This window comes from Strongylocentrotus purpuratus, unplaced genomic scaffold (assembly GCF_000002235.5).
Source record: "Strongylocentrotus purpuratus isolate Spur 01 unplaced genomic scaffold, Spur_5.0 spur5_scaffold_8, whole genome shotgun sequence".
NCBI lineage: Eukaryota > Metazoa > Echinodermata > Echinoidea > Camarodonta > Strongylocentrotidae > Strongylocentrotus > Strongylocentrotus purpuratus.
In genome coordinates this window covers 30,836,843-30,981,021 of record NW_022145614.1, presented here as the reverse complement: position 1 = coordinate 30,981,021, position 144,179 = coordinate 30,836,843, and the positions used below count along the sequence as shown (strand labels likewise).

At 37.2% G+C, this 144,179-nt stretch overlaps 7 protein-coding genes and 1 long non-coding RNA gene across 12 annotated transcripts; 3 read left to right on the top strand and 5 right to left on the bottom strand.

Annotated features, from left to right (window-relative positions):
- Positions 1-9,274: 9,274 nt before the first annotated feature.
- On the bottom strand, positions 9,275-12,728 carry LOC105447288. Its single transcript, XR_974029.2, has 3 exons — positions 12,642-12,728; positions 12,263-12,322; positions 9,275-9,856 (listed from the first exon to the last, which is right to left on the bottom strand). It is a non-coding gene; the product is annotated as an uncharacterized LOC105447288 (long non-coding RNA).
- A 10,778-nt stretch (positions 12,729-23,506) lies between these two features.
- On the bottom strand, positions 23,507-42,536 carry LOC100891930. Of its 2 annotated transcripts, XM_030975393.1 has the most exons (19): positions 42,459-42,536; positions 41,444-41,648; positions 40,806-40,849; positions 40,122-40,333; positions 39,466-39,578; positions 38,850-38,954; positions 38,200-38,239; positions 37,630-37,749; positions 36,577-36,681; positions 35,521-35,632; positions 34,867-34,982; positions 34,371-34,482; positions 33,544-33,675; positions 33,240-33,312; positions 32,680-32,812; positions 30,292-30,345; positions 29,622-29,705; positions 24,853-25,016; positions 23,507-24,124 (listed from the first exon to the last, which is right to left on the bottom strand). In XM_030975393.1, exons 2-19 carry the CDS (start codon positions 41,644-41,646, stop codon positions 23,941-23,943), a joined length of 2,106 nt encoding a protein of 701 aa, XP_030831253.1. In that variant the 5' UTR covers positions 41,647-41,648; positions 42,459-42,536; the 3' UTR covers positions 23,507-23,940. The 2 variants fall into 2 exon arrangements, with proteins under 2 accessions (XP_030831253.1, XP_030831252.1); XM_030975392.1 differs by lacking the exon at positions 30,292-30,345 and having other exon boundaries at positions 29,622-29,759.
- A 4,314-nt stretch (positions 42,537-46,850) lies between these two features.
- Positions 46,851-51,912, bottom strand: LOC100891721. Of its 2 annotated transcripts, XM_003728738.3 has the most exons (3): positions 51,843-51,912; positions 50,888-51,038; positions 46,851-49,881 (listed from the first exon to the last, which is right to left on the bottom strand). In XM_003728738.3, the coding sequence occupies exons 2-3, from the start codon at positions 50,896-50,898 to the stop codon at positions 47,736-47,738; spliced, it is 2,157 nt and encodes a 718-aa protein (XP_003728786.1). In that variant the 5' UTR covers positions 50,899-51,038; positions 51,843-51,912; the 3' UTR covers positions 46,851-47,735. The 2 variants fall into 2 exon arrangements, with proteins under 2 accessions (XP_003728786.1, XP_030831251.1); XM_030975391.1 differs by lacking the exon at positions 51,843-51,912 and having other exon boundaries at positions 50,888-51,446.
- A 2,099-nt stretch (positions 51,913-54,011) lies between these two features.
- Positions 54,012-67,347, top strand: LOC581524 (putative sodium-coupled neutral amino acid transporter 7). The gene is made up of 8 exons (XM_781517.5): positions 54,012-54,125; positions 54,663-55,198; positions 55,677-55,875; positions 57,055-57,193; positions 58,031-58,184; positions 58,812-59,074; positions 59,756-59,955; positions 63,710-67,347. The coding sequence occupies exons 2-8, from the start codon at positions 54,941-54,943 to the stop codon at positions 63,880-63,882; spliced, it is 1,386 nt and encodes a 461-aa protein (XP_786610.3). The 5' UTR covers positions 54,012-54,125; positions 54,663-54,940; the 3' UTR covers positions 63,883-67,347.
- Positions 67,348-68,861: 1,514 nt separating this feature from the next.
- On the bottom strand, positions 68,862-82,999 carry LOC100891867 (Bardet-Biedl syndrome 4 protein). Of its 2 annotated transcripts, none has more exons than XM_030975453.1 (13): positions 82,891-82,999; positions 81,167-81,308; positions 80,385-80,464; positions 79,707-79,882; positions 77,433-77,559; positions 76,487-76,614; positions 75,343-75,397; positions 74,781-74,849; positions 73,923-74,075; positions 72,772-72,943; positions 71,814-71,883; positions 70,965-71,106; positions 68,862-70,267 (listed from the first exon to the last, which is right to left on the bottom strand). In XM_030975453.1, exons 1-13 carry the CDS (start codon positions 82,918-82,920, stop codon positions 70,031-70,033), a joined length of 1,581 nt encoding a protein of 526 aa, XP_030831313.1. In that variant the 5' UTR covers positions 82,921-82,999; the 3' UTR covers positions 68,862-70,030. The 2 variants fall into 2 exon arrangements, with proteins under 2 accessions (XP_030831313.1, XP_030831314.1); XM_030975454.1 differs by lacking the exon at positions 82,891-82,999 and adding an exon at positions 81,655-81,683.
- A 7,893-nt stretch (positions 83,000-90,892) lies between these two features.
- On the top strand, positions 90,893-97,355 carry LOC100891791. Its single transcript, XM_030975891.1, has 3 exons — positions 90,893-91,053; positions 95,167-96,426; positions 96,953-97,355. The coding sequence occupies exons 1-3, from the start codon at positions 90,960-90,962 to the stop codon at positions 97,078-97,080; spliced, it is 1,482 nt and encodes a 493-aa protein (XP_030831751.1). The 5' UTR covers positions 90,893-90,959; the 3' UTR covers positions 97,081-97,355.
- Positions 97,356-103,940: 6,585 nt separating this feature from the next.
- On the top strand, positions 103,941-116,832 carry LOC583189. Its single transcript, XM_030975889.1, has 4 exons — positions 103,941-104,525; positions 111,004-111,147; positions 113,003-114,259; positions 116,127-116,832. The coding sequence occupies exons 1-4, from the start codon at positions 104,336-104,338 to the stop codon at positions 116,252-116,254; spliced, it is 1,719 nt and encodes a 572-aa protein (XP_030831749.1). The 5' UTR covers positions 103,941-104,335; the 3' UTR covers positions 116,255-116,832.
- A 7,079-nt stretch (positions 116,833-123,911) lies between these two features.
- LOC762827 lies at positions 123,912-143,622 on the bottom strand. Of its 2 annotated transcripts, XM_001198601.4 has the most exons (5): positions 132,929-133,149; positions 131,623-132,241; positions 129,179-129,322; positions 127,278-128,525; positions 123,912-126,666 (listed from the first exon to the last, which is right to left on the bottom strand). In XM_001198601.4, the coding sequence occupies exons 2-5, from the start codon at positions 131,810-131,812 to the stop codon at positions 126,539-126,541; spliced, it is 1,710 nt and encodes a 569-aa protein (XP_001198601.3). In that variant the 5' UTR covers positions 131,813-132,241; positions 132,929-133,149; the 3' UTR covers positions 123,912-126,538. The 2 variants fall into 2 exon arrangements, with proteins under 2 accessions (XP_001198601.3, XP_030831571.1); XM_030975711.1 differs by lacking the exons at positions 131,623-132,241; positions 132,929-133,149 and adding an exon at positions 143,499-143,622.
- Between the last annotated feature and the right edge of the window lie 557 nt (positions 143,623-144,179).

Here is a 144,179-nt window from a genome sequence, read left to right as displayed (position 1 = left end):
TATACACTTAGAGTTCAGCCAAGTCGTTTTTTTTAAACAAAACATAGGGATGTTGCGTCGTCAGGGCAAGGCACACATCGAACAATTTATGTACCATGGTGTGTTCAACTGAACTGTTCGAGCGATGTATGCTCTCAATCTCTGGTCACCCCGTTTCTAACACAATTTTTTGTTATTAAACCCTGAAGACCAAGTTGTGATTGATGGAATATTTATGATCGACATGTCGGCATTTTGGGGGCCAATACACCCCCCCCCCCTTCATTCATTATCACAGCAACGACTCTGGAAGTACTCCTGTCAGAGAGACTACCAGAGGGTGAGAGGGTGAGAGGGTGTGTGAGAGAGAGAGAGACAGAGAGACAGAGCCAGAGACACAGAGAGAGAGACAGAGAGAGAGAGAGAGAGAGAGAGAGAGGGGGGGAGAGAGGGGGTATGAAAGAGAAATAGTAAACATATTAAGAAACCAAATTATTAAGACAGTATATGCATATAGATACAATGTAGGTAAATATTTGATAAATAGGTACACGACCAGATTACCAAAAAGTAGTAGATATGCGAAAATTAAACGGCACAAAGATAAACAAAGCATACCGCTATGAACAGAATAATTATGTATCAATGATGTTTGATGAAATACACGATTCGCGTATGGTAGTTGAAGGGAGTTTGCGAGAGGGCGACATTTCATCTCTTTTCCAGTGGCTACCGCTTATACCATGTTATAAAATCATATACTGCTCAAGCGTTTTATATCACTTCCCAGTAAATATTTGTTTATTTTCTTGCAAAAATCGCAAAATGGTTTCTTGAAAGAAATTTTTTGAGCGTCAATTAACTAAAACGAATTTACCACCCCCCCCCCCCAAAAAAAGGGTAATAATTATGTGGACATTGGTATTTTACTGTGCTAATTATAGAGCGAATCCTATTGAAAATACATGTAAGAGCTTTTCCTTAGAATTCAATCATTTGAAATAAAATAATTATTTCATTGCATATTAATTACACTTTTCTTCACTCGATGCTAACAAACAACGTATTGCTATATAGAATCACTAAAATATTTTAATATTTCAATGGTTAATCAAGTGATAGTTATAAACACGATTAAGCATGGATGTAGTATATCTAATATAGGTTTTCCCGGCCAATTTCGTCAAAGCAGCGATCAATTTCACTAACGTGCATTCATGTTCGAGCAAATTTTCTCCACTCGTTGCTTCCCTGTTTCATTTTAAAACTTTTTGCATTCAATTTCGTTTCGAGTCACCGAATTTTCGAAACAAGCACATTCAAATTAACGTTTGGTTCAGTCAATTTGGAAATGCGTTAGCGTCATTCAATTTCGCCAAAGTTGAGTGGAAGGACAATTCTTTGTCGAATCTGGGTTTCATTATCGTCTATGGGCAACCTCTTTCGCAATCGGTTCATTCAAATTAAAACTAGACCTCATAATTATTGTATGAGGCTTGATGTTTATTCGGATATTCACTTTTTCATGTTCATTTGTTTATTATTTTTCTCTACGATCTTTTCTGACATGATTTCACATTATACAATCTTCTTATTTGTCTGATATATTTATATTGCATTCAATATTTTCTCTTTCTGTCGATCTTTATTTTTGATGAAACATTTCTTTATACAGTCATGTCTTCATATCTTTCATTATAAATGAGGTTATTTTTTAAATGTTTTTTTTTTATCAATCTGGATTGAGTGGGTAATCTTTCTTTCCTTTCATTTCACATATTTTTCTTTATTCACCATTGTACTTTGTTTCCATCATGGCCATGTCTAAAGCTCAACTCTACCGCTGTCCAGGATCTGTGTATAATTATATAGCTTGTTCTTAGAAGAAGAAGAGAAGTCACAAACTGTGCGCCTTCTCTGGGGACAGTTACCTGTGTAATGACAGATATCTGCTAACGAATACGCATAATCAGTCCTACAAGTAAACTTAGCATTAAATTATTCAAACAGAAGTATATTAAGTGACAAATTAACATCAAATGAAAAGCAATGCACAAATGTCACATATGGATGCCTAATCACGAAATTGAATGCTCGAATACATTCCACCGTCTGTCCGGCGCGAATTTGAATGCTCTTTGCACGCTTTTCTAAATTGAATGCTCGTTTTGCACTTCTCCGTGACAAGAGTATGAAATCGCATGCTACTAAATCAAATTGAACGACGCAATTAGCTTTTTGAATGTTGATCTACATAGTCATTCAATTTCGCACGAACTTGAATGAACGTTACGTTAATTCGGATGCTAAGTTTACGAAGTTGGGCAGGAAAACCTATAACATTTACGTAATATACATTTGATTAGCAATCACAAATACTTGAAAATCTAACACGAAATGGGATATCTGAGATTCTGACATTAACCTGACATTAATCATCATATTTTTTTTAAAGTGTAAAAACAACAGAAATGTATTGACAATGCACGGTGTTCATGGGGGGGGGGGGGGGGCATTTTGATTTTTTGTTTAAATCCTCAGATTTTCAAATTGAAATGGAAAACAAAAAACGTCAGATTAGACAAAGGCAAACAAACATAATTATCTTCTGTCAAGCTGGAGCCAGAAGGGCATTAACTCTTTTACTTTAACACGTTTCCGGCTGTGAACGGGCGATATAAAATAAACAAAAAAACAAAAACAAGCGCCATAAAGGGAATGTAACTGACTTCATAATGTCAATTCTTTAATCGAATGCAACATCACTGAGGGGTTTACCACTAGTATGTGACGTATAGTAGACATGCCCTAGCAAATTAAGGGTATACGCCCCATACATCCCAACACCAATCCTTCTGGCACATGATACAGATCATTTATCATGGATCATCTTAAACTATAGACATAAACGTGGGCTGGTCTCTAGCTCAATGCAGTGTCCCTGAGTATGATAGGGTTAACACATATTTCAAAGTGGGTATAGTCTAGTTTTTGATGCAGCAGTACGGTATAATGCATTTGGCTATATTTTACATGGTATTGATAAAAGTTGGCGGGTGCAACTTGAAAGTAATGACCTCTTGCTTTTAAAGTGTTTGAATAATCAATAATTTTGTAAGAAATCACATCAGTATAAACCCCAAAAATATTATATTAAAAACAATGATCATTAAAAGTCTCGTATGAATAATGCTTCTAAAAACCATTCACCATTTCCTTTAAAGTTTGGACTATACCCTATAGGGCGAGGAGGCACAGAGAGAGAGAGAGAGAGAGAGAGAGAGAGAGAGAGAGAGAGAGAGAGAGAGACATACAGACAGACGGACTGACAAAGAGATGAGGGGGTTACACTAGACACCAAACGCTGGGCAGTGACGATAACCGCAGGTGTAGCTTGTTATCTGTCACCATCATTCACTCCTACCATTCATAATCAAGATTTACTATTCCCCACGTGATTCTAAAAGCAAACTCTGTTCACCCCCATGTATGACCGTGAGGACTAGCTTCATGGTGAAGCTATTCGGTTCAGTTGATATACAGAGAGTCGTTTTTTTTTTAACGATAGTTCCTAGGATCGAATCCAGCTTGGCAAAGGACGAAAAGTAACATTGTGTTTAATGCGTATACGTATCCCCCTTTTCCAAAATACAGCTAGGAAGGGTGGAAAACACTTAAATAGGACGTGAAATAGAGGTACCATTGTGTAGCATAACATGAAGAAGAATACGTTGTTTCTAAATGACAGGGACAAAACACTGTATTGACCTTCACTACAGCCCTGATATAAAAGTTAATGGTAAAAGTCTTCATGTAAATGGTGAAAGTTTTCATGTTTGAGCCAGATTGACTGGGTCGAGTTACGTCAGTTTTGGTAATGTTAATGAGACTGTACCAGGAAATTGCATTACAAACAAATTGTGTCTCACAAAGTTATTAGCAATGTTTCTAGTGGATTTGATTGAATGACAACAACTGTACGTCTTGTGAGGGTGGTAATTTTCGACCACATTCGTAATGATCAACTGTTCATCTATAGTAGATGTCGAAACAGTCATCAATAAAATGACCGCAATTAATCAACCCCATCTCATCTTTTAATCTATTCAAAACAAAAACGAGAGCAAACAAACAAACAACCCCCTTCTCCGAGCAAATTCATAATCTTATCAGACCAAGTAAATGCAACATTTTACATGCTGCTAAAACTAGGTTGATATTATCATTGGAAGGGCCTATGGATCAGCCGAATAAGGTAAAACGTTGATTAAAACGAAAGCCCATAAAGAAACAAATCTTTCAACCAAGAACGATGTCAGAAGGCACCAATTTATTGGTCAGTAATTTTCCTCACAGAATGCAGTCCTAATGAGTCACACAAAACAACGTAAACCTCGATACCACTCACTCAGTGGGAGGCACAGTTTAGTACACCATGATGCCCAGCACTATTTGCTATAGCTTGGGTTTGCTGCTTTTATTTCAATGGTGAGTTAAAGGTAGAGTGGCGAATCAGCCAGTTACCAATAGGCATCCATGCCTCCGTGCCTATACACGCATGCACAATAAGTCTACGTTATTGTTATCTTGGGTAGATGTGGAAATATTAAAAGACGAATTTCTATTTGAGGAATTTACAAAATTAGAAATAGTAATTGCATTAAGAAAACTTTCATCTCTTCAACAACACCAACACATCACATACATCTTATTTCGTGCAAGATGCAACGTATTATGTGATTAAGTGACCTCTTGTGATGATAATTCCGTTATTAAGTACTAAATAAAGAGTCTTCCATAAAAACAAAAGACATATTTAAGTCGATATTTTGTAGAATCTTTAGCTATTTAAAGATGGATTTGTTTAACAAGGTAAAGATGTTGAATGTGCTTAGAGTGTGATTGATAGTAATTAAATTTCAAATCGATTTAATGTGAGTGGATTTACACAGATATATTGCAAATTTGAAAATATAGCAGTAATAAATTTATCGACAGTAAAGTGCCTTAGAAAGCAAAGTATTTTAGCAAAATCCAGGTTCTTTTAACTCATTGCTAATGTTGACACGCATTGTTGAATGCATCTCTCTCTCTCTCTCTTCTCTCTCTCTCTCTCTCTCTTTCTCTCTCTCCTTCTCACTCCCTCCCTCCTTCCCCCGCTCTCTCTCATTAATCTCTATATAATAATCTTCTTTATTTTCTCCCTCAGTCTCATTCCGTTTTTCTTTGCCATCACTGCCTGAAAATGCTGGATATTATTTAAACGGATTCTGTGCAAAGCGTGAAGGAAAACAACAATAACAACAACAACCACAAGATCATCAACTGATGAAAGCACAGGACAGCTATTACATATTTTTTGGTGATGTACCAGTGTTGTTTGTAATCGCTCCCACGTGTTTTCTCTTTATGCCCCTCAAATTATAATACTATATGCGTCATAACTCATTACTACATTGCATATAGACTAACATATGTAAATGGAATTAAATATTATAGAAAATTAAGTAAACAGGCATATATTATTTTAAATAGAATAAAAGAACTGGTGAATTTATTATTTAAGCGTTAACAATAAAACACGGATAATAAGTTGATTAAAAACAAGATTGGAAAATAAGTAACATTATGAATATACAGTAAGAAAAATGGGCGTAGATAAAACAATAGATACAAATGGATTCGAAACCAACATCAAATTTCACACTGAGCCAGTATTGCTTGATTTCATCAAGCAGATGATTATCTGAAAGATGTCTTATAAGATGATGGATTTGACCTGGATAATTCGACGTGTGTCTGGTATAGATTACATTATGATCCATTGCCCTCAAGCTTTTCAAAATATTTATTTTTTGTTTGGGGGTGGGTATGACAAAATTGGGATAAAAACATTGATACTCTATAGTTTGAAGCTTATTTCTTCCACTTCTACATTAAAAACTATCATACAAACTGTAGAGTAACAACACAACACCAGTAGATAAACTTTAATAAAGTATAACGCACGGTAAATTAGCTAAGTGCTTCATGGGAAATGTAGATACGACAGACAATATAAAAACAATGTAAGATATTAGGAACCTAAATAAAATGCACGATTATGCTCTTATAAAGAGTAGTATCATTAAGTCTGATTAATATTTTACAAACCTACCTCTCTTTCTTTCTGTCTCTCTGCTCTCCGCCTCCGTCTCTCTTCTATGTTATAAGACATATCCCAAATACAGATAACTCCTTATGTAACCATGAAGATGAGATAGATAGAACCCAACAAGTCAAGACCAAGCAAGCATGATGATAAACACAATCCTAGACACAACCCCAAGGAAAGTTGTGTTGGTAACTGAGTCAGACACATCAACGATTCAAACACAGCTGGATATAGGTAGTCCAGAAGTTTCGTCGTTGGGATGGAGTGTGCTCTTGTAAAAGGCGAGTCACCTCCAAAACGCATCACTGTAGCTCCATCTTTCTCTATCTTTGCGGGTCGATAGAAGAAACCAGTGCAAATTTTCACGGCTTGTTTTTTAAAAGCGAGGGCCTGAATGGCCCACGCTTAGTGACAAACCTACCCAATGTTTTTAGTTCGAGTTTGGCTTCTGTTTCAACGACAAAAAAATGACGACCGATAAATGACGACCGAGAGAAAATGGTGGTAGTCGAAGAAGGTCGAGAGAACTTTCATTCGTCTTGGTTTCTCGCCAGCTAAATCGGTCCTCCAGTGGCTTACGCACGAAACCTGATAATGTAAATGATTGGAGATTATGATGAAGACAGACATTCGAATGTGATTCGTTCGAGAGTTGGGATCTTAAAGGCCATCTAACTCTCGGTCAAGTTGAAGACGAGCCCTTTAAGTCCTGTCATGGATGCGGCGATGATGTCGGCAGTGTTCTAGACACAATAGTCAATTGAGAATGCAGTGAGGAACCGCAGGAATCCATTGACTACAACCTCTTCACAACAGCTTCCACGGCGTATCAGGATGCTCGATGGATTGCATGCAGGGGGGGGGGGGGGGGGGGAGGGGGGGGGGGGGCAGGAAGCGATCCCTCATCATCCCATCCCTCTCCCTCTCTCTAATTCTCTCTCTCCTACCCTACCCCTGTCTCTCTAATTCTCTCTCTCTCTCTCTCTCTCTATCTCATTCTTTCTTTTTTTCACTTTCTTGTTCTGCTCCCCTTTTCCTTCCTTCTTTGTCCATACGTCTTTATCCACTGTCCCCCCCTCTCTCTCTCTTCCCCCTCTCCCTTTCTCCCAATATCTCTGTCTCTTTCTTTCTCTCCACGTTCCTCCCTTTCCTCTGTCCAAATCATGTATCTTTTGATCTACAAATCGAAACACACACGTTAAGTCCTATGAGTATAAAACTGAGTTTTTATTCTTTTTTAATTAAACAAAAAATAAATTCATATTTTCTCTTGTTAGAGGAGGAGAAGCAGGAAGAAGGGAGAAAAAAAGAATGAGACAAAAAATATTTGCTGCTAAGGATGTACCATTTGGAATATAGAACAGATCAATTTTACGAATATCAAAAGATTCATGGTGGGGGTAACATAGCAGTGGGTAGATAAAATTCGAAAGAAAATCACATAATACATGCAGAATTAAAGAACAATCATAACATCAGAAATATACTTTGATGAAGAAACATATTCAGTTTCCAATTGGCTCATGAGAACATACACACACCATACAGCATATAGATGTTGAAATGAGCATAATTTTATGTGAAACATACCACCAGGGGGTTCCGTGGATGTGAGCTAATCAAGATATTCCAAATATGCCAAGAATGTGGGGGTTGCTGTATAAGTAGATGCGCATGCGCTTCACAACTATTATGGCTAATGTGCAGAAAGAGAGAGTGAGAGTGAGTGAGAGAGAGAGAGAGAGAGAGAGAGAGGGGGGAAAGAGAGAGAAAGAGAGAGCAAGAGAGAAAGAGAGAGACAGAGAGATGGAGAGAGGGAGGGAGAGAGGGAGGGAGAGAGAGGGAGAGGGGGAGAGGGAGAGAGAGAGGGAGAGGGGGTGGAAGGGGTTGGGAAGGGGTGGGAGGGAGAGAAAAGCCGAGAAAGAGGGAAAGAAGTGAGTAAAGGAAAATCGAGAAAGAAAAAAAAAGAGACACATTTTTTGGAGTGCTCGTGGAGGCACACAGAGTCACAGAAAGGAGGAAGATCGAGAGGGGGAAAAAAAAAAGTTTTTTTTTTTGGAGTGCTGATCGAGGCAAAATAGAGACACAATGACAATGACAATTTATTCTCATGTCACCCACATTGGGGTTTTGGAGAAGAGTTGAATCAGTTTTAATTTGTCAATTTAACACTGTAAAATATACAATACAAATCGAATTAATGTTAATCAATACAAAATAACACTATCGACAATAGTGAGAAAAATTATGATGATAATGATAATAATAATAATAATTACAATATTGATAATAATAATTATGATAATTAAAAACAAAACGATAATAATAACTACTACGATAATTAATGACGAAATTAATGGAAGCAATTGAAAAAGAAGAAAGTCTCTGGCATCAGTAAATTGATATTCGAATTAATGAATTACTGAAAATATTCTTGATATCAATTTAATAATTTGATATAAGACAAAAAAGAGAAACATAACGTTAATATTGAACTCATAACATGTTTTTTGCACATACTTAAATTAATGAAAATGAATCATTATTTACCGACAGAATATTTTTGGAATTAAAAAGCTGATCCATTTTGAGTGTATTTGGTCATTCAATAAATATTTATCGATGAACAATTTTCTGTCTGAACGAAGGCAGGGAATACAAACAAGTAATGAAACTCATCCCCAAGCGAAATACGTATTAGGTGCATTGCGTTAAAATGGCACGTTGTTTGGCAACGGAATTATCTTATTACGTATTGTTACAAATTAATGGTTAAAATCATCTCTATCTCCATTTGTAGGCTTCTTCATTATACATGTAATGTGTTTTTGTTAATGATAATAACAATAATCCGCTTTTATATAGCGCCCAATACATCGATACAACGATGTGCCTAAGCGCTTTACAAATAAAATTATTACCCCGGTCATCGGATCCGTACCCGCACACAATGTATGCACATTTGCCACTCCCTGGGGAGCATTCCAGCCAGTCGCCATTTTACAAGCGCACACTAACGTCTTGCTCATCCAATCCAACCACATGAACTTTCGCATCCTACCGATTTAACACCTGGGTGGAGAGTAGCAAGTGCAGGTAAATATCTTGCCAAAGGATATTAGCGCCGTGTCGGGATTCGAACCCTCGACCTTCACATCTCCAGTCAAGCGCCTTAAACCACTCGACCACGACATTCCTGATATATCAGCTAAAAGCACGTATCATAAAAAGACATTATTAATGTAAATTCATAAAACAGCTGCATCATTCTTTGAACTATAAGGCTTGTTCAGTTCTGGCTGAATTCATTGATAAAATATTTTTCTTTAATCTTACGTTTAGTTTCTTTTTCTGTCCTCATTTTATAAAAAGGTATGGCATCAAAATTCTGGATTCATTCCTTTTGCAAACCTTGATATATTATTACTCACATTTACGATTTGATATTTTTTTAATCTCTTATGTGTTGACAATGGATTGTCATTCTATTCCTCAAAATATCTCCAGTCTCTCCGATATACTGTTTATCACAACCATTACAATTTAGACAGGCGAGCTACACAGACGATCATCAATGGTCCCCATAATTGTCTTTAATGCATAACGGTTCATTTCACCATCATCCTTCCATTTAACGGGCTTCTTCTGTACTTTGGCGACGATGTAATCGAAAATCGCCTCGATCAGTCTCTCTACGAAACGGGATCCCAAGCGTTTAATTTTCTAGAGAAAACGGGAGGAAACGACATGAAATGGAATTATTTAAAAGGCTCGAATTAAGAGATATATATATGCTAAGTGCCAAGTGGTAAAATCACATGGTTTTGTAAGCCTCGCCTTTGTTGTGGTGCTCTACTCTTTAAACAGTTTTAAGATGAAGCTTACAATTCGCACGAAATAACATTACCCAAGAAATGTGTACAATTTATACAAGTGGGGGTCAATTTTATAATTATAGTCTCTTGTATGTTTTATCATTATATATGACCCCTGTAGGTACACAGTTAAAATTTTTGTGAACAAGTTGTTTAAAAGTTTAAACAACTCTTGATTAACGGGTGACCTGATCTAAGAGTTGTTTAAAATGTTAAGCAACTCGAGTTGTTTAAAGTTTAAACACTTAGTTGATCAACATTTTGAACAACTTGTTTAAAATCACAATTTAAACAACCGGTGTTGTTTAAAGACGGTTGTTTAAAACGGAGCTGTTGTTCAGTGGAGGTTGTTTACACCAACTGGGTTGTTTAAAGAAAGTTGTTTAAAAAGGAGCTGTTGTTCAGTGGGGGTTGTTTACACCAACTGGGTTGTTTAAAGAAAGTTGTTTAAAAAGGAGCTGTTGTTCAGTGGGGGTTGTTTACACCAACTGGGTTGCTTAAAGAAAGTTGTTTAAAATGGAGCTGTTGTTCAGTTGGGGTTGTTTAAACCAACTGGGTTGTTTAAAGAAAGTTGTTTAAAAAGGAGCTGTTGTTCAGTGGGGGTTGTTTACAACAAAAGGGTTGTATAATGGGGTATAATTTGGGTTTGATACTCTGAATAAGTGCACCACTACTTCTGGGTCTCTATATAGGTATATGAAGACTAGGGTAATTCTGCAATTCATGAATTAGCGCCAAAACAGTGCCCATTTTGCATGAGCGCGCATGCACGCACGTATAAACTGCATATATAGGGATGCATGCAATCCCTATGGCAAGGAATTTAGCACACGTTATAACCGAGTGCGCGATCAGTGCCGCACTGCATGACGCGACGATTTTAAGTCTACCTGTATTCTGACATTTGCGTACAGATACCGAAAATTTTAACTGTGAACTTACGCTATAAATTAAAAACTTCAAAGTGGTTAATAGAAAAGTGATTTCAATTAAGCCATTGAATCCCGGTGGTAACGGTCATACGTGTCACTCTTTGCAGGGGAGTGACCCCACCGGGTTGAATCCCCAGTCACTTAGAAGCGCGTCGGTAGCTTGGTCGGCCATGATGTTGTGTTGTGGGTTGGAAAGTAATAACTATTAAGCTAAATAAATGTAAGTATAGAGACAAACAAAATGAAGCCTGCAGAAACACGTGTGGTTGCTTTGGTAGTTTAATCCAGACTCAATGTCCATGTGCTTTTACATATGTATCAATCTGTGTAGTCAGCAAAAGACCCTTGCATACACTTGCATTGTGTGTATGCATCTAATATGAATAACAATGAGCTGTGCCTTAACAGCTGCACTGCATTTCTAAGTGGCATGTCAATTTCAATTGCATGTTAGTTTCAAGGAACCTGTTTCTAAACATAACAATGTGAAATAAAGCCTTTAGCCAACACGCACTTAACTGGCACGAGACACATGACGTCATATGTAAACAACACTGTCTAAAAGCTCTCGTATAGTAAATATAGCAGTCATTAAATTTTAAACAACGAATGTTTAACAAAATTACTTCTGTTTCGAGCAACATTGTTTACAATTTGATCAACTGTTGTTTAAGATAGTGTACAACTGTAAGTGAACATCACTTTTTTAAACAGCGTTTTTACTGTGTAGAACAGCTCAGTATGGCTATCCATTTGCACATTGCAATGTCATTCATGTTACCTATTCATTTTGTAAATTCTTAAATAAATATATTTTGGAAATGAATAAGCAAAAAAAAAAAAAATAAATAAATAAATAAATAAAAAAAATAAATAAATAAATAAATAAACAAATAAATAAATGAATGAATAAATAAATAAGTTATCATCACCACCATCATAATCAACATTATAAACATGTATAACGGTCTTACCAAAATCCTTACATGCCAGCGGGCGTTTTGATTCATAAATGAATGCTGTTTATTATTGGAAAAAAAAAACATCTTCTACCATTAAGGTAAATAAATAATATATACAAAGCAAATGAATTCTAAGTGAACCCTGACGCACAGAATATAAACGCTTTAGAAATATTTGAATTCATTAAGTGGCTAAATGTGAGACTGTCGCTAAAGCCTCGCGTGCTTTCTGACAACTTTCTACGGGTTACTAGACCGACACTGTCGGTCTAGTGGGCTGACTGTCTAACGGAGCACCCGCTACTGACTATATTCAAATGAAATAAATAATATTATTCGACTTAGAGATAATGAACTTACATCTCGCCAACCCATCTTTATGTGTTCACGAGCCTCGGTAAAAGTGTGTTGAAATAGATTCTGATTAGAGAAAAGAGAGGGGAAATATGTTATTTGCCAAATAGTGACTCCTGAACAAATAAATAGAGATTAAGAATTAAGGGCCCATATAAACTGCCCCCGTAACAACGAATGAGTGAACTGTCCATCCTAACAAATACACAGAATGTGGAAAGGGCCATTACTGTCCGACACACTCCATTGCTAGGTAATGCCAGGATTGCAAGCAGGCCTATAAGTATTTTATTTCTATTTCTGTATTATCTTGTATACTTTACATATTCTGAGTAGAGAAAAGAGGATAACATTTCTTATATCTATAATGGGAAACAAAGCTTACCTGCTGAATCTGTATATTTCGAAGATTTTTGCCGTTCAAGTACGATTGCCAGTTGACACTTTGTAGAAGAAAAAATGCTATAAATTCATAGACGCTATGTAACGTCAAAGCAAATTTCAGAGCTTCAGTTCTAACCGGGTGCAGTTTACTGTCTGCAACTAAGAAGTGACATGCAGCTTACGATGTACAAGCATTTAAGAGTGATGATTAACCTCTTAGTAACAAAATGAAATCGTTAATGATTCACTTTATAATTTCCTATAAATAATCGGGTAAAGAAAATATCTTAAGGACATCAATTTATTTAACTTGACAGTATTTGCATTTCTTAGAACGATAATATTGAGAACTTTTGAATTCTTTTAGTAAATATCCTGAGTATGAAGATAACAATTGTGATAAAGTTTCAAAAGAATGTTCAACTCTCAAGCACCGAAATAGAGTAAACAAAACAAACAGCATCATAACCGTTTTCTCTTCCATTAATACCCATGTTTGACAATAATGACTGAACACGTGATGTTAATTGAACCCTTTCTAGGCTACTGTTTTTTTTAATCACCAATATCAGCTGATCACACCCCCCCCCCGATAATCGATCACGTGGAACGAATAGAGAACGCCCCTATTTTAAACTGATTGTTTTAGTTATGATGAGAGAAAAGGAGAATGATTAAATAATTCATCTTATCTGATTTTATATGAGCTACGAATAAGATAGTATCGGTCATTTGCCTCTCGGCTACGTATTTGATAATAAGTTTTATCAGTATCTAATTGGCACAAGTTTAAGCAAACATAAATGACCGATATTAATTCAAACAGTTATCATATTATTCTGAGAAGTCATTATGATTAATTTGATTGGATTGCGATATGTCAGTTGATTAAAATCGTTAATTTTTTTAAATCTTCTTTGTTACTCTTTAATAACGAACACGCCAGGCCATATCTTTTAATCTTAGTTAATTTTTTGAAATGAATATAATGTAGCATAAACGTTATGGATATGTTACTGGTTGCCTGACTGATGCACCTTTAGGATTGCTACTCTTCTATTAAAAGTTTGAACACTGAGTTGGACTTGGTTTAGTCCAAATCAGTGGCGATGATTGGGGGGGGGGGGCAAGGGGGATCATAGTGCCCCAACCTTTTCATTTTTCCTAAATGTGCCCCTTTATACGTAGGACAAGTGCTCCTTTTCTTTTGTAATAATTACCCCTTTCCCTTTTGTATAAGTCCCCCTTATCACCTCTGATGATAGTCACTTTTCAGGTGTGAAAAGTGCCCCTTCCTTTTTTTTATGAGTGTCCCTTTTCTATCTAATAAGTGCCCTTTTCCGTTGTGATAGGTGCCCATTTTCCCTTTGTAATAAATGCCCCTCCCCCTTTCTTAAAAATGCCCCCTTTTCGCCTCTGATAAGTGCCCCTATCCAAGTCTGGTATTTGCCCCTTTTACTTTGAAAAGTGCGTTGAGTGCATCTATCCCCTTTTAGGAGTACTCCTTTTACCTCTGTTATGTGGCTCTTTTATATGACACGTACCCCTTATCTTTTCCCCCTTACACGTGTCCCTCTATTAAAGCAAAGAGTGAGAGCAATTGTTTCTGGATAGAAAAAAAAAATCTGCACTCGCTCGCATTTACAGTTTATCTCTCATTTAGTCACATATTAAAGGTCTTATTCACTCTTTCATTATGAGATTGTGATTAAAACCTCATCAGGATTAGTTAGTTAATAGGGGTAGTGAGCACTATTTTTTTTTTTTGCTCCCGAAAATTTGAAAAACGCGCCGGCCAAAAATTAAAAAATATGCACCCCCCCCTTGAGCGCCAGGGGGGGGGGGGGGGGGAGGGGGGCCCAACCCCTCAAAAAGGTAAAAATCACGTGTTTTTACATGATTTTTTTTCTCAAGGGGGGAGGGGGGGGGTGGGCCGGCCCCCCCTGGATCCGCCACTGAGTGTGCCTGCGTTCAAAACCGATCTTCGTGATAGGCTGCAAAGCAAGAAGAAAATAGAAAATGAAATGCAGTGAAAAGTAGGTTGGATGAACTATGCCATCAAAAATGTAACAAAGTTCCAAGCTCGGCAGAACTCCATAGTTATTTAGGACCTCTCTCTCTCTCTCTCTCTCTCTATCTTTCTCTCTCTCTCCATCTCTCTCTCTTTCTTCTTTCTCTCTCCCCCCTCTCTCTCTCTCTCTCTCTCTCTCTCACCTACTCTGACCTCCCTTCTCACACTCTTCCACCATTCCTTATATACCCTCTCTTTCTCTTATCATCTACGCAGACTACTGCAAGGAAAATCGCACAATAAAGAGGAATACACTTTTCATTTTTGTCCTTCCTGTGATTACCATATTGTGTAATTACATTAGACTTTCTGTAACTTGTCTTCTTGGAATTGTTTTCCATTCGCAATCTTGAATAAACTGGATACTTTGCCTTTCGTTCTATTTTCTTCATAATTATAGCGCGTTCCATTGTAATTTTCAGGATAGTTTTATAGATAACGATCCAAAGTTTTGTATGTTTATGATATTTGCATTGAGAATGGTATTTGCATGTCATCCGAAAGATGCTTGACATACATGTATTATCAGACATCTGTCAGTATTGTCAATATCTGGAAAACAAACAGATTAGATTGTGCTATACATAATTTCGCAGAAAATCAATTTTGGAAATTAAGTGGTTTTTTTTATCAAACCTAAAGGACACCTTGACGATAAAGAAATTTATATTATCATGAAGTTTAACAAAGCAAAATTAAATATTTAGTCGCTTGACACTTCTCCGTCCTATTTTCCGGCTCTCATCGTTCATTTCAATCACCTATAATTTCTTTCTATCCATTCGTTATCTTTTCTACTTCTTCCTTAGCTAGTAAACCGTTTTTCTTTTCATTTGTCCATGTTTTTAATTACAATCATTTATTTCTATTCATATTGATATGTGTCAATAAAATTCAAACGAGGGAGTGGAAATTAGAAAAGAACATGTAAAATAAAACAAAGGAAGGAAATATGAAAAATGTCATTAACATACATATCTTTTATTCCATCAGAGATGTATGTAAAATCGTAGAATCGATAAGACATTCTTGTCATTTTATTCCTTAAAATATCTCCTGTATCTCCGATATATCCGTTTCAGCAACCATTTCAAGTTAGACAATAAAGCAAGTTTATAGGTGTGCACGAAAAAAAGTATCTTTTGGTTTTAACGTTTTTGTAATTTTATTATTATTAGTTTCGTATTGTATTAATTCAGACATTCAGTCAAAACAAGACATGTCTAGGAATGCGGCAAGAAGGTGCTTTCCCGATAAAAAAAAATTCGATAACAGTAATCAAATATATCAAGATACGTGATCATGAAAAAAGAGATAAAAGACAAGGAAATGAATGGGTAAAATTATAGTTAAGGAAGTAAATATGAATAAAAACACACATGTATTATTTCAGACATCCAGTAAAACCAACACATGTCTAGGAATGCAGAAAAAGGTACTTTCCAGATTAAAAAAATGATAACAGTAATCAAATATAGCAAGATACGTGATCATGAAAAAAGAGATAAAAGACAAGGAAATGAATGGGTAAAATAGCTAAGGAAGTCATATGAATGAAAACACACAATCAAATGCTCGTGACAGCAAATCATTAAAAATAAATAATCAGAGAGTTGAGTATTAAATTGCACGAAGGTGTCGTTATAAGGTATTATTTCAGAAGAATATGAGTAGATGAATGGAAAACTGACTATATGAATACAATATGAGAGAAAAACTGATTGTATATTTAAAGAAGTGGAAATTATGTTATTACTTATATCTATATAATAAATATACTTATATTGGTATTGGTATTGGTATTTATTTTCCATCACAATATTAAAAACAATACAAAGAAAATGCATGTACATAGTAAAAATCAATAATATAGTGAATGGCTGGATAGCCCATTCAGCTTTGTTAATATAACAAAGCTGTTCTTCTTTGGGGTCCAGGAATTAAGATATCAACAGTTATTATACAACATACAATACAACATAAAATAATATAACTTAAATACATATTAAACCTAAAACATATCAGAGAAGCATAAACGCCCCCCCCCCCATCCCAATCATGTTCCATTACAGATCAGAGCAAAACTGATTTCTTAAATTTAGATATTTGCAAAAAGTTCTTAAATTGTTGAATAGCTTAATACTTAACGGTAGGGCATTGTACTCACGTGCTCCTTTATACACAAACATTTACGGCAGCATTCACTCTTTGGTTTGGGGAGTTTAATATTTTCCTTGTGATCGTAGCGAATATGGATAGTTACAGTATTTGAAAGACTCCTCTAAATAAGGAGGAGCCAAATTGTTCAGGGATTTATAGACCATTATATCTAAATGCAATTTACGTCTTGAATGGAGAGATTTCCACCCTAATTTAACATGAATATCGTTATTTGAAACATGGTTATAAGGATTAATTTTCAAAATGATACGACCGGCTCTGTTTTGTAATTTTTGGAGGCGGTCAGTGTGTTTCTTGCTCGCCGAATCATAAACAATATCTGCATAATCGAAAAGTGGAAGAATGATTGAATTATATACCATCTTCAGATAGGATTCCGAAATAAAATGTTGAAGACAAGCTAAAAAACTTACAACTTTACTTATTTTTCCACACATTTCGTCAATATGAATATCCCATTTTAACTTGGTATCAAGATGCATTCCAAGATATTTCACAGTATTACTTTGAACAATACGTTTACCACATATATTTACATTTAAGATATTACATTTCGATAGCATTGTACCAGTTTCAAATAACATACAAATGGTTTTGTCAACGTTAAGACTGAGTTTATTACAGCAAAGCCAGCTATGTATTTTACGTAAATCGAAATTAATTTTTTTTTTCAACAATATCAACATTTTTATTAGAAAAATATAGCACAGTATGATCTGCATATAGATGCAATTTACAATATTTTTTTTCAACAATGTCAAAATTTTTATTAGAAAAATATAGCACAGTATGATCTGCATATAGATGCAATTTACAATTGTGTACTTGTTTCACCAGATCATTTATATAAATAGTAAATAAAATAAGGCCAAGTATGGACCCTTGAGGAATTCCATAATCTATATCTAAAATATTTGATGTAGCAGAATCAATACAAGTACACATCTTACGGCTATACAAGTAACTTTCGAACCAAGGTAATATGTCCCTCGAAACACCAATGCTGGAAAGTTTTTTAACAAGTATTTGTACGTCCACAGTGTCAAACGCCTTTTTCAGATCGATAAACACAGCACCAGTATAATAAATATACTTATATCTATATAATAAATATACTTATATAATTATGAAGATAGATCTTTAGTGAGGTTTCAAAAGATGAGAGTTGTGCTATTCTTATAATAATCGGTTTCTGCAAAAGGTACAAACATCTTCTTGCACTGGTCACCTATTCAATTTACTGGTGTAATTCTTTTACTGACAAAATGTTTAAATGATTTATCAATGGTTGGCATACATGGGCAAGTTTGACGCCTCTTATCGAAACACTTTTTACTTCTCCCTTCAATGATGCTGAGATCAATAGTTTCTGCAAATTATAGGCGCATGTTTCCTACTTGAGACGTATTCTGCTTCCCCAAATATATTTTTCAGATGAGAACCTTTAGTTTATAGAAGGGTAACGGTTGTTTGATAGTATTTGAAAAATTCGCATTCTTGGGATTGTATGTAGATACATAAAATATTATATGTTCTTCTTGATTGGTCTTCTTTTTTGTTAGTCTTAAAACATTTTGTTCTGTATTACGTGCCTTTTGTATACCTATTCTTTTAAGATTTTCGGATATTCCCGAAGCATTAGCATGGATTTTAACTAGTTTAATGTGTCAGCCAATTTATAACGTACAGTTGTCCCCAATTTTTCATTTATGTTCATTACATTTATACTCAAGAACAATTCAATTCAATTCAAATTTGATTGGTCCAAAAGGAAATTCTTTGCGTTTACATGCATTTTTAACAGAAATTATAAAATAAAATGTACATGTAACATGATACATGCGACATAAAACGATTACATACAGAGAATAAACATATAGCATTTTAACATTCACATTATATAGATATTTTCTCTAAATTTACATTATATTCAATGTTTATTCATTTTTTCAGAGTAATTACAAACACAATAATAATGATTATTATTATTATCAATATCATTATTATTATTGTCGATGTTATTATTATTATGAATATTATTATTATTATTATTAGCTATACTCATAATATCATTATGATAAAATATTGTTATGAGACAAACAATAAACTAAAAACAGTTTAACAATCGAAATAATTTTTCAGAATTATGTTCTATATGACGGGAAAATAAACATGTATGAAATATATCCTAGTAGCTTAAACATAATGTCCATATCTACTGGGGGAATGCAATACCCTATTTTGGTAAATCCACATGGAAGACTACCAAATTGGTGATATGTACTACCCTGTACAGTATAAATATCATAATAAATAAATAAATAAATAAATTATGCCATTCCGTCAAAAAGCGAATGGAATGCGAGGAAAGTGTTTGCATGACAGGTTAATAATTACACGCCCCATTCTTTGATTCGTTTTCTATGAAACTTGTAAATTCAGACCCTTCGCCTATCTTAGAATCATCGACTTTCTTAGAAGTTGGCGTCTTAATATTTTGACAACCCTTCATTATTTGCAAAGAAATAACAAGCCATGTAATCAGGGTAATAAAAAAGAACACGATGAAGATTAAACAAACAATCATTTCCACATATTTCAAGTACGTTGAATTATTATCACAACTTTGGTCCTGTTGAAAGGTACCGGTAGTGATTGGTATTGTACTAGGTAAATCAGTGGTAGGCCTCATGGAAATCACAGTATAATTATGTAGGTCTGTGATGTTGGTTAGTTTCTTTTCTTGAAATGGGTTCCATTCCCAATCTTTACATTCACTCATGTCTTTAACTTGAATAGAGCTGGATGAACAGCAATATATAACATGATCTTCTATTCGTGTCCATATCTTTTGACTCAGTTCTTGGCCATTTCGGCCTAGGGAAGCCACAGGAGGAAGCCTTATGTCATTTTGATAACACATAATCTGTCCAGAAAGACTTCCTACAGAAGCTGTGCATGTTACGGACAGCCAATCCTCATCAAGGAAATCACTACTAAGCTCACACGATACCTTACCAGGAGGATAATCTACACGCAACCCAATCTTTTTATCCGACGTAAACATACCATCCTTATAAACAGTGAGGATATATGTACCTGCATCATCTTCCACGACAGGATTGATGATGAAATAGAGAGAGCAGTTATCATTTCGAGTATCGTTATAGATTGTGAGTTGCTGATTTGATGGTAATGTTATAGATTCTGGATCTGCAGAATCAAATGATGGTGATCTGTTTCCGTATCGGAATGTTATTTTGCTATTATCACATGGATACGGAAAGGTAAGTGGCAACACTTCTCCTTTCGTCACTGTAAGTATTCTACCATCGCATCGTTTGAATTCAATCAATTTCACAAATAAAATGAAATATATTACAATATGCCTACTTGTGGATTTGACCTTAAAAAGTTCACACATTCTTTTATCAAGTGATCAATGATATATGAACAACTGCTAAAAAACAAACTTCCTGTCTTTACACAATAATAATTTTTTTCCAGCCAGTTAATTTTATAAATAATATAAATATCTAAATCTTGGTCATCTTAGGAATCTTGGTTTCGACGAAAAGGAATGACGAGCTGTTGGTTTTCGATGCAGATGAAGATGCTGTAAGTCAGACGGGATCAAATAATTCCTGTATTACATACAGCACAAACTAAAGTGTATTCCTCCGTTATGAAGATCTCTTTGACACAACATGTCCTTATTTGTATAATTCCTTATCAAGGTGAAGGTCTTCAGAAACTTTCTCAATCCAAAATGTGGTCACGAAAAAGAAAAGGTTAGAAAAATCACAAATCACTACAGATATATGTCATTGACTTTCAAAATCAATACATGGTTGACATTTCGAAGATTGAGACCCCGGATTGAGACTGTCTTTTCCTTTAGTCTACAGCAAGTCTCTCATGATCTGATGACGATAATTACAAGATAATTGCACTAAACTCTGAAGACTCGGTGAACACTATGCCAGGAATGAAGAATAGAGGAAGCGTAGCTTAATCCCAGTCTGGGGTCTTCAGCTACATTTATGTGGTTTAAAAGATGTGAAAAGAAAAATGCTTCGCTCTCTATCGGCAGTTTCGACCAATGGGAAAAGACTAATATAGCTCAAATCCTAGAGTGTCTTGCTTCACAATATCTGACGATCCTTTTCCAAATTAAACCTGCTAGATGGTGACATTTGCTGACCTGAAAAAAGAAGAAGAAATATTTTGATTCATATTGCAGCAATCTGTGTAATATAATTGACTAACATGCAAATTAAATGATACAGATAATTTGATGATAATAATAATAGTCATAATAATAACCATAAAAAAGGATGATGATACAAATAATTATAACTATGATAATAATAATAACAATAATCGTAATCATAATTATAATGATAATAATAACAATAATAGTAATTATAATCATAATGATAAAGTTTCATATTAGGAAAGCCTCATCAGCTTCAGTCTTGTTTTTCCTGCGGGTCCTGCAATCATCACTACCCCAGCAATTGTCTGGTACCCATTTACACTTGAGTAGAGAGAGGAAAGTGATGATTAATGTCTTACAAAGGAAATATGTGCCAGGATGGGATTCGAACTCTCAATCCTTGATTTAAACTAGATGGACCAAGAAGTTACCTCTTGGATGGACCTTCGACCGCGCGCAGTCGAAAACGATGCCTAAGCCATGGAGCAATTTTACAAACCAAAACAGAAGCGAGCTATTTTAGCATACATAATGAGCCCTGTGACCTTTGACCTTTGATCTCGTGACCTTAAAATCTAATCAGTTCATTGGCTCTGCAAGGTACATACATGACAAAAGTTTGGCGGGAATCCATGATCAATTAGTTCTTGAGATAACGCGATCACGAGAACGGGACGTACGGACGGACAACCCGAAAACATAATGCCTCCGGCTACTTTGTAGCGGAGGCATAAAAAAGGAAAGACAGCAAATACTTACTCAACTGCCAAAAGTATGAATGAAAATGAAGAGCACTTATTGTTCTCACAACCTTTCTTCATTTTGCCTAAAACACTTATTGGAAAATATTATTCATGAACATGTACCTTCTTCCATTCCACAGGTTGACATAAAATTTTCTTCACAAGCTAGACTATCCTCTTTCAGTCGGTGTCCACTTCGGTTCCTTTCTTTCAAACTGGTTCTTGGCTTTTTTTTATTTCCTCTTATACCATTTTTATGAAAAAGGCTTTGATGTCTCTTGATTTTGATCATCATATCCATTGTATTTATACGACATATCATTAAATTTACTAGTGATATAAAAAGTTCAAAGGTTTTCATGATAAAGGTCGAAATATTCTATTACCGGTATATAAATACTCTACATACGCCCACACTCAAATAATTATATTCCTCAAAAGATAGGCTAGTTCTTTGAATTGAAGGCAGATCTGTATTAAACAAATAAAGATAGCAAAATTCGTTTAACACGTGCTTGAACTGTGTGATATCTTAATTGATATATCGGTTATTGGGTTATCTTATGTTTGCACATACTGTACCTTGTGCAGACTTGTTCGACTTTCCCAGAATATTAAGAAATTATCGAACCTTGATATAGTGCCCTGCTGAAATGAGATTAATGAACTTAAAGTAGTCAAAGTATTTGAAATGGAGTTGCACTCACTTGACTTTGCCCTTTACACGTAGTTCCATTCAATTGAACCTCTTGCCTCTTGGTTTTACATTTCCTGATAACCTTGCTCCTATCCACTCCATTCCATTCTCTCACACTCTTCTTCTCTTTTATTTCCAGATTAATGCACTGCACATTTCTCAATCACTCATCCTTTAATCTATATATATGTCTGTCTGTCTTTCTTTCTTTCTATGACCCCCCACTCCCCCCCTCATTAATTTTCTTTGTAACTCATTTTCTTTCGATTTTGATTTTGATAGATATAACTGTTAAACTTATCACTTTATTTATTTACTTATATATATATATATATATATACCTATTTATCTACTTATTTATCAACTCATTCATTCATGTAAGTGAAATAAAAGTTATATTGGAACATAGAGATGTAGTGTTAGTAGTATATATCTCTATGTATTGGAATCAGTTTTCTGGCCATGTGTTAAATGATTCAAAATGCCTATAAACAAAGTGATATGTTTCAAAATGTGTTGAATTCAAGAATGAAAAAAAAAAAAAAATCCAAGTAGATACAAATGGGTGTGGATAAAAGAAAGAGAGAATAAGAGAGGTAGAGGGAAAAGGTGCATAGACAAAGAGAAGATAGATGGAGAAAGAGAAAAAAAGTGCAAAGTGGGGAGAGTAATTTTATAGAGATAAGGGAGAGATAGAGAGAGAGAGGGGGAGGCGGGAGAGAGAGGGGGAGAGGGGGGAGGGGGGGGGGGGGGGAGGGAGAGAGAGAGAGAAAGATCTGTGTGAGAACTTGGGAGTAAAAAAGTGTATACACCCTTATTGTGACTTAGTCTTATCTACTCTGAAAAGAGAGATACACAAACCAAATGATAAACAAATAGTTACAAATGGGCACATTTTAATTGCACGTTAATTAATCCTGAGAACAGGGTCATCACAGAAACTTCTGCCATTATGTTTCTCTCATTGATTTCAAACAAATGAAGTTAATAAAAGACTAGGATTGCCCTATAAGGTTAGGAAGGATGCTGCCTTTTTACCATTTATATTTATTTATTTATTATTTATTATGTATTGGTTGTCTGGAACAAGTGTAGGCTTCCTTGATTCAATCAGGATTTTACCACAAGATTATGGTACTTCAATCCTTCCCTGAGTAATTTTTCTCTATTTTGCCAGCTAGTTATTATGCAAACTATCTCTGATGGATAAATACTGGCTGCAAACACAAGTGAATATTCTCAGATGAAGTTAGACTAGTACTGCTACTTCTCCAAAATACAAATATATTTACAAATAAATACAAAATGTCTACATGTATTGCAACAACCATGAATACCTTGAATATCAAAAGTATCTAGTACAAGAAAATATTGTGCAAAATTATAGCTTCAGCTCTTTGGGCCGACTCCGACCTGTAAGCTATCATCTTCATCTCCAACGACAGCTCCCTCTATAGCTTTCTCTTTGGGGGTGCAGGTAGCTACAAGGGTCGTTACTATGACAACTACAGCCAGACCGATGAACGCTGTCACCCAGTAACCAGAGTAACGCTGGATGGAGAAACCCAGATAACTGAAATGGAGAAGAAAAAAATAGGAAAAAGTAAGGATTGACTGGATTTGGATAAATGAGTTTTTAGACAGAATGGAGTTGACAAGTTTGATTAACCCAAAGACAAAGCACGACAGTGTCTCATTTTATGGACATTATTGCATATCGTCGCCTGACTGGTCGAAGGGCGTTAGCTCAAATTTTAGGTCAAAAATGAAACTTTAAGCAGAAGGGCGTTAGCACTAAATCACCTCAAACTTTTACAAAACTGACTTATTTCCGAAAAAAAAATTGTGGCCGTGTTCTACTATAATATTTTGATTAGTCTCTTATGTTTTTAACCAACTTTCAGAATGGAAAGCAGTTTAAATATAAAACAAATCTTTAAATGCAAATAATTCGTAAAGTAGTTTTCGAGTCGCTCGCGCGCTAACGCCCTTCTGCCAGCCGGCTGACGATATTCTTTTGATTAAGAATGCTAGAAATTACACTTTATACATGAGCAGAAAAGCAATATTTCAAAGAAGTCTCGTCTAGAATAAGAGATTTTATTCTAACTAATATAAAAGTTTATAAATTGGCAGCACAGTGTAACATATAAAACCACTATTTCCGTATACAAATTGGCAAATTGTGCAATCTTCTTCCACGTTGGTTCATTTAATAAATATTAAATTTTGTTTCGAAACAGAACGACAACAAAATCCTTCAAAAAGGACAAAATCTTTCAATTCTGAAGTATTACTGACCTGTGTGAGCACTGGACGATGATATCATTCAAGCCATCATCGTCAAAATCACCAATGACAACGGGAGCAGTCGGTTGGCATGGTAACGTATGCTCTGCCAGGATGTTGCCTGTTTCTAACGAGAGTAGAACAATGTGATCCCATCCTGCAATCACCGCTGCTGACTGAAAGAAATGGACAAAAATTAACCGTCAAGATTGAAGAATAAGGGCTTGTTCAGATATTACTCGGTAAACTGCCACAAAAAAAGTGGTCACATTTTTTAAACAAGTGTAAATGAATAGCAACTGTGGGCAACAAAGGTTCTGCATGTATTCACTGAGCACTGTGTAATATAAGATCTAGAAATTTAAAGCATGTTACACTTTACGTCATCAATAAAGTACAGTAGTTCGCCACCTCCTACCCGAATTAGGCTTAATGACAGCAATATTTTTGTTTGAAGTACTGTATTATCAAGATAATCTAATGCCACCTTGTAAGTTTGTAAGTATAATACAATTACAAACAATTCTTGATGTTTGTCATCATTATTATCATTATCATTATTATTATCATTATCATTATCTTTTAATACTACCATAACTATTATTATTATTTCATTATCATTACATAACATTCTTAGTATTGTTACTATTTTAATTATTATATATATATATATATTTGTTTGTATCTAATTATTATTATTATTATCAATATCATTATTATTATAATTTTTATTATCATTATAATCATCATCATCACACGTCAGCCTAACAGGCTGACGTGTTTGTTATTGCTCTCCAAGTTGCATGTTATTTTTATTGGATTTCTGTACTTGTGTGGATATAATGCATACTATCTTGTTCTATTATGTGCAGGGATATTTTAGAGCCGGTTCTGTGCGGTAATATGCTGTATTTATTTAGATATTTGATGTAACATTTTGTATACCATTTGTGCTACCTGTATTGAGCAGGCCATTTTGTCCATGTTATAGTGTACAGTGTAGTGTAGACAACTTTCACTATTCATGTTCACTCAGCTGTAAGGGCTGTATGTACAATACAATGGATACACTTCACTTGTGCTTTTGTGTGATACTTATACTGTCTGTATGTGATTCAAGTACATGTTCACAAATGCGTGAACCTGTGAAGAGGACTGGTACAGAGAGTATAGGTAAGTCGAGTGAATGTAAGTATTCAAAGTATTCAAAGTGTAGAATATTATATTACTGTAATTCTACGGCAACATTTCAACTGTGTTTGTTAGTATCCGGTGACATAAATCCAAATCCTGGACCAGAATATGGTGATCATTCGTCGAAAAACCCGAGTGCATCAGCGAGTCAACAGAGATTGTGCATCAAGTATGACCGGTCCTCTCTCCTACTGTCTAATCCTGCCTGGTCACATCTACCCCTAGTGACTATTGATCATAATCTTGATAGACTTATATACAGAACATCAAGAAACAGGGGGGTGGTGAATGAAGATACATGGAGTAACATCAGAGAGTTCGGCATTCAAGCAAGGCAACGAGGGACAAGGGGTGGACAGAGGAAACAAAGGAACATTGGGATAATGCCATCTCAGCAGAGTCATCAGGTGACCCTACGTGGTCAGAGGGGAGTCAACACTAACAATCTCCAGTATATCAAGACTGTGGATTTGAGCACAAACGTGTCCATGCACCTTTTGAACACTCGATCTATTCGCAACAAAACTGTAGGAATCTATGACTATACTATTGATGAAGATGTGGATATCTTAGTCATCACAGAGACATGGTTGTCTGAGGATGACCCAGTAGTCATTCAAGAACTTAAACCTTCTGGATACTCCTTCATTAACATTGCACGTGGTAATGATCCTCATGGTGGCATTGGGATTTTGCATAAGACACATCTGAACTTGAGACTGATGAAATCGGACTCTCCATCAGTAACATTTGAGTCAGCGCATGTGGTTGATGAGAGTAAGGGTCTTCACATATTTGCTATATATAGACCACCTCCATCTGCAGTGAATGGCTTCACTGCGAAAGCTTTTCTTGACGAAATTGATGAGTTCTTCGGGAGATGCGCCATGCCTAGTGGTCACACTATTATCGTTGGTGACTTCAATGTCCACGTGGATCAACCAGATCTTCCAGTCAGCCGGCAGTTCCTTGATCTCATCCGTGCCTCAGGATTCCAACAACATATTACGCTTCCAACTCATCAGCATGGACATACCCTTGACTTGGTGATTACGCGTTGTGCAGACAACATCTTGCATAACTGTATGGTTCTTGATAAAGGCATATCAGACCACTATGTCATTAGCTGTGACTTAAATCTACAGAAGTCGGATGCTAAGAGAACTCTTATTACGTCAAGGAACTATCGCTTGATCAATCAAGAGAGTTTTGGTAATGAACTTGTTGCGGTTTTACAGAGTATATCACAATGTGGTGATGTTAATGAACAGGTTGAATTCATCAACAAGGCTATCTGTGATGTTCTTGATCGACATTGTCCGGTTTCTGTTCGGATGAAAAGAGATAGACCATGTGGACCGTGGTATGATGATAATATCCACCTGCTCAAGAGAAAGAAGAGGAAATCTGAAAGGAAATGGAGAAAATCAAATCTAAGAGCTGATCGTGACATTTTTGTTTGTCATAAGGATGAACTTAACGCTGCTATAGTGAAATCAAAGAGTAGCTATTTTACTAATCTGCTGCTTGAAGCTAACTGTAAAACTATGTATGCTACTTTACATTTACTTCTTGGTTCATCTAAGAAGGTCCTCCCTTATTGTGATGATCAGACAGATCTAGCAAACAAATTTGCAGGGTTTTTTGATGATAAAATCTCTAAGATTAGGACTGTTCTAGATAAAAGGGAACAGGGTCTTCAAACTTCTGGTATCGTTCAGTCCATGGATAAACATCAATGTGAGACTGGTTTCTCCACGTTTGTTGATGTCTCTCCATCAGATATTAAAATGATTATTTCTAAATCAGCGAATAAATTTTGTTCCCTGGACCCAATGCCAACGTGGCTTGTTAAGGACAATATTGAAGTATTGGTTTCCCCATTTGTTTCATTAATTAATTCATCTTTGAGGAGTGGTGTGTTCCCTGACAAGTTTAAAGACGCTATTATATCACCCTGTCTCAAGAAATCAACTTTGGACTCTCTAGTTTTGGCAAACTATAGACCTGTGTCTAATCTTGCATTTCTTTCTAAAGTGCTCGAGACTATTGTATTGAAACAGTTAGTTAAACATCTGGACTGTTGTGATCTGCATGAAGTGTTACAATCTGCATATAAAGCAAATCATAGTACAGAGTCGGCATTACTCCGAGTCAAGCATGATCTTCTCTTAGCAATTGATAAGAGAGAAGGTGTAATAATGGTCATGCTTGACTTGAAGTCTGCCTTCGATACCATTGATCATTCAGTGTTGTTGCGTCGCTTGCACTCAGATTTCTTTTTGTCTGGTACCGTACTCGACTGGTTTCAATCATACTTAGAGGGTCGATCATTTGCAGTATCCATTGGTAGTCATTTGTCTCATAAACTTAGTTTGAAATATGGTGTTCCTCAAGGTTCTGTATTGGGGCCTCTATTATTTACGATGTACTTGAGACCACTTGGTGATATCTTGAGGAATAACGGTGTTGAATTTCATTTATATGCTGACGATGTTCAGTTGTATTATTCATTTAACCCCAAATCTTCAAGTAGTTTCCAGAATGCAATATTATTGATAGAGAAATGTGTTAGTGAAGTTAATGTATGGATGATAAAGAACAAATTACTCATGAATGAACAAAAAACAGAGTCTCTTTTAATTATTTCTTCTAGACTTAGACATTATTTACCTGATCATGTTCATTTGTTACTTGGCGATGCTTTTGTTGAGCCCTCTGAATCAGTCAGAACTCTAGGTGTTGTTCTTGACTCTTCTTTGACCATGTCTCAACAGGTTACTTCACTATGTAAGTCTTTAAATTTTCATTTATATAACATATCTAGGGTCAGAAGGATGCTAACTGATGAGGCATGCCATCATGCTATTCGCTCTCTTGTTTTAAGCCGTCTTGATAATGCCAATTCCCTCTTGATTAATATAAATGTTTCTGATATCGATAGACTTCAACGAATCCAGAATCGTGCAGCCCGTATTATTTCAAATGCAAGAAAATATGATCATGTGTCTCCCTTGTTAAAACAACTACACTGGTTACCTGTTCATAAGAGAATAATCTATAAAGTTTCACTATTTGTTTATAAATCCATGTATAACCTTATCCCATCCTATATTTCTAGTCTGTTTTGTCCCATCCAGCAATCAAGATATCCATTACGTTCAAGGTCAGACCCCCTTCTTCTGCAAATCCCCCGCATCAATTCAAAGAAGGGTCAACAAAATATAATTTTTTCTGGTCCCACTATTTGGAATAGTCTCCCTTTAAGCATTCGTTCTTGCACCTCAGTCGCATTATTTAAGAAACATTTAAAAACCCATTTGTTTTCTTTGTAATTGTCATCTTTTTTTTGGAGTGTAATGCACTTGGAGAGTATATAACTATTATGTTTGTATTTTAAAATGTAAAGCGCCTTGAGCATGTTCATGTAAAGGCGCTCAATAAATACCAATATGTATCATTATCATTATTATTATTACTATTAGTATTATTATTATTATTATTATTATCATTATGATCATTATCATTATTAATATCATCATCACCATTACTATTAATATCACTGTAAACAAATAATATATTCTGACCTGTTGCCCAAACTCCTGTATAGAGAGAGGAAGGATGCTGGGTAGCAAAGCTCTATGATATATCTCTTGAAGATCATGATCTACCTTCCTGAACTTCTTTACAATGTAACGCTCACTCCACAAAGCTGATGTTGATACCTGATAGTATACAAATATACACTGCCTTGAGAGGTTCTGGTTAAAACTATGCACAAGAGGTGACTCCAATAGTACTATTTGCTGAGGGGCACAGCCCCGAAGCAAATGGTACTTTTGGAGTCACCGAGGCCCATAGTTTAACCAGTACCTCGAATAGAAGGCATGGTATATTTGTTTTATATCCTGCATCAAAAATTTATTAAAAAAAAAAAAAAAAAAAAAAAAATACATTTTTGGGAAAAAAAATTTAGAACAAAAAAAATGTCAATTTTTATCTAAAAAGATTTAAAATATTTTGTTTTCATTAAATTAAGATTTGAAAAAAAAAAAATTGATTCAATTAAAAAAAAAAATCAACATTTTTTTTTCAACTCCCAAATAGTAAACCAAAATAGTACTCTCATATAGTACTTTCTAAAAATAGCTCAAATATTTTTGGTCATGTGACGAGCTCTCAACCAATCAGACGCCAACAAATTTTTGATGCAGGATATAATTCGAGATAAAAAGCATGCCATAGTCTGTTATCTACTTTCCTGAACTTCTTTACGATGTAACGCTCACTCCACAAAGCTGATGTGGATACCTGATAGTTGGAAATGAAAAGCATGCCATAGTATGTTAATTGTCATAAAAAATTGAAATTGCGCAGAATGGACACTTATCATTGGTGCTCCTGTAGATGTCTCTAGGCACACGCAGCCATCGCTGTGCCGATGTGTCAGTCATCTCTTGCATGGAGACAAAATATGAAAAGTATTATTATAATTGCTTATAGCTTCAAAGTTATATGGGTAACACCAGGGGCCGTGGAGACTATGCTATCTTTCATGTTATTAAAAAAATGTTAAATGTCATTACAAATCTAAATTAGGACAAGACAATGTAAATTCTTGTGCAAGCTGGCTGCTTGTGTGTACAGACATCTGCTGGAGCACCAATGATAAGTTTCTATTTTGCGCAATTTCAATTTGGTATGAGAATTACCATACTTTACACTAACATAAAACCAGGGTTCATACACTTACACATTTTTAAAATTCCATGACTTTCCATGACTTTCCAGAGCAGGATAATGTAAATTTCCATGACCATTTTCAATGATGAACATGTCTTAATTTAAAGCGTACAACTATACATCATCGCAATACTAGGAAGCAAATCAAAAAAATATAAGGCGCACCCCTATTTCGAAGATTCCCCCCCCCCCCCAAAAAAAAAAAAAAATCTGAAAAAAAATCTGAAAAAAAAATCTGAAAAAAAAAAATCTGTCATCTTTAGTTTAAAAACAACATTGTTACTAGACCTAGGTCTAACTTAGTTCACAAGCACTTCAATTTGCCTCGTATAATGAAAGTGAAAGTATTTTTTGAACACTGAAATAAGACGCGATCTGATCTGGTTAACAAAAAGCCAACATTGGTCTTTTTGTTAACATCAGATCGGCTCTTATTTCAGTGACAGTGTTCGAAAATACTTTCATTTTATTACGAGGCACAGTTGTAGTGCTTGTGAAATAAGTTAGACCCCGTAACAATGTTGTTTTTAAAACTAAAGATGACAGAATTTTTGACCCCCGAGTCCAAACAGAATTGTTGACAGGCTAGTGTTCGCGTGGTGATTCGTTATCCCCTGTGTAAGTGAGCTGCATCATACAGGTGAGTGAGCTGAAGACACGGGAGAGCTTCGGCTGGCAAAGTGCCATGCGACAGGGCATAATTTATCAAGACTGAAAAAAAAACTGAAGACAAAAAACTCTCTTCCTTTCAAATTAGGAACGTAGTTTAACTTCAAATAGTAGATCCTATTCTTTATTTGCATTATGTAATTCATGTTGAGACACAGAGATTTTTGAAAACCTTTGCGGACCTTGGGGAAAGCAGCAACCACGAGGCTAGGCTAGCTAAATGGCTGTATGCTCGCGCTCGCACAATGGACGCCAAATGTGGAATCAAATGCGATTCAGGGTTGCGATATTCGAGTGAGCAACACGATTTTTAAAGGGGTTCTTAAGAAAACACGAGTGGCTCATGATGCATAGTTATTTACATTTAAATTATTGTTTTATGAATATTCTGTGGTAAAACCCCGGGTAAAACACCTTCATTCAAACTTTTAATAAAAATCAAAGCACAAGCTCGATCAAAAAGTAATCGTACAGCGTGCATGCAGCATTCGTGTATGTACACACACCGGCACCATGCACCGCAACTGTCACTGCAAGTCATTGACGCACACAAACATCTTGCATACATGTATGAAAGACAAAATAGACACGATACTAGTACCTAGGTCCTAAAGATATTGCATGTAATTTATTACGAAAAAGGTCCTGTGAACCAGAGATTTTACAAAATGTATTATCCTTTGTTCACAAGACAAATTAAATGCCATTTTAACAAACATCTTGAAAAAAAATGATTTTCCCTGACTTTTCAGAAGAAATGGACGAATTCCCCGACTTTCCCTGACTTTTTGCTTCTGGAAAAAACATTTGTAAATTCCCTGACTTTCCAGAAATTCTCTGACCCATACGAACCCTGTAAAACATAAAAGATTACGTTTCAAAATACTGCCCCAGACTGACAATATATTGCATCACCCTGAGTGGCCCAAAATGAGATGACATGGAAACGGGTTTGGAAATCAATTAGGCAGTGTGACTGGATTTACAGTCAAACCTGCTTTAGCGACCACCTGTATATAAAAGCCAACTGTCTATAAAGACCACATTTTTTGTTTCCCTTGAATATGGTTTCTCATTGAAACATGTACTGAAGGAACCTGTACAAAAATACCACCTGCCTGTAAAGACCACTTTTCATGTTTCCCTTGAGTGGTCTTTATATACAGGTTTCACTGTAATAGCAATTATCAAGCATTCACAGGTCGACATGGAAAGGTCAAGATGATAACTGACCTGCCAATTGAACTGTCCTTGAGGCCCGTAGCTAGTCACCTGACCTGTACTGACCGTGAAGATGGTGTCCATGCCAGCCTTGGACATTGAGAGGCCGAGCAAGTGACTGATGATACCTCGTCGCTTAGCAACACTGTAAATACAAGGGTAAACAAACATGGCTGCATATTTACTCAATATTACCAATTTCTATAGTAATTACTGTTGTGCTTTCTTGTTTATCATCAGTGTCATCAGTCAATCATGTAAATAAAAGTTGATATTGGGGAGGGGCAGTATCATCAATGCCTTATTTGAAAATGAACCCTTACTATGATTCAAATATTTTACTTGAAGTTTTTGTCATTCTCAATTTACACTCCTATTGTCTCAGAAAAGTATATTATAGGGCAAATATCATAAAACATAAATATGTGTAGAAGTAAAATCATTATCGCCATAATAGTTTTGAAAAGAGAGAGAAAGAGACAGAGAGGGATAGTAAGGGTGGTAGAGAAAGAGAAAAGGACAAGAGATATGAATGAAATTGAACTCTTGTTACCTAAGCAATGACCTCTTACCTTTTCACAATCAATGGACGTAGACTGAGCTCTTGATTTTCCTTTATCTCAGAACTTCCTGAAGCATAAGCCCCTAGAAAATTACAAATGACAAAGTCAGACATTGATATTGAATTTGCTTTGATATGATTTGACATGGTATATTTCATCCCAAAAAAAAAAATTGGAGTTATGAAAAACAAATTGTGATTTTAATTACTATGATATATATAAATACAAGCCGTTACATACATATAAGGAGGAAATCAAGCTTAAAGAAAAGTGACCATGAAATGTAGCTAATCTGTGTGGTTCATTCACTTACATGGGTATGATAAAGCAGCCCAGAGGGAGGAAGGGTAGCAAATGGATCCATTATACAGCTCAGAGTGGGGAGGATGGCCAGTTTTTACAACAGCTTGACAATTGCCTTCACTCCCGTCATCAGTAAATAAAGCTGAAATGGAACAAAAATTTAATATCAACAAATTTGATAATCCATTTAAGTAATCACCAGTACTCTGCAGAATGCATCGAAAACACATTGACTCACAATTTAATTTGCTCAATATAACACAAAATGAAAACAGCATAAATTATTTATAGCCTCATAAATGTACCATATCTATACAGAGACATTCCAAAGTCTAAAAAAATGATTACTGAATGTGCATTGTGATAAATCATTTCTCGACAACAGGGCAACTATTTGATACAAAGATCTTTCAACAAATCAGCTCATAAATGTAATATAAGTACCGATAGCTATAATTGAATGCGTTCTCATTTTGAAGAGCACATATTGCATTTGTTTTGAAAGATAAGATAGAGTTCTGGTCATCTGATTGCACTGTGAAGGAAACTGTCAGGAAGCAACTTGGTAAGGTTTTTCAAGAAAATGGCGGCACTTATTTCATGTTAAAAGGCATCCCACCATGCCAAGAATATTTTCATTTATATATCTCTTGTACATATTCGTATGGAATATTGTATATCGAAGGGCAGGAATACATCTCATTTTTCAGAATACCTCCACTTATTCTTTGGGGTAAGGTTTCCTTTAATGTCTACAATTCTGGATTGAAATTAGTAAAGATATTTCATAACTGTCCACTTTACCCAATTCAAAAGCTGATTATTCAATCTCCTTACCTTTTGCCTGATCGACAACACCATCCTTGTCAATGTCAGCGTAGGTTGCATCAGGAGAAAGGTCAAGCCGTGTCATAGGTCGTCCAGACTTCAGCTCCAGAACCTCTATGCCCTGTGTATTAAGAAGAATGCAGATGACCTTGAACATGAGTTTTGATATGCATTGAAAGATGAAATCTTGGCAAAACAGGAAGCAAAAATATTTTTTTAAAGTCAATTATATTTTTGTACTTGACAACATGAGAGTTAGTCAGCCATGAATCAACATAATACACTGACCAAATTGCCAAATTAGGATTCAAAAAGATTAAATGAACAGTATTGGGGGAAACAAGTATGGAAAAACTGGTCACTTTTTTTCAGGCACTTTATGACCATTTTGAAGCAATTTTTTTTTTAGGGCTTCGATATTACACCATATCACAGACACTGACAATACGTAGGGCTGTGCATCTCAGATTTAACATTGTTAAACGATGCTTTTAAGCCAACTTACCTGTTGAGAATGAATGATGACAGCATTAGGATTCTTGATGTGTTCTGATGCTGAGTGTGGTGGAAGACCTCCAAAATGGTGGCCAGCGATGTGTTCCTCAAAGCTCGATGTCAGATCTATCAAACAATGAATGAGAGATGGTTGGAAGCACACATTAAGCTATTCATAATCTATTCAAATTCATGCATCAAAGCCAAGCCAACGCAGAGAAAGTTAGAGAAATATAACAATTTCAGTAAAGTGAGACCAAGCACCAAGTCTCATCTCTGTCTGTGTACCATACACTATGAATATGACGGACAAAGAAAGCGGACAAAATACAGTTCCTCAGGTAGATAAAGGAACATTCCTTCACTGCTATTGTGTTAAAATGTGTAAAACAGGTGGCACATGCATATTCACCTGTTCTACACATTTTTACACAATAGCAGTGAAGGGATGTTCCTTTATCTACCTGAGGAACTGAATATTTTGTCCGCTTTCTTTGTCCGTCATGTTCATAGTGATATTACAGTATTATCTTCTACATCTTCACCATTACTATCATATATACATCAAAATCAAATGAGGAAGGTAAAAATGATGTATAGTTGTGCTCTTCTTTTCAGGTATAAATAAAAAGTTTCCTGTATTATTTCAGAACTATATACTTACATGATGATACTGACAGAATATGTTCATCTTTTTCTGCACTCTTTTTGACCCCGTCCTTGCGGAACTCTGCAATGTCAATCTTGGTGTCCATGCTAGACTGCCATCGGAAAGGCTAAAAATGGTGGGTGGAAGGAGAATTTTAAATAGCAAGAATAGAAGACTTTAAAGAGAAATCCAAACCAGATAGACAAATACTCTAAAACAAAGCAGAAAAATAAGAGAAGCAAACTGATGAAAGTTTCAATTAAATCTGACAAAATATAAAAAAGTTATGAATTTTTGAAAGTTGTGATTACTATACGTATGGGCACTTCAAATTGGCTGAAGCAGTAATGTCAATGTGATGTAGTGCTGGACAACTTTCCCATCTATTCCAACATATAAAATGACTAAACTTAGAATTTTTCAAAAATTCATTGCTCAGGGGGGGTCCATTCTTTTTAGAGGAACACATAATAATATGCTATCTATAATATATTTTGAGTAGTGCCCCAAAGGAGGAGGAACGTACGAGAAAAACAGAAACTAATGATATATTTGTACACAGCAAATGGGAGAGTAATCCACGTCCTATGTCACAATCCACTAACTGAATTACCAATTTGAGATTCGCTAGACTTAGTGATCTCATATTTCAAACATTTTTAACTTCCTTACTATTGGTCGGATTTTATCCAAACTTTTGCCATTCTGTTTCTGTTATTTTTCTGCTTTAATTCAAATCAACTTATTACGAGGGTTGGATTTTCCTTTAAGGTAATGTTTTTGCTGCCATATAGCTGCTTGTTGCATTACGAACTGATCCACATTTCTGAAAAAAATTATTATTTTTAAGAGTAAGGCCAACTTAACCATGGAAAAACTAAAAATGTATAAAAGTAGGTAGTCCTATGAACTGCTTAGGTTTAAGATTGTCAAGTCCAATTTAGAAACATTGATATTTCATAGCATATTGTATTTCTTTTCTTCTTAGCTTCACAAAGCATCTCAAGTTTTTATGATTAGATTAATGATAGTATCTTGTATTATCATATGAACTATCTTGGCAATATTTACCATTTGTTTGAGGAGTGCTTGGTTGTACTGGTTCCATCCAAGTTCACCTTGATGCCCCCAGCCTCTCTTCAAATTCAACTTGAAGTGGAATCCTTCGAACAGTTTCTTTAAACAGGAAAGGAGAAAAAAGGGGGAACAATGGTATAAGAGCTGCAGTGGTGATCCAGACCTTGACAAGAGGAGGGGCAAAACTTCTCAACTTCCTGTGATCCATTGACTTTTAGATAGAAAGTCACTTTTAGAGGGTCATATTTTGATTAGGTATTGCCCAATATGACCAAGTAGTTAAACGGTTGACTTACTTTGAGAATATAAAAGTCAGTAGGTTGTGTTTTATAGCACTTACAAATCAAAAATTAAAATTACAATCACAATGAGCTGTTGTAAACATCTATCAAAATCTTTCACTGCAGAATCATCAACTTTTGTGAATAATTAATGAAAGCCATATGGTAAGAAATTCTCCTCTATTTAGTGTTCTGTTATATGATTAATTATTATGCAGCATGAAACTTTCAGTAACCTTGAACACTTACAACAAATAATATGAGTTCTTTTTGGAGCAAGAAGGATGTTTACCCCTATACTTTAACACAGAGTTAATGCTGTTATGGCTCTGAACAGACAATGTGAAAGTTTTTGGTAATGAACATTATTCAATAGATAATTTGAATATTCCCGCCATCCAATAGAATGTGTTCAGGAATCAACAAAAGACATATATTCAACAAAAAAGTCTAAATATTGTCTAAATGAAATACAAATTCTTCTGAAATTCACACAGACAGAGAATCTTCTTTAGATACCATACAAAGACTAGTGGAAGGTATTCTTATTTTGAAACACTGACCAATTTGTGAGACATTGTAGGTCAGCACCACAAGCACCCACCAGAAGTGTAAGCTGGTGCTATATAAGAAGCCATCATCATTATCATCATCATCAGACATCATCATCAGACGTCACCATCATTAGACATCTTCAACATCAGACATCATCATCATCATCAGACATCATCAACATCATCATCATCATCATCATCATCAGACATACCTCTTCTGTGTTTGTTTCTTCTCCAAAGTCTCCTGGAAGATGATGCCATCTTACATCACCGTGACGACCAGATAGAGCAAAGGTTGAGAAATGACCTACATCATGGCTTGACTTACTCTCCTTGGAAGAAAAACCATTAGCTCATTATTACCAGGAACATGTGGAAGGTACGCAAATTGCTAGCAATCCGGAGTCATATTTTCACATTCATGGTTAAATTCTTGAACAATTTCAAAGTACTTTATATGAGAAGAAACAGGAGCCCACTAGCGAACAACGAAGCCAATGTGCAAGGTTCGTAGGGTGCGGGAATGGGTGATTACGAACACATTTTTGGTTTTTTTAACATCACTCTTCACACAGGGGTATGGGTGCCAATTGTGGCTAGGTGGTATCGATATCAAATTTTAAATCATCACCTAGCCCTTAGCTCATCATGTCTACCAACATGGAGGGATCTAAGCATTACTTGTATTAGAAACAGACTCAACTATATGTAATGTGAAACATCATGCTGCCCTCTCAAGTCCAACATTCTGTGACCTAATTTTGAATAATCTAGTGACTTACCTTGTTTGCACCATCGAACCCATGACCATCATGACTATGTCTGTAATGAATACACAGAGAAGATGTGTGAATAGATAAGAAGATAGGACAGAACACCTCTTCCAAAATAGCAAACAGTTGAAGGGCTTTTATTACGACGGTGTACAGTTGTTCTTAAATATACATTATTATATAAAGTACCAAAGTGTGACGTCATACTGGCCAACTTGTCAAGGTTGCTGGCTCCAAAAAATCTTGTGCTGAACCCTCAACACTGACTTTGCCATGCTCCAGCTCGTTGCTTGAATATATTTCGCGGTGAACCTCATGCGCAGGCTCTGTTATTTAGAACCAGTAATCTGGACGCCGAGCGACTATGACAATAGCACTTTGGTACTTGATATTCTGAAGAATCAGACGCTCCTCTTAATGTAAATCAGAATGCGAATTGCATATACTACATGTTGCTAGGTAGGGCAATCCATAATGTTTGTCCTACCTAGCAACAAATTTTGTATGCAATTCATGATTTTATAACTGAGATGCAATTATCTGTAACAGGTGAATGAAATAATTTGTATCGAGGCACTTCACAAATACATATGCATTAAATTTGGTTACATTAGGAAAATAGCCTACTGCCAAGACAAAGACTGGTAATCAATTCTCACTTTAAGGTCGCATGTGCCAGTCTATCTGCCAGCCTGCCACCTATGATCACCAGTCCACCATCATCAGATTGCAGACTGTGTGGAAGAATCAAGATGGCTGCTTCACTGGAAGAAAAAAAGGAAAGTGCAAAATTTAGATAAAAGTTATCAAAACAGTTTGTTTTAAAAATCAGAAAATAGAAATATCCTTTAGATTCTGATTAATTTGCTATTAAAACTGAAAGAGTCTTTATATCAAAGCAGCTGACACGTCTTTACACAAACATATACTACATATATATATATATATATATATATATATATATAAAGATTAAGTTATGTAAAGGGGATTCCAGGTACCTTTCATTAATATTTGTCCTTTTCCTCCTCTTTTCCTCCACTCTTTCTCCAACACAACGCATAATGATACTGAAGACAATTTTGAGAACATGACTGAAGTTTATCTTCCCACAAAACAAGGATCTACGGCAAATTTTATATAAGGGTGAATCTTTACATATGTGAAGAAAGAGAAAATACAAAAAGGTGGTCTATTAATTTGTCAAAATATGGGGGTCACTTGGAATTTTTAGGCCAATACTTGCAACAACAACAAAGATGATCAAAGGTAACTCACCTCATAACATACTGATGACTCCAGGTTGTGTTTGGTAGCTTCATGGACCAAATCAATTTGAAATCACTATTCAGACAAACCACTGTCCAATCAGCACACAAAACAACAATTACCTGCAGAAGAGAATGAGGAATCAAAACAGGTTTCTTATGTTGATGTTAATTAGTCAAACCTGTCTATTAAGGCTAGCCAAGGAAAACTCAGGAAGTGATCACTGGAGACAGGTGGCTTTACTAGGCAGGTTCGACAACATACATTTTTTTCTTGAGGAAGACATAATGCATGGCTGCTATAGACAGGTGGCCACTGAGGTTTGACTATATGCTTGATACTAGTAAATTGAATTCTCAAAAGCACAGTTGGGAAGGCAAGGTATTACTTAATCGTTTTTATTCTTGTTTCATTTTTGCAAGAGATATTTGTGTCTAAACTGCCATTTATTAAATGCATCATCTAATCTGGAATATGTTGTTGAAAAAAAGGAGTTCTTCTTATCAAAGATTATATAAAAATATTATGAAATCTGGGTTTCAGTCTTCCTGTTGTCCAACTAAACTATTGCATTTTACTACTTATATACATACACTTTTTGTCAATTGCAAGCAATCTAAATCATCTTCTTGAGATACTTATGTAGCCACAACCGCAAGCCCTACCTGCTTTCGAACTTGATTATCTGAAGTCAGGGGCTCTAGGTATCCTGTTGCCATAGCAACTGCTTGTTTCTTGTCTCCAGCTATATCTGCTTCGTCTGAGAGAAGAGAGAACTCATCCAGGGTGTTGAGATACGGTAGAGCCTTGAGTCCTGGAGAAGGTTTAGACGTCTTAAGGAGGAGCAGGGAGGAATCCTTGGTTGTCAACAGGATCTCTGTCATTTGAAAAACAAGAGAGAAGATATAATTCATGAAGGTGTGTTGAAATATGGCAAAGCCTTGAGTCCTGGAGAAAGTTTAGAGGTCTTGAGAAGGAACAGAGAGGAACAAGAAATCAAGATGGAATTCAGACGTATACAAAAATATGTTAATGTTTGCATCGAATTATTAATATAATATTTTTCATATATCCCGATTGGTATTCCCAGGTAAAAAAAAAGAAGGATGTTAAAAAGAATTGAGCATCAGTTAACATGTTTAATTTTTTTATCTGCTCATATAAAGATACCTAATGGTAAATGGAGGGCCCAAATCATATTATTATCATCACAAAACAACAACAACAATAATTATAATATAATGTTCTTCTATAGCATGTTTCAGAACTGTAGGCTCCTTCAATTCATTTTACAATTTACATAAACTGAAAACACTTTTAAAAAAGATGTTGCTTTTATATGGCCTTACCATTTCTACCATCACTCTCAATATCAGCTACCAATGGAACAGGTCTGGAAAAATGAAATAATGAAATGATAAATACTTCATGATAAAGTGTTCATTAATCAAGATACAGTATATGCTAATCAAAGTCTCTGGAGGGCAGAAAAATAAGCTGCCTTAGAAAACAGGTAGAATCCATTCCAACTTGTTAAATGAAAGCAAACTCAAACTGGCAACCTTATTCATTACACATAATATTCCTACACTCTATGAAAGAGTAGTAGAAAATACAGTTAACAACAAAATTATTCATACACCTTGTATACTTTGTGTTTTTGTGATTTTTTAAACTCAAGAATAAAAGGGGGACTGGTTGAATTGGGGCCTTTCTTGAATACTTTAAGATGTAAGCTTTAATATGTCACATTCTCAAGAAACATAAGTCTGGACAAATCAATTTTCATATACTTTAAACTGTAGGTAATGATATAATGGGCATATCTACATTAGTCTTTCTTCTTCTTCTCCTTTCTTTCTTCTTCTTTCATCTTCTTCTTCTAGGTTAAGTATAGTCTTATTCATAAAATATTGTAATCCTTTGTATGAGTGGTGTTCAATGCTGTAGACATGTGAAAAACAACTGGTCATTTTTGAGAACTTACAATTTTTTCAAGGTCCTAGTATTCATACTCTCTTCGTAGAAACCTGTGCTGACCTCGTACCGCCAGGAAGGAACAAGTTCAAAGCTGTGCTGAACTCTTAAAAGATAGGTAGCCATCAGAGAAAGTATCACCAAGATGACCCCATCACGGAGAGAAAATGACCTCTGCTGAGCCGCCTGAGCGGCACTGGTAATTTTATCCATTTCTGATATGCGAGAGAAACAAAAAAAATGGAGAACAATCTTCAGTTTATTAGAAATAATTCAATATGCAATCTAAACGTGAAACCTGTGAAGAAGTGTATACTAATATCAATGTTTTTCTGAAAAATGCTCCAAAAATAACAAGAAAATTGACACGAAACATGTAATAAACATAACAACTTTTAACTCATGATCTTTATTTGGACATTTAATGAATATTTACTTCATTTTGGATATGTTTTAGTAGGGTATCTCCACGCTGGAGTTACGGGTCAAATTTTGGAAAGGTTTCTGAACAAGTGGCGTTATATTCACATCAGATTTCAAACCTCCTGTCATCTCAACAAATATTTTGAGACCGAGATCTTATGCAAAAATAGTGTTAGTTAGAGTTTATACTTAGATTAAACTTACCGGTTGTTAGATTCTTAGAAAAATAAATATTATTGCTCAAATTCAAAACTTAAATCTTAATCTGAAACAGACACTCCAAAATCATACTGTTTCCTTAAATGACAATGCAGCTCTGTAATTTTCAGTCAATTCCAAGCTCAAAATCAATTTTGAAGGAATTCTGGTGAGGCTCTCCCGCCTCTTCTTCTTCTTCTTCTTCTTCTTTGTCCTCCTCCCCCTTTTCTTTTTCTTCATGACCGACACAAATTTCAAGCGATGGGACTGAATAAAAACAAAGTGATCAAATAGCTACGGGCAAATCTCAGTACTGCAGAATTATAATCATCATTCATTCTTTTAATTTGACGGAAATGTATTACTCATGCTAACTGAACAACAGATAGATGAAATATACTTACCCAAAACAAAGGAAATTAAGTGAAAAATGGACCGACTTTGTTTCTGTTCTTCTCTCAGTTTTTTTTCTATGGTGTCTTTCAAAAGAAAATAACGTACGGAAAATCTCATTCTGGCTCTGCGCTCTCTTGTTACTTTTTGCGTGCAAGAAAGAAAATATCAAAAACGTAACCCTATTCCCAGTACTAAATAAAATCTCTGATTTTGTTGTCTTATGACAATTGATACGGGAGTAGGAGGTGGGGGGGGGGGGTTAGGTCATCTTTTTTAGATCAGCCATAGGCATGATTATTATGATTATCATTATTGTTTTTTTTATTTAAATAAAAAAAATAAAAAAAAAAAACCAAAGGGGGGGGGGGGGGGGGGTTCCAACCCGGGCCCCCTCTGGATCCGCCACTGGCTCTGCCCCCTGGACCCCACCAAGGCCTAAGACGGGCCCCTGGATGCTCATCTGACCGTAATCAAATACCTTAAACCCCTGAGCTTCCGGGGGCTCTGCCCCCTGGACTCTCCACCAATTAGTGACCTAAAAGTGTCACAAATAAGGTATCTAAAGATATGCTTATCTGACAGTAATTTATTGCCTAAAAACCCTGAGCTTCTGGGGGCTCAGCCCCTTGCCCCCTGCCGGGACATCCAAACGTTTTTGCTCATTACGCCACTGCCCCTGGAAGGTGAGCCCCCTGGAACATTTGCCCCCCCCCCCAAATCCCAAACTGCTTCCGGTGCGCCTGCGTACAGTAATGTTAATAAATTGATCATATCATTGAAGTGTTACCGAGTCTAAAATGAACTTTGTTTCAGTAACAAATCAAGAACACATTACATTTTTGAAAATTACCTTGCCATGAAATCGCTCCTGTCAGAATTTTAAAAATACATGCTTCTTTTAATACTTATAGGTGAATGAAAAGGCAAGATGGAACAGAGTAGAAGCGTTGTGACTTATTCCATCGCCAACCTTCACAATTTACGTTTAATTCCAACAGTCAACAAATGAAAATAAATGTATAAAAACTTCAAATTACCTATCTCATTAAAAAAATCAATCATCTTCTCAGATTAAAAAAAATGCATTTGCAGAATGTGGAGACCAAGAACTTAAATTTATATGGCTAGATCCGATTTCAAGGCTCATATCCAACATACTGTTGCCTTTGAAGTGATGCACATTTGTGACATTTTAATTTTGTGACAGCATTTTTCTTAAAATATGTGATAGAATTGAAACTGATTAATATACCGGTAAATGATAAAAGGCTTTCATGGTGAAAGCAGGAAGATTAGCAAAACATTGGCACAAAACAAGAACATTTTAGCAATGATTTTGAGTCATTAATCAGCATCACAAAAACATACAACATTGGAGGCAAAAGTAAAAATCTGGTTGCAAATTAACATTTATTTTTTCCATTCAATTTGACAACATATTTGACATCTGTTCAAACAGTACAAGTTATACGTAGGAACATAAATATAACTAAAGAGCTTGTAATGGGTACGCCCCATTACACAAATACATAATATACATTATAAATAGAAGAAAGGGATAGGCAAAGAGGAGAGGAGGATAGAGAGCTTGGAGAAAGAGAAAAGAAGAGAGGAAAAGAAGAGGACTGCAACATAGTAGCAATGGAGTGTATGGCATGCATAAACAACATAAATGGCAAGATATAGGTGAAGGGTATAATATTGAAATTTCTGACTGCATATATACATGTATATACATATCGATGATTATGCTATGTATCCTCGTATTGTCATGATGGTTCATTGTTGGCAACAGGAATTTCATCAGGTTGACAATGTTAAGGCTTTGTATTTTAAATAATTGTAATGTGATCTACCACAAAGGGAGGATGTCTATGATGCTATGAACTGCTGGGAATTGCCATTAAACCAACTGTATCTTTTCTGCGATGTTGAGGGTAGTTGATCTTTAAAAAAATAACAATCATTAATACATTAATGGAAGTGGAACGCTTCGCAGAATGGGATGTTGAGGGTAGTTGATCTTTAAAAAAATAACAATCATTAATACATTAATGGAAGTAGAACGCTTCGCAGAATGGGATGTTGAGGGTAGTTGATCTTGAAAAAAATAACAACCATTAATACATTAATGGAAGTGGAACGCTTCGCAGAATGGAAAAAACTGTAAGTTTCTTTGCGATCAGTAATTGTTCCTATACATACATGTAGCATTTGTGAACTGACAAAAGGGAGATATATACTCAGGAGATTACCGGTAAGGCAGTTTTGGTTTTGTTTGTTTTCTTGTTTCTTTAACTTTCTTTTGCACTTGTGAAAGACTCAATGTAGTAACAAAAAAGAGTGAAATACCAGGTACCAATCTGAACGCATTTTTAAAGGTAAAGACCAGTATTGGAAACGCCCCAATTTCAAAAAATGAAATGGAAGCTCTCATTACCAATCATGTGAAAGAATATGTTTTGACTAATACATGATGATAAAAAATTTGCCGGGAAACTGCCTACTAATTCATATATTTGGTAAATTTGTTTCTCTCATGGTCTGTGAAAGATATAGGGTAGTCCCATCTTTCTGTGTATAGTGCTTGTAACTTTACGAAGAATGGGCCAAATTTCTTATCATTTTGATGATTCCAGAACCTTGCAGATGCTAGATGCTAGATGATCAACCTTTTCTGATCGATTCCACAACGTTTCTTTCACAATGCAATCGCATGACTATAACTGGTCTTTACCTTTAAGGTCATGATTGTGATTACCAGTTTAAATCTCACTAAACTTATGAGTGGAAAACACCTGACGATATCTTGTTATAGTGAGAGGTGACATACGTTACATGCTAAATCATGTATTTGAATCAAAACATCAGATAAGAAGAGGGGCATAATTTGAATTTGTTGAGGTCTGCTGTTTTAAAAGATAAATATTAGCTGTTCCAACTTCCTGCCTAAATATCTTGTCTACATTATAATATGTTTAGTTGTGTTCATGCATTGGTGTTATTTTTGAATTGTTGCTGTTTACTTGTTTACTTTATTTATTAAGTTATTGTGACTGATGGAAATGCCTTACAGTTGTGGTCAAAAGTCATAGAACGCCTGAAAAATTATTTCCGGTCTCCAAACAAGATGATTTTGTCTACTTTTTTATATTAGGATTAACATATTTCGCGAGATCATCAGGACAGTGATCATACTAGATCAGGAAAATCTTGATTGACATGATATATTGGTGGAATTGTTGTACAGGGTGGCCCATAAAAATACAGCCGAGGACTGCAGCATTTCCCAAAATGTCTTGCTGATTTAATCATGTACCGGTAACCACTTGTTAAATGGGGTAAATATAATTTTCTTTGAGAAAGATTCATAACATACTCTCACAAAAATATTGATATACTATGTAAAACTGTTATCACCGAATTAATAAATGTCTGCAATTGGTTTGCTGCCAATAAATTAACAACTTCAACTTCAAGAAATGTAACTACATGATATTTTACAACTCTCCAAAACCTCCTGACTTTAGCTCTGTACAAATCAAATTAAATAATAATATTCTTCCCAGAATGGAATCCACTTAGTTTCTTGGTATTTTCATAGACAGTAAATTAACATGGAAAAATCATATAAATGCGCTTGAAAACAAAATAGCTCAAAACACAGGTGTTATTTACCGCCTAAGTATGTTTTTACCGAAAACGATATTACGTACTTTATATTGTTCTTTGATTCTCCCATCCCTATCCTATTGTAATATTATATGGGCAACTACATATCAAACTAGTACGGTAAAAAAAAAGCTCTGTGCACAGTAAAAAATAAAGTTTTACGTATCATATCAGTTTCTCACCCACGATCCAGTAGCGATCCTTTATTTAAATCTCTTAAGTTGCTTCGTATTGAAGATATAAATAAACTTCAACTATGTACATTATTATATAAATGTCTAAACTCACAACTACCTTCTCAGTTCTGCGGCCAACTCCAACGTGTTTCAGATATACATGTACATAAGTATGGTACCAGATCATCTGAAGAAATCTATATTCCTAAATACCATAAACATATTTTTAAAAATAATATCTATTTTATCGGTCCTATGCTTTGGAACGATTTACCTGAACCTATGAGGAAATATGTAAGCTTCTCTTGGAAGCTTAAAAAATGTATCATTTTAAATTACAGTGCATAAGTATTAGCCCTATACCCGATTAGGTTGACGAGTGTGTATGTACCGTATATTGTATAAGGGGATGTGTATGGATGTATTAGTATATAATAGTATGTGTTGTATGCATGTGTATAATTATGTAAATGTATGTATGTATAGGCAAATGTTGTATAAATCATAAATACATGTACTTGTAACAAAGTATATATATACCGGTATATATGACATAAAACAGTTAATGCTTTCACAATGAACAGAATGGTCATACATGTCAGTGCTGTCTGTAGAGTGCACACATTCCTACTACCTGTATGTGGCAGTATATGACTACCCTATTACAATACCAACTGCTGAACAGTGTCGAAAGTAATGTATTTATGCATGTCTCCATATTGTTCCGTCCCTAAATTATAATAGAAATACACTACCACATAAATTGAGTTTGTGCATCTGTCATTATCCTTGTTCAAATCATATTTCTATTAGATTTAAACACATTCTTGTTGTAATTAATTCATTTACTTTCAGATACAAAAATCAGAAAAATATATATGGAACACCCCTTTGACATTTTTGACATATGATTGAACTTTCAATCCGAGTACAATCTGACAGAGAGTGCATTTTTTTGTTTTACCCCATCCAAGAGAACATCACTTTAAGTAGTACTGCCTGCACATTGCAGTGTTCTTCACTGCAGCCTCTTTTCAATAAAGCAAACACCTGTTTGGTTATTGTGACTGCATGACTGTACTATAACAGCAACAATAACATATGAAAATAAAACATTTAATAGCATGATACATTCTTCTGCATCAAGACAATCATAACAATTAATTATGAAATTGACAACTTCTAGCTGTCAGTCCACTTAAAGATTCTTTGGGTAACTGTACTTAGGCATTTCACTCTTTTTGTATTACTACATTGAGTATTTCACAAGTGTAAAAGACAGTTAAAAATCAAGAATATGAACAAAGTCAAAAATGCCTTTTGCCAGTTCATTAAATGCTACATGCATGTTAATGAAAGCTTATAGGCCAAAGTTACCTTGCTAACGAAAACAGTTGGTGAGTTTGTGGCATTCTAACTACATTCTTGACCTCACATCTAAACAGTATTATTTGCTCCCCTGCGCTTTGATGCTCGTTTCTTTCCACTACCCGCACATTGCTTTTGTAAGGCCTTGTTCACGGGACTTAGGGTGGATGCACGTTTCCTGGCATTGACTGTGACAAGAAAATCAGCTAGTACACCTCTATGCTCTGCTACTGCCAAGCAGTGTTCACAAAGGAGCCCCTCATGGAAGTTGAATGACTTGCACTTATCCTCACAGACAAATTTTGCCAAGTCTCCATTTTGTGTCACAGTGTAGCTTGATGTTTCACTGAAACATACAGTTATTTTTGTGTTGTTGGGAGCACTCACAATGTTTTCAGGTGACTGAAGAATAAGTCCAGCTTTATGCCAAACATTTTGTAGCTGGTCTGAAGTGAAGCCACATACTGAGCTCTCATTAGGTCCTATTGACAACTCTGTATGCTGCTCAATACCAAGGACTCCCATTTCTAGCTCGCGGTATTTAGAAAGAACAAAGTCATGGAGACCTTTCGCAAGTTCATCCCAGCCCTTTTTTTCAGCGATCCACCTGGACACCATAGCATTTATTGACTCAGCATTATTTGTTGTGAACTGCCTTGGTGGATCTCCCAGGCCTGCCTGGGTGCGCAAGGGCTTCAACATGGACGTTTTCACATCTTGAGATTTGAAGCGACGAAACCATGTCGAAAACTCAGCTTCCTTATGAGTTTCTGCCGTCTCCATAGCATCCCACTGTGGAGCCCATGTTGCCAACTGCACTTCGTACTCTTCCTCCGAGTTCCAGTCTGCTAATCCTTCATACCTTGTGCTCCCTACTTGCTCTCCATAGATCGAACGTAGGATCCGACTAGCATAGCTTGTGACACCCAGTTTAGCTAGCTTGGTTTCACAGTTTTTCCTGTGATGAAGCATGCAGTGAAGATGACTTGAATCCTTGAAGCTCGAGGTGGCTGCTATGCCCTGCTGAAGTGCAAGTTCTCCATCTGTCCCAAAGAATGGTATGCTTGTGTTCCGAAGACATTTAGACAACTCATGCCCAAAGTATCGGTACGTTTCAAAGTCTCTTCTCCCGTGAATCAAAATTGCACCAGGCATCATTACTGACTTGTCATTGCTGTCATGACGATAACATGCAATGGTCACGTACATGGGCCCACAATCGAAAGTTGCGTCAAACACAAGAACTCTTCCTTTGTCACAAACGTTTCTTAGCATGTCTTCAGCCTGCTTATCTGTGTACAACACACATCGTGGCATTGTTCCTCTTGATTTTTCATGACAAAATTCTACACTCTTGACGAAATCTCCTTTCATATTCATCATGAGAAGTTTATTAAAGTCCAAGCTCTTTGACTTTACTGAACCATGGCGGTATACTTGTTTTATATCCCTTGGAACGGAAGACAAAGACTGTAGTTCACTTCCTCCCTCTTTTTCATAGCACTCATCAACCACTCTTTGGGCAGAGGTACAATTATGCGACATTTTTAGGTTCTGTAGAAGTTCCTTTTTTGATCTAATGAATGGTTGCCCCAGGGAGTTCTTCTGATTGCCGTGAGGACTCATGATGAGCTCTGTCTGTTCCCCCCTCCACTCGTATCGTATCATGCATATTGGATGCATAGGCCTACCGTCCTCTGCATCATGCAGCTCATACAGTGTTCTGTGAAAGTTAGGGGTATCCTTGTGCTTATAGTATTTACGCACTAGTGTATACTTCCTGCTGTCCCCAATATCCTCGCAGGATCCAATATTGTCATCCTTGTCTATGGTGATCTCACTTTTGGCCCTACTAGGCTTTTGGTATTTCCCAGTTTCATCACATGTCAAATCTTCTTTAAAACGAAGTTGAGAAGAATCTATCAAGAAGCACAATTCTTGGTCACAACCAACTGGTACAGAGTTGTTCACTTGTATTGATGGGAACAGCAGTGTCTTTGCTATCCGCTTACTGTCTTTAAAGAAGGAATTTTTTTCTTTGAATACATGCCACTTGTGTCTGTATAATGCTGGTCCATCATTACTGGAGTGGTGAGTTTCCTCGTCCGATGAGTCACTTGAGATGACAGCCTCCTCAAGCTTTGGTCGCTTGAAAGTGTTGGACCCTTCACGAAAAGCTGTAGGCCCACCTGCCACGAAGACTTCATTTGGATTTCTGAAGAATGAAAAGTAATAAAAACAAAAATACACTTGTAAAATTGTAAAAATAATACAGAGCAATTCCCACAAATTGACCACAAAATAAGTTGTGCACATTACACATCAACAGTACATACCAATTTTGTATTTTTTGGTCAATGTATGGTACATTTGATTTCTGTGGTCAGTGAATGCACACCCTGAAGATTCAAGTGCATTCATTTAATGTTTGAAATAGCAACTGAGACTATAACCATTATGGCTTACTTCACAGGATGTTTGGAGTGTTGTGTTCATTATCTGTAACACCCAACTAAAAGGGTGCATTTGGAGAGTAAAAGTTGTCTCATTTTGATACATTTAGGTTAGCAATCCATGGGGGGGGGGGGAAGAGATGGGTAGATGAGGAGGCTTTTATCTAATGATATTTTCCTGTGTTGCAATTAGGAGCCTGTCATCAATGACAAAATAACAACTGTGAAACCCTACTGCGATATGGATTTATAAGATGCCATTGAAGCACACAGCAACCACATGTACCATGCAAATATGGATGAACCATTTTTATTCCTAAATTTAGCGTTCAGTCAGGTAAGATAAAAATACAACCCCCATTTGTTCTGTTTTTCAGTGACAATTTTTTTTTTTTTTTTTTTTTAAAACCTAGAAAACTTTCTATTCTATTCTGTCTCCAGTCTATGCATTCATGAGTGATCTGTACTGGCACGGTTGCCAAAATGGTTCTTTGGGGTTTTTGTGCATTTTTGTATCATTGAAAAGTATAATTCTGTTTTTTAGCTGCACATAGAATTCTTGTAGAGCCTTTTTACTTGCACTGTACACTCGGCACTTGACAAGCACAAGGTACGATAATACGCCAACGGCGGACTGTACTATACTGGAAGAAGAAGATAATTCTGCATGTGGCAAGACTGTCAACATGGTCAAAGTGAAGAATAGAGAGATTGACTGGATAATTCACATCTAGCCAAGCATTTCACCATAACACTGACACAACTTACTCAGTTGCCATAAGGTACTTGAAGTTGGTATGCTCTCAGGAAATCAGATCATGCACATGCTCTGGTAGGTCCCCTATAGTAGGCTGTAGCACATCTAAAACTCGGTCAAACTCGGTCAGCCTTTTTTCACTGTTCTAGTTGAATGAAGAATCTAATAGGAAATACAATTGAATAAGAGAATGCATGAATTTTAAGACTGTGATAATTTAATCTGCTTTCATGCCATGGCATAGCCATAGGAAACAAGCCATGAGAAGAAAATAATAGAAATATCACTCAATGTGATTAATACCCCCGCATCACCAATTCATATGCCAAGTTACTGGAACCATTTTATACTGCATCTAAACTGTAAAAAATAAAAAAAATAAATAAAAAATTAAATGGCATTTTTGGCAAAAATTTGCTGTTACCATGGCAACGGCTCATTTGACATACACAACATGTATGTCTTGCTTATTTGCACTTTAAGATCATTACGTGTACCATGTTTCATAAAAAATTGCTCAACAATTGTGGAAGAAGTTCGCTCCACAAGGGTTTTATATAAAAAAAATTAAGCCAGAGTCGGTACGGTCAGTCACACCGATCTAGTAAATCTTAATCTGAAACAGACAGTCCACTCCAAAATCATATTGTTTGGTTAAATGATAATCAGCTCTGTAATTTCAAGTCGATTCCAAGCTCAAAATCAGTTTTGAAGGAATTCTGGTGAGGCTTTTCCGCCTCTTCTTCTTAATCTTTGTCCTCCTCCCGATCCCCCTTTTCTTTTTCTTCATGACCGACACAAATTTCAAGCAATGGGACTGAATAAAAACAAAGTGATCAAATAGAAATACTAGCTACGGTTAAATCTCAGTACTGCAGAACCATAATCATCATTCATTCATTCATTTATTTGCCACAAATGTACCACTCATGCTAAATGAACAATGGATAGATTAAATATACTTACTCAAAGCAAAGGAAACTGCAAAATAGATCGACTTTGTTTCTGTTCTTCTCTCAGTTTTTTTTGCTACGGTGTCTTTCAAAGGAAAGGAAAAACACCATTACGGATAAAACTCTCACGCTCTATAAGCTCTGCGTGTCCTCATTATTTGTTACTTTTTTTTTTCGCAAGAAAGAAATTATCAAAGAATGGTAATCCTATGGGCCCTTATCCCAGTTTTAAATCTCTGATGAAATAAATACTAAAAACAATTTTCGGATCCCCGAGTTTGTTGTCTTTTTACTTTTTGCTACAGAAGTCAGAATGATCGTATAGAACCAGGGAGGTGTTTTAAACCCTGCATGGTAGAACTTATAGAAGACCGAGAAAATTGGTGTTGTCATTATTGGTTAAGGGGGGGGGGGGGGGGGGGGAGGGGTGTGACCACAGAACTCTAAAATACGTATTTTAGAGTTCTGTGGGTGTGACTCGCGGGGAAACTGGTAAAAGATTTGTTTGTCTGTCCAATTTGAAATCGTATACATATGGTCTTTTCATTGTGGCCAAAATACTCACAAAAACGGACTAGCATTAAGTTCCGACAATGCTTGCCAGAATTCACCGGTACCAGAAATTGGGAAATCCTTTGATCTTTTTGAGGATAATAATAATGATACAAAATATGCCAAAATTGGGTGAATTAACCCATTTCTTTTGTGTGAAACAAGATGAAGATGTTAAATGTCAGGACTGGCAGTTAATTTACTTGATCCTTCCAAAGAAAAATAACATTGTGCAGTTTCAGAAATATTATGCCTGGAGCAAGTGGGCGAGCTGTATACGTAGTCTATTATAACGACATATTGAACGTTTAAGATAACATCTCACACACATTTTTTTCCTTCTGTTTTAAACGTTTTTGATAACTTGGATTACACAGATTTAAAATTATACAAGTTTTGTTGAGACAGGACAAATCTGAGCTCCCGGTCAGCTAGCCGAGCCACCACAATAATCGGGCTTCTTGTCCCTATAGCTTATCGCTTTAGGTGTCCGTCTCTCACAGGCCTTGGCGCTCAAAACAATAACCCGGCTCTACCAAATTTGTCAAATCTTGGTATATCGTTTTCCATTTGAATGGATTCTTCTTCCACGTCAGGTGCCAGTGAATTTGACCTTCACATGCATTATTGGATATTATTTTAACCCGTTTTTATTGGGCCACCGTATAGTTGACAATTAAGAGGCCTACAAGATCTATACAATAAAAATATAATCATTAACCGGTAAGCGAGCACGCGGGGAGGGCTCGGTAATTAACAAAATATTTCTTGGCTGGAGGGGGCAATTAACAGGGTTAAAATCAGAAAACTACATTATCTTCTTTCCCTTTGAAATTGTTAAAGAGGCGCGCTGTGAATGGAACCACTTTCGTTGGTACGGATCGAGGGGGTGGGGCCGGCTAGCACAGATATCATCAACTGATCGCAAGTTGCAATTTGACATCATTTTGTTTGATATTTATTTTTAAAGCTGCATAAAGGTATTATAACACATTTTTCACATCACCTGAAAAATAGTAAAAGTATACGCTGTAACCCATTTTAAATATGTTATTTCGATCCAAAGAGACATTATAGCGATTTATCAGAGAATTTCTGAGAAGATATAAACTTTATCTATTAAGAACATTGTTTTGTCACGATCATTTGATGAATATATATAGAACTAAATATTATTTCAACTTTACTGGGCAAGAACATACTCTATACCACAGGGGGGTTCCTGCTACTCCATCTTCTACTGCTTTGGGAAACGTTTGGCCCAACTTACAACTAACTGTTATGTGTCCTGTTCGCCACCCCCCCCCCCCTAAGTTATCAAACCTCTTCATAAGAGGTATACCCCAGAGGTATACATGCAGAAAATGATATATAACAATTAGCAGCCTATAATCATAAATCATCCTTGATGTGAGACCTCCATCCTAAGATTTTTTGCCGTAAAATATTGTATTTTGTTACACAATACTTTTTATCAATGAAAATTTGAGAAACTAAAACAAATCACTTCCGTAAACAAATGTCAAACGAGGAAACATATGGGCTTATAAGTTATACTGTCTCTCACAGAAACAGCATATTTGCGCGTACAACCTACTGAACTGGAATCCGGAGGTTCGCTTATCAGCTGACAGTGATCACACATCACATGACCAGCGGTGTATACAATCTGCTCGCAAACCATACCTGCTTGCATTATATTCGTGTCTGCTTGGCGCAGCTTAGGTTCCTTGTCCGTGTATTGGTAAGTTTTGTGTTGCAGTCAGGTAATTTACACATTCTTCACACGCATGACATTTACTACTTAGTAATGAGAGAGCAATACGATATGGTTGAGTTACGTCAGGATCGACAAGCTCCAGACCAGTGTGTTGTTGTAATTGTTGGACATGTACAATAGTCGCCTAATAGAATACCGGTACTTCCGAATTCGGAAGTGAATGTGATTTTACATTGAGAGGTACGTGTGAGAGCAGTCCTGAGCGCGGATCCAAGTAACGTATGTACGTAGATCTACGTTATATAATAGTTTTGTGAAGCATTCACCCGGACCTTCGTTTTTGTATTAGAATAATTAATGCCTCTCTCGAGCTCTCGGCCCAGCATCTTGGCCAGTGAGCAATAAAGTTGTCTCTGAGTGAAGTGTAGAGAGGCCACTTACCCACCACATGGATGATTGTCTAGGCAGTTTCTCCACATAGTACCGGCCATGATTGATATTAATGCCAAATTTCTCAGCTATCGCATTAAATCGTTGATCTTTCCTTCTTTTTTCCACCAGATATGCAGATCCTGTTCAGCTGAGATTGAATTTTGATCTAGAGGATATACATATTGAGAGAATCAGGGAACACAAGACTGAGTTAAAAGAGCAACATACGGTACATGACATAGATCTAGACTAGATCTTTAATATATAGATCTATGCAAACACGATTATTAACATGGGATGTCACCTCGGCATTGATTAAATTTTGGAGGATTCAGGACAATATTCAATCTTAACAACACCTTGATTTGTTACTTAAATTAAACTGAACAAACCACTGATCTTCCAAGATGAGCCGGAGCAGTAAGAGACTGTACGCTAACGGGCTGAATGACTCGATGGATGCATCGGGTTACGAGTCCAGCAACGACACTCAGTCCTTGTTGGGCAGTGTTACAGTACGGACTAACCCGTCACAAGTAGGAGAGACATCGGTTCTTGGGGCGATGTTCATCGTCGTCAATGCCTGCATCGGGGCGGGGCTGCTGAATTTCCCATACGCATACCAGTCTGCTGGAGGAATTGCAGTCAGTGCCATCATTCAAGTGGTAATTACTATTATGTTTTTTACTTAAATCTAAGTCATCTTTTATGCAATTTAATGCTGATCTCTGACAAAAGCGGAGGGAGAACAAGAAGAAGAAGAAGAAGAAGAAAAGGATGCAAGATGTATCAATATTGAAGATGTGTTCATTTCATGTGTTAAATACTTTTTCTTTAAATAAAGAAGATACCAGTGTTCAGCATTCAAATGCTACTAAAAAGGTAACATTTGTTTGTTGATCTGTATTTTCTATTTTAAAAAAAATGTCATTATCATTTTTATCTTTGTTGTAATGGGAGCCTATCAATTTCCAAAATCTACCACTTTTTCCACTTTATTTGTTGAACTACAAATTATTCTTTTAATTTTTGTTCTGAATATTTATAGTTTTAGTCTTCATTAAACATGAGCTTGCTTGAATTTCTATATGAATTTTGATTGTTTAAAGAGTATTTTTATTTCATCTTATCATCTTTTTGTAGGTACTGGTCTGTATAATCGCAACCACCTTGCTGGTCCTAGCCCTGTGTTCTGACGTACGACAGTCCAGATCTTATCAAGGTGTCATACAGGAGATGTGTGGTTCCAAAGCAAGGTTTATCTGTGAGCTGTGTATCATTGCTTACTGCTTCGGAACATGCATAACGTTCTTTATCATCATAGGAGATCAGATGGAGGGAAGTAAGTGGTTCCTGAACAGCCCTCAAAATCTGATAAAACCTGCATATAAATTCTGCTCAAGGGAGACAAGAAAAGTGGTTTTGTAGGAAGGGGGTCTTCATGTACAGGTTCCTACAATACAGGTTTTAGTGTGAAACTATGTTCAAGGAAAACAAAGAATGGTCTTTTTAGACAGGTGGTTGCTACAGCAGGTTTTTTTTTCTGCAGTAACTGATGATATGGTTGAGGAACTTAAGAATAGCCCACCATGAAATCTGACTAATGTTTCCCCAATAAAGCTTAATTCAAAGATTCAAAGTCTTTAAGCTACCTCTAGCCCTACCTCTAACCCTAACTCCAACGCTAACTCTAATCCTAACTCTAATCCTAACTCTAACCCTATCCCAACCGTTTACATTGTTTCCTCATTTTCATTGCCTTATTACTTGGGTATTATATAAAGTTAAACCAATATTGTTTTGTCCCAGCCTTTTTTCCTATTCCAAAGAAGGGAAATTGAGAGGCTTACTGGGGCTCTTTTGAAGTTCCTGATGACATTTTACCCATTGTTCTTAAGTTTTTAATATTGTTGTTGCTCGGATAAATTTATTATATCCTTCACTGTGTGGGTACTTGGTTTCCCATCCAGACCCAGTCAAATATTTGAATGGTTAACCTGTCAGCATGTAAATGTACCAACATAACAATGCTTTTCTTTGGTAGTAGTTCAAACTTGTGGTATAACTTTAATATATGGAGAGCAATAAAATTAAGCAAGAAACTTAACAATAAAGAAACCAATGTAGAAATGGTAGGCTCATATGGCTCACAGCCATGGATTGTGTATATTGCTTACATTACATTTCCTCAGAAATTTTCTCCCCAGATATTCAATTCTGTTTCTCTTCTTTTTTTCAACTTTTCCCAACTTCATTTGGAGGATACATTAATACAAAAATTGATATTTTTCTCCATGTATCTGAGATTGAAGGATATTGTAGACCAAAGTACCGTATCAGCCAGAATCATGTCAGTTTTCACTGCAAGCCAGTTATGTACCTTATTCGTTTGATCAAGGGATAAGAGAAAGAGAAAGAGAAAGAGGAGTTTATTTCAAGTGGTAATATATTGCTCAAAATTCAATTTTATTACTAAATTGATGTTGACTTTGAAGTCTTGTTGTTTTTATCTCTTGAACAGTTTTAGCCTACATCTGTGGAGGAACGGAGCATTTGGTCCATTGGTATCAAGACAGACGCTTCACCATAACGTGCTGGGGGATACTCATTGTACTACCACTATGCATGCCAAAGAAGGTAGACTTCCTCAAATATCCTGGGTAAGTACCACTGATATGTATCACAATGGATAGGTGACAGAGTTTGTGCAGGTGATGCTTCCAGACAGACATTTTGCTATTCCTTTTGTGTGTGACAATATGGAAGATAGAAGAAAGATTTTGTCATTGTATGAAGGCAATAGGTCTACCACTGATCTGTATGATGATTGATAGGTCATTTCTGCAGGTTTGTGCAGGTGATGTTACCAAACAGACATTTTGCTAATCCCTTCTAGTATCGTACAGGTAGTAGGATGTGAAAGATAATGATTGATGTTCTGTAATTGTTGCATTACAAATGTAAATTTCTTATGATCAGCAGAGTGCAAGAACAAGAGAACAGAATTGGGGTTATTGATTGCCTCTTTTTCTTGTTGTAACATAGATCTTAGCTTACATATGTTCAAAGTCTGCAAGGTGGCTGAATGAATTACTGGGGTCCCACAGGGGTTATGACCATAAAAGCTAGACTTTTGATTAATCTTCTTCTTCAGTTGATGTGGTTTGGGAGAAACCTTTATCATTGCTACATGAAGGAGTGAGTTGACTGTATGAAATATGATTGTTCTTATCCATTTATTTTCTTATATTATTCCACTACCTTTGTATGTAAAAACGAAATATATCCGTGTTTCCATATGACTTCCATATGACTATGTCATTGTAAATTTGCTACTGTGTATTGTTCATGTGCTATATGTAATGCCGACAAACTGAATTTCCTAATGGACCTATAATATTAATCTGAATCTGTTAATGAGCATTACATTAGGCTTTGGGTGTCACACTTAAAAGATAAATTTGCAAGGAAACCATCTCTTTCAACTTCCTTACCAGGTCTGTTGGAGTACTAGCATCGCTCTACATCTGTATTGTGGTTATCATCAATTACTTTCAATGGGCGAAGACCCCTAGTCCAGATCTTGTTACTGAACCATCATCCTGGACTCAAGTCTTTGCTTCTATACCCACCATATGCTTTGGATTCCAGGTAATTTACATTCAAATTTAATTTAATGTTTATAAATTATAATCTAACATTATGGGAAAGACCTGCTTATATCCGTCTGAAAAATAAACTACACTTTTCATAGCTATTGCAATAGCTTTCTTAAAAGCAGGTTTCAAGCTGAGTTAATTTTTTTATTTTACAGAATTTTTACTTGTACTTTATGTAACATAATCTTAAAATAACATGAATGGGTTTAGTTTGTGTTTTGAACCTACCAGGTTATTTGAACTTGCTTTGTTAAGGTATCATCCCTTGGAGAATTTTGCATTTTATGATAATGCAATAATACTAAAGGGACTAAGTAACATTGTTCAGATGAGAGGTGCTAAGGTAGTGACTTCAGTGCTAGGCGTACAAAGATAATCTGAAAATTTGAATGAAAACTGACCATTATTAATGATACAAATTGGGAAAAACTGATCTGATCGATTCCTTAATTCTCCCAACTATATTATTACAATTTGATTGTATTATAGGTGAATGTAAATCGTCACAAAGCAATAAATTGGCTCTACATACCATTCCAGACATTTAAGTGTTGACAGATTTATCTTCTATTTCTCTTTCTGTAATGTTTCTCTCCTTATATTTTTTCCATCTTGACAGTGCCACGTTAGTATAGTTCCAGTCTACTCCAGCCTCCACAAACGTTCCCTCCCTCGATTCACCCGCGTCATAATCCCGGCTCTGCTGATCAGCTGTACAGCCTACACCCTTTCTGGTATATTTGGGTCTCTAACGTTTGGCAGTGACGTCTGCTCGGATATCTTACTCTCGTATCATGGACAGAACATCACGATCATGATCGCTAGGGTCATGGCATTAGCCAACATGCTCACAACGTACCCTATTTTACACTTCTGCGGCAGGTGAGTAGTTTTTGTGCAAGAATCTGACAATTAATTGAGTGAATTGTGATAGCAACATCCCTGGATAAATTTGTAGCTGTAACTATTCAGTGATGAGGCCTTTGTAATGCATTTGATTATATATGCCATTTTTTATCTCTAATTCTGTTTTCTTATTATTTTTTATATTCAGTGGCTAAAAATATCATTGTGACTGTGTGTGTTGCAGGAAAATCTGAAAGAAAACGATGTACCATTGGTGTTTATTAAAGTTATCCAGACATAGTCTATTCCCATTTTGAGAACAAAATAATCAAGATACCCAATTTTATCTCTTAAAACACTTTAATGAATGAATGCATTGTAGACTTTGAATGAATGAGGTTACAGATGATATTTTTTGCTGGATTGAAGTATCTAAGAAAATATCTAATAGAAAAGACAAACGTTCAATCGCATATCTGGTTCAAACCCCTCTAATTACATTATCTTGTATGCAGGACAAATAAAACCAATGCAAGTGCAATGAAAGCTTAGAAATTAATAAAATAAGTGAGACTTTATCCTTGAAATTCAGAGAAGGAAGATAATATAAAACAGACATACTGAGAGATTAAATGGAAGGCGTATTTCTTACCGGTATATTATTTCAAAATTTATCTCTAAATTGCTACTGAAAATGTACTGTTTCATCCGTTACAGATTAGCCATTGAGACCATGTTACAATCAGCTTTTAACAAGACAGACGAAGAATGGGTCTTGAGAGAGAAACGTCGCAGGGTCATCGAGACAGTGACCTGGTTTTGTATCTCTCTACTACTGGCTCTCTTCATTCCAGATATAGGGGTGGTCATCTCCGTCATCGGAGGGTTGGCTGCTGTATTTATATTCGTCTTTCCAGGTGAATAACTATTCTGATGTTTATTTTCAAAAGTTTGCTAATTAATTCCCTGCAGCCTTTTGCAACATGATATGCTTCTGTTTTTGCTATGATGAAATTGGTTTCATTAAACAAGTACATGTACATCATGATTTAATCTTTGAAGTTTATTTGAATCTCAAATTATGTTATGATACAAAACACTGCTTAATGTCTAGAAAAAACCAGACTACTGTGTTTTACAGTGACAAAGTAACTAAAACACAATAGTCCATAAACTGTGACTGAAGTTTGGCATACATTTGACAGTATCAGGTACAGTGAAACAATGAAACCATACTCAAGTATGCTATCAATTGTGTTATGTCAATATGAGATAAGAAAGGCAAACAAGATAGCAATGAAGCATGTGATAGTTCATAAATTTATTATGACTAACTCAAGCATAATGTAGACACTGCAGAGCTCTTTCAATACAAGTTTTAAAGCTGAACTTGAGTTCTGGGAATTGTCTTTTGAGAAATATGGGCTCAAAGAACTTCTGAATTGTAATCTGAGTATTATACCTCATTCCAATAGGATTTGAATGCTATATGGGCACAGGTATTGAGTACAGCATGGCTAGGATTCTTTTCCAGCGTGCCCATTACTGTATGACACAAGTCACATCTATTTAAAGTAGTGGTTTTCTAGTAGGGACATTTTATTGCACATGTTTTGAATTTGCCTTGGAAATCACACTCATATAGATATTTAAGTACAAATTTAATAAGACTGTAGTTTTAGCCCTCAAATTTGTTAAAGGTAAAGACCATTATTGGAAATGCCCCAATTTCAAAAAATGAAATGGAAGCTCTCATTACCAATCATGTGAAAGAATATGTTTTGACTAATAAATGATGATAAAAATTTTGCTGGGAAACCGCCTACTAATTCATATATTTGGTAAATTTGTTTCTCTCATGCGTCTGTGAGAGATATAGGGTAGTCCCATATACATCTTTCTGTGTATAGTCCTTGTAACTTTACGAAGAATGGGCCAAATTTCTTATCATTTTGATGATTCCAGAACCTTGCTGTACACACAAATACTTATATGCTAGATGATCAACCTTTTCTGATCGATTCCACAACGTTTCTTTCACAATGCAATCGCATGACCATAACTGGCCTTTACCTTTAATCATTTGAAGTCAAACAACACAGTGTGAAACAAAAACTCATGCATATGAAACATGGCATTAGTTCCAATACCAAGAATGAACATTCTTCTAAAGAAATAACTATTTTCAAGTAACGATGAAGCATCTTTTTTTCCCTTTCATATTCTGATTTTGTACCCTAAAAGTCCAAATACAGTACTGTTTTTCACACTAAGAATACTATGCACAATACATACACTGTTAAATCTACTTTTGATGGGTTATCTATTATGGGTATGACACCATTCAGTAACCCAATTTCTGCATGTATTAGTGTGGGAATGGAAGCAGATGGCTAAGCATTATCTCTTATGAGATTCGATAAGAGATTTGATTAGAGATATTGGTAGTGTGTGAATTGATGTCACATGCCTGAAAAGAAATAGTTCAGATCAACTGGAAGAAGATATTGTCACTTTAGAGGTAGTACATATATGGTGTTATTCATATATTTTGGTTTGGCAGCAGACAATATGTTCAATTCAATCCAAATGGATTCATACTAAAATTGTAGAAAAAAGAGGAGAGTTAGAGAAAAGTTTTGAAAAGATACATGGTATTGTATTGTATTGTATTGTATTGTATTTATTCAGACAAGCATGTCTAGGGATGCAGAAAAGGGTTTGAAAAACCCGTACAAGTCTGCATCCCTGATAAAAAGCAAAGTTCACAAATATTATTATTGCATAACATAGTTACAACAAAAAAATGATATCAAACACGATAATACATCAAATAATTATATACACAATGTAGTTTAGAGCGAAAATAAATACATAAAATATTATTGATTGCAAAACAGCATTATTGAATATACAAATGATTGGGTATTTCAGGGATTAAAATGCTATATAAAAAATTTTGCAGCATGATCTAAGGTAAAAATTAAAATATAGTTGATATTGCGCGAATTTGGATGTAATTGTATAAAAATGTAAAAACAAATTGTTATTGCGGAGTTTAAAAAGTTAAATATGTAAGCAACTTTTTAATGATATTTTGAAAGTTGAAAGAGATGGACTATTAATAACATTACTTGGGAGCATGTTCCACTCATTGGCAGTTCTTATATAAAAAGAGTTTTTGAAATAATCTGTTTTTGCAAATGGTACGTACATTTTCATATTATGATCATTACGCCCAATTCTGTGAGCACGTATAATTTTTTCAATCGGACCAACATTTACCATATTATTTATTATTTTATAAAACATGACTAATCTGTGGTACTTGCGTCTTTCTTCTAATTTTGCAAAACTTGATTTTTCTAATAGTTCATGGTAACTTGTTTCCCAGTCTCTAAACATCATTCTTAAATATCGTTTTTGGACACGTTCAATAATATTTATATGTGAAACTCTATAGGGGTCCCATGCAATACAACAATATTCTAGACATGGACGTATAAGAGAGTCATATAAGGTTTTAAACACAGAACGTGGGCAATTAAGAAAATTTCTTTTGATTATAGCTACAATCTTACTACACTTTGCGTATGTTTCGTTACAATGAGAATTAAAATTAAGGGTATCATTTATAGTAATGCCCAAATACTTTTCTGACTTAGTGTTAATTAATTTATGTCCACCCAATTTATATTCATACTGTGGTTTAGAGGACTTTCTTGACATTTGCATTATCTTACATTTGTTTACATTGAAATCAAGTAGCCATGAATTTGCCCACTTATCTAAATTTTCTAAATCCTTTTGTAAAAGTTTGCAATCTTCAATAGAGTGGATAGGCCTATATAAAATACAATCATCTGCGTAAAGTCTTATAGTTGAATCAATATTATAGGAAATGTCGTTTATGAAACATAAAAATATGATTGGACCTAAAATTGTCCCTTGTGGTACACCTGATTTTACGTCTACCCAATTAGAGTATTCACCATTGAGGACGACTCGTTGTGAACGATTTTTCAAAAAATTCATGATCCATTTTAAATTTGAATTTTGAATACCATACATTTTTAACTTTCGTTCTAATAAATTGTGCGACACGCTATCGAACGCTTTAGCGAAGTCTAAATATGCTATGTCAACACTATAGCCGGAGTTCATCCAACTACTCCAGTCGTGAATAGCTTCAATCAATTGAGTCTCGCATGACCGCTTTTCGCGAAAACCATGCTGGTTATCACATAAGACATTGTGTAGATTAAAATGATCAACAAGATGTTTACAAACATTAAAAAAAAGAATTGTTGTCATATTTATGTACATAATTTATAGCTATTCGATATACATTTCTCTTTCTTCACTGTCAATTCTATTTGATCTATGAAGTACAAATGTTCATTGAAATCAAATTATTCACATCTATTATTCTCTTTTGAAAGTTTTTTGTAGTGTTACTTTTTCTCTCTTTTTCTTTCTTTTTCCTTCTGTCTCACTTTACCACCCCTCTCTCTCTCTCTCTCTCTCTCTCTGTCTCTGTCTCTCTCTCTCTCTCCATCTCTCTCTTTCTCTCTGTCTCTGTCTCTCTCTCTCTCTCTCTCTCTCTCACTCTCATTCCCCATATATTCATGTTGAATTGTTCTTCTCCTACTCTCTTCCTCTCATACACAGGTCTATGCCTGGTCCAGTTTGTCCTCCAGCACTCTGCCGCATCCCGGAGAAAGAAATGGTGTCTCATTACGTTTGGAGGATTCCTCCTGGCTCTGGGCGTCTTCATCTTCTCTGAGAGTTTCGTCCTCGCTATCATGAACGACATCTCGGGTGTCACCAAGAGCGGGTGCTGAGAGCTTTCCTGGTTTGTCCTGTATTAACTCTTTACATTCAACACAAATGATCTTCTTGTGCCACATTGTATCTATCATGGGATAGATATTCCAGAGGCTTCAAGATTTATTAAACTGTTTCCAGTCCAAGATTAATCTACACCAGTGCTAAAAGGGTTGTCAGTGGTTCAGCATAGAGTCATATTTTTCTGCTGTGAATTACATCTTTGTTAACTGACTGCCTGGAATGAGAGGATACAGTAGTTAATGAGTTAATAATAATCCAGTGTTGACTATTGAGAGCTGCTGAGAACAAGTGATTAAACTTAGATTTATGGTTTCCCAGTTGAACTACATCACTGGTTATATCAAGAGTCGTCAATATTGGATGTAGTGAGCTACGCAACTCTTTACTTTGGAGAAAGATTTATTAATATCTGCCAGAACTTCAATATCAGCCACTGATCATCTTCTTCTTCCAGTGCAAGTACAGTCCTCTGGGTAGAGTATCTTCATACTCTTATGCAGTGCTGTGAACTAGTGTACCATGGTGCATTTTGTGAGGCTCAGAAAACATTCTTTACAGGTCACTGAAGATATCCATGTGGAAAATGTCGGATAAAAAACCCAGCTTGGCTCTTGTACTATATTTGAGGATAAATGGGTAGCATTCATTAATCTTGTCTATTATTAACATCTCAGATATCAAGAAGTGTGGAGGCAGGAAGCATGTACATGTATCATGTTCTAATGATGAACTTTTTCTCACATTATGAACATCATTTTGAGTGACTGCAAGAGTAGATGAAAGAGTGACCATTAAAATGCTCTTTAGCTGTTATATTTATCTGGGTGCTATATATGTCAGAAGATAACTACCCTTTAGCTAACATTCCATTTTCATTTAGAAAAACATATTTGGTGATGGTTTAGAGAGTCATCTTCACTTCCTATTTTCATCTAAATTACATATCCCTGTTCATGTACTATGAAAATTGAGTGCTAATATATTTGTCTAAGTATGAGTAGGAGACAATCTCCTTCAAAGAGGCTAACAAATGAGAGATTAAAAGATATTAACTTTAATATACTTTAAGGAATCATGATAATATACAGTTACAAATTCATTGTGATGGCTTTACGCAATGACTAAGTAATACTTTACTTTACTTTAATACACGATGTTGTAGGTCTAAGCCTGTTCATCGATTCAGGATTCTTCCATGGTTACTGCTATACGAATATATCTGCTTCTGTTTTAATACTTGATTTCATGTTAATGTTATTTTATTTATGTATGAAAAAAAAACACTTATATGTGATCTGTTTTCAAATTTCTTTCATAACATATCAATTATAGTTGGGGAACAGAATGATTTAAATTTAGGCCTTCACAAAACAGTACAATGAGTATACCAGGGCCCAGTTTCATAAAACTCGTTATCAATAACAAATGCTAAATTTCTATGCCAAATCTATTTTAGTTGCTTATAAAAGTTATTGTAACTGATTATTGAAAACAAGTTAGATGAAACAGAGCCCAGTGCTTACTACTTCAGTAAAGAAAAGTGTAGATATATGATGGTGGTTGCTTTGGTCACCTGTAAAGTGCAATTTTGCCTTGGAGAGTATTTATTCCTTGAAAATTGTTATTTGAAACAGTGAGATGAATGTAAATTTAGTACTTAATGTGACAAGGGATGTATGTATTTATTTTGAATATTTTTGGACAGATCAAATGATGTGCTTGCCGATCATGTTTTGATAGAAATACTTGTATTATTTTAAGTACTTAAACTTTATTTATCGGAATTATCATAATAGACTTGATTCTTTAGAAACCTGTAGAATCTACCTGGTCGATTCTGACAGGATGTATACAAATCAAATTCTAGTGGATTTCTTTTTTTCTGTGAGTTTGTGCATGTAGAAATGTGTACTTTAGAGAAATTCAGGTAATGTATAGTATGTAGGTACCGTACAGACTTTGTGAAATTCCATATTTGACAGCCTGAGAATACTTTGAAATAATCTATGCATGATCGTATCATTGCCGTTAACCAAGTAATACTAGTAGTGTTCATATTATTTGCAGCGGACAGTAAACATTTGTTGGTGAAAATAACATAGGGAATAGATTGATTCAAATTATGGTGCGTAATAAGTAAACGTCTCGTAAACAAAGGTCGATCATTTTGACTTGTTATGTCGAGGTACTGGTACCGGTAATGTGTTTGTGCCCCAGCATGGCCCTCATGTCCGAAAGGAAGGCATTTTATCTACATTGCCTCTCTCTACCCACGTGTTAAATGTCACAGTGGTTGGGTTAGTGTTTAGACACCTGTGAGATGTGTGCCTCTGAAATGGCTCACATCTGGCTGGAATGCTCTACTAGTCCTTTGGAGTAGCGCCTGCGCACTGAAAGCGCGTAATCATAATAATCCAATACATTGATCATGGTAATAATACATTGATCATAGTAATAAAACATTGATCAAGGTAATAATACATTGATCATGGTAATAATACATTGATCATGGTAATAATACATTGATCATGGTAATAATACATTGATCATGGAAATAATACATTGATCATGGTAATAATACATTGATCATGGTAATAATACATTGATCATGGTAATAATACATTGATCATGGTAATAATACATTGATCATGGAAATAATACATTGATCATGGTAATAATACATTGATCATAGTAATAATACATTGATCATGGTAATAATACATTGATCATGGTAATAATACATTGATCATGGAAATAATACATTGTAAGGAGCTTTGATCACTCGCATGAAATTGGAAGTGTGCTGCCTACTTAAACTGGTAGTGTTATTGCATTTTATTTTTGTATTATTGTTAGCATCATTACCATTATCATACTTGAGTGACTGATATTATTCTAAGATGGGATTTCTACCTCTACTTACTGTGATATTCATTTACCATTTATTATTTATCACACACTTTCGGTGAGATCAAATGCGCGAATAAGGATGCAACTTTGCACCCATGTGTTTGTAATTGCATTGTGCGTATTATTAATAGATTGTGGTGTTAATGTGGATTATGTACATGTGGATGTTTCAATCAATTATACATTTCACTTTAAATCTTTGTATCTTTGTTTAGCCACTGAAGTGAAAAGAGATACAACAGGAATAATCATCCAACTTTATATTATAGAATCTTCTAGGCCTTTTAGAGTAAAACTTTGTCTTGAATATCATAATACTGGTAGTACTATTTAAATTTTTAAGTCTTCCATAGGTATCGTAGAATTTAATGCATACATTTTCCTTTAAGTGATGCCAGTACATGTGAAGCATGAACCTCTTGATATTTTCACTCCTATGTGCCAGTCCTTTAAATGTTTTAAATATAATGCAATTTTGATAACACATGAAAATAATGTACAAAGATAAGTGATACAAAGTTTATTAAAAATAAATTACGGATATTCAATTTTTTTTGTCAAATATGTTTGTTCATCGTTTTTCATTTAGTATGAGAGAAGGTACATTATATCACCAAAATGAAATTTGGAAATGTCATATTTCTGTGGGTGAATATAAGAAAAATGAGGGTTATATTAAAAAATCACATTGTGTCTGAATGTTAATCATGATACAACTGGAATAAAATTGACCAAACTGTTCTTTTTCGAAGACATGTTTTGGTCATGTGTGAATTTTCCTTACTAGTCCAAGTTAAATAACATCAAATGTTATAAACAAAGTCAACTGGCTTAACAAGTTTTAGTTTGCGATGTTTTCCATATTGAACTCTCTGTACTCAGGCATGAAATTAAACTATATGCAATCCCAACACACAGCACAAAGTGAAAGTGTAATTTTTTTAGTAGTAGCTAGGTATAAAACAAATTGGTGAGAAAGATCAATAATGGTTATATGGCCTTTCTTCTTTCTAGTAGATAGGAATTCAATGTTTTCACTTGGTGACCAATGTGTCTCAAGAAAAGTTTTTAATTGAAATGTTTTGAAAGCATAAGCATTTTTTCATACATCAAAGTTGTAGTTTTTTCTTGATATTAGCAGATCCTTGCACTAATTAAAGTATATCAACTTTGTACAAGTAGTTTAGTAAGTGAAAAAAAACATACAAACAAGAGAACAAACCTGGGTCTTCCCCAATAAAAATCACACAAGACAGCATATTTATTTATATTCTATCTTCAAGATCATTTATTTCTTATTTACATATCAATTAAAAAAGATCTAAATAAAGAATAGTACTACAAACAAGTAAATATATTACATTTATGAACAATATATAAAATGACAAAAACAAGGGCCAGGGAGTGTGCTATTTCCACAACTTTTCAATAAAGGTATTTATTCATTCCTTATCAATTTCTTGAACCAACCTATATGTCTTTTTTGTGTGTGAGTTGAAGCAATAGTGGAGAGGCATTTAACTCTGGACGGGACATCATAATTATGTGTGCATTTAAAGCAGAACCAAATACCAATGCACCCATGTATCTTTTCAAAATTTTGTTGACTCTGACGATTTGTGTCATTATGGTAATTGCTACCACCAAGCTAATTTTGTGTCATTTCATATAGTTTAATATAATTTACATGATTTATCAACAAGTCACCAACAGACCATCAAAGGCAGTCTAGTTTTTAGATAGGTCTAGTAGAGCCTACACATTGCACCACAAATACAAAATAATAATTCTACGATGTTCTTCTATCTCTTTCCCTCAAGGTGATACAAATTGACAGTCTCTCTGTCGATATGGTACATACATGTGTATATATCTGTTTTGTGACACAAATGTGAATCATTCACAAATTCTAATGTATCTTTGATAGGCGCCATCAGCAAAATCCAGTCAATTTTATTTCATCAATAAATAAGGGTCCTCAATTTGCCTAAAATTTTAGCCCTGATATCAAATAAAACACTGCACTGAAGAAAACTACAAAAACCTTGAGTTAAAAAAATTCTACCATGTTAGGTAATCTTTGAAAAAAAAGAGACATACCCCCAGTAAGCTGAATCCTCTTACCGGTATACAGTACTGGAAAGTCATACTGTTTACTATTGTAATGGCATATTCATATACCTTTCCTTTTCCTTTTTAATGAATTACTTCTAAAGTCTACTTGATGGGCATGCGAATGTGATAACATGCAACCCATGTGGAATCTTTTTCATTCTACACGCAAATATTCTGAAACAAATAATATATCCAAAATGTGATGGCCACAGTCCCTTGCAGATGTTTAATTTGAATCCTTATACCGCATAAGTGTTTGAATCCTTATACCATATAATATTTGAAATGGGTCATTCAGATGCAAAGTGTAAAAGGATACCTTATAATAGTATAACATCCCTGAAATTATGATATACTTTGCTTCTACATCGAATGGCAACCAGTGAACACTCATGAATGTACAGATAGATTTATATCATAGAGTTTGAGGTGGAGATCTCAGCTTGCCTTCTTGCAGAAGCAAACCTCATACAAATTTGTAATTCATGCTTCAAAACAGGTTAAAAAAGGAAACCGCTGTTTCTTTCCTTACAACTTTGCTATCGTATGAAATGAAAAAGTGAGCAAAGGGGCAATTGTACTGCATCTATAAAGATAAGACTATGTGTATAAACTGTGTAATTCATACTGAGCAAGCTTGTGTCTTTAACAGATGAAAAATACTGCATAGTGAATACAAGGTGAATACAGGGTGAATTGAAGAAATAATTTGAATTCAAGCATAAATCTTTCACTACAAGTACTCTGACAATCATATAACTTGCAAAAGGTGCAACTGATACAGTATGCTTCATGGGAAACTGGTAAATCAGTAACTGTGCAACTATGTATTCTGCAAGATAAGTGTCCTTTGGGTTTGTTCAGATATGGTGCTGTAAATCGCTGTCTCATATTTTCATGTATTCACTGAGCTCTATGTTATAATATTCAGAAATGTGAACATTTAACGTTTTACAAAAACGCTGTGATTTACCTCATCATATCTGAACGAGCCTAAATTGTTGGAAATGTATGAATAGCCAAAGGAGATGACATATGCCATTTTCCCCCTCGCATTCCTACAAACATTATGTCATCTGATTATCCATAATCTCATATGGAATCCCAGTCCAAGATCTACTGTGCAAGTTCTTTCCTTCTTGACTGACGAGTAACAGCCTCTGGATCTTCCTGTGAGTAAGGCGGTGGAGCGTTCTGTAACGCTGACATCAATGCCGCATCGGAGTTGGCTCCAGCTTGCGGTTGTTGCTGCTGCTGCTGTGGTTGCTGTTGCCTGTTGTTGGCCTGGTCCTTCCATAAAAGGTTCTCACCTACTTGGAGGGCGGGTCCTAGCTTGCCTGCAGTCTCGCTCAACTACAATGGAGAGACATCAAAGAATTGACACATAAGACAGCACACTACCATGGCAATTGTTCCTCAAGAGTAAACTCCAAAGGATTTTTTTTGTTTAAGTTTTTTTTTATTAAAGGCAGAAGAACACATACTGACATCATTATAACTTTCAGAGTAAGGTTTAATACCAATTTGTAAAATGTAACTATGCATTATTTTGTGAAACTGTACAATGGGCTTTAAAATCTGTTTATGAACGTGCCCAATGACTTATGATACAATACTAATAAATAGTGAGAATGGAGATATCTTAAGAAGTGTAAATTAATAATCATTGATGCAAAATTTCAATCTGTGGATGACAATGAGCACGGGTACGGTGCTGTGGTCCGGCGCGTTGCGCGGCAGGTGCAGCATTGTTTTGGCGGGGAAAAAACACTACTGGATATGGTAATCAATAATGATAGAGATGATGGTCTGTGACTTTGTACTGTTTGGGCACTCCATCACAATATTGATACCCTCCAAACTGACCGGATAGTGCCTGACATAGCTTGGATTTGGTTCTACTTTTGGGTTCTATGAAGAATGTGTGTTTAAAAATCACACTGTAATCAATCTAAGTGACAAGTCAAAATGTAGTTCTGCCCTATTTTGTACAAGCTCTTATCAGTGCTCCACAGCCCATTTCTTTTCCTTACGGGAAAGTAGACTTTACCTCTTGGTCAATTTCTTGAGTTCCTGCTTCCTTCATTTTCTGAAGTTTTTGTTCAAAGGTGGTGAAGTGTTTGGCTGCATTCTTTCTATCTCCTTTGTTATAGAGAAACACAGCGTAGTTCAGCCACACTGATGGGTCTTTCCTGAAATGATGGATGAAACAAACATTACAAAATAGTTGAAAGGACCAAAGTGAACTTTGTTGTTTCACTCTCTCCCTCTCTGTTTTATAAATGTAATCCATTTACATACCATTCTTCACATCCCTTTTCCATTCTAAATTGTCACTTTCTGATCTAATCCATGAACTTTTTCTTATCTCCCTCTTATTTCTTCTTCATTTTTTTTCTCCAGCTTTGAAGTTTAACTTTGATTCATATTTTGAAATACATCAGCACAGCTGGCCTTGCATTCAATGTGGTTCCTAAATTCCCAGAGTTGTAAGTTATGGAAAAATTGCTTTATAAAATAAATTCTTGTCAATATTCCTCTTGCCAACATCATCATCATCACCATTGTTTTCTTCATTGTTTTCTTCATCATTTTCTTCATCACCACCATCACCATCACTATTATCTTCACCATCACTATCACCATCAATATCATCATCATCATCACCACCACCACCACCACCACCATCATCATCATCATCATCATCATCATCATCATCATCATCATCATCATCATCATCATCATCATCATCATCATCATCATCATCATCATCATCTTCATCATCATCATCATCAACATAACTATTATTACTTCTTTCATTGGTGAAACACTAAGGAACTAACTAACCAACTAACTCTATACTGCAAAAGCAATTGCTAAACATACAGTATCAACTTACTCTTCCAGCGCCACAGCCTGCTCATATGCATTGTTAGCATTCTCTTCATCATCCAGATGAGTTAAAGCAACTATTGGAAGAAAAGAATATAGAGAGCTGTTATTTGTTTGGATAGACCTCCTCATGTGAAGTTGATGTAGCAGTTCTAAAAGAAACATATTTCCACATGTTTATGGATTAAATTATTGCACATTCATAAGATAAAAAAGTATTTGAAAAGAATTTATACAAAAATAAAACATGAAGATACCAACAGCTTTCAATTCTCTCTGTTGAGCACATGGATTATTTTACCTTCTGTAGAGCAACCAATACAGAGCTGCCAACCTTGTGCAACCCCAAAAAGGAACCATGATGGCAAAAAAAAAGCAATTCATAAACAAAACTTGCAACCCCGCGCGACACACTTCCAATGCAGAAATGTCCATTAGGAGTCTAGGACCTATAGTTTATTTACAAGTAGGTAGTTTTTTGTTGTTGTTTTTTGTATTATCAGCATTTCATCATTGTTTTTGAGAATATTTTTCTCTTCAAGTATGTTTTAACTAAATTTCATAGTTACTGAACTTTTTAGGAAGAAAATCAATTTTTCTATATCACAATGGGTGCAAAACTTTGGGCCCTTCAAACCACATACATCACTGTAAGAGCCAGGGGTAATACTGTAGTGAGCACTAAAAAAAAATTAAACAAATTAAAGTTTATTTTTCTTCCTCAACCACCCACCCCCCTCCCCCCCCCCTTTGAATAAAAAAAAATTAAAAAAGAATTCAGGGGGAAAAATGGCATCTAACAAAATTCCTCCCCTTTTGAGTAAGAAGCTTGGGAAAATTATGGAAACATCAGGAACAATGGGGGTAAAATCGGGGATTTTTTTTTTTTTTTTTTTTTTTTAAATCAGGAAAATATCAGGTAATTATCAGGCCTGAAGAGTTAAATGAAAGAAAGAAAGTGTTACCGGCCAGCAGCATATAGAGCTGTCCCATCTTGGGTCTAAGGTTGATAGCTGCACTGATGAAATGAAAGGCTGATGCATACTGCTGCATGGTGAGGTGCACCAGACCAAGGTTATACATGATCTTCCAATCAAACGGAGACAGATAGGACGCCCTTTTGAGGCAGCTGATTGCCTATGTGTGGTAAGAGCCGGGATGGGAAAGGAGTCTATGAACATGCTTAAAATCATAACAATGTATGGCATTGTCTATATGGAAGAGTGGTAACCCTTGAAACAGGAAATAAATTTGGCATAACACCTAGTCAGCATACTAATACCCTTTGGTAGTGGTGTCGTGGTCTAATGGATACGTCACTGTACAGTGGATCACATATTTCAAGGTTAGAGTCCTGTTGCGGCACTAATGTCCTTTGGCAAGACATTAACCTACCTTTGCCACTCTCCACCCAGGTGAAGTAAATGGTTATTCCTTGAATGCTTGTAGTGCCCTAGGGCATGGCTTAAGCCAGGGAAATAATTGTAGGGCAGTATTTGTAGGTGCCTTGGGAATCTTCTGGGATGGATACGTGTGCAATATAAATATAGCTATTATTATCAATATTATGGTGTCCATCCTCAACGGACTACATGGAGTCTCCTGGTTAGGACCTAATGCTTCAGATCCCATCGTGCTCATCAAATTCAGGTATCAAATTCCAGTATTAACATTCTCGTATACATACAATCCAATAACTTGCAGGGTTAAATTTTCATTGGATTATTGAAGAAAGTGTAAACTATACTAGCTGGGAGGTAAGTCCTATCAAGACCTTTCAAAACAAATACATTAGCATCCATGCCTTACCAAAGGGCTGTAGTGCTCTTAATTGGCTAAAATAAACTTTTAAGTCCAACAACAATACTCTCAAGATCTTTTAGTCCCTGCAGAATAATAAGAATTCACACATAGTATCAATCTGGGTCACAAGAATATTTCTTTGGTAATTAATTTGGTCCTCAGACGTTTAAGTCGATATATCAATCACTGAACTTTTGTTCAAATTCTATAAGTAGAAATCTGGAAAATGTCTGTTAAATTTTCCATTGCATGACTCACAATAAAGCCTGAACAATTTGTTTTTCTGTAAGAAATAAAATAAAAATTGACTTACCGCAACATATTTCTTCTTGCCGAAGAAGCACATTCCAATGTTGTTCCAAAGTGATGTGCTCTCAGGGACGGCTGCAGCGGCGATGCGGTACTTGGTCAGAGCTACATCAAAGTCTCCATGCTGCTGCATCATACTACCAGCTGCTAGAATAGCCTAAAAATCAAAATCAGTGGAATTATTAGATTGGCAACACAGCAAGAATGTTATTTCCCAAATCTGAGTATTTTCATTTTATGCATCAATAGGAATTTTCTAAAATAGGATTAAATAATAATAAACGATACTTGTATAGTGCATATTACTTTTCGGTCCCTATGCGCTTTGGAGAATAAGGAAGAGATAGAAGTTGGCAATATAAAAAAAATACAATTCAAATCAGATACCAAATTACCAACTAAATCTAAACTTAAGGAAAACTGCTCATAAACAAATGACTTTTCAGTCTGTTTTGTAATTGGTCAACTGTGACTGCCTCCTTAACAACATCAGGCATTCCATTCCATAATTCAGATGCTGCTACCTGAAACTATGAAGAGCTGGAAATCCTAAATTTTGTAGCAGTTGTGCCAGAAATACTTGCCATGTAATATTGAAGACAATGTTTTCCTTGTAAACAGTCTTTCCTTTGCTATTCTTTTTCCCCCATATATGTATGAACAATTTCTGATGTTTCATGAAACAAAAATGTGGTCTAGATTTTAACGGTTAATAATAATAACCAATATTGTCGCTCTAGGCAATTCATGTCCATTGCAAAAAAAGGAAAATAATATTACACAAGTTTTATCATTGAATTCAAAAGTGAATAAAAAATGTACATTCCCCACTTGGAACTAAGCATTGAAAAAATATACATACCTTTACATGACTGGGGTCATAGGTCAAAGCATTCCCAAGCTGCTCAAAGGCACGTTGATTCTGACCAACCTGTCATGATGAATAAACATTTTATGATGATGATAATATCTTTAAGATGTGTTAAAAGAGGGATCTCTTTATACTTGTAAGAGAGACTTTGCTCTCCTCCCAGCATAATTCGCAAGATTCATGTATGTAGATCATGTAGTCCATCAATAATGATCAATTTAACATAGCGATTTCTCTTCAAAGAAATGTATCCCCAAAAGACCCTTCATATTCATTGCCTACCTCAAACTCGTCAGTATTATGCTTGGCTCACTATATATGGAATTTATAACTGGTAAAATTATACGCTCCCGATACATATTTTATAATCTGTATCAGTAGATTGTAGAAAAAATGGTAGGGAAGTTTAAAAACATGTGAGAACACATGAAGTTGACATCAAAGAATAGAAGAGACAGAGTTTGAGAATAACACATGATGAATTTGTAATATCATCTAGGAAAGTCACGTAAGTAAATTCAGATAAAAAAATCTTTATAAATTGTGACTTTACCTGGAGGTAGAGCAGTCCGAGAGTTGTCAGAAGTTCAGGGTTTTCAGGAAAAGACCTGTGAATGTACACAAACAAAATAAAAAGGTGGTCTCATTAGGAAAGGTAGGTTACTGAAGAATATTCAACTTTTATACAGAGGGTTAACACAATTCAGTAGCATGTTTCAGATGAATGTCAGCAAGGAAAAAAAAAACCTCACAAAAAAGTAAAACTTCTTATTAAATTAATAGCAACATTGGTCAATACAAAATAGAAAATATGCCTATCTCTTTTATCACTATTTAAAAATTTTTTTTTTACCATTATTATTATTATTATTATCATTACTATTATTATTATTATTATTAATATATATATTTTTTTTTTTTGGGGGGGGGGGTGGGTGGGGAGGCATTCTTTCTACACATTTTCTGGAAAAGTGTGCCTCAATAAAGCATGAAGTAATTGCACACAAATAATATAAAGGTAAAACAATTGTTTTTACTGTGTCTCTTAATCTTCCTACCTATATATCTCCCCAGCAATCCATCAAACATACACCAATCAATCAATAAATTAATCTATCTATCTATCCATCTATCTACCTGTTGACTAAAGTAATCATTCACCTTTCTAACATCCATCCCTTCACCTACATCTAATACAGACCTATGTCCATCATATCACCTTGATGAATACCGGTACACTACCTCTTTTCTCTCTCCTACAGAATAATTCTTCTTTTTCTGTCCGTTACTTACTTCATCAACCTTAAAGAATCATAATAATAATAATAACATTCTGTGTTTATATAGCGCTCAATACATCGATCCGACGATGTGCCTAAGCGCTTTACAGATATATATTATTACCCTGGTCATCGGATTCAGGCTTACCCGCATACAATGTATGCACATTTTCCACTCCCGGGGGAACATTCCAGCCAGTCGCCATTTTACAAGCGCACACTTGCCCGTTCAACCACAACCTACCGGGTACCCATTTAACACCTGGGTGGAGAGTAGCAAGTGCAGGTAAATATCTTGCCAAAGAATATTAGTGCCGTGTCGGGATTCGAACCCTCGACCTTCGCATCTCCAGTCAAGCACCTTAAACCACACGACCACGACATTCCCGTTTAGTTATCTTTAGAGGAATGACTTACTCGGCAGCTCTCTTGTAGACATCGGTGGCCATCTGTATGTCTCCTTCCATCAGGTAAATCTTAGCAAGCATCACATATGACAGATCATGTCTGTTGTACTGGATGGCCTGCTTCAGGTATTCCTTGGCCTGAAAGTTGAAAGTTAAAAGTAAATACAGTGATACCAGGTAAATCTTAGCCAGCATCACGTACGACAGATCATGTCTGTTGTACTGGATGGCCTGCTTCAGGTATTCCTTAATTGGCCTGAAAGTTGAAAGTTAAAAGTAAATACAGTGATACCAGGTAAATCTTAGCCAGCATCACGTACGACAGATCATGTCTGTTGTACTGGATGGCCTGCTTCAGGTATTCCTTGGCCTGCATGAAAGTTAAGAGTTAATACAGTGTAACCTCTACAGTGTATATCAAGACCACTCAAGGGAGACAAGAAAAGTGGTCTTGATTGGCAGGTGGTCTTTATCTGCAGGTTCCTTTGATAAATGTTTCGATGAGAAACCATTTTCAAGGGGGAATGTGGTCTTTGTAGACAGGTGGTCTTTCTATACAGGTTGTTGCTGAAACAGGTTTGAGTTTGAGCATTCAATGGTATCGTTCACAATGGAAACAATCAAAAGTTTGAAATTCACAAATGAAGTCAATTCCATATCCATTATGTTGATTCTGAGGGTGATCGTATTTCCTCTTAATTATCCCTTTTTATAACAAGTATTAAAGGGTAATACCTCCAAAAAAGAAATGGCTATGAAATTAATTTTCAGACTTTACTCTCATATTATCTTTTAAATAATTGGTGAATATAATGACAGACCGCCCTTTAATAATATTTCTTTGGCTTTTTCTAAGACATCATAACATTTGCCCTCTTCGTTACAAATTTCAGGTATAAACAAACAATTATTTCAATGATTGACAAAAATGTATTTTTGATAAAAAAAGGGCTTACCTTCAGATACTCTTTGAGATACATGTAGCAGACTCCTAGATTATGAGCAATCTCCCAGTCTTTCTCTGTCATTCGCGATGCTTCAGCATAAACATCTATGGCTGCCTTGTGTCTTCCTAGCAAGAATCTAAAGTAAAAACAAAGAAGAACTTCATATTACAAAGAGTATATGGGAAAATCTCAGGTAAAATAGTTTAATAGGGGCACCAAACCAAAATCGTCAGTTTCCTAACATAAATAGTTGAAGTAGCAGAGTCAAATTGTAACTTTTGTCAGAATATTTTGGACCAAATCTTGTAATAATAAAACAGAAATGTATGTAATTTTGCATTGGCTGTTTGATTAACTTTACCCTTCTTAGCATTATGGGATATCAAATATTTAAAGGCAGGGTGTTCTACTGACACTGCTTCAGATTTATGTGTACTGCCATCTGCTTGATCTGCTGCTTACAACCTGGCGATGTGTTGACAGCTTTGTCCCACAATGCATCACCAACTGATTGGCACGTGTGATGACGCTTGGGCACAGAAACCGGAAATTGCTCTATGTACACTTTCACCAAAAGATGTCGCACTTAAACATACAGATCAGCAGGGGCAGCGATGTTGGAATAAACCCTGCCTTTGATAGCAATAAAAGACCACTGTATATATACAAAAAGTCCTATACAGTCAAACCTGTCTATAAAGGCCACTCAAGGGACACAGAAAATTGGCCCCTTTAGACAGGTGGCCTTTTTATAGAGGTGGCAACTACGACAGGTTTGACCAAGCCTTTTATTAAGTCAAAGCAGACCGGGAGCCAAATATCTGAAAAAGCGGCTCCCGGTCCTTAATTTTTTTAGAGAACCGGGAGCCATTTTCCAGGACCAGGAGCCGTTTCCAAAATTGATGAAAATATGTATTCTTTTAAATTATTTGTTAAACGTTACCTTTTATTTATACATACGGTAGTTTAATTTCTACAGTTTACATTTTGAGCACTCTTATATTAAATCACTCATACCTTGGATAAATCTGTAGTTGTTGTAGTTCATGTTTAATACTATTTTCATGCCGTTAAATGTCAAAAATTGAAAAATGTTAGGAAAGGGGGAATTAAATTATTTTTATAAAAAAAAATACTTAAGAAAAACCATCTATAATGACAATGCAGAGCTGCCAACCTGTCACTTTCAAAAAACATATTACCGGTATTCAGCTTGAAAAAGCATATTTTAGGTGAAAAAAAAAAATTTGCCTGTTTAACGGGTTTGTTATTTAGACCTGTCACTTAAAAAAATATTTTTAAAAATAAAATAAAAATAATAATAATTAAAAAAAAAAAAAAAAATTTGTTAAATATATTTGCCTATTTGATCAAAAAAATCCATTATTTAAAACATCACAGAATTTTAGTCAATGAGTACGAGGGCTGCTGAATCAAGGCAAGTCTGGAGTTGCAATCAACTTTGTACATAAAGTCAATGCATCAGCAGGTCCGGTGTTCTGTTTTTCATTTGGCTTTTTGAAGATACCATTACATCCGAAGGGCATGCGATAGGCAAAAAAACTGGCAAAAAAATCGCTGATTTCTTGATTTTTAGCGCTATTTTGATGAAACTGTTTCTTAAACCTGGGCTAAACCCCCGTGAGCTTTGGAAATATGACTCCGATTCCGCATTTTTGACGGCAAAATTTGGCTTTTGGGATGGATTTTTGGAAGTTACATCGAGACTTTCTTGTACTGACACTGTGTGTGTAGTGCAGTACAGCACTGATGTCATTTGTGTGTGTATGCATGGCTTGGGGAAATGCGCTCGTCTTAGCTTTGAGTGGTGTACATCCCCTGTATTGTGTGCTCCGTACTCCGCTAGGAGTAGGAGATAGCGGCCGCTCGTATTAGTGCTGCAATTCTTTCTGGGCGATTTTAATTAGGATTCTCATTATGTAATGATTTGTTAGGGTTCATTCAGTCCATGTTTAACTCGTATCAAGTAAGTTTTTGTCACATTTGTGAACATTTAGTGCTAGACATGTGGAAGTTTATGAAACAGAAAATGTTAATTCTCCCAGACCGGGCGCCAGAAATAAAAATGAACCGGCGCCCGGTACTCATTTTCCCCGTCTTACCGGGCGCCAAAAGTCAGGGACCGTAGGGTAAAAATCGCCCGGCGCCCGGTTAATAAAAGGCTTGGGTTTGACTGTATTTTATATATTTTATCCAATGGGCTATAAATAATATATTTGAAACTACTCCAGATGCTGGGAAGCTGAAGCTACAGGAACTTACAGAGAGCGAGCAACTTGCTTCAGGTTGTCTGGGTTCTGAGCGTTGATCAAAGAACACGTCTGAAAGCACTCTAAAGACTCCTGTATCCTGCCTTCCTGTCGTAGTATCAGAGCTTGAACATAGAGGGCGTATTCACACAGGCCGTTGGATTCCTGGAGCTGCTCTTTAATAAGAGCCTGGTTGTTGAGAGGTTAGAAATAAAATACACCATTTAGAACATTTTTCAGTGTATTGACAGACACAAGTTTGTGACTAGATGAAATATTTCATTCACTTTATTAGATATCATTCAATTGAGGTAACTCCCTGACATTTGATAAATTCACTTAGATCAATCTATACTGTCTTCATATTTCACAGTGAACCTAAACATCTTTCATGTACATGTATATATATATTTTTTAAACCTGCAGTGATCTTTTTTTCTTCTTCAAATCAGGCACTGTTGAATTGCATCAGTGGTCAACTCATTCATTTGCCATGCATTAAATTTCCAAACAAATACTATTGAGCATGATTAATAAGTTACAAGTCTGTACTGATAGTTATTTTGCAAAATGATTAAGAAATTTAATATAATTAGGTCTTTATACCTAGTTTTTAAAGCAACAACATATGAATTAATGTGAAAATAAAAGAAAAGATGAACATGGAAAAGATAATAAATACAAATGTTACCTTGGAGTTGTCAAATTCTTTCCTAACATAGTGGAGATGAATCAACCAGTTTCTCCTTTCAAATACTGGAAGTTCAGGTGCTACAGAAAAATATGTAAGAAGGAAAATTAAAGAGGGGTTCATTTAAAAAAACTATGATGATGAAGTAAAATGATAAAATTCTTTTCTTATAGTATATTAATATTTAGTTTAACCTGTATTATTTCATAGTTTTACTGTATTTACTTATTTCATAGTCTTAACATATTTACTGTACTATATAGTTTTACTGTATTACGTAGTTATATTTTCTTGACCTAAATTAAATAAAAGAAAAGAGGAAAGCACTCGAGTAGGGAAGGGGAGAGGGGGATTTCATCCATTCTCACTGCTCTGTGTGTTTGAATCTTCAGGAGTTTATGTTCTTATTTTAACTTTGAAGGCCTAAACACCGACAGAAACCATCTCCACACAAAATGAACAATTGTATCTCTCTTCACAAGTATGGATCAGAATGTGACATTTTAAAGTAACTTATACTTTTATAGAAATATTCTAAAGAATTATAAACTGCAATAATAGAATAAGTCAGGATATCCGTAATGAGATAAAGAAATTTCTCAAAGTGTAAATAAATTAGGAAAAAAAAATCAAAGTTTAAAAAAGCAGAAAGGTAAAAAAAGTAAAGAAAAAAAAAAGCTACCCCATGGATAGAAACACATAAAAGTAATCATATCATATAATTTATGACTACACCAACAACAAAACAACAACAATGGTTGTTCATAATATGTTCTTCTGACCTTTCTTGCCCCTTGGCCTTGCCTGAGGTTTTGGCTGAGGGTTATCAGGGTATGGTGCACTCGGTTGAGGGGCTAAGTCTGAAGGTTTCTTTGGCTCAGGCTCCATCCTCCTTGGTGTCACATACTCGTCCTCTTGGGCTAACTTTAAACATATCAACAATATTATGACTTAAAGGAGAAGTCCACCCTGATATTGAGTTGGTTTTAATAGAAGCAGAAAACAAGTCAGTGAAAGTGTGAGCGAAATCTGATTATGGGAGGTGAGCTCGCAAGACACCTCACAGAGTTGCCAATTTGTGTTTGATTGATCGCAAGTTCAAAAATTCATAACTTTCTTATCTTTAATCGGATATTGCTCAAACTTTCACTGACCTATTCCACTCATTTTTCCTCGATCTGACCCTTTCCTGGTTTTGTGTCATACTTAAAGTTCAATTTTGCACTACCAATACACACCAAATAAGCGACCGTAATGATGAATTACTTACATTAATTTAATGAGGATCTGAGATTACAGTCCCTAACTTCACATGCATGCATGCCTTGAAACCTATAAGAAAGTGTATATTAGACTAGATAATGTCTGAGAAGCGCGTTGAAAAGAGCCATACTAAAGCTTTTCGTCTTGCACTCATCAGAGTAAAACCCAAGAATGAAACAGAAAGCCGAAATCGAACAATATAAACGGAAACTGAAAGGATCAAGGCTTGAATATAACGAGCTCTGATTGGCTGTCTAAGGCAACAGTAAATTAGGTATAGTGTCAGCTGGTTATACCGGGATAATCGCTAAAATAATACAAGTGTCCGAAACAAACTCCTTCTGTCTGCATAGAAGAGGGTTGGTCAACTGAATGTGTGTTGCTTCGAGCATGCACAGATGAGTAAATTTTCTCGCTCGGCAGAGAACTTTGAACCAAGATGAACAGTATTGTTCAGCGCCGTCTTGGTTGTTCAGCAAGTACTGAGCGATGGCACAGTTGGCATTGTCTGCTGTACGGATGTTTCCCTGTTTGCATGAGTGCGGCGGTTGTGAACGCGCGTTGGTCTGGCGGTTCCAAATGAAGGAAGGCACATGCCGTTTTACTCGATTTGCCAGTCTCTGCGTTGTACGCCCTATCATAATGTACCGAGCTTCACATCGGCACTTGAATTCGTAAATCACATTGCTAATGATAATGTCTTCGTTTTTTTTAGGAAAAATAGACTCTCTAGAAAAATGTCTAGACCTAGATCTACTCCGAAAAAAAGAAAAATGAAAATGAAACAGGAAGAAAGTAGAAACATAACAACTTTGTCTTTAAATCATTTCCAGTGTTTGAACAATAAGAAGATTTAGAGTCTAGACTAGATCTAGAGTCTAGTTGATTTGTTATAATATAGTACGTTATAGTAAGGTATCTCCACGCTGGAGTCACGGGTCAAATTCTGGATACGATTCTGATTCTGAACTGGTGTGTATCTGCCTGCAGCAGGAATTGTCTGTAGCAGTCGCAATCTGTCATCTACAGTGAGCATAACGAAAATGGTACACAATAATCAGCGTATGGGACCATGATGGAAAATACTCTCGATATCCTTGAACAATTATACCTTGAAAAAGCAAAAAGAAAACGATATCAGGTGAGAATTGCTTCGTAGTTGTTTTTAGAAATAGTGATGTTTACACAAAACTTAATAAAGATACTCGGTTCACTGAAAAAATTAAATAAAAGCTTAGCGTACCTTCTCCTTGGTAACATTTTCGTCGGCCATTTTCAGCGAAAATATTCCACAACCTCTTCCCCGAAATAAGTTGTGCGCATTGCTTTTTATTATGTGTACTGAAATAATGAGTAGGCTAGGCCTAGGCCTATTTGGATACAAACTATAGCGCGAGTCGGTTTGAAACACAAAGCTATATTAGTCGATATAGCTTTATATAAGGTTTGAAACAATCTTAAGATCTTCAGTAGATCAAGATGGACATGTAACTGTTCTCTGTACACTGTGTACTTTTTGTAAACACTAGATCTACATGACTTTGACTTTGTACTTTACATAAAATAGATCAAATTTGAAATGTAATTCCTATTTTTCAAAGAAAGGACTTATGATGGTTGTGCATTAAATCCATTTTGAAGTGATGTTTTTGCTTCTCTATTGAAATAATTGTTTACATTGTGAATTATATATCAGAAGCGTAATTTGATTTATTTTACACTGTCAACAACTTATCGTCCCTATTTTCACGAAGTGACGGTAGTGAATGAAAATCGCATACAATTTGCGTGCAGATTTTCCTCACTACCGTCATTATGTCAAGGCAGGGGCGTACGCAGGGGGGGTGTTTTGGGGGTTCAAACCCCCCCGTTTGGTATTTTTATGTATGTAAACCCCCCCTAAAAAAACCTAAACCCCCCCCCTTTGTTTTGTTTTTTTTGTTTTTTTGTTTTTTATTATTATTTAAAAAAAAAATAAAAAAAAAAAAAAAAATTATACCCACGGCTAACCTAAATAAGGTGACCTTACCCCCCCCCCCAACGACAAAAAATGTCAAATTTTGAAATTTCGAGACCAAAAAAAAAAAAAAAAATGTGTCCTCTTACCCCCCCCCCCCCCCCCCCCCCCCCCCCCCACTGAGCGACTTTTCGGCTGGCTGAGTCGTTGCGATTTTTTTTGACCTCCAAAAAAAAAAAAAAAAAGTGTCCGCTTACCCCCCCCCCCCCCCCCCCCCCCACTGAGCGACTTTTCGGCCGGCGCGATTTTCAAATTTTCGGGAGCAAAATATTTTAAAACCCCCCCTTGAAAAAATCCTGCGTACGCCCCTGTGTCAAGGGATATACAATAGCAGTGGCGGATGCAGGATTTTCCAATAGGTGGAAACTATATCCATCAACAATATTCGTGTACGAAAAATGATTGTCTAAAGGTGAAGCCCATCGCACACATACGATTTTGGAAGAATGTTATTTGCAATAGCATTTGATACGAACATTCAAACACTTAAAATCTAAATTGACCGAGGATCTGAACAAGCATGATGATTATGATTTGAATAGTCATATGAAAATCTGAATTTCAAGGGAATGAAATTCAGATTTGCATATGACTATCGTGTAGATTAGAAGGACGTATACGATGGGCTTAAAGGAAACCAAAACCTTCATACTAAGTTACTTTTATTGTAAAGTTTAAGATATTTGAAAAATATCAGTGACAATTTGAACAAAATCGGGCAAGGAATAAGGAAGTAAGAGCTTTTTGAAATGACTAGTCACTAGAGGGCGGTATTCAATTTGATGACATCATCTGTGAACAACTCTCCATGCCTTTTGTACATCAATTTCATGTTTTTCCTTCTTTCTTGTGATTGAGGTGATGTACTCCCCCGAAAGCAAGATATAGAATGCAAAATGATATTCTACTTCGCATGTTATGAAGTCGGATCAAGAACACAAATAAATACGAAGAAAAAAAAAAATTGTTAAATTTTATGTACAAAAGGCATGGAGAGTTGTTCACTGATGATGTCATCAAATTGAATACCGCCCTCTAGTGACTAGTCATTTCAAAAAGCTCTTACTTCCTTATTCCTTGCCCGATTTTGTTCAAATTTTCACTGATTTTATTCAAATCTTTTAAACTTTACAATAAAAGTAACTTAGTATGAAGGTTTTGGTTTCCTTTAATAATAACATGCCCCATTTGCTCTTTCTTTAGTCTCTTCTAATTTCAAACAGAGGGCAACTGGGTGAACATGGAGAGGCTTGTATAGCTCAAAAGACCCGTGTGATTGGTTTATTATAAAGATACTTTGTGCACGAGGTCACACTCGAATGGTTCAAGTTTATATTCAATTGAATGAGATTTCATATCTATTTATATTTTCTCCAATCGTCATAACAAAGTTCACAATAATACATTACACGAACAAAGGGGAGTATACCTGACAAAGAAATGTTGTTTTTGGAACGCCAGGAACAGTTATAAAAACAAGTTAGACCTACTAAAACGTCATCACCGTTTTTACTTTTAGATTTATTTGTTTGTTTTTAGCATTATTACATGGTAAGTGCTAATAATAATATTAATCAGATTAATGTAACACCTTTTCCAGAGGATGCAAGGCGCTGTTTTCTATAGTCAATCAATAAATTTTAAATGCAAATGTTTTTTAGATTTTGCTGCTGTTGCCAAAAGTGAAGTACTATTTGTTAGAAATGCAGGGAGCTTATTACAAAAAGTCATATAGGCCTGTGGCAACTGATTGAAAGTATTTGAAGCCAGACTGTTTTCGGGATTTGAGAATGAGAAGGGGTAATGTAGATCGAAGTGAATATGATGTTAGGATATTTCCATAGCTCGTTAGCCAATATTGTATAATTTTGCCAGTCTTTCGTACTGTGGTTTATCTGCCAAATGATTTTGAAGAAACTATGATAGCTGAAGAGGTGTCGCCTCTGCACAAAATTCCTTCTAGATACTAGTACATGGTGTTTAAAAACAGAAAAGTTTGTTTAAAGCTAGAGACCCGCCTCCAGCAAAATTGTGTCCGTATACGCCTATTATGTCTGTGGTCTGAACAATCGCTTGGACGTCTATCTTGCAAAGAAACGATAATGTATCATAATCATGTTGAAAATGTAGGAAAATGTGGGGATGTCTATGTTGGATGGGCCGGTTACATCGAAATTCTCCACCCATTCTCCAGTCCCAGTCCCCCCTGCATGGCAGTGTCCAGCTATTTTATTGTTGCGGAAATCGGTAAAGTAAGACCGTACCGGGCCTTCACTGGGACACAGAACTGGAAAATGATTGAAACCCTTTTTTCTTTTCTTTTCTTTTCCGTACATTGTATACGCAGGTTCATGCTATTGTCAAGCTCATTTTCAGGGCGATCGTTAAAGTTCCCTGATATAATATTATAACAATTACAAAATATTAAAATCTGCAATTGCAATAAGAATATACACATGCTGTAAAATTGTTTCCTGGAGATTAATACACCGCAGAATCATCAGACGTTAACATTTTAAACGTTAGACTACTTTACCTTGAAATGCGTGCAAAATTACTCGTTAAAATAATGAGCTGTCGTTTACAATATTAATTGAACAGTGTAAAAGGTCCATTTACTTAATACATTGGTAAGATGACTAACTGTTTGATACCTGATATTTCTATTTATTGAGCAGTAGTCAATTTTCTATAAATTTAATGTTGCAATTAATAAGTTATCATTTACTATATTGAAGAAACAAAATCCATAATATGAACTTTTCCATGATTAAGTTTAAATATTTTGGGTAGAGGTTCTTTATTCATTATTTTGTAGGGCGCGGTCCATAACGTTTAACAACGAAATTTTCATTTTCGGAAAGTTATACAGTCATGTTAATACAATGAGACGATCTCAGGGAGACGGAACATTTTTCAAATTAAAAGGGCAATAACTTACCGCTGATGGTTTTCAATTACACTTAGTATATAGCACATAAATATCAGAGAGCGAGTAAAAGAAAACGTATTCTGTGATGATCCTTGATGTATCCACTTAGAGAACTAAATATCGGAATGCTGTGCTCTTGGGTAGAGCAGTATTAAGCAGAAAGGAAGGAATGTGGAGACAAAACTCCATTTTTATCAGATGTTTCTGCATTTATTGAAAAATCAAAATCAAATATTCAAACGACAATCGATTTACATAAAATGTGACTACTGAAAAAAAAAACTTGAAAAGCGTTGGCTAACTTTCATAATTAGCATGAATGCTTGGGTCGATATCAGTCGAGAAGGGGGGGGGGGTGGGGGTGACGCTGTTATAGGAATATATATATAATATTTGAGAATGGACTGTCACGTATATAGATTTTTTCTTCTTCATAAAGCAACTTAATAAAAAGTTGAAAGAAAAGGGGGAAATGCAAGTGTGTGCATATGGGTGTATGCAGGTGAAATAATTGTTCGATTCCTTTTGTCCACGAACTAGGCACCGTTAACTAATGTATACAATGGCAACGGCTGCTGCTGTAAGCTGGTTCATGCAGGTGATACTGCGGGGGAGGCATGGGGCGTGGCGCAGGTGAATGCGTTTGCGTGCCTTGGGGCTCTCTGGGAGCAGACGTGCGTGGGTTCGAACGCATGTTGGAAACAGGATTGTGTCTGGGCTACGGCCATAGAGATAATAACAAGTAGGCCTATATATCTCTATGGCTACGGCCTACATTCTTGTATACACTACTGTAACATAATTATGATTGTTCATGTCTACTGCCTCGCTCGGGTGACCTCGTTCAATGACCTCGTTTAATGACCTCAATATTTTAAAGTGACTATTGTCTCATTTTCTTTGGTTTGCTTGCTGTATTTGCTATTTTTGCTATTTTTGCTTGTTTCACGTTGTATAATCATCTTATGTTAAGGCATCTTGTCCACCGTACCGTCCTCTACCATTACAACTACTTCAACCAACTGTTAATTTTTTTTTTATGGGAACCTATAATCTACAAGCTAAGCTTTTTATTAGGTCCCTCACATTTCACTCTGTATAACCTTCTATTCATTACAATAATAATTTCGACGTCTTTTCAAAGAATTAATTATATAATGTGACACTTTTATAGTATATTTCATATTATTTTCTATTCTTGTCAATTATGTAAATTCTTTTTATTTGTGAAAGGTGAAATCAACTTGAAACTTGAAAAACTTGAAACTTGAAACTTGAAACACACAAACAATAAATTGAATGCAATTGTAAAGACCAATAGTGTTTATGAATATTTGGATATTGGATACTTTTTCATGGAGGCTTTGAATGAATAAAGAGATGCAGAATGTTTAATGCTGTCAGGTAAAGCAATCCAAATATCCGGACCAGGGTATCTTCTCGATTTATAGGCCATAATAATGGAGGTCGGATGAGTGTCGTGTGCGATAAGATCATAAGAAAGTATATTCCTATTATACACAAAATACTTAAAAATGCTAATGGTATGGTATTTATCCGAAATGTATACATTAAGATTGCTCTTTGCCAATTTCTACAGATCTTTATCAAAAGTTGTACTTTGGACTACAGACATACAGTCATAAGGATATCGGGTATTGTATTGTATAAACACAATATACCGGGGGCCCAGGACTCTTATGAAGTAATCCAGATTCTGTGCGTTTTTACAAAGTTTTTTAATTCTTCGATCATCTTTGTCCTCTCAGTATCGCCACTGATCGCGCGAAACTCGAAAATACACCCATCGAGAACAAAAGGCAATAGAAGTACTGGGATTTGTTTTGGAACATTAATTTGGGCAATATTTATCATCCCTGTTGTGCCCCTTGGATCGATGTCCCTTGTAACCAGACAGATTCACATCTCATGGAATACTAGACCTATATGATAGTTTCACAATAAAGTCTTTATCACATCTAAGACTTTTTTTCACTATTACACTGTTGGTCATAATGATGGAATAATGTTTTTTTACCCCAATTCATGGAACGATTTTGACAATTATTTATTCCTAATAGATCTAAATAATAGTATACCTTCTCAAATGTTATTGAATAATAGTTTGCGAGTGTTTGTTTAACATGACTGCTAAATCATGTATGTGCTACTATGCTAATCAACTAGGGGACCTACGTCCTTAAGTCATAACTGACAGTATTGAGGATTTATGCCTCACAAAATACCATTTCATTTCATTGTTGATTTGCAATACGATCCAGCGACATTTATAGGAAGCAATATTTCTTCCAAGCAAGGACTTATGATGATAATGCTTATCTAAGTGGAAACAGTCTTTGTCCACAAATAATAGCGTTACAAAAGTAGCCTGATAGAGCGGTTTCAACTGCATACAATATCCCTATTTCAATGTGGTACACTCAATATGACATGGGATGAGCCAACAACCATTTTTCTATCGGTGTTTATTCGGTTCAGTGAATACAATGGAGGTATAGTCAACAACATTTCATTGTTCTGAAGCCATTTGCTGGTTTGTATCGGTCGTTATTGCAAGTTACGCCATATACAGAAACCAATAGACTCCAACAGAAACCATTAGAGACCAATAGAACTTTTCTAATGGTCTCTATTGGTCTCTATGGGATTTTCGACCTGGGATATTGTAGTCTGTGGTGCATCGTGTTTGTACGCAATATTGTTATTATGTAGCCGTCTCAATTAATTTCTCCGGGGATTTTCTTATTTCATAATTATTTTCAGTGAGCCTTATTTACATCTACCAGTCTATTAATATCTCTTGTCATTATTGGAAAGTGAGCTCAACGAATTCAATGCGTGACATCGAATCTCGCTTTGTGAAGGTCGACCTCACAGTTTTTAACAGAAAGGAGCATCATTGCATCTAGCTATTCTAGTATTCCCACCTGGTATCCAAGTGTCATAATCTATCGGCCTACTTCGAAGTCGACGTCGACTACGAAAGATGATGTCGGGTTTAAAACGATTCTTTTTGCAATGGCGGGTGTCGATGGCCTGGCTCACATGCCTCTTCTTTTCGGGTGTTCATACCGGCTTGCCGGTGATCATCGACGATATCGCAGAAGAGCTTCATACGTCCACGGCCTTAATCGGAATTACGATGGCGGCCTTCGTCGTTCCTTTCGGTATCGCAGGTTAGATTGTATTATATTTTTTTGCCAAACTGTTCCATGATAAAACAGCAATTCATATTATGAACATCCATGTGACGTCTTCTTTCCAACAATGATAAAGGGACCTATATAGCTTGAGTATATTTGAGGACAGTGTACGGACACGCGGGAGGGGGGTGCCTTTTGCTCGAACAGAGGGACGGATCTAGGGGGCTTGGGGGCGCACGTCCCCTTTTTTCCTTCCGAAAAAAAAAACTAAGAAATATTTACATACAATTTCAGTTTACGCATTGAGAAATGCCTCAGAATGGACCATAGAGCATCTTAAGGATCAACATTTTTCAGGGCCCTTTAGTGGGCCACGGACCCCATGCTGTAAAGGCTTTGCACTTTGCGTTCACAATAATTCGTACATGTCATGCCCCTCCATCTTTGAAAAATGCTGGATCCGCCCCTGAAATATATAAACTCTTCACTTTAAATTGTTGACACTTTTTTTTCTAGTGAAAATTTCAGGAATTACATAATTATTCGAGTATATCCCCGGCCCGAAATCGAGACTATTCAGAAATCTCTCTGCCAAAATAATAATGATATTCGGACACTTCGATAGCTAAAGTATAATCATAGCATGAATAAATGGTCGTGGTTATTTTAGCTGACTGCTGAGAAAGCAACCAGACGACCGACGGCTTTAGGTCCTCTCCGAGGGACCTGGTAATGAGGCTTAATGCCTTACCAAAGGGCACTAGCGCATCGCCTTGGGTTTCAAACCCAAGGGGGGGGGGGGCTCAACGAGGGGGGCGGTTGTAGCTCAATTTTTTTCTCAACACCCCCCTACCTTTGAGCAAAAACCTATTTAACTTATTTTGGGCCCCTGGATCCGCCCTGTGTTCCACCACTGGTTGCTGTACGTCGGACAAAAGTATTGCTATATTATAAACACAACAAAAAGTAAGTTTTTGCCGTTCAGAAATCAGTGTTGAGTGGGGAACTTACTTGTATTTTATATGGGAAATATTAAAAATAACAAGAAAGTTAACTAGATATAAAACTTTTTGGAACACCAAAAGTAAGTCAAAAATTTGACTAATTATATATTTTATTTTTTAAAATCCTGTCTCGATCACAATGCAGGTCCTCTGGTGTCATACGCCCTCAACATTGTAGGATGTCGTGTGGTGATCATGATAGGTGGTGTTCTCCTATCTTCAGGGATATTTCTCATGGCGTTCGCACGACATATTGCCTTCATTTGGGTTGGATTCAGTTTGCTTGGAGGTAAACAATAAATTTGGCTGAATTACACACACAGAGGGTGAGAGAGAGAGAGAGAGGGAGAGAACAATAGGTATATAAAAATGACCGCACCAATCTCACTGAACGGCTAATGCTTGCGAACGTAGCAAATTAGGGGTTTCGCCAGGGTTCGTAAAAGGTTGCAAGGGTAGCAAGAAAAATTGCAAGAAAATTTTCCGCAAACTACGGAAGCTTAAAAGTTCCACCGAGATGACGAGATAATTCCTCGTCTTCTCGACTTTTTTGGTCCGAGAAGGCGAAAAGACGTGATCCGGCATCTCGTCTTCTCCGCCTTTTTTGGTCCAAGAAGATGAAAAGGCGAGATTCCAAATCTCGTCTTCTCGACTTCTCAGGTACAAGAAAGTGAGAAGACGAGATTCCGAATCTCGTCTTCACGACTTCTCGGGTACGAGAAGGTGAGAAAGTGAGATTTCAAATCTCGTCTTCACGACTTCTCAGGTATACAAGAGGGTGAGAGGGCGAGATTCCAAATCTCGTCTTCTCGACTTCTCAGGTACAAGAAGGTGAGAAGGCGAGATTCCAAATCTCGTCTACTTGACTTCTCGGCTACAAGAAGGTGAGGAAAGTGAGATTTCAAATCTCGTCTTCTCGACTTCTCAGGTACAAGAAGGTGAGAATGAGAGATTACCAATCTCGTCTTCTCGACTTCTCGAGTACGAAAAGGTGAGAAAGCGAGATTCCAAATCTCGTCTTCTCGACTTTTCAGGTACAAGATGATGAGCAAGGGAGATTCCAAATCGTGTGGATCTACAAAATATATTGCCGTATATATAAATCGAGGCATCCAGAAGCTCTTCAATATCAGCCAATGAAGAGTTTCAAGATTTTCGTTGTTTCCATGAATTATACCTCGCAATGTAAATACAGAGAAAGACATATAGTTTAGTGGTATAGCGTGCGAAATATAAATACTATCGGTTTTTAATATCTGAAATTTATAGAACTCAAACAGTAAAACATATTGGGATTGCATTACCTATTTGTACGCTACCTGACACAAAGACCTTCAAGGTCCGAGAGTGTTCAAGCCCCCTATCCCCCAAACAAAACACAATTTTAAAGTGCCTCCCTCCCCACCCCTCTCCGGGTAATAACTAGGTTCATGGTCCGGTCCAACATATTGTGTTTCCGGTGTTAGGAAAGTTTCAGGAAATCAAGATTGCGGATGAATAAAGGTAGGTATATTAATATTAATATTAATTACATGTAGTATCCCAAATTATGATAATTAATTGAAAAACGAAAATCTTGAAACTCTTCATTGGCTAAAATTGTAGAGCTTCAGGCCTGGGTCCCTGGATATGGCTAAGGCTATATAATATTTGTAGCTACTAAAAAGCTACTTTCTACAAATAAAAAACATTATTGGCGTATAAACAATTACTAGTTTCTAAAAGAGCAATCTCAGTCCTTAAATGGCTATGATCATGGGCCTGCTTGTTCTACTTAATGTCTCAGTGGCGTAGCCTAGATAAGCTCAGTCGGGGCAGGGTTGTGGGGCAATATTTCCCACAAGCTAGGGAACAAATTACGATAGGATTATTATGTGTCTTATGTTTTCCTTTTTTTTTGTCACCACAGGAGCGGGGAAAATATTAGCTAAATTATGGGAATTATGATAATTATCAAAGCTAAAGAAATTAAAATACTTTTAAAAAGACATGGTATGGGGGACGCTACCGTTTGCATAATGCCTTAGGGTCACCGAATCGGGTCTAATTTGGCTTAACATTTGAAAATCAAACTTCCTTACCTATATGGAAAATATATCGTGCAAAATAGTATATTTACGAAATGCTTGAAAATAGTGAATAACTTAAGTCCCTACAACCCCCTCTCTGTCGTTTCCATCCTTGCTGAGGGTTAGAGATGAGATAGATCAATCTCTTGATGGTAACACTGCTACACCCCACTGCACCCCACCCCCGTGTCCCCACCCCCGTGAAACACACACCGGCTACGCCATCTATGAACTACTTGGACGAAAATGTCGGTATTATGTATTTGTACCTAAGGAATTCTGCGGGAAGATGGGTCGCGTACATTTAATGGGGCACGTCTTTTTTGTTTATTTGTTCACAAATGTGTGTTTTCAATATTTTTTTCTACAAATATTCGGGGGCACGTGGCCCCCCCCGCCTACGCCACAGTCGTGGGGGTGTCCCTTATCCATTATCTCGCTATCTTATTATCATTTTGTTTATTACTTAGCCTACTAGTATTTAAACTTATCATGAATAGCGGGGATTCCCCCTAACAAATCACCTTCTCGTACTGTATAGGGCGCCACGGCGAGTTTGGACATCTCGCCTCCCCGCTTTCTCGTCTAAAACAATGCGACTTGGTGAGTTTGTAAAAAACGTCTTCTCACTACATCATACCCGAGAAGACGAGAAGACGAGAATTGGAATCTCACTTTCTCACCTTCTCGTACCCGAGAAGTCGAGAAGACGAGATTTGGAATAACGCTTTCTCACCTTCTCGTACCCGAGAAGTCGAGTAGACGAGATTTGAAATCTCGCTTTCTCACCATCTGGTACCGGAGAAGTCGAGAAGACGAGATTTGGTATCTCGCCTTCTCAACTTCTCGTACCCGAGAAGTGGAGAAGACGAGATTTGGAATCTCGCCTTTTCGCTTTCTTGGACCAAAAACGGCCGAGAAAACGAAATGTCGGATCACGCCTTCTCGCCTTCTCAGACCAGAAAAGTCGAGAAGACGAGGAATTATCTCGTCATCTCGGTGGCACTTTTAAGCTTCCGTAGCAAACAGTTGCAGGCGTTTGCAAAACTGTCGTAAGCTTTGCAAAACAGTTGTAAGCCTATGCAAACGTTATAAGACGGTGTCGCTCTTTGTTATCGCCAGTTGTCTTCGTTTCGCCAATGCTAGCGACCACGTTCCTTTATAAAATCGACACATTGAGTACCAGGAGTTAATAGCAAAAGGTCTCAAACGTTCACAAATAGTGGCAAAGGATCGGTAAATAGGTGCTAATCTTCGCAAAAACTGTCCCTAGCATTTGCTTACAGTCGCTAATAGTCGCCAACTGCCTTTCGCAAACACTTTCGGAAAAATTCGTTCAAAATTAATGTTCCTTTAAGGGCCTATCTCACTGAGCGGCGAATGCTTGCGAACGTAGCGAATTTGGGGTTTCGCCAGAGTTTGTAAAATGTTGTAAAAGGTTGCAAGAAAGATCGCAAACAGTTTTCTTTGTTGTAAACAGTTTTTCTTGTCGCAAAGAAATTTTGAACATGTTCAAAATTTCTTTGCGAATTCATTTTTCCGCAAACAGTTGCAGGCGTTTGCAAAACAGTCGTTAGCGTTTGCAAAACAGTCGTTAGCGTTTGCAAAACAGTCGTAAGCCTTTGCAAACGGTTGTTAAACGGTTTTGCTCTTTGTTTTCGTCAGTTCTCTGTGTTTCGCCAAAGCTAGCGACCACGTTACCATATGGTTCCTTTATAAAATCGACCCATTGAGTACCAGTAGTTAGCAAAAGGTCTCAAACGTTCACAAATAGTGGCAAAGGATTGGCAAATAGTTGCTAATCTTCGCAAAAGTTGTCGCTAACATTTGTTTACAGTCGCTAATAGTCGCCAACTGCCTTTCGCAAACACTTTCGGAGACATTCGCTCAAATGTTGCTAATTGTCGCTAATGCGAATTAGGATTCGCCAACTTTTCTGACGAATGTTGGCGAAAATCAGCGACATTAAGTGAGATAGGCCCTTTAAACGTCACTTAATGTCGCTGATTTTCGCCAACATTCGTCAGAAAAGTTGGCGAATCCAAATTGGCACTGACGTTCGTAAGCATTCGCCGCTCAGTGGGATAGGGCTTTGAGACGTAGTAGCTATGTCTACAAAAGGAAGTTTCGTATACAATGGGCCTGATGCAACTTATCTCGTTGGCTACTGAATTATCTAATTCCCATAGGCTTAACACAGGGACCACCAGGTTCCAGTAAGCAATGGGTTATGCTAGCGTCACGAGCAACATGCACTACTCTCTTTGGTGTCATCAAGAAAGATTGCTATTAATTTGATTAACTATTTGATTTTACGTTTATGCGACGTTTAGGGATTGGAGGGAGTGCTTTGTACACAGCATCTACAGCTACCATTCGACAGCACTACTCTGACCGCCACTACGCCCTAGCTAATGGAGCTGCAATAACTGGCATCCCGATGTCGGTGTTTGTGTTCTCCCCTGTATTCCGGATCCTTGCTTCTGCCTACGGATGGAGAGGGGCTTTGTTAATTGGCTCGGCCATATCGCTCAACACTGTCGTCATTGGCGCACTGATGAAACCCGATGTCGTCAGAAAGCGAGGGCCCTTCGTCGGTGATGAGGACATCAAAGTATGCAAAGTCAATGACCGGGACGACGATAAAGGTGATGTTGGCAAAGGGACTAACAAGCTACTGCTTCGACCATCCCCGTCTGACCATCAAACTACTGCTACCGGTCTGGAGTCTCCAAAATCATATGATCAAGAAAGTTCTGCAGGTGTTGGCAAAGACTGCAATGGATCACTAAACAACCAAAGTTGTTATCCACTAGTACCAGTGGGCATTACAGTCCCATGTGATGATCAAGAGCAACATGGTGATTCGGATGAACATATCGACGAGAATAAGGAGGAGATTCAAAGTCTTGCGACTTTTAATATAGATGGCGACATCCATTCTGGAGTCTCTATCACGGATGAAAAAGAACGTCTTCAATCTACATTTCTTGGAATAGACCATGTTTCTAACTGTAGTCCATCTAGTGTGAATGATATGCGAAATGATGACAAATATCATAGCCTCGAGAGTGTAAGGGTTATTAAATCTACATTTAGAATATCCAATCTTTTCAAGTTTAGCGCCAAACCCTTAACGAGAACAACCAAAGTTTGTCATGTGGCACTCCTTGTCGCCATATTTTTCCTGGCAGCTACCTACATGGTTGGTTCCATTTTCATGGCCCCTGCTGGGACTCACGGAGGACTCTCTCCCATGGAAGCAGCCACAATTCTCTCCGTCTTCGGGGGTTCTCAGGCTGTTGGTCGTTTCTTCAGTGGCATCCTTGTGACGAAGGGTTACGTGAAATCCGCGCATCTCTACATAGTCGCGCAGATATTGATGGTATCAGCCTCTTTGGTCCTCGGACTTCTCATGAGGGTTTACGTGGTCGCCATCTTGGCATCACTGGCGTTCGGAGTGTCTGCCGGGGCTATCATCTCACTCAACATCGTAATGCAGAGGGTGATCGATGACAGTGCGACGTCGATCTCGTTAGGATGGCTAGTATTCGTCGAGGGTTTCGGTGGCCTCTTCGGCAATGTTGCATTAGGTAAGTCATTTCTCCGATTGACAATATTATCAATTTCCTTTGTAGTGATGAGGTTTTCTACACTTTGGTAAGAATATGATGAGAAGCAATAGTATAGCGTGGGTGCAGCCATTCAGGTGTTACGGGGAAGTGCGCCTTCGGCCTTACTTACGACTCGAGGGGGGGGGGGGGGGTCGTGAGATTCGTTGAGGAAACTAGGGGAGGGTGTTTGAGAAGATTATGTCATATTTTCATAGTGCTTTACCCATCTTGTTTGCTTTTCCTGTCGCCCCCTCGCCCTCTCTCTCTCCTTCCTTCTCTTTTTCTCTTTCCTTTTCCATTCGCTTGAAGGAACAGGTGCCTTCGTCACTCCCGTAATGGCTGTTCCTACATTACTGGTTAGAAGCTATTATTAACATTCATAACAAGTCGAGAATCTTTTAAAGGAAACGATACATAATTCTCATTTTTCCTACAGGTTTTTCGTAATGCAATTATTGTTGGTTCGTCCGATAATTCCTTTATATAAACTTTTATTTCTCTGCAGGTTACTTGACTGGTAGCTTTGTGCTCATGTTCGTTCTGGCTGCAGTCCTCACATCACTGTCTGTTGCCCTCAGCGTTATCATCCTTATACTCAAGAAGCGGGAAGCGGTGTCCAACAAAGCAATTTAGAATTTAACCCTATCATATAATACAACTAAACGCATGTGCCATTCAAATTATAACTTATGTAATGTTTTTGTGAATTAAAACAAGTATTGTGTTATTGCCTATAATCGTCTTTATCTGTAGCAATCGTCACCCATATCAAACTAGATTATGCCTATACTTCAATTCTTCATTAATGATTGTACGAAAGTAATTCAGTCATGAAGTGATAGTGGTGGGTATTTTAACTGACAGCTAAGAAAGCAATACAAGCTTGTTAGTAAGCAACCAGAAGACCGACGGCTTATAGGGTCCTCTCCGAGGAACCTGGTAATGAGGATTAATGCCTTACCAAAGGGCACTATATAGCGCATCGACTTGGTTTCGAACCCGAGTCACCGGATAACGAGACCACTGCTCTACCTACTGAGCTATCGCGCCTCGACAACATGTCAGTATCAGTTGTGTATGTGGAGGGGCATGAAGGGGGAGGGGCACGTATCCTCAATTGAATAATGAACAAAAGAATAAAGAAAAGAAAAATGAGGGGGAATAGACAGGGAAAGTGGGATAGGTGACGTGAAAAGATAATTGAAGGACTTCTTCCAGTGACCCTCCTCCTAAGCGCCTAATTAGAAATACTGTCACTAAGCGCTTTACAGATATTAAATTAGCACTTCATCCACAAATTATTAAGACTTATTCTTACCCAATAGTGACATTTTCAAAATATATCATGTTATAATAATGTCTCCGAAAGAAATCTGGTCACCTCCTAAAAGCTGGACTTTGTATCAATTAAGATCAAGATTTCTGCCTCTATATTTAGACATTTATCCAACATATTTTCGCAGGACAATCTGAAATATTTCCACTTTTCTTTCGACAGCTGGAAATCTGTTAAAAGATCATGCCAATCTGTCAAGAACTCTTTTTTCTTCTCGCTTTTAGACTGCAGTATATAACGCTGTTAACACGATTCTGCTCTGTGTAGCTAGTAAATGTCAGTACACGACTTATATTTTGTCCAACTAGGTCAATTTATGTATAATTATAAAAATAGTATGTTGCCATCTGTTTTTCAAGAAATGTTTTTTAAGAATAGCTCAGTTCATAATTACCCAACAAGACATTCGGACGATTTTCATTTATCTCTCTTGCGGACCCTCTTAGCTAAAAAAAACACATTTATATATGATGCTTCATCGATTAATACTTTTAACAAACAAAATGAAATTGTTTTTATTACAATCATATTAACCTCAATGAAGTATATATTGTTGTTCTTGTGTTGTAGTTGTGTTTGTTAAGTACAAGATCATTCTCTACTCGCCGACTAAAAATGTAATTTGATATATTATATTGTGCCTTCCAGGCGCGTACGCAGGATTTTTTCAAGGGGGAGGGTTTTAACATTTTTAAATCGGGCCGAAAATTCCAAAGGGAGGGGGGGGGGGGTTCAACCCCAACCCCCCCCCCCCCCTGCGTACGCGCCTGGTGCCTTCTCATGCTTATTTTCTTTCTAATGCGCATTTCTCTTTCCTCATCTTCTTCTCAACCCCACATGCAGCTCATCATTTTGTATTATTTTCTGTACCCCCGATCTCTCACTTCTTTTTTGGCATTGTCTACTCTTTGTATTATGACCGTTTTCTTCTATCTTTGTCATGTAAAGTACTGTCTTGTTCCGTTCTCGTCTCTGTTGACATCCCCCTTTCCCCCTATTTTGTAGTTCCTTGTGTAGTTACGGACTTGTTAATTTAATTACTCATTATTCCTAAGTATCATTTGAGGTGTTCACACTTGTACAAGCATTGCTTTTTAGTGGACCCCTCTGTTTCCAATATCTATTTCTTCATTTGTTGTAAATGTTTATAATTGAGTAAACTAAAGTAAATTGAATTGATAAATGATAACAACAGCAAATAAAATGAAATCATGGTAGTACCATGATAGTACTGTACAGTGTTATACCATGATAGTACTGTACAGTGTTATACCATGATAGTACTGTACAATGTTATACCATGATAGTACTGTACAGTGTTATACCATGATAGTACTGTACAGTGTTATACCATGATAGTACTGTACAATGTTATACCATGATAGTACTGTACAGTGTTATACCATGATAGTACTGTACAGTGTTATACCATGATAGTACTGTACAATGTTATACCATGATAGTACTGTACAATGTTATACCATGATAGTACTGTACAATGTTATACCATGATAGTACTGTACAGTGTTATACCATGATAGTTCTGTACAATGTTATACCATGATAGTACTGTACAGTGTTATACCATGATAGTACTGTACAGTGTTATACCATGATAGTTCTGTACAGTGTTATACCATGATAGTACTGTACAATGTTATACCATGATAGTACTGTACAATGTTATACCATGATAGTACTGTACAATGTTATACCATGATAGTACTGTACAGTGTTATACCATGATAGTACTGTACAATGTTATACCATGATAGTACTGTACAATGATATACCATGATAGTACTGTACAATGTTATGCAATTAGCATGTAATAGTTATGTCTCTGTTTTGTTTGAATTATATATTCATCTATTTCATCCCTTGTATTTTTTTTATTATTTCACATTACTTTAAGCTATGTTATTTCATTTTGTGTGGATGTTGCCATACATGCAAAGGTAAGGACGGAAGGCCCGAGTGATGCAGTAAACAGTAAAGAGTTTTACTTTACCATTACCCAGGCCACCTTGGCATGTACGGACCACATCCATTATACACTTTCTTTATTTTGAACTATCTTGCTGATTTTCTTTTGCATGTTAAAAAGCCGAATAAATAATGATACTAGTAATAATATTTAAATTTCAAGATGTGTTAGGTCGCATTACGACCGACTAGATTTATTTAAATGAAATCGCTAATCCTGATAGGATTTTAAGCACAATCCCATAATGAAAGAATGAATAAGACCTTTATTAATATGTTACTGCCTTTCATCAGTTCTATAAGACAATTACCCCCTGGACAATTACCCCCGCGGAAAATTACTTATTATCTATTGCTTATACTACTTGAACGAACGTATATCACGCCAGAGAAACAATGATGTATCACAATCATGTTGAAAATGAAATAATTGAAACATTGTCCAACTATTATATTGTTGCGGAAATCGGTAATGTCAGACCGGGCCTTTACCGGAACACAGAACTTTGAAACCCTCTTTTCTTTTCTTTATTTGTACATGTTTTAGGTTCGTATTATTGTGAAACTATAGTTTTCAGAGCAACAAAATCTTAATAAAGTTCTCCAATATAAAAATTTAACATATTATAACCCGCAATTGCTAATGATATACACATTCTGTTAAATTGTTCCGGGAGTTTAATACACCGGCTGAATCATTAGACTTAACATTTTTAAGTAAGACCACTTTATCCGGAAATACGTGCACAGTTGCACACGTGCACAGTGCACTCGGTAATGTCCTTTATTTATGAAATTAGTAAGATGAATTCTTTGATACCTGATTTTTACTTTTTAATGAGCAGTAGTCAATTTTCTATAAATGTTGAAATTAATAAGTTATCAATAACTACATGTATATTGAAGAACACATTTTTGATTCGCCTCCGAAAATTAGGAAATCGCTTCGATTGATATTTCGATCAATGGGGGTGGGGGGGGGGATTTAGTGAGTACATTTTTTTTTTCAGCCATTTTTTGTCACTAACAAACAAAATTGAAGGGGGGGGGGGGGGGGTCAACCACCCTACCCCCCTTCTCTGCGTACGCGCCTGAGAGAACTAAATATTGGAATTCTGTTTCTGTGCTCTTGGGTAGTAGTAAATATTCAAATGACAATAATAGTAATCGATTTACATAAAATGTGACAACTGAAAAAAAATACAAAGATATGATTGAAAACTTGAAAATATGGAGGTAAACCAAAGAATAAAGATTTAATGCAAAGGCCAACTTTCATAAGCATGAATGCTTGAGTCGATATCAGTCGAAAAGGGGAAGGGGGGCAAATGACACTGTTATAGTAGTATGTATTGGAGAATGGACTGTCACCTATAAATTTAAAAAAAAATCAGAAGTATTTAAATACAAATTTGAAAGAAAAGAAAAGAAAAAGAAAATTGCAAGTGTGTGCATAAGCCTTGGTGTATATGGGTGTATGCAGGTGAAGTAAGTGGTCGATTCCTTTTGTTCATGAACTGGTCATCTTAAACTAATGTATACACCCAAACACGACATTCATCCGACCTCCATTAATATGATATTAATGGAGGCCGGATGAGTGTCGTGTACGATAAGAATTTTTATTACTATAATACACAAAATACTTCAAAATTCTAATGGTATAGTATTTATCCAAAATGTATATATAAAGATTGCTCTTTGCTGATTTCTACAGAATGATATAAGGATATTGGGTATAAAATAAACACAATAAATACTACTACACCGAGGCTCTTGTAAAGTATAGTCCAGATTCTGTCCGTTTTTATATAGTTTTTTTTTAATTATTCACGAAATGTCGGTAATGCTGTAGGTCCCCGAAATCGAGAGATACCTGTGGCGGCCGCAGAGAATTCTCGGTGGTCTCAGGGTCACCCTAGAGCCTATCCATCAGGGGCGTAGACAACGGGGGGATGAGGGGGATGCATCCCCCCACCTCACAAGGTGGGGGGGATGGCATGTACAATCATCCCCCCAGGTTTTGGGGAATGATTTTTGCTTACTTAATAAGTCATAATGATGATAATAATAGTAATAATAATAATGATAACAATTATAATATTAATAATAATAATAATAATGATGATAATAATAATCCTCATCATTATTGTAATTGTGTTTATTGTTATTAGCCGCATTCACAATTCAGTTTGTTGTTAAGCTTGCAGCAGCTACATCTTTTCTGTATTGTTAACTATTTATTTATTTTTGTTTTATTTAAGATGCACTTTGTTTTGTATTCATTTAAAGTATGTTGATTGATGCATGAAGACATAAGTTTGAAATGTTTAAAGAAGTTTGTTTCATGTAAAGCGCAGTGTGAACTTACCCTGTCTTGAAATGCGAGATAAAAGGAACCTATTAGTATTAGCATTATTATTTTTATTAGTATTATTTTTTATTTGTATTATTATTGTTGTTATTATTATTATTATTATTATTATTATTATTATTATTATTATTATTATTATTATTATTATTATTATTATTATTACTATTATAAGACTGAGATCAAATAGAAGTAAATAATGCCCCAATTTGAAACGATGCAATGCCGTTATGGTTCCGATTTCTTCACAAACTTACAAAGCAGTATTGTTACTCCATGGATCATAGTGATACTGTTTATGTTTTTTGTATCTGTATGTTAATGAGCCGCCAGCCAATATCAATCTATGGATACTATGCCTGTTTCTTTGAGGTAAAAAAAAAGCATAGTATGTACGTATTCATTATGCTTTATAATGAACAGACATATTGTTCAAAGTTTAATCGTTATTTGTTTGTTGTTTATGTGTTCTATTCACAAATGGCCACAGAGGCTGTTTTCATTCATAACCACTTACCCCTATCAAGACAACAAAGACTATACCTGCGTGTACACAGTTGACATTGTTTTTTTTTCTGAAGAGGTGTAACAGCAAAATTCACAGAGATAAATAAATACGTAGTGTGGTTCAATATGCAATACTATGTGTCAGTCCATTCTGTATTCGTATGCCACGGTGTGTAGATCTTGTCGATGCATGTCTGTCCATTCAAGGCGTAGTATGTGTGTGTGTTATTTTACCTCATTAAGTATGCATCAGATTGCACGATTTCAAGTTCAAAATTGCAAAAGCTCCCTACCGTGGGAGGGGGGACACCCCCCTCCAACACCCTCCCCCCGCTCGGTCGCTTCGCTCCCTCGCTCGGGCGCTTCGCGCCCTCACTAGCGTTGGCAGCCCAGTCATCCCCCCAGGTGTACGAACCTGTCTACGCCACTGCTATCCATATACCTTTACTGGCCGTACGGGTCGCCATGGAGTCATAGCGCAGAGTTATAGCTTTTTTCAAGACCGTCCGTAGCCCTGTCGTAGAGTGGTTTCACCGCGACAGTTCGTCGGGTACGGCGGCCTTGCGGCTACTTTGCGTCTGTCTTGGTATTTGTCAAAATATGTACGGCCGCAGCAGGTTTTCTGTCTCCACAAATTCAAAATACCCCTGCGGCTATCCTAACATATTATGTGACTGCTTCCAATTGTGACCGTGGCAATGCTGCGGCGGCCCTATAATTGCTATTGGCCGTAGTAATAATAATTATAATAAAACAAACTGAACTGAACTAGATATTTTACACCCCACGGCCGACGCGGCAAATGTGACCTATAGGCAAAAGTACCTGGGTATTTGGAAGCATTAACACAAATTATATCGTTTCTTTATCATTAAATAAGGTCTAAATATGTTATCATTTCCGTATGAAAACATATCTTTATGATAATGTGAATTTTACATCATGCTCATGAGTGGTCTGTTATGTTCCTTGAAAAAAAAATTCATTGTTGATTTGCAAAGCGATCCAGCGACATTTATAGGAAGCAATATTTCTTCCAAGCAAGGACTTATGATGATAATGCTTATCTAAGTGGAAACAGTCTTTGTCCACAAATAATAGCGTTAGAAAAGTAGCCTGATAGAGCGGTTTCAACTGCATGCAATATCCCTATTTCAATGTGGTAAACTCAATATGACATGGGTCTACAACCATTTTTCTATCGGTGTTTATTCGGTTCAGTGAATACAATGGAGGTAAAGCCAACAACATTTCATTGTTCTGAAGCCATTTGCTGGTTTGTATCGGTCGTTATTGCAAGTTACGCCATATTGTAGTATGCCGTGCATCGTGTTAGTGTACGCAATATTGTTATTATGCAGCCGTCTCAATTAATTTCTCCGGGGATTTTCTTATTTCATAATTATTTTCAGTGAGCCGTATTTACATCTACCAGTCTATTAATATTTCTTGTCATTATTGTAAAGTGAGCTCAACGAATTCAATGCGTGACATCAAATCTCGATGAATAGTGAGGATCGAAATTATGATTTCAAAGCTGTGATCGTTTTCAAGCATTGTGAAGGTCGACCTAACAGTTTGAACTGAAATTATTGCATCCAGCAATTCTAGTATTCCCACCTGGTATCCAAGTGTACTACTCTGTCGGCCTACTTCGACGTCTACGACACGGTCGTTTTCCTCGAAAGATGATGTCGGGTTTAAAACGATTCTTTTCGCTTTGGCGGGTGTCGATGGCGTTGTTCACATGCCTCTTCTTCATGGGTGTTTTTTTAAGCTTGCCGGTGGTCATCGACGATATCGCAAAAGAGCTTCATACGACCACGGCCTTAATCGGAATTACGATGGCGGTCTTCGTCGTTCCTTTCGGTATCACAGGTTAGATTGTATTATATTTTGTTTGCCAAACTGTTCCATGATAAAACAGCAATTATGAACATCCATGTGACGTCTTCTTTCCAGCAATGATAAAGGGGACCTATATAGCTTGAGTATAGTATTTGAGGACATTGTACGGACACGGGGGGGGGGGGGGGCTGATGCCTTTTGCTCGAATACAGGGGTGGATCTAGGGGGCTTGGGGCGCACGTCCTCTTTTTTTCTTCCGAAAAAAAAGCTAAGACATGTTCACATAAAAGTTCAGTTTACGCATTCAGAAATGCCTCAGAAATGTACCATAGAGCATCTTAAGGATCAACATTTTCCGGGGTCCTTTAGTGGGCCACGGACCCCATGCCGTAAAGGATTCGCGCTTTGCGGCCAAAATTTCGTACATTTCAATCACCCTCCTCGTTTGGAAAATGCTGGATCCGCCCCTGAAATATATAAACTCTTCACTTTAAATTTTGACACTTTTTTTCTAATGAAAATTTCAGAAATTACATAATTATTCGAGTATATACCTCCAGTCCGAAAATGAGACTATTCAGAAATCTCGCTGCCCAAATAATAATGATATTCGGACACTTCGATCGCCAAGGTAGAGAAATAGGCAATTTTCGCGAACTCATTGCGGAATTAGAATCTGCGGTTCGTGTGCAAAATCGAGAAGATACTATAGTAACAGTTGGATGACCGCTGAGGCCCTGAAATCTAGAACGGGTTTTGGCCAAATCTACGGGCGTTCTCAATGACCCCCCCCCCCCCCCCTCAGCAAAGAGAGAGAGAGAGAGAGAGAGAGAGATGGAGAAGGGAAGTGAAAGGGAAAGAGGAGAGAAAGGGACAGAAAACAAAGATGAAAAAAAGAAAATGAATTAAGGAAGATCAGTTGCGATTTTCATTGGTTCTTCTATCATCATTGTACAACTATCATTGTACAAATGTATTTATATATTCATTTATTTATTCCTGTTTGATAACAAAAATATAAATATAAACTCACAACAGCAACACAATTAAATGTAGAAGGAAACTATCTTGCTGGGAGCAAGAAGCGCAAAAATTAATGATCATGCATTTGCATGTACATGTAAGTGTTTCATTAATATCATTCATATTGTTTTTTGGTGTATTTGTATGAAAGAAAGCATTTTTGAGCTTATAATGCACATGTTGCAATTTCAGGTGTAACTTAGTGTTCAAATATGGGTTACGCACGGCCAGGCATTAGTGTAGGAAATCTTTAAATGTTAATCAGGTATATGACTAAATTCGACGTTTCATTAAATTATTAGAAAAATAACACGATTCATTGTACCGACTCTAAATCATTGTCTGAATTTTCAAAAATGTTTCTTTGTCCGATAAAAAGTCACAGTTCGAAGGGGAAAAAATTGCTAGCCGACCGACATAAAAAATCCCACCGGCTTCAACCTCACCCCCCCCCCCCTTTAGCGACGCCCTGAATGTAGGGTGGCCTGAGCGGGTAGGCACAGGGCGTGGTTCTAAACTTACAGAGACACTTCGATGAAGACACCCTTATTTCATGATTGCGTGTGTTGAACTGCCCTGGGCTTTACAACTTTAAACCTCCAGGATTTATTTTGCATATATAGGTATTTACATGTTCATTTATAAAATAAAGGAAATAATGAATATTCAAATATCATAGGTAGCAAATAAAGGATGACTAACAGAGGAATGACAACAAACAGATAGGAGAGGATGATCAAGCATAATGATGTGCACCAATCTATAAATGTGAATTACCAAGTAGCCTGTTCACACTGCAGCTCTACAGTAACAAAGCATTTGTAGCCTTAATTTTAAGCAGTTGAAGAAATTAATAAAAGTAGGCCTACTTGAAGAAATCGTTGAATTGTATGATATTCAGTTTATTTTTATTAAAGATAAACTCCATGCAGTACTGGTAAAAAAAAAAAAAAAATTCTTACAGAATCACACGAAACTTACACTGAATGTTCAAGATTACAAATAAATGACATGTGCCAAACAATTTTGGAAGAAAATGTATACTGGCTGAGTAATGAGCATAGAAAGACAAGGAAATCAAGATAGTACTAGCCCCGACACCATGTGTGTTGTCCCATATATAGCTTTCTATGTGAGTGCTTGTTACTTTACCAAGACTCGGTCAAATTTATTATTATTTTGATGACTCCAGAACCTTGCAGTGCACACCAATACTTACATGCTACATGATCAACTGTTTCTGATCCTTTCCACACCTTTTCTTTCACAATGCAATCGCATTACCAGTACTAAAGTTTATCTTTAAGTAAGACAAAGTACTAGGTGTTAAAATAACACACATTTAACACCTTTGGAAAAAATAATACCCCAGGAACGTAAAAAACAAAACTTTTATTGTAATGCCTATAATCGGACATATTTAAAAACTGAAATGTGGCACCACCCAAAAAATATAATCCTGAGATCCTCCTTTGTCTTTAATTTGCACCTTGAAATAAATTCCTCGTCTATGTCATCGCGGCGAAAAATTTCAGACTTTTCTTCTTTTGAGGTGCACATGCAGCCTCAGACAAATGTGCCAAAGAAGTTTTGTCTTCTTGTGTTCCTGGAAACAAAGTTTTGGGCAATATTTTTCAAGTCCAGTTTATCTGTACGAGATTTATATATGAGTAATATTAAGCTTTGGTTGAGCTTTCAAGAAATAGAATGTTCTCTCGCAAGTTGCCGTTGTAACCGGCATGGTAATGTAAATGAGAAGAAGAATGTGCACCTTTGAGAATGATCTCTTATAGATTGGACTGTTGTTGAAAATCTCACAGATTGTTTTAATGTATTTGATAGGTTTCCTCTCATCGTCATACACGTCTTGGAGGTTTGTTAGCTGCCAAGTTAATGCTACAAAGTCAATATCTCCGGCATACACTTCCCTCAACTCATCAGCACGAACAAAATATTGGGGGGGGGGGGGGGCTCAATGATATCTGAGCCCCCAATATAATATATATATATATATATATATATTTTTTTTGTTTTTTTGTTGGGGGGGGGGGAAGGGGGAGGGGGGGGGGTTGTGCCCCCAAGCACCCTCCGGTTCCTAAGCCTATGTACAGGTCAATGAAGTCTACTTTTTGAAACTTAAAGGGATTGGGTGACTTTGTCTCAGGTTCTGAAACTAAATCCTGGAATGATAGTTAGGGCTAGTTCTGATCAGAAAACGACCCAAATATCGGAGTATGGCTAGCTGCCCCAGGGCCTTGTCCTATATACGGATCAGGGAAAAAGTACTTTAAAAATTTCGGGGGCTACTTTTATGACTTTCAGGGGCTCTGTTTGGCATTTCGGGGGCTAATTCGCCCCGAGCCCCCATGTATTTTCCCCCCTGATACAGATACGTGAGCGCCGTGATGGGTCCACTTCTAACTCGTGTTTTTAGCCCTTCTTTTTTTCCTTTTTCCTTTCCTTTCTTTTTCTTTCCTTTCCTTTCTTTTTATATCAAAGAGGGGGGGGGGGCGCGTCCGTCGCCCCCCGTATATCCGCGCCTAAGTGACACCCACATAAACTAACCTTATTTATTACCGAACAAAAATAAAGAAAGAGCCCCTCGACACCATAGGTCTAAGTATTCAGCCAGTTGCTACCCCCCCCCCCCCCCCACCAAAATAAACTTTGAGAGTGAATTTTATGTTCTAATTTGATACCAGTGATTTGCAGATGCTGCTGAAACCGCCTAATTTTCCGGGATTTTTCCTCACTTTTTAGTAAATTTTACTTTTTATGCGTTTGTGGGAGAATGATAAATATCAAAATTTAAAGTCAGGCAAGAAATGTGCTTATTTACTATTTAGAGGCCCGTGGGGGGGGGGGGGGGCTTGGGGGCTCAAGCCCCCCCCCCACACTTTTGAAAAAGTATATTAAAGAGAATTAAATAGAAAGAAATAGAAAAGAAAGTATGCTCATGTGACCGTAATTAAATGCCCATACCCCTGAGCTTCCGGGGGCTCTGCCCCCTGGACCCCACCTTGGAACCTAAGGATGGCCCCTGGATGATAATCTGACCTTAATTTTAATGCCTAAAACCCCTGCGCTTCCGGGGACTCCGCCCCTTGGACCATACGCCAATTAGTGACCTGCCAGTGTCATGAATAAGGTATTAAAATATGCTCATCTGACCGTAATTAAATGCCCCTACCCCTTGAGCATCCGCCAATTTGTGCTACGCTCTATCTTATCTTAAATACTCTTGCCTCCCCCACTCACTTTCAACCCCATTTTTAATCACTTTTATTTCCCAATTAACTCCTTCATTAAACCTCGAAACGCTCCCAAATACTTGGAGCGGGGCCTGTATCACGATCGAGTATATACTAGTAGTGAGTTGGTTGAAGTACGAAGCCATGTAGAAAAGTATAATCGATTACAACAGGGGCCGATATCACGAGTATGCCTTCATAAAATAAAGTTTTAAAGAAAATATTCACTTCTACTTTCAAAAGGACTGGCCCATTTGCTTTAAAAAAATTGTAGAGTTATTATTATGTAATTTCTAGAGAAAATGTCTACCACATGATTTAAAATGAGTCTAAATACATTGATTTGCCGAGTTGCTTCCTTTTATCAAATATACACGTAAAACAATGGGGGGACAAAATGTGCGGATAGCAAACCGCTCGGACGATCCGTGCGAGCAGAAAACCCGCATATTATGTCCGACGGACAAACGAAACTGGTAGGACAAACGGCGCGGTCACAACGGCCGTAAACCTGAGTGCTCTGCGTCCGCGAAGGTCTGTATGTTGCTGAGCGAAAACTCGAGTATTCGTATTCTTTGCGCTTGTAAACAATTATAGTTTCCTTTCTGAGCCGTCAGTGATCAATGAAGTTATTTGGACTCCTTGTCATGAAACTATTCATCGTTCATTACATGTGGGATTTTCTTAAATATACACAGGGTATTTCTATGTTCTAACTGAAACAAGCAAAAAACAGCAAAACAAAATAATCAAACAATCAAACAAACGGGTACAAGAACAACAACAACAGCAAAAACGGTCATTACTCTTTGCTGCCAGGTGGGCACACATTTTAAAGGGCACTTTTTTAAAATTTAATGTTTACTAACAGATGTTATATACCTCACTTAAGAAATCCAGACATCTGATTGGTCGAAATTGCAGTCATGGATTTTTATAGCCATTCCCGTAAATAAACGAAAAATGCCACGCCCATGTAATAGTTCGAGGGTAAAATTCAAGTTACCGAGAATAGTTCAGTCTTGCTTAAAAACTGATTTGAGCGATCGCGGATACCATACATTGTGTGTGTGCGAAGAATTGGTCGCTAGACAGCAAAAACACCAAAAGGGTAAACCCTACGTTTTATTATTAGCCGTAGATCTAGGTCTAGATATAGATAGTGATTTTATTGCATGCGATAGCGGTGATACAGGTATTGAAGATTGTATAATGCAAGTGTTTGAATTCATTTGGTGGATGAAAAGTTGAATTCTACGCCGTTTTGTGCGTCATTGCAGCGCTTAATTTGGTGTGTTTGTCGCTAATTTCTGACAAATTTAGATAGCTTTCCTGATGGTATTCCATGCAAAATTTCTGTTATATTGATAAGCACTGATTCTTGTCCTTACCTTTGACTTGTTTCTTGTCTATTATAGTCATTTAATAGATGAATTACTTGAATTCTGAGCACATTTCAGTAACACAAAAAAATCCAGCCCGTTCATAGTCCCACACACGTATTTGTATGTCTTGTGCCCTTACACTGTCTGCTAGCTGTCTCGATAGCGTAAACAAACTTGATTACCATGATTGGTAAGTCGCACATGTATTCTATTTTCGGTATATAAAAGTATTAATGACTGCTTTAATTTTCGAAACATAGTTGTTTTTATACGCTCAAGGGAAGGTTACAATCGAGCTATTGGCCGAGGCTTTTTCTCAAAGCTGTCATTAATACTATACTAGATTGGTTTGCCGAGGAGCCTTGCCTCCAACCGTTCCACCAGGGGCGGATCCAGCAGCTATAGGATCCAGACTTAGCCGGCCGGCCGAATAAGCGGGGGGGGGGGGGGGGGGTCACGGTGGTGTGGGGGTAGTGAGCACATTTTTTTTTTTGGGGGGGGGGGGGGGGGGGGGGGCTCAACGAGGGGGGGGGGGTGGTTGTAGCTCAATTTTTTCTCAACACCCCCCCCCCCCTTTGAGCAAAAACTGGATCCACCGCTGTGTTCCACCACTGATTGCTGTACGTTGACAAAAGTAATGCTATATTATAAACACAACAAAAGGTAAGTTTTTCCGTTCAGAAATCAGTGTTAAGTGGGGAACTTACTTGTATTTCATATGGAAAATATCAAAATCAACAACAAAGTTAAACCAGATATAAACCTTTTTGGAACACCAAAAGTAAGTCAAAAATTTGACTAATCTTATATGTCATTTTTTTTTAAAATCCCCTCTCGATCACAATGCAGGTCCTCTGGTGTCATACGCCCTCAACATTGTAGGATGTCGTGTGGTGATCATGATAGGTGGTGTTCTCCTATCTTCAGGGATATTCCTCATGGCGTTCGCACGACATATTGCCTTTGTTTGGGTTGGATTCAGTTTGCTTGGAGGTAAAAAATAAATTTGGCTGAAGTACACACACAGGGTGATATAGAGAGAAAGAGAGAGAGAGAGAGAACAATAGATATATACAAAAAGGGGAGAGGAGGCCATATGTTTAAGTTGGCCTGGGCTTTATTTTTGTCGTTTTGTTCGTTGCACACGAAGCTTCAGTTCGCTGTGTTAATGTTATTTATTCGATTTGATTTGATTTGATTTGATTTGATTTTAGATTTACACGACGAGAGCGTGGACTGCAACGTGTGAAATCCTTTTAAAGCTACACTGTCCTATTTGTAGCTACTTGCTCCCTCGATATAGCAAACAATGCCTAATCGGTGACCATTGGTCCCCCCCCCCATGATCCTCTTTTTCTTATGTTATTTGAGAGCTGAGTTGATGAGATGACCACCTGTGCAGTGACCTTACAGGGTGCTCTAATCCCTCCTATAAACTAGTACAGATAAGCTTTAAGGCAATGTGACGCGTCCTTTTAAGGCACTGGCAGTGCCGGCAGTGCCTTAAAAGGATGTCACATTGCCTTAAAAGGATGTCACACGTAGCGGTCTACGTTCTCGTCGTGTAAATCTAAAAGTCCCTAATGAGATAACTAGTGCATGCGCAAGTACTTTTCAGGCAATGTTTGCATTGTTCACTTTGCCTTTTCTAACATGACGAGTCAAAAACCGCGAAATAAAATCATATTTTCACTCATTGGAGATAAGTATCTTTAGCTGCCATTTTCACATGACGCAAAAATGACCGCACCAATCGCCCTATCTCACTGAGCGGCCATGCTTGCGAACGTAGCGAATTTGGGGTTTCGCCAGGGATCGTAAAAGGCCCGGCCCCCCACTCAGTGTTATTTTGGGTACGCATGCTTGTTCCCTCTTTTTGAAAGCACCCCCTATCTGAGGGCTGCCAACATTTCCGAATCCCCCTTTCGCGGGGTTTTCGCGGGGTTTTCCTGCCTTAGAGACCCCCCCTAAATCTGGAAAAATGCTCAATGTACCCCCATAAATTCGGAATAATTTCTCAGGAGTCCATGCAAAGAGATGAGAGAAAGAAAAAAAATCACCCCCTTTTTAAAGAAATCTCCGGGTGAAAAGTCAAATACACCCCTTTTTTTTTTACAATTCTCGGGCCAGACTTTGCACGAAAAGTACCCCCTTTACCGGACATTTTGGTAACACGCATGCGGTCATTCCGACCCCGGAGTGGGGGGCCGGGGTAAAAGGTTGCAAAAGGTTGCGAGAAAAATCGCAAACACTTTTTCTTGTCTTTATTTTTCGCAAACAGTTGCAGGCGTTTGCAAAAGAGTCATAAGCTTTACAAAACAGTTGTAAGTCTTTGCAAACGGTATAAGACGGTGTCACTCTTTGTTATCGCCAGTTGTCTTCGTTTCGCCAATGCTAGCGAGTAGCGACCCGGCCAGAGTTAGCAAAAGGTTTCAAACGTTTACAAATAGTGGCAAAGGATTGGTTAATAGTTGCTAATCTTCCCAAAAACTGTCGCTAACATTTGCTCACAGTCGCTAATAGTCGCCAACTGCCTTTCGCAAACACTTTCGGAAAAATTCGTTCAAATGTTGCTAATTGTCGCTAAACGTCACTAAAAGTCGCTGATTTTCGCCAACATTCGTCAGAAAAGTTGGCGAATCCAAATGTAAGCATTCGCCGCTCAGTGGGATAGGGCTTTGAAACGTAGTAGCTATGTCTACAAAAGGAAGTCTCGTATACAACGGGCCTGATGCAGTCTTATGCCAGTGTTAGGAACAACGTGCATTACTCTCTTTGGCGTCATCAAGAAGGATCGCTATTAATTGTGTTCATCTACTATTTGATTTTATGTTTATGCGATGTTTAGGGATTGGAGGGAGTGCTATGTACACAGCATCTACAGCTACCATTCGACAGCACTACTCTGACCGCCACTACGCCCTAGCTAATGGAGCTGCACTAACTGGCATCCAGATGTCGGTGTTTGTGTTCTCCCCTGTATTCCGGACCCTTGCTTCTGCCTACGGATGGAGAGGAGCTTTAGTCATTGGCTCGGCCATATCGCTCAACAGTGTCGTCATTGGCGCACTCATGAAACCCGATGTCGTCAGAAAGCGATGGCCCTTGATCGGTGATGAAGGCGAAAAAGGCAACGTCAATGACCACGACGACGATAAAGGTGATGTTGACAACGGGACTAATGGGCTTCTGCTTCGACCATCCCCATCTGACCATCAACCTACTACTACCGTTCTGAAGTTTCCAGAATCACACGACCAAGTAAGTTCTACGGGAGTTGGCAAAGACTGTAGTGGATCGCTGAACAACCAAAGTTGTTATCCGCGAGCATCAATGGGCATTACAGTACCATGTGATGATCAAGAGCGACATGGTGATTCGGATGAAGATATCGACGAGAATAAGGAGGAGATTCGAAGTCTTACGACTTTTATTACAGATGGCGACATCCATTCTGGAGTCTCTATCACGGATGACAAAGAACGTTCTCAATCCACATTCCTCGGAACAGACCATGTTTTTAATTGTAGTCTATCTAGTGTGAATGATGTGCGAAATGATGACAAATATCATAGCCTCGAGAGTGTAAGGGTTGTTAAATCTACATTTAAAGTATCCAATTTTTTCAAGTTTAGCACCAAACCCCTCACGAGGACAACCAAAATTTGTCATGTGGCCCTCCTTGTCGCTATATTTTTCCTGGCAGCTACCTACGTAACTGTTAACATTTTCATCGCGTCGGCTGGGACTCACGGAGGACTCTCTCCCATGCAAGCAGCCACACTTCTCTCCGTCTTCGGGGGTTCTCAGGCTGTTGGTCGTTTCTTCAGTGGCATCCTTGTGACAAAGGGTTACGTGAAAGCCACGCATCTCTTCATAGGTGCGCAGATACTGATGGCATCAGCCTCTTTGGCCCTCGGACTTCTGATGAGGGTTTACGTGGTCGCCATCTTGGCATCACTGGCGTTCGGAGTTTCCGCTGGGGCTATCATCTCACTCAACATTGTCATGCAGAGGGTGATCGATGACAGTGCGACGTCGATCTCGTTAGGATGGCTACTATTCGTCGAGGGTTTCGGTGGCTTCTTCGGCAATTTTGTATTTGGTAAGTCCTTTCTTCGATTGACAATATTACCAATTTCATTTGCCTTATTCTGGTGATTTTGTTATGCCTTTGTAGTGAAGAGGTTGTTTACATATGCATTTTAAACCTCGCGTGCGTCTAATAGTTTTCTAAGGATGGATTTGTTAAGACTATAATGAGAAGCAATAGTGTAGCGTGGCTTCAGCCATTCAGGGGCTCTGGTATCACGGGGAGCGCGCCTTCGGTCTTACGACTCGGGGGGGGGGGGGGGTCGTGAGAACCGTGAGGCTGCCGTGTATAGGGGAGGGTGTTTGAGATGATTATGTCATATTTTCATAGTGCTTTCCCCATCTTGTTTGCTTTTCATATCGTCCCCCTCTCTCTCTCTCTTCTTTCCTCTCTTTCTCTTTCCATTTGCTTGAAGGGACATGTGCCTCGATCCGTTACTCCTGTAATGGCTGTTCCTACACCACAGGTAACATGTAGCCAGGGGGCAGTTGGGGCGGTTGCCCCCCCCCCCCAAAAAAAAAGGCCGGCCAAAAAAAAGAGAGAGAAAGAAGAAAGGAAGAGGACGTAGGAAGAAAAAGGATTAAGAGTCGAGAACGGTACAACGAATCGTCTTCTTTCTGTAATAATTTATGAAACGTCAAAGCTTCCGCGCTTCGCGCGGGAGGGGGGGGGGGGAAACTGAATTCAGACAAGGATTTAGAGTCGAGAACGGTACAACGAATCGTCTTCTTTCTCTACATATTGCTCCAGTTGTCTCATTTTCGCCAGCACAAACGAAGCTAGTTCGCGTATATAGCAGACGGCAATCGGCGGATCAGACGACACTTGATAGTGATTTTGTATGTAAGATTGCTTTGCTAAATATAAAATACAAGAACCTTTTCCATATCTTTAAACTATCATTGATATCTGATAATTAAACAGTTAGTAAAATAAACCTACCAAACTACATAATACAATGAAATACTTGACTGAAAGTAGGGGAGTTTGATGTGGTGCACAATTGCACCCCTCTGTTAATAATCGAATTGTCCATGGTGTTCATGAATATTCTTGTTATTGCTTACCTCGGCAAAATGCTTGCCTATACTAAATGGAAAAATTACGGTGGGGGTTGGCTGAAATTAACATAAGGAACAAGTCAGAACTGATCTATGATAATTCATGCTTGTTATCTTTCGTGTGCTTAACCTTACAATCGAGTGCGTCCAAAGTTCGACTTGTTGCACATGTGTTATATAGGCAATGGCGAGCTGGCGACCTATTTTTACCAAATTACGGTGGGTAAACTTTCAAAAGTCAATGGGACATGAGGGTTCCAATTAAAGAGCTAGTGATAACGTACGTCGGGGTGAATGTGCTTTTCGTTCAAACAAAAAAAACTAAACTAAACGGAGCTATATGATAATTTAATGAAACGTCAAAGCTTTCGCGCTTCGCGCGGGAGGGGGCCAGGGGAAACTGAATTCTGACAAGGATTTAGAGTCGAGGACGGTACAACGAATCGTCTTAATTTAATGAAACATCAAAGCATCCACGCTTCGCGAGGGAGGGGGCGGGGGAACCGAATTCAGACGAGGATTAAGAGTCGAGAATGGTACAACGAATCGTCTTCTTTCTTTAATGAAACGTCAAAGCTTCCCCCTCCCTGCACCCACCCCCCTAGGGAGCGCGCTTCGTGTGCTCACTACCGCCCCCCCTCAAATAAAATCCTGGCTACGCGCTTGCACTGGTTAGAAGCTATTATAAACATTCAAGAAAAGTTAAGAATCTTTTAAATGAACCGATATATAATTCTCATTTTTCCTACAGGCTGTTCGTAATGCAAGTATTATTGGTTCGTCCGATAATTCCTTTTATAAACTTTTTTTCTCTGCAGGTTACTTGACTGATAGCTTTGTGCTCATGTTCGTTCTGGCTGCAGTCTTCACATCACTGTCTGTTGCCCTCAGCGTTATCATCCTTATACTCAAGAAGCGGGAAGCGGTGTCCAACAAAGCAATTTAGAATTCCTGGCTGATTCAGCCTTAGAGGAACAAAAATACAGTGTTGCAGGATATTAACCCTACTATATTATACAACTTATTAAGAACGCATGTGCCAATCAAATTATAACTGATGTAGTGTTTTTTGTAAATTAAAACAAGTATTGTATTATTATAATCGTCTTTATCTGTAGCAATCGTCACCCATATCAAACTAGCTTATGCCTATACTTCAATTCTTCATTAATGATTGTACGAAAGTAATTTAGTCATGGAGTAAAATTTGCGAAAACATTTCTATAGCAGTGGCGTAGTTGGAAGGACATGAAGGGGGAGGGGCACGTATCCCCAATTGAATAATGAACAAAAGAATAAAGAAAAGAAAGTGAGGGGGAAGAGACAGGGAAAGTGGGATAGGTGGCATGAAAAGATAATAGAAGGACTTCTTCCAGTGACCCTCCTCCTAATAAATGGCCTTAAAAATATAAAAATCTGGATGTATGTAGCGCCTATAGAAATACCGTTACTAAGCGCTTTACAAATATTAAAGATAAACTTGAGTTCTGGTAAAAAAAGAAAATGAATTCTCACAGAATCTAACGAAACTTACACTGAATGTTCAAGATTACAAATAAATGTCATGTGCCAAACAATTTTGGAAGAAAATGTATACTGGCTGAGTAATGAGCATAGAAATATAAGGAAATCAGGGTAGTACTAGCCCCGACACCATGTGTGTTGTCCCATATACATCTTTCTGTGTAAGTGATTGTTACTTTACCAAGACTCTGCCAAATTTATGATGATTTTGATGACTCCAGAACCTTGCATTACACATCATTACTTACATGCTACATGATCAACTGTTTCTGATCCATTCCACACCTTTTCTTTCACAATGCAATCGCATTACCAGAACTCAAGTTTATCTTAAAATTAGCACTTCATCCACATTATTATTAAGACTTATTCTTCCCCAATAGTGACATATATTCATAATATATAATGTTATAATAATGTCTCCGAAAGAAATCTGGTCACCTCCTAAAAGCTGGATTTTGTATCAATCAAGATCTAGATTTCTGCCTCTAAGTGTCTAAGGACACTAAACGAAATCGACGAGATAGTTGCCCATTCTTTCAACGTTCCGTTACCTTGGTAACGATGCTCACAGGGACCAGTCAAAATGGCGCCGGTCTTTACCGTGCCCTAATATTAATGGGGAAAGTCCACCCTGATATTATTGCTTTTAATAGAGAAGAAAATGAGAGAAACGGGTCAGTGAAAGTTTGAGCAAAAAACGATTATAAATAAGAAAGCTATGACATTTGGAAGGTGCGATTAATAATTAAAGACAAATTGGTGACATTGTGACGTATCTTGGGAGCTCCCCTCCCATTACCTCAGTCCTGAAAAACTTATGTGTATTTTCCCTTCAGAAAAATTTTTCATCATACATGTACACTAATCCTACATATAATTTATTGCAAATGTGTTTTTATTCAAATACGGTGAGAAATAAATATATTCTGTCATCAATAACTAAGAAAATGAAAGTATATGACATTTTCTGTAGAGACTAGAGAGCATAGTGGACATGAGCTCGCAAGATACGTAACAGCGTTGCCACTTTGTGTTTGTTTTATCGCAACTTAAAAAATTCATAACTTTACCTATTTGTCATCGAATTTGGCTAAAACTTTAACCGATCTGTTTCTCTCATTGTTCTACTTGTATTAAAACCAACATAATGTCAAGGGGTACTTCCCCTGCAAGTATAGAGTTAAAGCCCCGTCTTAATAGAAATTTTTCGATCTCACCCGAGCGACATGTGGATGAGAAACAGTGGGGGTCTGACCAGGCTCATGGACACCGTCACGGGGCTTTCACACCGGACATTGCGTAGAGTTGCGTAGAGTTGCGTCGCGACTACGCCGATCGTACGCAGCCCTATGCCGATCGTACGCAACCCTACGCCGGCCTACGCAACTGTACGCGGAGGGACGCAAATGGGTACCCGATCGATGAACGCAAAAAATTAAACATGTTTAAATTTTTTCGCGTACCTTCGGCGTAGACACTTTACGCAGAAAGTACGCAATTTGTACGCAAGTCTACGCAACACTGCGCAACTGTACGCTAAGCCAACGCAACTATACGCTAAGCCAACGCAACTGTACGCCAAGCCTACGCAACAATACGCTACCCTACGCCAGTCCGACGAAGCATAATTACAAACGTACGTATAAAGACGTCCTAGATCCAACCTGCGCGCAGCCTAGCCACAATGTCTGCTTGATCCCTGCTGGACTTTTCATTACTATTCCTGCAGTGCTACATTTTATTCGTCCCGCTGGACTCTATTGTCGCTGCTGAACTATATCTGCAGGATTTATTTATTTCTGCTTTTATTACTGCAAAAATGCCAGGAAAGAAGGGCAAGGGTTGTGGTCGAGGCGAATTGTTTACATCCCTCTGGAGTATCTGGGCACATGAGAACTTCGTCAGATAATTCATCGATTATTGCCCGGCACACTTGTGGGATAAACACAGAAATAGTGTTATGGGCAACTCGGAATCCATATTGAAGTGTGTTGTAGCTGTTGCCAGAAACCTCAAGGTGACAGCCAGCTTTAAACCAGGTTCCAGAGACTTCCTGTAGTTGGTATCTCGTTTTGGTAATCCTTGGTGCAATTCGTGTCAGAAGTTCATGGAAATCCTGTGGCCCCATCCGCATGAAATTGGTAAATGCAGAAACATCCTCAGCATGCAGTTCTTTCATCAGCTGTTCATATTGCCCCTGCAGGGGCCTGCGCTGGATCCAAGGTTTTACCCACACACTTCTTCTTCTAGCTTCTTTCCTCCTCTGTTCTTGTTCTTCTCCCAAGCGTTCATGTACTGCCACCTGACTAATTAGTCTTTCTAGGGCATCCAGATGCTGGAGTACTGTAGTACCTTTTTGCAGAGGGCCTAACCAACTCATGATCTTTTTCTGTCTGTGTTATTACAACAGTCAACAGTAATTCCAACAGCAGTGATGTGTTCTGGACAGCAGGCAACAGTGGATTGAGGGGCAGAAAACTAGGTTTATAAAGCGCCAATGGCTACACTCGCGGCTCCTACGAGCTTCTATTGCATTTTTACATGGCACTTTCGCACACAGTTAGCAACCCTACGCCAGGCCTACGCAAGCGTACTTAACCCTACGCCAGGCCTACGCAAGCGTACGCAACCCTACGCCAATTGCATACGCCGTAGGTACGCGGTGCCTACGCACAGGGTACGTAACAATACGCCATTGTACGCAAGCCTACGCATAACCTACGCAGGGACTACGCCGAAGCATCAATTGTGTTCATGAGTTCGCAGCCTAACTTCGGCGTAGTCAGTACGCAACGCTACGCAACTCTACGCAGATCCGGTGTGAAAGGGGCTGTAGAGTTGCGTACCGACTATGCCGATCGTACGCAACCCAACCCTTCGGCGTATAGAGGCTTTACGCAGAAAGTACGCAATTTCTACGAAAGTCTACGTAACACTACGAAACTGTGCGCCAAGCCTACGCAACTGTATGCCAAGCCTACGCAATAATACGCTACCCTACGCCAGTCCGACGAAGCATTACAAACGTGTAAAGATTTTTTTGGTATATACCAGGATGTAAACTTGGCAGGTATTGATCACTATTTTGAAGAGAAATGCTATTTTTGTTTACATGTGTGCGTTTTCACATTTATTCTTTTCATGAAAAAAAAGTGTTTCTTTGACTTTATTTTGTATTCTTGCTTGTAATTTTGTTTGTACTAATACAAGGCATTTCAGACTGACATGTTTTGTTTTGTTATAGTTTATTCAATTAGTGATGTTGACATCTCAGGCTGTTATATATACAGATGAAATAAACAGAGATAAGATTCACAAACTGATGCCTCATGCGAAATGGTATTATTATTTGTGGAAATCTGTATGTATTTGTGTCGGTTTATTTGCTTGTAATTTGTGGTCCCGGCTGTTTGTATGTTTAGATGGCGGATCCAGGCTGCGGGAAGAAGGGGGGCCCAATCCGTGAGAAAATATTAGTTGCGACTCAGCCGTCGGTGAATAAGCGGGGGGGGGGGGGGGGCGGGGGGGGGGGGGGGGGGGGGGGGGTAGGAGGCACTTTTTTTGGTCCAATTTTTCAGGAAATATTTTGCGCCGACTCAGTCAGCCGGTGAATAAGCAGGGAGGGGGGGGGGGGGGTGAGACCACTATTCTTTTTTTGGACCTAATTCGTGAAATTTTTGTATTGTTTTAATTCTTTTTTTGTTGTTGACCCGTCAGCCCCCCCCCCCCCGTGGATCCACGCCTGCAGAGGATCCAGCCAGCGTCAAGGGGGGGGGGGGGGTAGCCAAATCTTAATACAAAATTTATTGCCGTCTCAGCCGGCCGGCGAATAAGCGGGGGGGGGGGGGGCGCTTTTGTTTTTTTTGTTTTATAAAGGTTGACTTTATGTATTGTCCTATTTTTTTTTATCGTTTTGGGGGGGCTGGGGGGAGGGGGCCGGGCCGGAAAAATCGCTACGTGGATCCGCCCCTGAGACTAAGTGAGTGTGTATGTCAGAATTTTTTCTTTTAAATCTAATAAATGACTAACATTTATATCATTACATTGTCACACACACAGTGGCGTACGCAGGATTTTTTCAGGGGGAGGGGGGATAGATAGATAGAAATGGTTTTTATTAAAAAGATCATCGCAGCCAATGGCTGAATTGCGATCCAATTCACAAGGATATATACAATACAATTGCAATTCAAATTGAAATAACACAAAATATGACATAAATCAAAAATGAAACATATAGACATTTCATAAAAATTCATTGATCAAATTCAAATTTTTGTTAAAATAAGAAAGAGATAGGGAGAGGTGTAGGAGAGGGAGAGTTGGAGTGATGACAGAGAGAGAAGGAGAGGAAGAGAGAGAAGGAGAGGAAGAGAGGGGGTTGAAGAGGGGAAGAGACAGACAAAGGGTACCTTATCATTACAGATGAGGGGAGATGGCAAGAAATATTTAGCAATGCAGAAAATTGAGATAAAAACTTTCAAAAATTCATTTACATAAGCGGACATTTTATTTGTTTTGGGGGTCCCGAAATTTGAAAAATTGACCAATCGAAATTCCGTTTCGTTGGGGGGGGGGGGGGGGTAAGGTCATCTTTTTTAGGTCGTCCATTAGGATTTTTTTAAATATTTTTTTTATTAAAAAAAAAAAAAAAATCAAAACTCATAAGGGGGGGGGGGGTTCACAAAAAACATACCCGTAAACTAAAACTGAAGGAGGTGGGTTTAACCCCCCCCCCTGCGTACGCGCTTGCACACACATATACGCTACGGACAAAGGACAACAGCTATCGTCTTCAAACTTTCAGGAAACTGTTATGGAATGATATTTTACAAATGAGTGAAAAAGGGATATGGTCAACAAATATCAGACTTCTGCCCACATTTATTCATTAAAATAAGCGCTCTCTTTTGTGGGCGTTTTGAGGTATCAAATTACATCACGTGACCTTGCAATTACATCAAAAGAAAGTTCATTTATTTCCCTTTTGAATGATACATTTTTTGGAAAATAAAATCTCGAACAAATTAACATTACTGCAAAATAACCTCAGCAGTTGTTAATACCTACTAAAAAACTGAAAATTTAACGGTCAAAAACGTGTACCAAATGCCACTTTTTACTATTAAAACTTATGGCAGGCTTATAAATGTTATTTTTTTTCACTCACTATTTTACGTAAATTGGCGTTTCAGCCCTATTTCACGCATGAAAAAGAGACCCACTGCCCCTGGGATATGTCACAGTTTGTCAGAATGTTATTTTTATACTAATATCAAGTTATGTTCACATGTAATAACATGTACAATTCTTTGTACACTGAACAGTTCGTTTATAAAAAAAAAATTGAACTGTCTTTTCAAAATTATTTTTTAAATATTGTGCATTTATTCACAATAAATCCGACTGTTTTTAAGAAAAATGCAACAACTACTTTGTATATTTTGCAAAAAACATAGCACACCAAAGTAAAAAAATGACACGTTGTCAACAAATATTAATTATGATGTTTGCATCAATGGCGTGGTAGAGGAAGCTTTAAACGCCATAAACAGAGTCACACAGGGGAGGATTTCTCAGGGGAGGGGGCCCAACTTTTTTTTTTTGTTCCCGAAAATTTGAAAATCGCGCCGGTCGAAAAGTCGCTCAGGGGGGGGGGGGGGGGGGGGGGCCAATCCCTCAAAAAGGTAAAAATCACGTTTTTATATGAATTTTTTCTCAAGGGGGGGGGGGGCGGACCCCCTGGATCCGCCACTGGAGTCACACTAGTATAAAATGGATAAGCAGTTACTCATCTTGCCATGGCACACTGCCTCACAGAAGAGTTGATATACTCTATTAGGTAGTTCCTTTGCTCTTTTGCTGATCTGCTTGTGTTGCAACGATACAGGTGTTCCAGGTCTGGCAAGTGGGCATCCTGTCTCCACGAGTCTTGGATTATTTCGTGATTGTGCTGTGGGTCCTCTTGGTCAATTGTAGCTACATCACTATTGTATGGTTTTTGAGTAGCAGCAAGTTATGCGGGACACGGCATGCATGTGTGATCTTGATCTTGATGTAAGAGGATATATATATATTTTTTGGGTCCCAAAGAAAATCGCAACGAGTCAGCCAGCCGCTGAATAAGCAGGGGGAGGGGAGGGGGGGGGGGGGGTAAGAGCACATTTTTTCTTTTCTTTTTCCCCCCTCCCCCCCTGGATCCGTCCCTGTCTCCATCATTTAAACTTGAAATAACTACATTCAGGCTAGCACCCCCTCTATCCAGCCTAGCACCCCTCCATTTATTGGGCCTTACATATTTACATTAATCATTAACTCCATCTATCTCCGTCATTTAAACTTGCACTAACTTCATCCAGCCTGGCACCCTCTCCATTGAGCATAAGAAATATTAACTCCATCTATCTCCATCATTTAAACTTATACTATATACTTCATCCAGCCTAGCACCCCCTCTATCCAGCCTAGCACCTCCTCCATTGAGCCTTAGAAATATTAACTTCATCTATCTCCATCATTTAAACTTGCACTAACTTCATCCAGCCTAGCACCCCTCCATTGAGCCTTAGAAATATTAACTTTTCTAGGTCAAGAGCATTGTTAGTTAGAGACATATGCCCTCTTACGGCATATACAAAATACGGTATACCAAAATTACAACTAATGTAGAGATAACATACACCTCATATTAAATTTTCAAGTTATATTGTAATTTGGCAATTTACACAGAAAATACTTCAAAAATATGATAAAATTATTTTGAAAATCACTTCCTACACTATGAAGAGATTTGATAATACCGTAAGATCTTATTATTATTGTTGATTGTGCCATGATTACTAGAAAATTTGTTTCTTTCCCCGATATCATGGGCAAATTCTCATTCCGAATTCGTCCAATTGGAACATGCCTAAACAAAATAAGTGAACATTCGATAGGCCCCCCCAAAAAAAAAAAAAAAAAAAAAAAAAAGTGGATTTGTAATGATTACCAGCAAAGTTCTTTTGTCACTTCCAAATACTTCATATATATAACAAAATTACTTTGAAAAATGCTTGAACAAGATTGTATTTGTGCACCCAGTTTTGTAACACTCTTATTTCCAACCTAAATCTAGTAATATAGAGGAAGTACACATAATTTAACGATATGTTTGGATTAGAAAAAAAAATTACCAAGCATATATTTAGAAAAAATGCTTGAAGAAAGATATTATTGCCTAGTTTTGTATCACTAAATAGAGTACTCTGAAATTTATAGAAAATATAACCTCAGATATATTATACGTAAGTTATTATACTGTTAAGTAAAATAATCCCCAAAATATTTCAAAACTTTATATCTATAATCAAGGTCTTTGTTATATTACTGCACAATGTGGCCGAACTTGAAATATCGCCTTTAATTCTTTGATTTGTTATGATTTATATAAATTCATAGAATATTGTGTGTGCATTTCATGTAATTCTGTCTTTTTCCAAATTATGTCCTTTAGTTGCACATAATTATACCTCACCTTACATTTAGGTACCGTCACCATCTATCAATCTATTCTTAGTAGCATGAGTAATCACACCACGAGAACCTGTCACCATAGAGAGAGGGGGAGATAGATAGAGAAAGAGGGAAGAGAGACGTAAAATAGACGTAGCTACTGCATCAGCGATTAGTGGAGTCATTTTTGCGCCAGGTAAAAAAGACAACTTAAGATACTTATCTTCAATGAGTGAAAATGTAATTTTATTTCTCGGCCTTTGAAGTTAACGATGTAAACATTGCCTAGAAAGTAGTGGCGCATGCACTAATTTCCTTACAATAGCCTTTACTAGCGCAAATAACATTAATGCATCTCTCTCTCTCTCTCTCTTTATAATTATATTATTATTATTATTATTCTCCCTGTATACTAGTAAATTTATCAGTGACAATGAAAATTGTAATATCATAAACTATGCTGATGATATGGTAATCACTGGACATCTTACTGATGAGAATGTAAATGACTATGTCACAACGGTGAAGGCTTTCATTGAGTGGTGTGATGCGCACTACCTCCACTTAAACGTATCTAAAACAAAGGAAATGGTGTTTGACTTTCGGAAAAAATCAAATAAACACGATCCGTTATTTCTTCATAATAATGAGGTTGAACAGTTGAAGGAGTACAAGTACCTGGGAAGCATAGTTACCAACATTTTGGACTGGACTAAAAACACACAAACATTGTGTAAGAAGGGAAACCAAAGACTCTACTTTCTGAGAATGATGAAAAATATTCACGTTGACAGAACAATTCTGGTTTTGTTCTATAAGTCATTAATACAAAGCATTCTAACATACAACATGATTTGTTTTTACGGAAATGGGACCCAGAAAAACCGGACTTAGACCGGTTGCGACGAGCGGCAAGAGAGTGATAGGGCATGATTTGACTGATATGAACTGTTTGTTCGAACAGAGAGTCATGTCCAAAAAAAACAAAATCATGAAAGATCAAGGTTACCCTCTCAACACCCAGTATTCTTTCAACCGTCCTCAGAATATGCTTCTAGTCTCTACACAAAATGTCATATACTTTCATTTTCTTAGTTATTGATGACGGAATATATTTATTTCTCACCGTATTTGAATAAAAACACATTTGCAATAAATTATATGTAGGGTTAGTGTACATGTATGATGGAAAATTTTCCTGAAGGGAAAATACACATAAGTTTTTCAGGACTGAGGTAATGGGAGGGGAGCTCCCAAGATACGTCACAATGTCACCAATTTGTCTTTAATTATTAATCGCACCTTCCAAATGTCATAGCTTTCTTATTTATAATCGTTTTTTGCTCAAACTTTCACTGACCCGTTTCTCTCATTTTCTTCTCTGTTAAAAGCAATAATATCAGGGTGGACTTCCCCCATTAATATTAGGGCACGGTAAAGACCGGCGCCATTTTGACTGGTCCCTGTGAGCATCGTTACCAAGGTAACGGAACGTTGAAAGAAAGGGCAACCATCTCGTCGATTTCGTTTAGTGTCCTTAGACACTTAGAGGCAGAAATCTAGATCTTAATTGATACAAAATCCAGCTTTTAGGAGGTGACCAGATTTCTTTCGGAGACATTATTATAACATTATATAATTATGAATATATGTCACTATTGGGGAAGAATAAGTCTTAATAATAATGTGGATGAAGTGCTAATTTAATATCTGTAAAGTGCTTAGTGACAGTATTTCTAATTAGGCGCTACATACATCCAGATTTTTATATTTGTTAAGGCCATTTATTAGGAGGAGGGTCACAGGAAGAAGACCATCAATTATCTTTTCACGTCACATACCACCCTTTCCCCCTCATTTTCTTTTCTTTTTCTTTTGTTCGTTATTTAATTGGGGATACATGCCCCTCCCACCTACACAACTGCTATAAAAAATGTTGTCGCAAATTTTACTTCATGACTGAATTACTTTCGTACAATCATGAAGAATTGAAGTATAGGCATAAGCTAGTTTGATATGGGTGACGATTGCTAAAGACGATTATAGGCAATATAATAATTATACAATATTTGTTTTAATTAACAAAAACACTACATCAGTTATAATTTGAAAGACACATGCGTTCTTAATAAGTTGTATTATATAGTAGGGTTAATATCCTGCAACACTGTATTTGTTTTCTTCTCTAAGGCTGAATCAGCCAGGAATTCTAAATTGCTTTGTTGGACACCGCTTCCCGCTTCTTGAGTATAAGGATGATAACGCTAAGGGCAACAGCCAGTGATGTGAAGACTGCAGCCAGAACGAACATGAGCACAAAGCTACCAGTCAAGTAACCTGCAGAGAAACAAAAGTTTATAAAAAGGAATTATCGAACAAACCAACAATACTTGTATGACGAACAGCCTGTTGGAAAAATGAGAATTATGTATCGTTTACTTTAAAAGATTCTCGACTTTTTATGAATGTTAATAATAGCTTCTAACCAGTGGTGTAGGAACAGCCATTACAGAAGTGACGGAGGCACCTGTCCCTTCAAGCGAATGGAAAAGGAAAGAGAAAAGAGAAGGAAAGAAAGAGAGAGAGAGAGAGGGGAACGATAGGATGAGCAAACAAGATGGGGAAAGCTGTATGAAAATATAACACAATCATCCCAAACACCCTCCCCTATATACACGGCGGCCTCACGGTTCTCACGCCCCCCCCCCCCCGAGTCGTAAGACCGAAGGCGCGCTCTCCCGTGACACCAGGGCCCCTGAATGGCTGAACCCACGCTACACTATTGCTTCTCATCATAGTCTTACCAAATCCATCCTTAGAAAACTATTAGACGCACGCGAGGTTTAAAATGCATATGTAAACAACCTCGTCACTACAAAGGCATAACAAAATCTATCAGAATAAGGCAAATGAAATTGATAATATTGTCAATCGGAGAAAGGGCTTACCTAATGCAAAATTGCCGAAGAGGCCACCGAAACCCTCGACGAATACTAGCCATCCTAACGAGGTCGACGTCGCACTGTCATCGATCACCCTCTGCATGACGACGTTGAGTGAGATGATAGCCCCAGCGGACACTCCAAACGCCAGTGATGCCAAGATGGCGACCACGTAAACCTTCATCAAAAGTCCGAGGACCAAAGAGGCTGATGCCATCAGTATCTGCGCGCCTATGAAGAGATGCACGGCTTTCACGTAACCCTTCGTCACAAGAATGCCATTGAAGAAACGACCAACAGCCTGAGACCCCCCGAAGACGGAAAGAAGTGTGGCTGCTTGCATGGGGGAGAGTCCTCCGTGAGTCCCAGCAGGGGCCATGAAAATGGAACCAGCCATGTAAGTAGCTGCCAGGAAAAATATAGCGACAAGGAGTGCCACGTGACAAATTTTGGTTGTCCTCGTGAGGGGTTTGGCGCTAAACTTGAAAAGATTGGATACTTTAAATGTAGATTTAATAACCCTTACACTCTTTAGGCTATGATATTTGTCATCCTTTCGCACATCATTCACACTAGATGGACTACAGTTAGAACCATGGTCTATTCCGAGGAATGTAGATTGAGGACGTTCTTTTTCATCCGTGATATAGACTCCAGAATGGATGTGGCCATCTGTATTAAAAGTCGCAAGACTTTGAATCTTCTCCCTATTCTCGTCTATATCTTCATCCGAATCACCATGTTGCTCTTGACCATTACATGGCACTGTAATGCCCAGTGGTGCTCGCAGATAACAACTTTGGTTGTTCAGCGATCCACTACAGTCTTTGCCAACTCCTGAAGAACTTCCTTGGTCGTGTGATTCTGGAAAATCCAGAACGGTAGCAGTAGGTTGATGGTCAGATGGGGATGGTCGAAGCAGTAGCTTGTTAGTCCCATTGTCAACATCACCTTTATTATCGTCGACGTGGTAGTCATGGCACACATCACCGACCAGGGGCCCTCGCTTTCTGACGACATCGGGTTTCATTAGTGCGCCAATGACGACACTGTTGAGCGATATGGCCGAGCCAATTATTAAAGCCCCTCTCCATCCGTAGGCAGAAGCAAGGGTCCGGATTACTGGAGAGAACACAAACATCGACATCGGGATGCCAGTTATTGCAGCTCCATTAGCTAGGGCGTAGTGACGGTCAGAGTAGTGCTGTCGAATGGTAGCTGTAGATGCTGTGTACAAAGCACTCCCTCCAATCCCTAAACATCGCATAAACGTAAAATCAAATAGTTAATCAAATTAATAGCAATCTTTCTTGATGACACCAAAGAGAGTAGTGCATGTTGCTCGTGGCGCTAGCATAAGACTGCGTCAGCAACTGGCGCGATCTTTGACACATCGTGTAAAAATGAAACAATAGTGAATGCAAAATAAAACGCCTATTGAAAGCATTGGGTAGAAAAGGCGCTAAATTTCTTCATTTCCATTTCAATTAATTGACGTTGATACAAACACAATCGAAATCAGGCCATTATACACGAAACGTCATTTTATAGACGTAGCTACTGCGTCAGCGATTAGTGGGGTCATTTTTGCGCCAGGTAAAAATGACAACTTAAGATACTTATCTTCAATGAGTGAAAATGTAATTTTATTTCTCGGTCTTTGAAGTTTCTTTACAATAACCTTTACTAGCGCAAGTAACATTAACGCCTCAAAATGACGCTTCGTGTGCAAAACTGGGCCTCCTCTCCCCATTTGTCTCTCTCTCTCTCTTTATAATTATATTACGTTCCTCCCTTTTCTTCTTCCCTGCTATCTCTCTCTCTCTCCCCCCTCTCTCTCTATCTCTCTCCTCTTTCTTCTTGTTGGATGGAGAACAAAATTGTAATTCAGCAAAATTTATTTTTACCTCCAAGCAAACTGTAACCAACCCAAACGAAGGCAATATGTCGTGCGAACGCCGTGAGGAATATCCCTGAAGATAGAAGAACACCACCTATCATGATGACCACACGACATCCTACAATGTTGAGGGCGTATGATACCAGAGGACCTGCATTGTGATCGAGAGAGGATTCAAATTCTTTGACTTACTTTTGGTTTACCTTTTAGCTTTCCTTCTAGTTATCTTGTGGTTTTAACTTTGGTTTTACTCTTGTTTAAGTAATTTCCCCACATAACAACTCATCATAATTTCTGAACCGCAAAAACTTACGTTTGTGTCGCGTTTATAATAATTATAGCATTACTCTTGTCAATACACCGTAATCAGTGGTGGAACGGGTGGAGGCACGACCCCTCGGCAAACCTTATCAAAAATCTTTTAGTAAACATTAAATTAAAAAGAAGAAAGTGCCCTTTAAAATGTGTGCTCACTTGGCAGCAAAATGTATAATGACCATTGTAATGAATGTTCATTTGAATTTAGTTTAAACAGATTCACAATTCGTAACCTTTGCCTTGAAAAAAGACTAGGTAGGACATTGTAAGTGTCCTTCAAGTACACTACACAGTACTCCATAAAAGTGCTGTGTGTGTTTGTGTGCATTATACCCTTTGCCTGATATAGCAGTGCACTTGTTCATAGACTAGATAGACATGCTAGATGGTGGTAGCTGTAAACTGTGTAGCTGGTTGTTTGTGGAGAATCTTCTCTAATTTATTGCATCATTGGGTGTTTTAATGCCGAAGAAGCAGAATAAGGAGGCAAAGAGTTTTCACGGAATGCTAGAACGAAGGAATGATTCCTGGAAGATGGAATGAAAGATTGGAAAGAAGAATACGAATAAAGAGACATTCCCGTAAAAACCTTGTCAGACTTTATTATTGCGTAACGACCACAACTACAACAATTTTTGCTGTTGTTGTTGTTGTTGTACTTGATTGTTTGTTTGTTTTGTTCTGTTTTGTATTCGATTGTTTCAGTTACATCATAAAATTACCCTGTGTATATTTGTGAAAATCCCACATGTAATGTACGATGAATAGTTTCATGACAACGAGTACGACTACCTTCATCGATCACTAATGGCTCAAGCCCCTATATTATATGTTAGCAGGAATGATCATCAGAAATAATAATTGCTAACCGGGTGAGATAAATTATGACTTAATAAAGGAAACTATAATAATGTTTAGAAGCGCGAAGAATCCGTCATATCTCCACAATGGCGGGATAATGGTCAATTTGATCTTTTTTTTAGATGACATTGATAATTATTTCTCTGGTAGAACAATTATTGATAGCAAGGTCAACTTAACCACAAAATAAACTTAAAGGTAAAGACCAGTTATGGTCATGCGATTGCATTGTGAAAGAAACGTTGTGGAATCGATCAGAAAAGGTTGATCATCTAGCATCTAGCATCTGCAAGGTTCTGGAATCATCAAAATGATAAGAAATTTGGCCCATTCTTCGTAAAGTTACAAGCACTATACACAGAAAGACGTATATGGGACTACCCTATATCTCTCACAGACCATGAGAGAAACAAATTTACCAAATATATGAATTAGTAGGCGGTTTCCCGGCAAATTTTTTATCATCATGTATTAGTCAACACATATTCTTTCACATGATTGGTAATGAGAGCTTCCATTTCATTTTTTGAAATTGGGGCGTTTCCAATACTGGTATTTACCTTTAACCATGGGTTACCTAAAGTCACACGTAAACCTCTCCTCGAGACAAGGTGCGGTTTATGAGTACATAATAAGCAGCGATCGAGGTGCCCGAATATCATCATTATTTGGGCACGAGATTTCTGACTAGTCTCATATCCGGGCAAAAGTTACACGAATATGCAATTTCTGAAATTGGCATTAGAAACAAAATTTAGAAAGTGAAGAGTTGATATATTAGAGCAAAAGGCGTACCTCGTGCCCGTACAATGTCCTCAAGTACTATACTCTTAAAGGTAAAGACCAGTATTGGAAACGCCCCAATTTCAAAAAATAAAATGGAAGCTCTCATTACCAATCATGTGAAAGAATATGTTTTGACTAATACATGATGATAAAAAATTTGCCGGGAAACCGCCTACTAATTCATATATTTGGTAAATTTGTTTCTCTCATGGTCTGTGAGAGATATAGGGTAGTCCCATATACATCTTTCTGTGTATAGTGCTTGTAACTTTACGAAGAATAGGCCAAATTTTTTATCATTTTGATGATTCCAGAACCTTGCAGATGCTAGATGCTAGATGATCAACCTTTTCTGATCGATTCCACAACGTTTCTTTCACAATGCAATCGCATGACCATAGCAATCGTTGGGAAGAAGTCACATCGATGCTCATATTGCCGTTTTATTATGGAATAGAGTCGTAAAACTATAAAAGACAATCTAACCTGAGATACCGAAAGGAACGACAAAGATCGCCATCGTAGTTCCGATTATGGCAGTGGTCGTATGAAGCTCTTCTGCGATATCGTCGATGACCACCGGCAAGCCCACATGAACACCCTCAAAGAAGAGGCATGTAAACAACGCCATCGACACCCGCCAAAGCGAAAAGTATCGTTTTAATCCAGACATCATATTTCGAGGAAGACGACCGTTTCGAAGTCACGTTCGACGTCGAAGTAGGCCGATAGATTAGGTCACTAGATACCAGGTGTGAAACTAGTATTGCTGGATGCAATGATGCTCCTTTCAAGCTATTAGGTCTAATTGACAATGTCTCAGTTTGGAAATGATCACAGCTTTGAAATCATTCGATCCTCTCCTTACATGGAGATTTGATACACTGAGAGTTAGGGGCAATACACATGCGATTCAATATTGACAAGAGATATTGTGTGACTGCCTCCGTTTACAACTAGCAAACCGAGGAGTTTCGACAATTACACGAACACCCTAAAGTTGTTATTCACAAGATTGAAATGACGAGGTACGAAGATTCAGTTAAAGTTCACGAACTGTCGTTTATTCACTGGTCGTATGGTCACCCAACCTTCAGATAACAATCTGTAACACAACAGAAAGAGAAACAAACTACATAATGTTCATACTTATGAGACACTACAACAATACATGTGCATATCATATCAAAATAGCTTAACAAGGTGATTGGACCTATACATATAACTTAAACTGACTACATGCACTCCAAAACTGTCTCTTTGTTTCATAAGCAACAAGTTATAAACATTGGCTAGACAATGAAAATATAAGTCAACTTACATGTCTGTAATTAACTAATTACACAGTCTATTTACATATATATACTGCAACAAAACAACTACAAGTATAAAGAATATTATCCTACTAGACAAGAAAGTACCCGTCTTAAAATACATTCTAATACAGTCATCACCATCACAGTGACACTGTAACCATAGACGTAATAGAACAAACATGCATGGAGAGCCGAAAAAAGGGACAGAGAGGGGGGGAGAGAGAGAGAGAGAGAGAAAGGGTGAGATCAGAGAGGGGTGGATAGCGATGCAGAGAAGAGAGAGAGAGAGAGAGAGAGAGAGAGAGAGAGTTATCTAGTACAATGCACGCATCTCCTAAGTACACTGGGAGAGCACACACATAACTTTTATTGCCTTCCAAGTTCCAAACTATTATAACAAACAAGAAAGATAACTAATATTCTCTCCTAGGCTTACATTACTTCATAAAACAATTCAACATTAACTAAGTTCTTACCAATTCGGGTCTGTAAAATGCTCCACAATCACTGGAAATCAAACTTTTGAAGACGGTTGCAACTTGCAACTTCACTGTTGAAACATTCACTGGAACAATGATGGTATATGGCAACTACACATAATAATTATGCAATCCATCTACAACACAAGTGCATACACACAGAATGCATGCACATACATTGTATGCAAAGTACTTCCATTTAGCACTATACAAGGGGGCTTCTGTGATACTGTTTTCACACTGGCAATATTTTGCTTAACCCCGTACTATAGGTGGGGTTAAGGGGGGGGGGGGGTCTTAGCCCCACCTATAGTACGGGGTTAAGCCTATTCCACTTTCTGTTCAGACTGGTTTTTACCAAAGTGGGCTAAAGTTGGCTAACCCCACCTATAGTACGGGGTTAACTAACCCTGCAAAATAGCAGGGCTTACTCCGCAATTGTGGTGCTAACTCCTGCTAACCCCGCAATTGCGGTGCTAAGCAAATGAATGAGAACAGAAACGAAAAATAGTCCGGTACTACGCAATGGAGCGTTTCACAGCTGGCCAGATGCGAAGTATGTCCAATCATAACATTAACGATATCCGGGAATAACGAAATGCTGTGAGAACAGCGGGGATTTTCTTATTCCGGAATAGGCGCTAGTACGGGACTAAAAACAGCGGGTGTGAAAAGCCAAAAAAAATAGTACGGGGCTAAGCAAAGTACGGGGTTAAGCAAAACCAGTGTGAAAAGAGTATTATATAACAAAGGGGCTTCTGATGACATTAGATAACAGCGGTACGTACAGGCATAATACATTGACATTGGTAGTCTATGAATTCAGACTGAATTAACTAGTCTTCAATACTAGACCTTATTTAACGAAATCTTGTAACAATCCTCACTACACACTGCTGTAGTGAATTGATAGACTTATACACCTTGATCTCTCTCTACGTTTGAATAGATGATTAGATCAATGTTTTATTGGCGTCGCATTATAGGGTGACTATGTCTATATTGTACGCCAGTTATCGACATGAACTGTCTGACATTCTTCCATTCCAAGGCCAGGTTCAGAGGCAGCGCTCCCGGGGGTGTATTTTTTTATTTACACGTTGTTGTTGGAACGTGGTCGAGGGCATGTTTATTATGTTCACGCTCTCTGTGCCATGGTGTATTACTAGCATATAATATCATACTGCCGTCACTGTTTATTCAATATTGCATAAGACATCTATTTTGTTTTGTCTTTCATCGTTTCCTTCTCTAGATCTACATGTTAAGTACAATTCCCTTTATAATATTAGTATAATAGAATAGAATTTATTGACTCATATTCGACCCCCTTCTCGGGTATGAGAGTACAACACATATAATACACTGTACTGCTGCTAAGTACTCGTACTCTAGTTTAAACTCTTCGCGAGCGGTTTCATTCGAATTAATCGAGAAATTCCCCTCGCTGTCGTGTAAATAAAAAATACGCCGTCCGGGGGAGGGGGGGGGGGCGAGGGGGCACAGTGCCCTTCCATTTTTCAAGTACCCTATATAGGTGCCCCTTTTTCATAGGAAAAGTACTTAACTTTGACAAGTGCCCCTTTTAATTTAACCAGTACCCCTTTTCCTTTGACAAGTTCCCATTTTCCTTTCTCATAAATGCCTTTTTTAATCTCTAGTAAGTTAATTCCCCTTTAAAGGCGCGAGAATTGCCCCTTTTCATTTTAATAAGCGCCCCCTTCACCTCTGATAATTGTCCTATTCAAATCTGAGAGGAACCCCTTTTGCTTTAACAAGTTTCCCTCTTCCTTTGTAAAAAGTGCCCCTTCTCCTTTTAATAACTTCACCTTTTTAACTTGGATAAGCGCACCTTATATTTTCACATGTGCCCCGGCCCTTTCCTTTTTAATAAGTGCCCCTTTTCCTTATGATAAGTGCCCCCATTTAAAAAAAGATCTACTTTCCCTTGTCATAAATGCCCCTTTTCATCTATAAAAATAGTTCCTTTTCAATTCTGAGAGATACTCGCTTTACTTTGACAAGTCCCCATTCCCCGCCTGATAAGTGCTCTTTTCATCTCTTATAAATGCCCCTTTTATTTTGACACGTCTCCTTTTTCCTTCCTAATAAATGCTCTTTTTCCTTATTAAGTGCCCATTCCCCTTCTCATAATTACGTCTTTGATAAGTGCCCCGTTTATTTTAACATGTGCCTCTTTTTCTTTTTAATAAGAGCCACTTCCCCTTCTCATTACCCTTTTAACAATGATATGTGCCCAATTCCTTTCTAATAAAAAAAACAGTGGCGGATCCAAGGGGGGACAGGGGGCATGTGCCCCCCGGCCCAAAAAAAGTGTTGAAATCAGCCCCAAATTGGCCAAAAATGTACTGACAAACGGTGACGTGCCACCCCCCCCCCCCCCCCGACCAAAAAAAAAAAAAAAAAAAAAAAAAATTAGTGCGCACTTTCCACCCCACCCCACCCCCCCCCCCCCCCCACTGAGCGAATTTGCGGCTGGCCCGATTTTCAAATATTCGGGAGCAAAACAAAAATGTGCTCTTACCTCTCCCCCTCCCCCCCCCCCCCCCCCCCCCCCCCCCCCCCCGCTTATTCAGCGGCTGGCTGTGTCGTTGCGATTTTTGGGGGACCAACACAAATATATATATGTCCTCTTAACCCCCGTGTGCCCCCAATGTGCCGCCCGGGGTAGAAATTCCTGGATCCACCCCTGAAGAACGTATCCCTTTTTTCATAAATGCCCCTTTTCACTTCTTATAAATGCCCCCTATCAAAATCTGATGGCTGCCTCTTTTCCATCGACAAATGCCCATTTCCTTTTCATTCCTGGTGCATGCCTATTTTTTTTTAGGTGTAAGAAGTGCCCCATTTTCACCTCTGATAATTAGCCTTTGTACTTTGACACGTGCTCCTTTTCTTTTCTAATAAGTGTCTTAACCCTTTTGATAAATCTCCCCTTTTCCTCTCATCATTAAACGTGCCCCTAATTTCAAGCGACTAAAAGCATTTTCCTCTAAAGCTCGCTCGCTACGCTAGCTCGTAGTTATAGATGTAATAATTATGTCACATATTGCTCCGGTTGTCTCATTTTCGCCAGCACAAACGTAGCTAGACGCATAGTTCCCGGAACGCCGAAGGCGACGCTATTCATCGAACACTCTATCGGAACACTGTAAATGCTTTCATTAGGAAAGAACCTGTTGTGAATAAAGAGCTCCAGTTTTGTATGAATCACGTTTACCCTTTTTCGCTTTAAATACATGGATACAACACTGAACAGTTTTAATTACATATGACTTCCTTGAAATTAAATGACTAGCAGGTATAGGAGAATTTATCTGTTTTTTGTCAAGTTGTCTGATTTGATGACGTCATCGGCGATTTATAAGCCATTTATAAGCCATTGGCTAGAAAAGTCATTGGCGATTTATAAGCCATTGGCTTTTTATATGCCATTATCCCTTCTGCGATTTTTTGGCGATTTATAATTCGAGCTCCAGTTTTCTATGATCGCGTTTACCCTTACGGTGTATATACAACGATTTATAAGCCATTGGCTATTTATAAGCCAGTATCCCTCGTGCGATTTTTTGGCGATTTATAACCCAAATATTACTTCTCTCACGCATTATTCAATAGCGATTTTCACCGTAGGAAACCACAGAACGCCATCGCATGTTTACCCGCCGGGCACCACAATTTGTGAAACATGTCTGCAAAGTAACCTGGTGTGTTTGTAAGTAAACTGAAGTTATTTTATTTTATTATTTTTAATCTCACGCACATACAACATGCAACATGTTCATTATATACCGGTATGAATTAAAGTTAATGATGAAATAAAAATTTGTTTGTGACTCTGCACCACTTGCACTGCTGAACCACCCTGTGTGTAGATCTAGTGAAACTTAGCAGAACACAACCCATACTAAAAAAAAGTCTTAAAAATATGATTATTGTAACAAAAAAAATCTCATTCATGAATTATGTGTCTTTAATTATTATCTTTGCTGTTTGGTTATTTTTCATTCACGAGAGCGCTCAAAATCTTCAATCCTGAGCACATTCTTGCAAGGCCCTAGTCTATTAAAGTAACAAGTTAAACACTCCTACTCCTACTCCTAGACCATAGTGCCAATGAGGTGAAATACGACAGTCTTTGACCTAATACTCATAGGTGACAATAGCGCATATACGGGGTGGTGCATTTGAGGAAAGTCGGCACCCGCGGTAACACACAAATGCACACAATGATAACGACAAGGCTTGCCGGCGGTGTGAGTTGTCTTGTGATTTTATGATTTTTTTTCATTTAATTAAAAACTTTTTAGAGTAAAATTAGTTATTGATTATTGCAGTTTATATATCACAAATTTATATCTCTGAGGTATAAATTTTGATTAAATTCTTGTCAATTTTGTACAATGATGCTTGAAAGTCTGACTACTCTGGCGGTTTTTCTCCACGTTATTGAGGTCCTAATTCCCCCTAGAGTGCCTCTAAATATGGAATGGTAAAAACCATGCCAATAACCCAGAGGGCCTCATAAAAATATGCTCAAAATTAAAGATTTGAGTGCTCTGGTGAACAAAAAACAACATAACAGCCAAGATTATAATGAAAGACAAATCATTCCATTGTCATGCATTCATGAATTTTTTTTGTTACAATAATCATATTTTTAAGAATTTGTTTAAATATGGGTGTACATGTTGGTCAGCCAATCTTATCGCAATTTCGCATATGTTGGCGAAACAGCTTCTATAAAGCGCAGACTCCAACAACACAACAGTGGCCATGGTTCAAACTTTACAAATAACCCCCAACTGCGACCCTGGATGTGCTAATTGTTGCTAGTATACCGATTTCCTGGCAGTGGTATAATGGTCATAATGAGGCCAACATAGATGCCAGGAAACATATTGAGCACCTCTGGCATGCCCTGAATGCAGACGACCACCTACCAGATACTCAAAAAATCTACACCTATGGAAAAATTGTCTTCAACCGGATGCGTACGAGATACCCAAGCCTTGTATGGGAAAACCTAGGTGACGCGTAGCTACGTTTACCTCGTGTAAGTACTTACAATGCTCATGTACACATTTCCAAATATCCAATAATTTCAAATTTGAAGTCACTAGGTGAGAGGATGCATTTCCTTTAGGCAATGCGTCCTCTCACCTCCAAACAACCAGGAACATGGTCATCCCCATCCTTCCAATTTTCATATTGTCCAAAAGAAACATTCTCTCATTCTGGGTACTTATCATAGCAAGTTTCACTCTACCTCAAAGTCCACCACAACATTCTTCAAAGATAGCTGACAAACTCAAGTGCAATCGGCCACAAGCCCTTGTACCAAGTCCCTACTTTTATATCTACAACTGTGCACGACTAACGTAAAGTGCTCATTCACAGCATACATTGGCATTTAACACATATCTCTGCTCTTCTTAAAACAACAACAAAAACAAAAAAACAGCACCTATGACCACCAAAGAAAGGGGATTTCTCATTGGCATAGGCCTATATTAAACACATTTCCCAATAGATATATTATTACCTTTAAACTTTCTATCAATATCAGGATGGACCCTCACTAATGCAATTCAACTGTCTTCACTTTTGGCAAATAATCCATCTCATGAAATTTCATAGCCACTTAAATGCCCACACAAATCAGAATTACTGTGCCATAATTGAGCAACAACCCGTCCTGCAACCAAGATGCAAACTAATGCGGTATACTCAAAGCACTTCGTAGGAAACTTGAACACATATCTTCTTATCAGTCCACCAATCTACTTCTCTGCTTTACCAATACCCAACCCTAGTTCCGACAGCTCTGGTTCGCCGTCTATAGAACGTATATAGCAGATGGCAATCGGCGGATCAGACGACACTTGATAGTGATTTGGTATGTGAGATTGCTTTGCTAAATATAAAATACAAGAACCTTTCCATATCCTTAAAGTATCATTGATATCTGATAATTAAACAGTTAGTAAAATAAACCTACCAAACTACAGAATACAATGAAATACTTGACTGGAAATAGGGGAGTTTGATGTGGTGCACATTTGCACCCCTCTGTTAATAATCGAATAGTCCATGGTGTTTCATGAATATTCATGTTTTTGCTTACCTCCGCAAAATGTTTGCCTATACTAAATGGAAATATTACGGTGGGGGTTGGCTGAAGTGGACATAATGAACCAAGCAGAACTGATCTATGATAATTTATGCTTCTTATCCTTCGTGCGCTTGACCTATAATCTTACAATCGCGTGGTAAATTGCGTCCAAAGTTCGACTTGTTACACATGCGTTATATATGCAATGGCGAGCTTGCGACCTATTTTGATCAAATTACGGTGCATATTGCTCCGATTGTCTCATTTTCGCTCGCTCGATCACTGCAGCACAAACATAGCTCGTTCGACGTCAATACCAAACTAGCCAATCAGCTGTCAATGACGTCATATTGAATGCGGCGGCAAATATATTTTGTGAAATTATCGAGAAATTGACTATTTCTAATTGCAAACTAGTTTTATTTTTGGATGGAAAAGCAGCCATTGTTATCTTGACATTCATTGAAGTAATCAGGCCACCGCGCCGCCGGGTGTATTCTCGTACTGATGTAGGTGCAAAGCTAGAAAGGCTACCACGCCCACTTCCCTCTCTATGCCTTTCTGAACATTCCTTTCCTTCTCAATACAATAACTTTCACCTGCCTAAGTTATTAAAACCATACCGCCTCGCCACTTCATTACGTAATCATTAAAAGGATCCGCATATACAACATTTTCCTGCTATACGTTGTACTGCAGGAAAATACAAATCTCCCTGGTATACCTTACAGTCCAAACGATAAATATGTGCCTTTAACGAAGCAGGCGACAATCGGCGTAGCAGACGACACTTGATAGTAATTTTGTATATGAGATTGCTTTGCTAAATATAAATTACTTTGTTAATAAATATCAACTAAAATTTCTTTAACATTTCTTTAAACCATCATTGATATTTAATAATTCATGAGTGAGTAAAAGAAACATACCAAACTATATTACTATATGAAATACTTGGTGGCAATTAGGGGAGTTTGACGTGATGACCGATTGCACCGGACCCTCTGTTAATAACCGAATAGTCCATGGTGTGTCATGAATATTCATGTTTTTGCTTACCTCGGCTAAATGTTTGCTTTTACAAAATTGAAAAATTACGGTGGGGGGTTGGATGAAATGGACATAATGAAATAGGCAGAAGTGATCTATGATAATTCATGCTTTTTATGTTTCGTGTGCTCGACCTATAATCTTCAAATCGCTTGGCAAACTGAGTCCAAAGTTAAACTTTTTTCACATGTGTATTATAGGCAATGACGAGCTTGCAACCTATTTTGAAAAATTACGGTGCATGGGTGAACTTTCAAAAGTCAATGAGACATGAAGGCTCCAATGAAAGAGCTAGTGATAACGTACGTCGGGAGGATGTGCTTTTCGTTTAAACAAAAATTAATTTTTAACGATTTAAAAAAAAAAAACGTCCATAGGCTAACATGTTAGGCTGCTGACTCTGACCATGCTCTGACGATAGGGGGCGTTGTGAAATGAGACTAAACGGAGCAATATGTGAATTAAATTCAACTTGGTTGCCAGCTTGGCAACCTTGGGCAACTTTTTTAATAGCCATATTAGCACAATCATCTATTGGATTAAGATTAGCAACATTATTACATATTGAACATATATGTTAATTAGATTATTATGCTAATTAGGCTAATTATACTACATCTACATGGAATATCTTCTCATGAATTAATTATTAGTCTTTCAAAAGTGATTTACAATGTTGCATTGCACCATTCTTAGGCTTTATAGATAAACAATGACAATGAAGCCCATATTGTATGCTTACTAGCTCATTATGCTAAATATGCTATTTAAGACAATTGCATTACTTGGAATCGAAAACTGGTGTCATAAATGAGTTCCTCGTCATAGAAAACCCTTGAAAAATCGTATTACCCATGTTTTCAGGCTTCCTGGATTGAGATTAGCAACATTATTACATATTGCACATAATATGCTAGTATTGCTATTACAAAAGTTGCCCAAGGTTGCCAAGCTGGCAACCAAGCTGAATTTACTTCAATACCCATCTAGAACACAAATCAACAAACAAAAACCTTGTACTTAACAACTTTTCCAGGTCTGAAAAACTTCTACAGGAGCCGTAAATCCTCAACCAGTGTAATGAGAAGACAATTGTTTGTAACCGTTATGAAAATAACTGAAAAGAGGCGGGAAATCATGCTGATTCACTAACATAGACAGAATGAACAAAATGATCGCACGTAAAAAAAAAACAGTGTGAGGTAGAATACAATGCCCGCTACGCATGTGAAAATCCCCAGTCTTCTTGAAATACATATTCATATACACGTCGTTTGAAATAGACCCGCCCCCCCCCCCCCCACTAAGTGTTATTTAGGGTACGCATATGCTCGTTCCTTCTTTTTGAAAGCACCCCCTATCTGAGGACTGCCAACATTTCCGAACCCCCTTTCGCGGGCTTTTTGCGGGCTTTTCCTGCCTTGGAGACCCCCCTAAATCATGAAAAATGCTCGATGTACCCCCCTAAATTCGGAATAATTTCTCAGGAGTCCAAAGAGACGAGAGAAAAAAAGAAAAAACACCCCCTTTTAAAGAAATCTCCGGGTGAAAAGTTAATACACCCCTTTTTTTTACAATTCTCGGGCCGGACTTTGTCGCATGAAGAGTACCCCTTTACCGGACATTTTGGCAACACGCATGGGGTCATTCCGACCCCGGAGTGGGGGGCCGGGGAAATAGAACAAATAATGTTCCCAATTCATTGTTGACGTAGCGAGTTTTAATATTTAGGGGCACGGTTCCTTACATTATGTCAACGGTATGCTCTACATTACAAATCACATGTGCTTTACGTTGTCCTTCTGTTGAAATCAACCCCTAATCACTTTTACACTTCTAAACTATTAAGAACTTAAAATATGTTATTATTTTTTGTAATCGTGTCAGTACATGTACATTAGCATTGTGCGTTTGCCTTTGTATCTTTCATAATGAGCAATGGAATACGATCGCTGATAATAATATTATATCTTCATGTGTATTGTGGTCTAACCGTATAATAATCTATACTGATTAATGAAAATTAACACAAGCAACTAATAGAACAATGACGATAATCTATTCTAAACATCACTGCAACTCAAAAAGATGGATTTTGCCGTGCAACATTGCTCTTCTCTTATCATAGTACCTGTTTTATTAAATAATCAAATCGATCTCAACTATTATTTTTTTTCGAAAAATCAACTTAAAGGCAATTTTAATACCCTATTGTTTGCCCAGCAGCCCCATAAATATCATGTTCGCATTAAGTAAATCATTGTCATGTAGGCATATTTCAATGGGTGACGCACGTACACGGCTTTACTGATTTAATTGGGTCTAAAGGTCGATTGTTTGAAAGTACATGTAGTTGTTATTAGGATAATTGTGTATAGGCCTACATACTTGCTTCCTTGTAATAATATAAGTGCCTTACCTATCATGTCTGTTTGTTGCAGATATTGGCGGTCGTAGCTCTCCATCAGCACAACTGATACCAGTGAAATGATTAATGCTCTCAATCCTAGGGTTGAGGGTTTGAACCTAGCTATGCGGCCCGACATTTTATGCTCAGTCATTGATCAACATTTGCTACTCTCCATCCTGGTGTATTTATTTGTTATTATCATTATTATTTGTATTACAAATATTATCATAATCATTATTATAGTTATCATCATCATGAACATTTTCATCATCTTTATTTTTCTAGACTCAATACACATTAGCATTGACTCTCTATGCTTTGCTGGAGTGGCCTAAACAGGCTTAGCAGTTGGATCGTGGACAGAACCTATAGATTATATTTATTCTAAATATTCTTACTCTTCTATATAGGCCTACTCTTAGTTAGTTAGAATTCGAAAGATTCACTAGAGAATTGACTATAGACTGAGTATAGAGACAGAGTCTAGACACTTCACTCAGCTCACTAGACACCATGCAGATCTAGTCTACACCACACATAGCTGCATTACCATCCTGGCTGTGTATTAAAAGATGTGAATATTGATTCCCAACATTTCAAACACCACTGTACAAAACTCAACTGATTTCAATCGGTACTTAGTTAAGCGGCAATTAATGACACCTAAATAGCAGTAAAATACTTTTTTCCCTTCAATTTACCGATGTTAGAAAGAATAATTAAAAAATTCAAATTGTAAGTCTACTGTCAAACTTGCCGATCAGCCACATCGTATTCATTGTGTTCATTAGGGTGCAATTATTGTTTTGACTATTCATGTGTGCAATTGCTGCCTCTTAGCACGTAATGCAGCGTTAGCATTGACTCTCTATGGTTTGCTGGTGTGGTCCACACTACATTTTACAATACAAACCGGAACGTAAATACCCCAATACAAAATTAAAAAATAACCATCAAAACTTGATACTTACAACTTCCGTGATACAATGAAGATTTTATTCACGGAACATTACCAGAATATAGAGATTTCTAATGGAGAATCATCATACCATGGAGATATGATCATACAAAGCTCCGCTGTTATACTCGACGTTACATATACATAATGGCTTCAATGCATAACTGTTTAGCGCACGACAAACAATTCGGGTCCAAATTTTATACACACACGCCTATGTAGCGCAAAAAAAATTGGAGTGAAAATTAGTTATTGAAACGCACGGTGTAAGGGTGCTTTTTCTAAGGGGGTTCGAGTACTCTTGCAGTATATATAGTGAGGGAGAGGTCTCATCATGATGGCATATATATATATATATATATATATATATAACGTGAACAGGCTGGGCGTGAATATGCACAACTGAATGACGTCATCAAAAACATAAATCTAAAAATATATGTTTTTGGTTATGATGTCACAGCTTCGTTCGGTCCCAGGGCCGATAAACTTTTCACGAAGTGTACGTGGACGTACTTGCACGAGGGGCCGCCAACAAGGGCGCCGCAAAAGTCGTCTACCGAATATATCTTTGCTCGACGGCGACTCTATCACTATGGGCATGCACGGAAATCGTGGACACATTTTTTTTTTCGACGTCTACTTAATCGTGCTTAAAAGTCCATCATTGTCTAATAGGGGATTATTGTAAATA

Excerpts from the sequence above, each read along its gene's own strand:
- LOC583189 (XM_030975889.1), top strand. The coding sequence starts at position 104,336 with ATGATGTCGGGTTTAAAACGATTCTTTTCGCTTTGGCGGGTGTCGATG. Across the intron at positions 104,526-111,003 it reads CGTTCCTTTCGGTATCACAG|GTCCTCTGGTGTCATACGCC; the intron begins GTTAGATTGTAT and ends ATCACAATGCAG. Across the intron at positions 114,260-116,126 it reads CTTCGGCAATTTTGTATTTG|GTTACTTGACTGATAGCTTT; the intron begins GTAAGTCCTTTC and ends TTTTCTCTGCAG.
- LOC100891791 (XM_030975891.1), top strand. The coding sequence starts at position 90,960 with ATGATAGGTGGTGTTCTCCTATCTTCAGGGATATTTCTCATGGCGTTC. Across the intron at positions 91,054-95,166 it reads TGGATTCAGTTTGCTTGGAG|GGATTGGAGGGAGTGCTTTG; the intron begins GTAAACAATAAA and ends TGCGACGTTTAG. Across the intron at positions 96,427-96,952 it reads CTTCGGCAATGTTGCATTAG|GTTACTTGACTGGTAGCTTT; the intron begins GTAAGTCATTTC and ends ATTTCTCTGCAG.
- LOC100891930 (XM_030975393.1), bottom strand. The coding sequence starts at position 41,646 with ATGGATAAAATTACCAGTGCCGCTCAGGCGGCTCAGCAGAGGTCATTT. Across the intron at positions 38,955-39,465 it reads AGTCATCAGTATGTTATGAG|TGAAGCAGCCATCTTGATTC; the intron begins GTGAGTTACCTT and ends TTTTTCTTCCAG. Across the intron at positions 35,633-36,576 it reads AAGCACTCCTCAAACAAATG|CCTTTCCGATGGCAGTCTAG; the intron begins GTAAATATTGCC and ends CACCATTTTTAG.
- LOC100891867 (XM_030975453.1), bottom strand. The coding sequence starts at position 82,920 with ATGGCCGACGAAAATGTTACCAAGGAGAAG. Across the intron at positions 75,398-76,486 it reads GTCTACAAGAGAGCTGCCGA|GTCTTTTCCTGAAAACCCTG; the intron begins GTAAGTCATTCC and ends GTACATTCACAG. Across the intron at positions 72,944-73,922 it reads GCAAGAAGAAATATGTTGCG|GCAATCAGCTGCCTCAAAAG; the intron begins GTAAGTCAATTT and ends TACCACACATAG.
- LOC762827 (XM_001198601.4), bottom strand. The coding sequence starts at position 131,812 with ATGATGTCTGGATTAAAACGATACTTTTCGCTTTGGCGGGTGTCGATG. Across the intron at positions 129,323-131,622 it reads CGTTCCTTTCGGTATCTCAG|GTCCTCTGGTATCATACGCC; the intron begins GTTAGATTGTCT and ends ATCACAATGCAG. Across the intron at positions 126,667-127,277 it reads CTTCGGCAATTTTGCATTAG|GTTACTTGACTGGTAGCTTT; the intron begins GTAAGCCCTTTC and ends GTTTCTCTGCAG.
- LOC581524 (XM_781517.5), top strand. The coding sequence starts at position 54,941 with ATGAGCCGGAGCAGTAAGAGACTGTACGCTAACGGGCTGAATGACTCG. Across the intron at positions 55,199-55,676 it reads TCAGTGCCATCATTCAAGTG|GTACTGGTCTGTATAATCGC; the intron begins GTAATTACTATT and ends ATCTTTTTGTAG. Across the intron at positions 59,075-59,755 it reads ATTTTACACTTCTGCGGCAG|ATTAGCCATTGAGACCATGT; the intron begins GTGAGTAGTTTT and ends CATCCGTTACAG.